The sequence below is a fragment of the Procambarus clarkii genome, chromosome 39, assembly GCF_040958095.1.
Source record: "Procambarus clarkii isolate CNS0578487 chromosome 39, FALCON_Pclarkii_2.0, whole genome shotgun sequence".
Lineage (NCBI taxonomy): Eukaryota > Metazoa > Arthropoda > Malacostraca > Decapoda > Cambaridae > Procambarus > Procambarus clarkii.
This window is the reverse complement of record NC_091188.1, coordinates 9,065,847-9,179,492: the sequence shown is the minus strand read 5'-3', so window position 1 is coordinate 9,179,492 and position 113,646 is coordinate 9,065,847. Positions and strand designations below refer to the sequence as shown.

The 113,646-nt window shown below is 43.9% G+C and overlaps 1 protein-coding gene across 4 annotated transcripts; it reads right to left on the bottom strand.

Annotated features, from left to right (window-relative positions):
* Window positions 1-244: 244 nt before the first annotated feature.
* Window positions 245-76,686, bottom strand: LOC123760280 (homeobox protein TGIF2). 4 transcript variants are annotated; one of them, XM_069338359.1, is made up of 3 exons: window positions 76,638-76,686; window positions 8,802-9,028; window positions 245-4,655 (listed from the first exon to the last, which is right to left on the bottom strand). In XM_069338359.1, the coding sequence occupies exons 1-3, from the start codon at window positions 76,669-76,671 to the stop codon at window positions 3,930-3,932; spliced, it is 987 nt and encodes a 328-aa protein (XP_069194460.1). In that variant the 5' UTR covers window positions 76,672-76,686; the 3' UTR covers window positions 245-3,929. The 4 variants fall into 4 exon arrangements, with proteins under 4 accessions (XP_069194460.1, XP_045601765.1, XP_045601767.1 ...); XM_045745809.2 differs by lacking the exon at window positions 76,638-76,686 and adding an exon at window positions 68,104-68,267; XM_045745811.2 differs by lacking the exon at window positions 76,638-76,686 and adding an exon at window positions 43,259-43,848.
* Window positions 76,687-113,646: the final 36,960 nt, after the last annotated feature.

Here is a 113,646-nt window from a genome sequence, read left to right as displayed (position 1 = left end):
AGCAAATGATGAGTATGTTGTACAATGTCATTAAAAGTATTATTGGATGTGGTAACCAGACGCGCGACAAGTCAACAGACTTCCTTTCTCCAAGCTGATAAGCCACATTGCCTGCCAATATTATACTTCTTGTGATAATAACAAAATACAGTAGTACAATAAGATCTTCAGTATTTTTTCGAGCTACCTAATGAGGCTGCTTCGAAATGCATGCCAAGGAGTCAAACATAAAAAAAACAATTGCATTGATATCTCTTTTATTTTCTAATATAATAATTCTGCAGACTGTACAGTTGACACACTAATAATGGACTACGTTCATCGCATCACCCTGTTACTTCCTCTCACACCTCTCAATGCTGAGACCCACCTCTCAAAAAGCAATTAATTAGTTACAATTTATATTTTTCTTTTAATCCTAATTATATAAAATGTCGTAAAAAAGGGAAAAAATATACTGTATTTGCATAAGTTTTGCAGATCCAAGTGAAAGGATGAGAGGAAGTGATAGGTTAATACTTGTAATACTCTGAACATTCTTATATTCATTGAACTATTAACAGTGGTAAGATTATCACTACCTGCACGGAATATTCACAATGGCAGTTGATGTACTAGTATATGGCATGTAGACACCAATGGCACTGGGTATACAAAATAAGACCTTTTATTGTAGGCATGTCTATCCTTCACAGAAAGAATTACAACAACTGAATTTATACATTTATGTTTTGGCAAACCTTCACTAAGCCTCACACAACATATATATACACACCTCTAAGGCCATTAACTGCATTCCGAGTTGATTAGTACTTTGTATAAAAATATCAAAAATTTTCATCATTATGTTCTCATTTCCTTGCATCAATTGCTTGCTAAAGAGACAATATGTACTGTAGGTATCTCCCCTGCCGATGTAGGTGGGCCTTTACCAAGCTAAAAAATATATCCATGCGATACTATCAAACACTCACACCAGCAATTCATCTAATGGTGATTTTACCTACCTGGACACCAAAGACAGTCTATAAACAGCTAAACTGATGGATCAAGAAATGTGATTATATATACAATGTACTGTAAAAATATTACAATATGAAATTAAGGGCACATAACTGCATTTCTTATAAGTTGTTCAATGTCAACCAATCTTTTTTTGACTAGCTGTATATGATAAGGGCTGCAATTGTTTCAAGTTTCAGTATTGCAGCCTAAATAGAAAGGGAGATTTTTTTTGTTTAGTTTTTTCAACGAATTTTACACATTTTCAAACCGAAACTACAACCACAAGTTTCAAATTAAATAATTTCTATGACACTTTTTTATCACATTAGCATATAATAAAAGGATCTGTTTAGCAGATTTTTAAAAATATGTTTAGTTTTACTAATACAAATAGTCAAAGTTCCATAAACAAATTATGCAAATATATCATGGCTTATTACTATTATAAAATCATAAATAAATATAGGAAAAAATGCTTTTTACAGATTTGTAGACAAACTTCACATATAAGGTGTAAGTTTCATGTAAATTGAAAAAAAATGAAAGAGTTATAGAAACGTTTATGCTACTTGAACAAAAATAAATAAAAAATAAACTAAGGGGCTGCCATCTGTGGCTGAGGTTGACATCAACCAATTTCCTGGCACCCTTACAGATAGGCTTACGTGCGTCAAGTGTATAAATTTCACGCAAATCGACCGATAAACAAATAAGAAAAACAAAAATGAAAAAGAAATAATAATTTTTTTTAACTAATTTTTGGGGGGATAAAACTAATTATTAAATATTTGTATTATATGCTATTGTGATAGCCGAGTCATAGACATGATTTCAATTGACACTTGTGTTTGATGTTAATTTCTGGGGGAGCCTCCGGGACTCGCCCAGAAAATGGCGTTTCATTACATTCAACGCTGGTTTTTTTACCATTTTGGAAAAATTTTTGACACATAATTCAATATTTTTTTCTCCCTCCCTATTTATACTACAATACTGAGACTTGGACCAGATGAAATCTTTTTCATATACAACTCGTCAAAAAAGTTTGATTGAAATCAAACTAGTTTTCATTTATTGCATATTTTTGGACTGATGCCCCCTTAAACAAATCTTCACCAACATGCTGGTATAGTCACTGGGCCCTCCTCAACTACCCAGTCTAATAGGTAAAATTAGCACCATAAGTAATAGCATGAACAGGGTCCAGTGGCTTAAAACTGAGCTCCAAACTGCCAATGATAAGAGTGAAAAAGTATGTTATACATGACAGAATTTAGCAGCATTTTAATTGCTGGTTCATTTGATGAGCAAAGTCAACATTTTGGATTCCAGGTATATGAAAAATCTCCCACACTATCGCATGCACAAACATTACAACAGCTTGAACATCATATATAATGTTCTCAACATAAAACATCTATAATTCTTACATGATATTATATTCTGGGATACTACTTAAATATAATTTGAAAATGTTCCAAAATATAACATCTAAATCTAAAGTCAATTAGCTCCAGATTAAAAACAAATGAGTAAACAGCTGCATGATTATAATGCACATCAATGCAACTATGATATGACATAATATAAATTCTGTGAAATGGTAAACACTAACTCAACAACTACTTCTAGTAACCACTTGAAAAACTCAGAAACTTATACAATCGGCTACTTCATATACATGACTACAACCGGATATATGTTTTAAATTATTTAAAATCATTATAAAAGATGACAATTTTAAGTGACGGCAAATACAAGCAGAGTATCATTTTTTATATTTCTCAGATGTACTCATTTCTACCTACAAACTGGTACACATATATCAATTTTAAAAATAAGAGGTTAGCAAGATTTAGCATTCACAATTTACTATTATGGCAATAATAACAGAGTAAGTACTTATACATGACCTTAAATATAAAAATTGGTGTGATAAGCAGATCAGTTAAACTCTGCATAGGACAAACTAAGGCACATGTATACACGTTTTCTGGGAGATTTGAGCGATATGTCATAAAAGACAGAGACAGACAAGAAGCAGTGACAAGAGACAAACATGAAAAACACTTAAGGGTTTATGAAAAAAAAAAGCAATTATGTGCAGCAGACCCTCCACATTAAGTGAAAATCACAACTGTCCTAAGCCTCTGCTTCATTATAAGGGAAGACGAACACCAATTTGGAATGTTCTATAACTACACTAATCTTGGTAAATTGTGATAATACAAGGGTTACCTAAAAATAATGGGTGAAGAAAACTAAAAACTCTGTATCATTGCAAGGCAATCCATTGTACTATAGAGGACGTGAATTCACGAGCTACCTCAAACGTATTTGGTTAGTATGTTTGAACTACAAATCACTGCTAGGTTTCAGCAGGTGCTGCAAGATCATGGACTGAGAGCACAGGCTAAGCAGCTCCCTGCAAAAACATAAATTGCTGGAAACTACATTTACTTAAATTTGATCTTGACAACAAATAGGGAACACCTTTTGTGAACCTACAGTTATCTGCTAACATTCATAAAAGCCAAATTAAATATGTTTGTCTTTTGCAACTAAAATTGCATGAGAAGTCACAACCAAAACCAACAAGACATTGTATGTATGTATAAACCAATAAAAATGTTCAACAAAAGAATGAGCAATTAACATTCAGTACATCACAAAACATGAAGGAGAGGATTTGTTCTAATACAACTTTGGTCCATGTGAAAACAGAATTGTTTATATTAAAAAGTAAAGGAGGTATTGGACCAGTCACTAATCATTTTTATTAGTTGCATATTTCAGGGCAACCACAATTTGTCATTTGTTTTCTCAATTTTAATTATCCTAATCTGTTCTAATCCAACCACAACGTTTATTTCTTTCTTCTAGCAAAAATTTTCATAACAAAAGTAATGATAATTGGTAACATGTTAGAGGCTGAGGTAGGTACGGGTGGAGTCGAGGGAATCCTGGGGAGGTGGAGATGCATTCTGTTTTTCCCACTGACTAAGAGCAGCATCGACCAGCATATAGAGACATTTGAACTTATCTGCATCGTCTTCTGGAGGTGTAGGAGGCGGGGTGACCTGAGCGGGTGTATTAAAGGCATGGTGGGCATAATCTGTTTGTGGGACATAATGTTCTGGTGTTGATGGAGGATACAATGGTGAATCGTTTGGAGTGTAAGCTGGTGAATGAGTGCCTGTGTATATTGGAGAATTTGTTGTTGCTGTCACCTCTGCCACAAAATTTGGAGCAGTTGCAGGGGAAGGTGCTGGAGCTGTGGATGTTGTGGTGTTTGTGGTAAAAGCAGAACTATGGTCAGCCTCAGAACCACATCCACACGGACACACTGCTTCATAATGTGGCTTGGCCGATACCCTCTGCTGCTCAGCAACCCAAGAAGCAACACGAGACTCCATGGAAAAATCATAATCATGATCAGGAAGATCTGCAGATTCCCAGCGTGGACGGGCACGTGCATAATCATTCTGGACTGGACGAGAATATTCTTCTGTATCAACACGGTCTCTTGGAGATACTCCTTTGAGTTTTTTGGCACGGCGAGTTATTGTATATTTTTCTGGGTCATTGCCTTCTCGGCGTATGATCTCTGGCAGGATCCTCCGTCTTGCATTTATGAACCAGTTACAAACCTGAAAGAAAAAACTTGTATTTATAAACCAGTTACACACCTGAAGAATGATGGCCCTAAATTTAGTAATTAGATGGTGAAAGTTAATTCTCAACTTTTAAAAATTTTACACTTCCAACTACTGTACATTTCTTTTCATAGTACTGTATATTGAAATGTTGCATGTTTGGAATCTGACATTCCAGTATTTCCTTGGCATACATAACAAGATATTTCTCTCTCATCCCATTCCAAGGGGTACAGTTTGAGTCGGTTCTAGTAGTTTAAGCGCTTCACTGATTTCATGCATGCAGTAGAGGAAAAATTGCTGTAAATTTTCCAACTTTACATCCTCATCAGCTTTGAAAGATGATGCGAGATGTGAAGACTGAACAAGATTACATACAAAATAGTACATGTTTTGAAAAGTGCCATCATTGGTGTGACACCTCTTATACTGAATGTTCTCATTATCCACCCTATTATTTTTCTGGCTGTTGCTACACTACAACGTTTGCTTTATTGTGCTCTCTAAACATTAGGTCTTCTGATATTATTCCAAGGTGTGCTATGAAACAGCAAAGTTTTTTGTACCAAACTAATTAGAATTTGTCATCGTTTACTTTAATGTTATATTCTTTATGTTGCACATTGTACGAACTTCTCAATTTGTAATTTGCAACTTTGCAGCACTCTCCTTGTAGGAAATGTTCCTACTCATTTTGGTGTTGTTAATGCAGGATGACATGAAACTGACTTGCATTCCTGTCTGCCTTCTATATGTGTGTGGAAGAGTAACGGTGCAAGAATTGTACTCTGCGGGACCGAGTTTTGTACCCAGCTTTCTGGGTTTTCCAAGTATTTCTCAGATATTGATCATCAATTCAGAAAATTTATTTGTCGTTGCATCTAGAGCTTTGTATACAAGTATAATTCCTAGGTGATTATAGTAGTGGATAGTAAGTGATTATAGTAGATTAGGTATCAAAGAAGTTTTCAATTTTGATACCTAATGTATTCACTACAGTACTTCATTTGATGATCTTAATAATTATGTACAGGGGAGTGATTCTTGACCATAGAGACCAACTCCTCCATGCATTCTATTTACTCTTATCACATCATAATCTGGAATCCAAACCTAACTATCCATGTAACCTCTAGTGTGGGATTCTGTGAATACTCTAAATACTGCATTTGTCTCTGTTTTAGACCTGTACGTTGGGAATGATAAATGAGATTGAATTATTTAGTTTACGTAGGTGTATGTGTGTGTGTCTTGAATTTGTTCTGGCCATTATTAATTGTTGTTGTTGCATGTCACAGTGGCATTGGTGTTACAAGGTGTAGAGTAACTATGATTCTGTTGTGAATAATTTTCTGCCTGTTCCAATACCATAAATTTTTCCTGCTCTACCTTTTGAATCCTCTTCTAGGATTAAATTTTTGTTCTGCATTTCTGCATAGCCATTATCTTTTTTTATTTCATATATACAAAATAATAATTTACTTAAAAATATACATGGCAGTGGTTAACTAACTTTCGTATAATGCACATTCAAAAAGTTATTAGTATGCAAAACGTTTGCTAGGCATCAGTCGATGAACTGATCTGATAGCTGAAGGTGGACTGAGGTCTCGGCTGTAAGGTGGCAGCATTCAGGTGCTAGCTAGTTATGTATATTTTATATAACTTGAATAAGATGACCAAACCATACACCAGAAGATGAGGAGTCGATGACGTTTCGGTCCGTCCTGGACCATTATCAAGTCAATTGTGATGGGAGCGAGGGAGGCACGGGCATTAAGTAAGGCAACAGTCTTAGTGAGGAGCAGGTAAGAGGAGGCAATTCCTAGAAGAAAGCACAGATCGAAACGTCACCGTCTCATCATCTTGTAGTGTGTGGTTTGGTCATCATATCAGGTAGTTAAGAAAGGACAGAGTATAATACTCTTCTAACCTACAAATGCAAACAGTAATAAACATTTATTTTTCTATTACTAGAGTATAAATGGATACAGCATACAGTAATATTAGAAATATACACACACTTAGATACATATAATGACAACAGTAAAATCTGCTTCTGGGTATGACTATGTGAACATGCCAGAAAAGCACTACTGTATTGGAAGATTTTTGGTATAATTTTCCACAATTATTTAATAAAGCAGTAATGCTAGCTAATGTTAAGTTAGCTTACTTACATTTCTATCAACCTAAAAAAATTATAAAAGGGTCTTACCATATAGGACCACTGTCAAAAATTCTTTTACATTTATCATGTTAAAGTGAATAAAGTTAAAGTAGACCTACTATATGAAAAATATACAACTTAAGCTTTGAATAAGTTTCACACATATAATGATGATGTTATGAGAGACTATAATGAGAGCCTGGCCCCAGGCCGGGCTTGTGGAGTAGAACTCCTGCAACTCTCTCTTCACAATTCTTCATATGTTGGACAACAGTAAAACAGACAGTAATACAGTGACACCTCTGCTTATGAATGTCCCACTTTACAAATTTTTCGGGTTACGAGCCCAATTTCTTTGTAAAATTTTAATTGGGTTATGAGCTTTGCATCAAGTTACGTAGTTTGTTTATACGCGTATAGGAGTATCATAACACTAGCAACCTTGCGCATGATTCCTGGTGGCACGGTCGCCCACGCTTCAGTTTACTAGTGCCTCTCGCTTAGTGACAATTGCGCTTGAATTACAGTACTGTATTTGTAAAGAATTACAGTGTTTTCTGGTTTTTTTTTGAGTTTTGAGCATAAAAGTAATTATTACTGTATATATCATGCCATGGGTCCCAAGAAAGTCAGTGGTATGGTTCAACCTAAGAAAACACATGTGAGGATGACCATAGAGGAAACATAAATCTTTTGTAAACATGAAAATAGTACACAGGTTGTTGAACTAGCTAGGCAGTACAACAAATCTATGTCAACAATATGCACTGTAATTGCTAAGAAAAAGAACATTATGAGTGCTAAAGTGGCAAAAGGCATATCAACAATCACGAAACAAAGAACACAAACACTTTATGTTGAAAAGTTATTAATTTGGATACACAACAAGGAGTTAGCAGGTGATAGTGTTTCAAAGGTCATCATTTGTGAAAAAGCAAGGCTATTGTATGAAGATCTTATAAAGAAACCCCTGGAACGAGTGATGCAGATACGAGAGAGTTTAAGGCGCGCAGGGGATGGTTTGAGAAATTTAGAAAGAGAGGTGGCGGCATTCAATGTTGCGAGTTGATGGAGGAACACAGCGAATAACTATCACAGAACTCCTAGAATTCATAAATAGCAGCAACAAGAGACAGCTGAGGAAATTTCTTCAAGGGAGGAGGAGGCAGTACAGAATGTCCCTTTCTCAACAATTAAGAAGTGGTGTAGACTATGGAAAGAAATGCAAACTTTTGTTGAAATGACTCGCCCACAGCAAGCTGAAGTAGGCCACTGCCTCAACCATTTTAATGACATTGTGATGCCTCACTACAGACAAGTGTTACAACGTAGGGAAAACAAGTCTATATGGAAAGGATTTTTGTGAGAAAAACAAGCAGTGAGCCACAACCAGGTCCTAGTGATATGCAGGCACAATGTATGAGAGTACCTCAGAGTACCCTAACATCACTGCCTGATGATAAACTGGAAGGGGACTCCCCATCCAAGCACTAACACTTCTCCTCACCGTCTTCCATACGCTAACAAGTCATCAATAAAGGTAAGCTATAACTTGTATATACTATAGTACTAAATATGTGTGTTTATTAGGTATGAAATATATTTTGAAGTTAATATTTTTGGGAGTGTGGAAGGGATTAATTCAATTTACATTATTTCTTATTAGATAATTCATTTCCGGGTGCAAATCGTCTCTGGGAACAGATTAAATTCATAAACAGAGGGGCCACTGTATTAATATGAACAGTAGTTACCAATATTGTAATATTAAACAAGCACATATACTCTATATATTCCTTGCTATTTGACTCTGCAATTCTTAGCAGAATGTAATTTCCATGACCTATTATAAAATGTAATTTCCATGACCTATTATTGGGAATCATATCCATTATTAAATAGTGTATCCACCAATTGCATTTTTTCTATTGATGATGTTAGAAAACACAAGTTCTTGAACAGTACTGTACCTGCAAAACTGAGAGATTAGCTGCACGTGATAGTTGCAGTTTTTCTTCGTCTGAAGGATAGGCATTGTAACGATGGTCATAGAGCCACTTTTTCAGGATTTTAACAGATTCCTTGGGAAGATTTCCTCGTCGTTTCCTAGCTGCTGCTGCTGCTGCCCGAAGGTAAGAAGAGTCGTCACCACCCGAGGACGGTTCATCCGTGCTTGAGGATGATGATCGTTCACGGCCTGCAGAATGGAAAATATTGTGGTTATTTTACTGTGTGTGTGGTTAGCCTACTGTAATGCATAAACAGTAATTTTTTTTTTTTAGATATATACAAGATTTGTTACATTCTTGTACAGCCACTAGTACACGTAGCATTTCGGGCAGGTCCCTGGAATACGATCCCCTGCCGCGAAGAATCGTTTTTACAACCAAGTACACATTTTACTATTGAGTTAAACAGAGGCTACAGTTAAGGATTTGCGCCCAGTAAATCCTCCCCAGCCAGGATACGAACCCATGACAAAGTGCTCGCGGAACGCCAGGTGAGTGTCTTACCACTATACCACGGAGACTATTTAATTTAAGTACAATACTACCATACAAAGACTTCACCAGCTTAACCCAAGGTTGGATCTTTGCATTGAATTAAGAGGCCTACACTGAAATACAGTCTATATTCAATTACTATTCTAAAATTCAAAGCCATTAGAATTTTAATAAATATTCAGTATTTTTTGCCTGGAAAGATACTTTTGGCCTGCGAATGATTTTGAGTTATTCTCGTATATCTGTACCTGCAGTTAGGCTTCCTTGGCGGAGGAGTGGTCTATGAAGCTGGTTGTCTTTGTAGCGTGCAGGCACATACAGATTTCACAGAGTTTGTAAATTGTATTGAAAATGCTTTTTTAAATTTTTGAAATCCATTGCTATGTTTACCAGTTTCCAATATGCTGCTGACATTACCCTACTTACAGTGCATGCAAGTAGGGTATTGCATGCAGCCTCCTTACTTCCCCACACAGGGTGGGGCTGAAAGTCATTTCTCAATTATTTTATCCAACACTTTGCATGCAATGCGTGTCAGCAAGATAAGTCTGTAGTTTAAGGCTTCTTCCCGTTTGCTCCAGTTAAAGTCTGCCTCTCAACTGTCAATCAACTTTTTCCACACACACACATTTTGTGGAGCCGGTGGCTGTGTGGATAGCACGCTGGACACGTGATCCTGTCGCCCGGGTTCAATTCCCGGCGCCGGCGAGAAACGATGGGCAGAGTTTCTTTCACCCTGATGCTCCTGTTACCTAGCAGTAAATAGGTACCTGGGAGTTAGTCAGCTGTCACAGGCTGCTTCCTGGGGAGAGGGGGAGGGGGGGGTGGAAGAAAAAAAAAAGTAGTGTAGTTAGTAACAGTTGAGAGGTGGGACCAAAGAGCCAAAGCTCAACCCCCACAAGCACAAATAGGTGAGTACACACACACAGAGGAAGTAGCCCAAAACAGCTGTCTTAACTCCCAGGTACATATTTACTGTTGGGTGAACAGGGGCACCAGGGTGAAAGAAACTGCTCATTTGTTTCTGTCATTGCCGGGGATCAGTTCCCGGTCCCTAGGATTACGAATCCCGAGGGCTGTCCACTCAGCCACCAGGCCCTCTATAGATGCCCACCATCTGCACCAACTACGGGCTCACCATAGCCTGTGCTACTTGGAACTTTATTCCAGGTAGCGAATCTTTAACAACAACATGCACCACCTGTGCAGATGGTGTCTTATTTAGTAAGAGGTGGAGCAAACAATGACTGTCAGAAATAGTGAAGTTATGTGGGCATGACTCCACTAAGAGAACACTGACTGCATTTATTTATTGTTATTACACTTAGGGCTCAAAGTGCAATGAGAAGAAAGTAAACAGCATCCACTTCATGCTATGATGCATGCAGAGATTTTCAAAGATCATTAGAAGGTTTTAACAGTTATTTGAAAATGTAGATCTAAAAGGCATATCTGCACGTGCTGCAATCAAACACAAGAGAACTCTTGAATCAAGATTGTGAGCCTTATGCGCTTTGAAATAGTTTTAATGGCACATTCAGGGAACAATGGATTAAAAGTGTCTGATGGATCATGGCCACCTTGAAGTTCAAATTTCACATGTGATATCTCACTTTAGGCACTGAAGAGATCCATAATAGCACTACCAAATGTCAATGATCTAAAACAAGGCATGAGTCTGTTTTTATTATATTCAGCCTTTATCATGGAAGAAAATGTCACGAGAGAAAAGGGCATAAATCAATGTTCTCAGAACATAAGAGTAATGTACAGATAATTTCACCACAAAGGATCTTATAATCAAGCAGTTTTAAAAATACAGTGTAATTATTGGCAGCTTAAATGTGAACACCAGGCAAATGTGACATATAAATGCATAAAGTGACCTTTTGAAGTACAATACAGTTTAAGTACCTGTACTGTACTCCCACTACTGCCCAGCCACAATAACTATGTTCCTCTATAATTATAATAGAATATTATATTCCTGAGCTTATAGTAGGATATAATGCAGCAATGTATATAGGTTTTGTTATAACAGTGTCCAGATTTAAAAGATTCCACTGTATACTGGATGCTAGTTTTTGATCATGCAAAATGTAAATCATGTGAAATTTACTCCAAATACAGTACTGTATCTTAAAATGCATTTGTTTCAATGTAACTGGTATGTGAGAAATGTCAGGCATATTCATAATGCTAAGGTACATGACTCAAAATACTATACATTTTACATTTGGAAAGAAAATATAAAATTATCTTTACTATAAAAACGTGATGAGCCAACTCCAAAACCAACTAACGCCTAGCTGTGACGTTATCACAACACAAACACGCTGACAATCTGGAGACTGCTCCACCAATCATTTTTTCCAGGAAAACCATTATTCAAATAATCCGTTCTTTATACAGTACAGTACAGTACTGTACTAAAAGCCAAAACGTGTATGAATACATTCTGGCTTCCTGTCCCCCCCCCCTGGACAATAAATTACTGTATTATTAAATTACAGTATTACCAAATACGCCAAACCCATTTTCACACCAACCGGATAGTTTTATGATGGCCTGAAAGCATATTACTGTTCTAGTAATAGTCTACTTCTAAACTGGCAAGTGAACCTGTCCTAAACAGAGAATATATTTAAGTTTTGTATTATAAATTGTTGGTTTAATGTATCAAATATCTACACATTACTTTTTTCTTTGAAAGTCTTAAGAATTTGGTTTGCTGTAAATGAAATTCTAGGCGATACTAAAATAGTTTTCTTACTTCATGTTTGAGAATACACGTTACGTATACACATGTATACGTAACCAAGTGTAATAAAACCTGACCTGACCTAACCTAACCATGGATAGGGAGTGGCTAATAGCACTAATTACATAATGGTCTTGAAGTGATTACCTCCAGGGTACTTCCTCCCTGAGGACAGGTTGAATGAAGTAGTGTACAATTCTTGTTGCACACTATTCTATCCTTATTTGTTGCAACATTATTACCCAAGATCATAACTCTGACAATTTTAAGATTAGCTCTAAAATGGCTAACCAGTGGGCTATTATGTCCTACTCCAATATGAAGAACACTCAATGTATTGCATAAAACAATACAGTACAGTACTGTAGTTTCAACTGTTACAATTTAGTAAGTTCGGTGACGAGCACGATGAGTAAAAAGCTAGCCATAGTATGCCATTATCAATATCTAAGGGGATTGGATGGATATAATCATAGTTATCTGGTGGTAAACATGAAATTGAGCATGATAAGGTATGACCAGAGATAACCTATCGGATATCCCCCGCCCTCCCTCACCAAGATGAACGTGTAGCCTATGTATATTTATGTAAGCAAATATCCTTAGCACTAGAACACAAAATTCTGGTGATATCTGCATCGTTCACTAAGCTGACCTGATTAACACCTGGTAACAATAAATTTGTGGACATCAAGAACAATATAACACTTGAGAAGACCTTCAAAGTTTAGATTCAGGAAAGACCTGGGTGAATACTGGTTTGTAAGTAGGGTTGCTTGATTTATGGTACAAATTGTCAGGTAACACAAAAGACATGGGATTACTGGTTTCAAGCATTGGTTACCTTGCGATGATTCCGGGGCTTAGCGTCCCCGCGGCCCGGTCCTCGACCAGGCCTCCAGGTTAGATATACACATTTGGCCAATAGGCCTTCTGCAGTTGCCTTTGTTCTTATGTTATGTTCATTTATATGAATGAGTTGGGTGGATGCAAATAGGAGCTGCCTCGTATGGGCCAATAGGCTTTCTGCAATTTCATTAATTCTTAATTTTTATTTATTAAATAATATACAATATAAAGACCATATTTAAATTATTTTACAAGGGAAAATATTACATTATATGTATGTATGTATGTATGTATGTATGTACTGAATTACTGTACAGTATTTGGAATTTAAAATCATTTACTACTTACAACTCGTTGACCAGACCGCACACACTAGAAGGTGAGGGGACGACGACGTTTCGGTCCGTCCTGGACCAATCTCAAGTTGATTGTCAAGCAAATCTCACAATCGACTTGAGAATGGTCCACGACGGACCGAAACGTCGTCGTCCCTTCACCTTCTAGTGCGTGGTCTGGTCAACATACTTTAGCCACGTTATTGTGACTCATCGCCTGCATACTTACAACACATCCACTTAATTAATACATCCAGTTCACACACCATTTTCTCTCATTCGCCACACTAACACTACTTTTGTCCAAATTCATTGTTAACAGTTTTGTCACACACATCACAATAGAAGTTTTATCAAGTTTTCATAACTGTATTGTACTGTGCACTAATAACTTAAAATATGCCTATACTCCGAGTTGACACGCCTCTTAACATTATAATCTTGCCCTCCTGCATGACCCTGGCATACATCTATAATATTAAAGCAGTTACTGCCTCTTCACCTTGGCCCTAAAATTCTTTACTGAAAATGGGTCACCGAATAGAATGATCTGTTTCTGATACCAGCAAAATATCCAAGTACCATAATCAAAATTTCACCAATTACTACCGCCCACGTGTATATGAATTTGTATTTGTAGCTGCTAGAAGAACAATATGGAATATACTGTAGTGTTGCAATGGGGTTCTTGTAATAAATTGTAAAAACATGTACTGTATATACAGCATTGTGAACCCATCAGGAAAAATACAATAAGCTTCATATGATACCTGTCTCACGTCCTATGTGGCAAAAGAACCAAGTACCATTTCCAATTTGGATATTTTGTCTGCCTTGCAAGATGTCGGCATAGAACAGTGCAGTATTGTAGTCGAGAACTCAAGTAGCACCAAGACGGCTGGATGTCTAACGGAAAGATTCCAAAAAACAGAACTGGTTAAATTTATTTACATAACATGACCAAAATCTAATTCGGCACTTTTATTTATTTATATTTAACCCATTAATGGGATTTACCTTGTAAATCTAATACTAGTACACTAGTACTCGTGATTAAACAAGACTAATTTTCAAACAAGTAAATGACTCTCGACTTGATTGTGTAGCTAGATTCATATAGAGAACTATACCTTGACCTTGAAGTCCCACTGAATGAGCATGTTGTAACCAGACTTTGTCGTCAATGAAGAGAGAGGCTTAGAACTCTCAATGTTGTTGTGGGGTACCATTCCACATATGGAGCAATCATTTGAATGTTTGCCCAAAGTAATATTACCTTGCATATATTAGATCCTTATTTGACCAAACCATACCTGTGCTTGCCCTGACTGAAATAATGTAGGAGGGCTTGAAATAAGTAAAACTATTGAAGCTCATCCTCGTTATGTGTATTGTGATCGTGAAACTAATTATTTTTCATCTTCAAATACAGTATATATTTGTAAAACTGCATTCAAACTCAGAAAGTATATGAATCATGATCTTTACAGAGACAACAGTAGAACTTTCCCTACACAACTGATGATGCTCCCTTTGGAGCAGGACCTGGGTTGAACCAGCGTCCTGGGTAACCTGATATCAGCGCAACGTGAAGATATCATGTTGTTATGATTTTCTTGCGTATGGTGATCCCTTTTCCAAACAATATTCCTCTTTCCAAACCAACAATTAAAAGGTCAAAACAATCTTCGGCTACAACCAAAGTACAATTCCTTACGGAAGATTGACGCTCTGTTCTCAGCTCACAACCCTAGTCGCTGATGGTTCCCGACTTGGCCCCACTGAAGCTGACGGAAGTGCTATAGTTGTTAGGAAATACCATTCCTATCTTGGGTGGGGAGAAGGGAGGGGGATGTTCATAACACATTGTGACTATCATCCCTAACTGCACTCTGCTCATTATGACATACTGTAACTATGCATGCTTGTGCCTGAATCTTGATACAGATACAATAACATTTTCAATGGTGGACAGAACTGATAAGTTAGCCAAAGGATTTGTTTTTAAAGAATTAAAATTAGAGTTCATAGCCACTTTATCATGTTTTGTAATTAGACCAATATGCATGTAAGCTTCAGAAATTTGTGTAGTGTAAAAAATATGGAAGTAGTTAAAACGAGACCATAGTGTGCAGTCAACCCGTCCTCTCAAATAATATATAATTTTGACGTAAAAAAACGTCAAAATATATTGTAGTATAAGTTGACGGGATGTATAGTTTTCTGTTAGTGGAGCCAACAGTTAGATAAGGTTAGGATCGGGTAATTCATTACATCACGTTTGTGACGTTATGACAACTGGAGAGTGCGGGGCCCCCTTCCACCACCACCCATTGAACATATACGAGATGCATGATACAACCAATAGGAACCAGATGTAACCATTCTACCACTGCTCACATGACTAATTTGGAAAACATAAGAACATAAAAATACAGGACAAGTGCAGAAGGTTTATGGGCCCATGAAACACTCCAGCTATCCCATGTACATGGTTGGGTGGTGCGGTAATTTGTTCATACAATAACCTTATCCGAAACCAGTACTGGTTTTACTTTCATGAATAACCCCAGCCTATTTGTATCCACCGCTTCACGTTCACACACAGGCAGGTGTGCCCCACTTTTCAGTGTATATATATATATATATATATATATATATATATATATATACATACACAACAAAGGAGAGGTCAAGAGATAAATGTATTGTTTGTTCACTTAAGAGATTATGTATACTCATTCAGCTGTCTGGACTAATTCATGCAAAATTGGGTGCAAATCTGTTAGTGAATCATTATTAAATCTTCACTTATAAAGCGTAGTGAATTAAACAATATTAACAGTCCAGGATTGTATAAATTAGCAAGATGTGATAGGTATAAAACCATGTAAAGAATAGCTTTATGAACTGATTACATATTCTCAGAATTAAGGGATAGCCTATCCCCAATCAATCATGTCACTTCCATTAATCGATATTATGTTTCCTAATCTACTCGGGTGTCGAGGTTGTATCTAATCCCACATCAATGTCTTATCTGCAAAAAAAGATACTGATGTGGGATTATATACTCTTTACGGGGCTCACTGTAGCCCGTGCTACATGGAACTTTTGTTCATGAAGCACGGAGAAGTTCCGAGAAACTGAATCTAAGACAACAACGTCTTATCTGTCTTCCTTGACAATGTGAAATCACAAGATCAATTTCGTTTAATTATCCTGTATGTATATATTATATATATAATATATATAAAAATAAATAAATATATATATAAATAAATAAATATATATATATAAATAAATAAATGTATGTATTATCATTAAAATATTATATATGACTACGTTTGGTTGACTATAAACAGGACTCCCCACATAGGTCAACAGGGCTTCTGCTGTTTCAAAGGTTTCAGGAACCACTGAGGTTCAAAGAACTACAAAAAATTACGTGGTGAATGAATCAAGTCATGAAGTAACCGAGGAGAGCATAGTCCGTAGACTTTGTACACGTATCAGTCTGAGGTAGGGGGTTACTGCACAAATGAAGAGGTGCGTAAATGTGTTAATAAGAAAAAAATATGGGCTAATGATTATATGGCTCTGTATAACTAACCCTCCTGCATAAAATACAGATGTACTCGTGAATGTTAATAACAAAATCCGGATGGTTTTAGAGAAAAAACGTTAATAGTATTGACATTTCAAGCCTTGGCTTTCAAATAGCACGATCGATACATACTGTTTAATGGGATCAGGGTTTAAAGTTATGATGGGCAAGAACGGATGGTGGGGTGAGTCTAGTGCTATCAGTGTAGGTTATCACCCTCCCCCATCCCCAGATGAGGGATATTCGAGGAAAGAGGCGGTCCTGGTGTGGGTCAGATCCCCCTTAGCCACGAGGGTGCACCAGTCCTATGGTGGGTCAGGGCCTCCACTGGACCATGGTTGTGAGCCTGGCGGCCTTCGGGTGCGGGCCTAGCCGTAGTGGGGTCGGTCAGGCCTCCCTGAACCACGAGGATGGGCCTTTGGGGCCCTCGGGTGGCCAGGCCTCCCTGGGCCACGAGGATGGGCCCTGCGTTCTTGGGGTGGATCATATAGCGCCTACTCCAGCCACTAGCTGCTGCTGCTGCTGCTCACTTTCCCAACCCCCCTCGCTCTGGTGACGCCTAAACCAGTCTTTTGACAGCCCGCACAACCCCCTCCCCCCCCCCCTCCATCTCCCTTTCCTCCCGGCAACAAACCACATATGTGACGACCGTTAACCAATATTCCAGCAATTTGGAAAGTATTACCATTATTTCTTCATATATCCCAAATGAAAAAATAATGATAATAAAAACAGTATGATTCCAATAACCCTGAGAGTTAAAAAAGCAAAAACAATTAGCATTCCAAATACAAACGAGCACACTTAGAACAGCTAAGTCGACCGAGTCAGGTCACATTCTGAGAAAAGGGCAACAAAGCTCATTACACCCTACGACCAAAGTGACCTTACTAGTAGTGATGACACCTTCACATATTGTAACCTATATGAATTCAAGCTCATAAAAATAGTCCCTTATCCTTTAGCGCTCGCCCAGACACAATGACGGACTGACAATAGCTAGGTAACTTTGCCACTCTATATATATGCTCTTTGATAAGTTATGTCAAGAGAAAACTTCCCTCTTACAGCAAGGCGTCGTTCTGTCGACGCCCTCTGACGTCGTTCATAACTGGGTTAGTTTCTATTTTTTTCTTAAATATGAAAAGTACTTTTTCAATGTTAGAATGAAAACATGAAAAGATTATGTTATTTGAATTTAAATTTATCCAGTTAGAGCCGATATATAATAAACAGTTAGCAACGATGACTGACACATCTTCCAGCGTGGTGGAGCTTACCTGCTGTAATGAACAAGTCTTCGTCCTGAGAGTTATCAGAGAAGTAGTGCATGGTGGAAATACACTTGTCGCGTTTCCACTTGAGAATGTGACCTCCGTGTGGGGGCACAATTGTGTTTCACCGTGTACAGTTGAGGGAGGCAGCCCGAGGCTGGCGAGGGGTCCTCGTGGTGCTGATGTGAGAGCTTACCGCCAACCTGTCAACTGTCACACCCAACCGCTGTCACTTAGGCCACACCTCACTCTTCACTACTTTTTAATTCTTTATGCACATTATTCTTTAATTATCTACCTTCATCAATTGGTTCAACATACAAAGCGGTCATCACTAAATTTTAACTTAATGACAGCTAACACAAGGGTTGGGTGGGGGGTGGGAGGCACTAACCACGTGGTGCACTGACAATACCCCGACACAATTCTGCCTTCAAACACCTTTTGTGGTTCTGGTCAGAGTGAATGCGAAAGCAATCCAGACGTCTGATGTTATTAGGCGAGGTAAGGAGAGTACGCTGGAGGAGAGCAACACCCCACACTTCCCAGCGCGCATCCACCACGTGACTGATGTTAGATGCCCGTCTCGCTCCAGACCCAACCTTGAGTCTGGGCGAGGTTGGGGAGAGGGAGAGGGTGATGGTGGGAGGAGAGAGGGTGGTAGAGGGTGAGGTGAGATATTGGGGAGTGGGGGGGGGGAAGGGGGAGGTTGAGAGAGCAGTAGGCGCCACTCAGGATGGCGGGAAAGAAGGAGGGGTGTAGTGGGGGCAGACAAACCAGCCCGCGCATCGTTCTCAACTGAACCTACAACAATTAATAAATACTCAGATGCTGATGTAAATATTACGCAGCATATTCTTGACATGTTACATCTGAAGTATTCCAGTTTCTAAAAATGTCATCTTTAGACACGTATTTGGTACACAGCAGAGAAGATACAAGTCACAACCTCCCCGACTAGCCACCAAGCTCCAGAAGTTGCGGCAGTATGAATTAAATCACGGAATGTGACCATGATATATAACACGTAACAATACTCTGAAAAAAACGCTGGCAGTAACAATGAACGTTACACACACAGGGTAACAGACGCAATAACCAGACCGCACCAAGGAAGCCTCGCCAACAGAAAAACTTGAAACCTGCTAAAGGTAACCTCGTAAATCTGGCATCGCGCACCTGCTTTCATTATTCTCAATGGTTAGTACAGAAAGCTGAAAGGAAAACAAAATGCCTCTTGCTCTGTCCCCGTCGACAGGAATACTTATGTACATAATCACCACCAGCCTCATGGTCAAATAAATTTTCATGAACATTTGTACTTTTATAATTATTTAAATGCGGTAGCGGTAATTAGATTAAGCTACAAAATATAGGTACAATACATTATGCAATATATATAGGACAAAACGTGAATACTCAATGACAATAGTAATACTAATTTACACCGATCAATGAAACATTAACCATTACACTGCTAATGTCATTAAGATACATAATACAAATTATTATACCAGGATTTGTCGAAGAGTTTAAAAACAACGTTAGGCTTTTTGTTTATGGAAAGTTTGTCACCAAATAAATAAATTTCACCCACTGGTGAAGTCTCCCTAAAAAAAAAGTCAGCTGGCAACTTGGCTTACAGCGTTGTCAGCACACTGTGTGTTCAGTAATATTAGCAGATTGTAAACTTGGCGTTACTTTCTCCAGGGCGCGGGGAGGCCCATGAGTGCCTTAGCTCTGGTGTGGGACGCGACCACGTTGTCAGGCACCCCACCACCCCCACCCTCCCAATACTCGGGAACCCACCATCCTAAAATAGCTTACCGCGCGAGACCCACAGACCGCGATATCCCTTACTAGGACAATTCTCACTGATCTCCCAGAGCTTCTTTCGTCACGATTCACATACAAAAGCTATATTTGTAAATGGTTGTACATTTATAATTTAGTTGCACACAACTTCCATAGATTATTTGCATGTCATAATAACAGCATAGCATGTAACCCACCCACAACCCAACCCACATCTGAAAATAAAGAAGTAATATAAAGAAGGTCTTGGTCCGTCCTAGACCATTATCGAGTCGTAATTTTTTTGTCTTTTTTTCAAGTCTTAGACTTGTGGTCCAGGACGGACCATTATGATCGTCTCTATTTATAATATGTTGTATAATTTAGATTTTAATTCAGGAGCTTTATTTGTCAGCAACTGCTCAATAATCTTAAAAGTTGTGAGTGGCGTAAAAATCTGTACAGCCATAGAAAAACTAATAAAAATTCCTATCAACACCGACCTATCCTTAGGAAAATGTATCACAACAATGCTGCTACAAAGAATTACAAAGGATTACAAAAAACAAAAGACCATCCCTCCTATCAGACCTGACGAATTTTTATATATAATAATTAATACCATATATGTAAGTCCTTTTTGTGTAAGGGGACAGGCAGAATGTGTATATTTACACATTAGGCTTGTATCGAGGTTGAACGACTGACCCGACCCAGGATGCTGACAAAACTCCTGGGACAAAATCAAATCCTGGGTAAACAGGGACAGGAAACGCGCCCAACCATTTCTGTCCCCCTCGGGATTCGCACTCGGAATTCCCGATTGAGTTGAGAACGAACCCGATTGTTGAGCGCCATTCAAGCAAATATAAATAAGATTTCTTTGCATGAGCTAGCATATCTAAGTGTGTTCTTATAGGTACTAATAGTTTAATAGTCCATATTTATAGGTCTTTCTTAATGTGACAATATATTGCAGTATCACAATACCCCACTCATGGCAGACATTGAAACACTTCCCTTGTTGATTTAACTTCTTAATCTGAAACGAAATTAAGTGACTAGCTTCCCTTACTTCTTTCAAAACTTATGCCTCAGTCTCTTAGTGTGCCTGGCGCCTGCTTTGTCCACCGTTCGCACTTCTAGGTACAGGCCGGGCCTCGTAATATCATTGGCCTAACACTTTAGTGGTTCCTGTACTCCATCCATGGTTTACTCGTCTTGCTTTGTGTATCGGTAATGTTAAATAAAGGATATATGTTAGTTCTGTAACTGTGTGGAGGACTAACTCTTAGGCTAACAATCATAACCAGAGGTTTTATTCGCAGCAACTTGCATAAATCGTTACAATTATGCCACTGGATTGAACAGTGCAAATCAAACTTACATTTAGACAAATGTAAAAAAACACCAGTTAGTTAAAAAATTTTAGTGGTGCATTCTACATAGGTACATATCCTGCCCGAAACGCTATGGGTGCTAGTGGCTTTACAAGAATGTAAAACGTCAAATCTCTGTACTCTCATAAACCCAATGTACCTTCTTGTGAATAAATAAATAAAATAAATATGGGTACAACATTGCAAAGAAAACACAGAGTTTTACACAAAGTGGCAAGATCGGTCATTGTGCTTTCTGAAAGAACTCGACCAGCTTGAGCAAGCAGGTGAGCTGATGCCTGTAGGGATGCCCGCTCCCTGGGAGGAAAAACCACATAATATTCAAATATATGACTCATCTCACGGAAATGAATGATTAATAGGAAATGAATTATATCAAACCTAAACTGATGAATTTGCTTACCTGAGGCATACCTGGAGAGGGTTTCGGGAGTTGTTCTACTCCCCGAGCCCGGCCTGGGGCCAGGCTCGACTTGTGAAAACTTGGTCCAACAGACTGTTGCTTGGAGCGGCCCGCTCCAAGCAAGTCAGAGAAGTAGTGACTTGCTTGGAGTCACTACTTGTCCAATCCCATACAGCCTGGTTGGTCCAGCACTTCTTGCAAGCTAACCCTACTAATTGCAAGACTGTAGCAGCGTATGTCGCAACAAGAAATAATGCCTTCCAAAACGAAAATTAAGAAAAAACACGGATTAAGAACCACACCTCCTCAATACAAGCGGAACTCGCTGCCATTATTATGGCATTAAAATATCTAGAACGGAACATGAGTGGAGCACTGATCTGCACTGACTCGACCATGGCACTGCAAGACCTCAGAAAAAGTCAAACAATAAAATAAAGGGATAGTAGCTGAAATAAAGAGAACGCTGAAAGCCCTATCGAGACAAGGAAGGGTTATCTAATTCCGGTGGCTTCCCTTTCATGTTGTAATATGTGGAAACGAAGTGCTGGCTGCTGAAGGTACTAAAGGAGACCATATAGGATAATTCATCTCCGAGGCCCCTTTACTAATGAAGGGTATTGTCAAATATGACCATGACAAGGTAGCCGATGAAAGGATAGAAAGGCAATGCTGGTACAATGAAGTTGCAGCCGACAGCCTCATTCATTATACACGACAAGGAGATGGTCGAAGGAGGGACTCTGTAAATGCAAGAAATCGACTTCGATAAAAGTACCCACTGAGATTCGGAATGGAAACAGCAGCTGGTCAGCAAAGTTGCAGCAAGAAAGAACATCGTCTGTACCACTACCCGAGAGACTGTACCCATCTAACATATGTGAAGTATAATTAACCTTACATAGAGCTAGAAAAGCACTTTTTTGCCGAATATACATACAGTACTGTCCTTAAAAGGTTCCCGCCACTTTGGACCCGCAAGATAATGTAAACTTGCGGGTTAGAAGATATTAATCCCTTGTTTGACAGTCTGTTCACTTAAGACAGTTAAGTCCCGGGTGCGTTTGGGTACAAGTGACATGATGAACAATCCAAGTTTTCTTCCTATTGGGGAATGCTATATACGCTGCTGTGGCAGTGTTCACTCACAGGATGTGTGACGCTGGCCCTCGGGAAGGAAGGAACGAACTGTCAGGGGAAAGCGCCAAGCCATTAGACTTGGAAGCACTTGGAAGGGGTCAGGATAAGGATTAGGGGTAAGGACGGGGAAAAGGAATGGTGCCCAACCACTTGGACGGTCGGGGATTGAACGCCGACCTGCAAGACCGTCGCTCTTGGGTGCTGGCCTTCGGGGCAAAATTAAAAGAAAACGATTGCATAGTAATAATGACAAGAGTAGTGGTTAACAGTTGTAGTAATAATCATTCAGACTATCAACTGATTCGACCATTAACAGATAGATGTACGATGTAGCGCCTTACTAGGTTACTCACATAAGAACTCTGCTATGCGTATCCAGGGCAAATCTGCTTATCATGACTCGGCAAGTAACGGATCTTAAAAAGCAAACATATTTGTGTGGCATATGATGATGAAAACATCTCACCCACCACCCCTAACAGAAGCAGCAAGTGTCTCAGCATGAGTGGTGGATCAGTCACATATACACCCCACAGCATGGCTGCCACCATGACCGCCCGCCCGCCCGCCACCCTGCTAGTTGGCGCGCGTGCTCCTCCTCCCTCCTTCAGCCACCCACTGGGTGTCCTTGACGAAGCAGGCTTGCATTGGAAGCACCGCCAGACTTCCCACTCACACCCTCACCCTAGCTCTTTAAAAGGGGAGACTTCCGTATACAAACTCCCAGACGCCGACCCACCAATGATCTTGCCTCAAGGTCACCAGTCAACATCAAGGTCACCAGTCTACCTGCGCCAACTGTCGCCAATTGTCAATGTTCCGATTTAATGCTCGATAAAATGCCAAGGTGAGTCGGACGATGACCTTTACGAGCAAGTTTCAACGTCAACAATGAATAAATATAAAAATAAATAGATAAATAATATATATATGTGTTTGTGTGTGATAATATATAATATAATCATATATGTAATTGTATAACCTTGTATAATAAAGTGTAAAACATAAAAAAGGGGGTGGTAGGAGAAGTGAACACTCATATGTATTCAGAGTTAAATGGCATGTTTTTCTCTGAATGCTCTATGATCCCTTCTTTGAGGCTGTGGGTCCCTACAATTCCACCAGAGGTGGTACTACCTAATAAACATTATATATATATATATATATATATATATATATATATATATATATATATATATATATATATATATATATATATATATATATATATATATATATATATATATATATATATGTGTGTGTGTGTGTGTAAATCACGAAAATTAACACGTGACACGTGATGAAAAATGTGAGTGCCAGACCACGGAGGAAGAATTGAAACAGGAATTTTCTTAAGTACTTTCGTATATTTATATATAATCTTCAGAAGGAATAAAGATGTATTGACCACCCAGCACCACCTGGACGAGCACACCACCACCCAGCACCACCTGGACGAGCACACCACCACCACCTGGACGAGCACACCAGCACCACCTGGACGAGCACACCACCACCCAGCACCACCTGGACGAGCACACCACCACCACCACCACCACCCAGCACCACCTGGACGAGCACACCACCACCCAGCACCACCTGGTCGAGCACACCACCACCCAGCACCACCTGGACGAGCACACCACCACCCAGCACCACCTGGTCGAGCACACCACCACCCAGCACCACCTGGACGAGCACACCACCACCACCACCACCCAGCACGAGCACACCACCACCACCCAGCACGAGCACACCACCACCACCCAGCACCACCTGGACGAGCACACCACCACCCAGCACCACCTGGACGAGCACACCACCACCACCTGGACGAGCACACCACCACCACCCAGCACCACCTGGACGAGCACACCACCACCCAGCACCACCTGGGCGAGCACACCAGTGTCAGTGGCGCCCGCCGCCACTGGACAATTGAATTGTTCACGAGCCATGCCTGATAGCGAGAAAGTAATGGTCATCAAAATTACCATCAGTGTAGATTTGCCAGGCGCCAAATCGCTAAACTCTTCAATAAGAATAATCATCCTCCTTGACATGTGTACGTGTCAACAATCGCTAAGTGTGTTAATAAACAAAGCCTATTAAAGATAACTTTTGGTAGAAGAGCAAGATAGGACAGGCTCTTCCTACCGGAGGACCCACGAACACTACACGGGACATTGTCAGTTTTGGAAGACGCTATCATCTTCTAGTACGACAGCTTGTGGCCTTAGGTAACGTCAAAATGCGACGTGTTATTAGGTGGGCGGGTGCTCTCCTACCCTAACACTGCCCCTGATTTCTCAGGATGGTCGCATCTCTAGCAATCTCAGGACAGCATTAATGGCCTTTGATCGTGCCCATACACGACACGTCTGATTGGTGTTCGACGTAATAGCTGAAAGTTTGTCGTGTATAAAGCGTAACACACATTTAATACAAAAAGACAACTGATGAACGCAAAATGATGGTATAAGTGTTGGGCGGGAGAGTGGAGGCGACGGGTTGCCTGCGCCACCACCACTGTCTCGCTACGCCGCCTGTCTGGTCTGCTGGGCATATCCCGGTTCAGTAATGTTATCTCTCGTCACACCTCACTGCCTGAGCTTGGCCCAACTGTGAACTGAACTGTCTCCCCAACGGATTGGGGGAAAGGTTGATATATGAGGTGCTGACCAGGCGACGGCAGCGTCAGGCCCTCTCAGCGTTACCCGGCAAATTCGACATATGGAAACTCTGCCTTGTGGCGGTCCACGACTCCTCAAACCTGAAACAAACTCAAGGCCAGCCCAATGCCGCCAGTCGCCAGCCATCACAATTCATTAATGCTTATTTACTTCCTTCATTTTTTATGGTACAACGGGCGAGGAGTGCGTGTCCTGCTACTGGACACGCCTAGTGGCTGGACACCGTCCTGGTTGTAGACACGGCTGTCTCACAGGAGGAAGTAACACGAAAGTGATAAGACTGTGACGTTTCCAGGTGACACAGCTGCAATCACAGCTCTTCCATCTAAATGACAAGACGTTCGACTCGTGCTTGGCCCCCCTGTCGACAGCAGACGACAAGCAGTCAGTGCCAAGCTGCTGTAAAATAGTGTCAACGACACCAAGCGTCAGTGGGTAGATTTGGTGTTGGGCTCAAGGCCTATTAACCGAGGGAGGGATATTAAAGGCCACCACAATAGATTACTGACCAACCATCATGTATACTTTAGTCCTAAATATAGTCTAAGATTAAAGTAAAACCCTTAAGTGAATACACACGGAGAAGTGGGAAACACCTCACTGTGTACATGCTCCTTATGTGCCAGAGGGCTTGCTGTCCCTAATTGTACCTGACCGCGGCCAACAGCAGACAACACCACACAGCCAGTGAAATGATCTTTCCCAGATATATATTACGTTAATATCATATTCATATATCAGTTACTAAATGAGTAAAGGTCAGACGCGCGCGTTTTGAAGTCTCAGACGCGCAATTTAGATGGTGCAAGGTCGACTATATTGGACGACAAGGTCAATATGCAGCATGATCCACACAAGGCAGCAGCAGAGGTGTGGGACTCTCCTGCTACAACCCTGCTAGTGACGCAGGTGGGGGATGAGTTGGACTCTCCTGCTACAACCCTGCTAGTGACGCAGGTGTGGGATGAGTTGGACTCTCCTGCTACAACCCTGCTAGTGACGCAGGTGGGGGATGAGTTGGACTCTCCTGCTGCAACCCTGCTAGTGACGCAGGTGTGGGATGAGTTGGACTCTCCTGCTGCAACCCTGCTAGTGACGCAGGTGGGGGATGAGTTGGACTCTCCTGCTGCAACCCTGCTAGTGACGCAGGTGTGGGATGAGTTGGACTCTCCTGCTACAACCCTGCTAGTGGTGCAGGTGGGGGATGAGTTGGACTCTCCTGCTACAACCCTGCTAGTGGTGCAGGTGAGAATGCCTGCTAGGACGCTCCTCACCCCCCCCCCCCCTCGTACAATTTATGAGTGAGGTGGGGTGGGGGGAAAGGTTTAATGGCTTCCTACCTGGCCAAATGTCAAGACGTCTGCAACGGGTGTAGACTTGACTGGCGTTTGCTCCCGACCCGTCTCATCGCAGTACGCCCATCTTGTCCTGCTAAACTCTCATTTCTCGGGGGTGCAACGAAGCGTTTACTAAAGAACGCAACCCTTCCTTCGAAGGAGCAGCAGCAGCTAATCCCCAAACTTTGTTCCCAACAGTACTAAGCATAAGAGCAAATAAAGACCAAATGATTAAATAATCTTACGCCAACTGCATCTAGGAAAAAACCATCCACCAATGAGAGTGCGCAATCCAGAGGGGGGAGTGGCATCTCCCAGTATTGCTATTGGCTAACCTAACCTTTCAACTCTCACTGACGCTAAAGTAGATCATTTTATGTTGTCATGTCAGTAGCAATGCTCGACTGCAGCTTCCCACCAGGAGTTCAAGTTGGAAGCGTAATATCTAAGGCACACACGAGGCTGATTGGTCGGTGCCAGCCTCAGCTACGTGACGGTCTTGTACTGACGTCAACACAAGACATCACTCTCGCCTTCACAACTTGCTCAACCTGGCTTAATGTGACCACCGCGCAAGACCACCACCACCATCATCACAGCTCTAGCACCCTCACTATCACAGCTCTAGCACCTCCACTATCACAGCTCTAGCACCTCCACTATCACAGCTCTAGCACCTCCACTATCACAGCTCTAGCACCCTCACTATCACAGCTCTAGCACCCTCACTATCACAGCTCTAGCACCTCCACTATCACAGCTCTAGCACCCTCACTATCACAGCTCTAGCACCCTCACTATCACAGCTCTAGTACCCTCACTATCACAGCTCTAGCACCGCCACTATCACAGCTCTAGCACCCTCACTATCACAGCTCTAGCACCTCCACTATCACAGCTCTAGCACCTCCACTATCACAGCTCTAGCACCTCCACTATCACAGCTCTAGCACCTCCACTATCACAGCTCTAGCACCCCCACTATCACAGCTCTAGCACCCTCACTATCACAGCTCTAGCACCTCCACTATCACAGCTCTAGCACCTCCACTATCACAGCTCTAGCACCTCCACTATCACAGCTCTAGCACCCCCACTATCACAGCTCTAGCACCCTCACTATCACAGCTCTAGCACCCTCACTATCACAGCTCTAGCACCTCCACTATCACAGCTCTAGCACCTCCACTATCACAGCTCTAGCACCTCCACTATCACAGCTCTAGCACCTCCACTATCACAGCTCTAGCACCTCCACTATCACAGCTCTAGCACCTCCACCATCATTACAACTCTAGCACCCCCACTATCGCAGCTCTAGCACCCCCGACTATCACAGCTCTAGCACCCCCACTATCGCAGCTCTAGCACCCTCACTATCACAGTTCTAGCACCACCACCATCATTACAACTCTAGCACCCCCCACTATCACAGCTTTCCCATCATAACCCTAAACCACAACCACCATCAATCACCACATCCATGATAACCATCATCAATCACTACACCCATAACCACCATCAATCACCACATCCATGATAACCATCATCAATCACTACACCCATAACCACCATCAATCACCACATCCATGATAACCATCATCAATCACCACATCCATGATAACCATCATCAATCACCACATCACCGGGAAAGCAGGGCCTTGAGCCGGACATTTGGCAATCAACTAGAGATGCGCGAAGCAGTCAATCACAAGGCTAGCAGGCAGTATAAAGAACGTGACCTCATTCCTCCATAGACACTGGTAGGTAAGCACAGCCTACCACTACAGGTCTAGGAGGGAGCTCTGTACTGATAAATAGAGTACCTTACAACAGGCAATAATGGTAGTGGGAGGAAATGTCAAAAGATGAAGAAGCAAGCGAGAGCCCGTTGGGAACACTGGCTCCTTGGATGACTTCGAGGCGGTAGGAACATACATGGCTGTTCGTAAAAAAAGATACAGGACTGATGAGAAAAGGGAATAATTAAAATTACTGCCAAGTCTTTCAAGACCTAAACAAGCTGCAGGATTAGGCACACAAATGGCTGTTTAAGAGTTCAATCCCAGCAAATGTAATAGTTGTGTCTGAGAAGGGAAGGGATATGCAGAATAAGAGGAAAGGGGTCAGGTTTCTTTGCTGGTAACTTAATCCCTCGGGCTTGCTTGCAGCGGAACGCAGGCCCACGCATCCACAACAACCCGGCTGATCCGGCACTTCTTGCAGAAATGTGTCCAACTGCCTCTTTAAAACATCCACTTTTGTTCTGGAAATAATTATATTATTTGATGGGAAGAGGTTGAAGAGCCGTGGACCTATCTTCAGTGGATTTATTTTAGAGGTGAACCATATCGTCCGTTCCAGTAAATTATTTTGTTGGACACATTTGGAAAAATATCCAATATCTTCCATATATATATATATGGAGGAATATAATACCTCGTCTCCTTTCTAGCGAGTACAATTGAAGTGCTTTGAGGAAGTAAAATACGTACCTGAATTACTGGGACTGTGTCTATGCGTTCTCTGTATTCCTTCTATTAAGCAAATTTATATTGCCTTGAAAGGGAAAGTGAGCACCGAGCAGTAGTAGTCAAGGCGGGAAAACAGCTGATTTAAAAAGGATTGTGGTGGCATCCCTTGATTGAAAGGTTCCCATTATCCATTATAATTTGCCTGGCTGATGCAGCGTTTGCAGTTATGTTCACTAACCATTAGGTCGTCCGACATCATTACTCCTAGATCTTTTAGGTTACTTCCGTTCAATAAGGATTGATTGATTGATGAAGATTAAGCCACCCAAAAGGCGGCACGGGCATGAATAGCCCGTAAGTGGTGCTTTCGAGCTATTACCAGTATCAAGAGCTGATACTGGAGATCTGTGGAGGTGCGACTGCACCCTGCGTGACGGGAGATGTCTCCCCCGTGTTCAATAAGGAGTCTGTTCGAGTCTTATATATTCCCGTATTCAGGTCCTTCACCTCCCCCCTCCCCTCCCTTCTCCCACGCATTCTTGCTCACCACTATAAACTAACTGGATATAGCACATGATAAGACGAGCTGTTCTCAACCACCGTAGGTTTGAAACTACGTATCTACAAAGACGCTTTATAAGACTCAACCAACTTCATCCTTCTGTTTAGTAAATACACACGCCATAGATGTAGGGACAAGACATTCATGGAATGAAACATAGAACAGGAAAATTACATAAGAGAGTGCAGGACACTGGCTGGTGTTGGAGAGAAGTGAGGGCGAGCATAATAAAGACAGAGGAAATTGAGTGGGGGTGGTCGAGCAGGGATTACGTTACAGAGCCACAGTCTTGTGTACAGCAAGGCCGGCGTGGGCAGCGCGCCGCAGGATGTGAACTACATCTGAATGAGAGGTGAATCACTCTCCAAGGATCTGGCGACGGCTGCCAACTGGCACACGGGGGCGCAGCGCCGCCCGGGGCTACACAACCCAAACAAAAATATCAACAATAATAATGACGTCCAATGGTTTTCTTTTTCGTGCTGATGGCGGCTCTTAACGAGAGCTCAGCCGCGGAGGAAATGTGGCCAAGGTGTCCACGTTTTTTGCTTACTGATGCGCGCCCTTGACAAAGATGATGGGCTCTACGAACCATGGAGCAAACTCCTTCACTTCAGCTTAAGTACTTGATTTAACAATTCGTGGTCTCCACTGTAACAATGCTAGAATGCCACCACTTTAACATTTGTAACAATCAAGTACTGCTGTTTATGTACGATTATGGTAACACCCACTGAAATGGTTACTATATCTTGTAATTCTTTAGTCTGTAATAATTACATGATATAACCCTAAAGAACTGGAAGAGCCCTTCCTCACAGCAGAAATTCTCATCCAGATATGGTTGGACACCATTCCTTTCCCCACCGTCCAATCCTAAATCCTTATCCTGACCCCTTCCCAGTGCCATATAGTCGTAACGGCTTGGCACTTTCCTCTGATATAATATATAATCTCATCCAGTTATCAGGGAAAGTGTGGGGGGGGGGGGGAATAATCGAGGTGGTAAAAGATATCTTTACAAATCTTACATACCAGATGGAAGATAAGGTTACTCAATAAAACAAATAATGCCCCCACCATTCCTCCTCCTAGAACTTTGATAATCAGCCTAATTGACTCAGGAGGAGAACCAGGGCAGAGGAAGAGGGAGGAGAGGCGTACTGGTCTGACCGTTACATCGACAAGTTAAGATATTCATTAGCTAAATACCTCTCACAGGGCATATTGCTATCATACCGACTAATCAATGTATCCATAAACATGAAACGATCAATGTATCCATAAGCATGAAGCAGTCTTCTGTATAGAAGACTGCAAAGCTCATAAGCGCTAGTGCGCTCAAGAGGGCGTAGGGTACGGAAGGATGGAATGAACAAGCAGGGTGTAGGGTACGGAAGGAAGGAATGAACGAGCAGAGCGTAGGGTACGGAAGGAAGGAATGAACGAGCAGAGCGTAGGGTACGGAAGGAAGGAATGAACAAGCAGGGTGTAGGGTACGGAAGGAAGGAATGAACGAGCAGAGCGTAGGGTACGGAAGGAAGGAATGAACAAGCAGGGTGTAGGGTACGGAAGGAACGAGCAGGGCGTAGGGTACGGAAGGAAGGAAGGAATGAACGAGCAGCGGGTAAGGAACAAAAGGAAGGGACGAGAAGAATTTAGGGTACGACAAGTTGTATTGATTTTAAAATGCGTGGATGATGACAGTGCTAACACCACCTGGACAAATTATGCGGAGGAGAACTGGTGTGGAGAGCCGGCACGCGATCCTGGCCACACCGGCCCAGGAGCAGCTGGTGGTAGTGGCGGCGGCGGCAAGACTCCTAATGAGCACAGGCTACCGTCGGTGGGGCAGAGAGCAGCGGCATTCAGTAGTTAGAAATGTTACAAAAACAAAACACAAGGAACGCAAAACGAAGCCATAAAGTACGCATAGCAGGGCAGGCAAGGTAAATTCTGATACGGGTTCACCATAGCCCGTGCTACTTGGAACTTTTTGTTCAAAGTAGCGAATCTTCAACAACAACAACGCTAAATTCTAAAGTTTTTTTCAGCTATGTCACAACAAAGGGGAAAGACAAGACAAATAAAAACTGAGACAGGTCAGATGACTGATCATGACAAAGAAATGCGTAGTATTTTGACTATTTTGAATGTATTTCCAAAGAGAGGAACTAACCATTATGTTTTCAGCTGAACAAATTTGTATTAGCGGTAAAGATGATGGGTTGATAAGTCTAATTCTTACCAGGGAGGAAGTTATTACAAAAATTAAGCCAAACAAGTCTCCTGGCCCAGACGAAATGTGTGCCAGTGTGCTTTTTATTAACACATTTAGGTACATCTGCATTTGTGCAGACACCCTAAACTATATGAAGGGGAGTACAGTGTATCAAAAAACTAGCTACGTGATGCTAAAAATCCCCATCACACAGGATGGATAGTCATACAAAAACATGTGATAAATACTCCGCATGGCAAACACTGGGTGCAAGCTACTGAACGTATACGTTGAACGTTCAGTAGCCTAACGTATACGTTCAGTAGCCTACCATCCTGCCAGATGGGGACTTTCAGTATCACTGCTACCTTATAAGCTCTTGTGTTCATGATGATATCCTCATAATGCACCCAGTGTGCCTAAAGAATGTAAAGATGAGTTTAGCGAGCCCTTGTCTTCCATATTTAATTCATTGTTGGAGTCTAGCAAAGTACCAGAGTCGTGGAGAGTTTCTAATGTGTTGTAACGAATTTTAAGAAGGGGAGATATTTTATCGGCCAATTAACTACGTCTATTGAGGATAATTGCTTGAATCGATAAGTGCAAGGCCATTCATCTACAACTTGTAAAATATGGATTAATAAATGAAACGCAGTTTAATGCCGACAAATGTAAGGGTCTGGGGTAGGTAATGATGATAACTTGCGAGGGACGGGGTAGGTGGAAGAGAGTATATATATATTTTTATTTATATATATATATATATATATATATGTCGTACCTAGTAGCCAAAACGCACTTTTCAGCCTACTATGCAAGGCCCGATTTGCCTAATAAGCCAAGTTTTCCTGAATTAATATATTTTCTCAATATTTTTTCTTATGAAATGATAAAGCTACCCATTTCATTATGTATGAGGTCAATTTTTTTTATTGGCGTTAAAATTAACGTAGATATATGACCGAACCTAACCAACCCTACCTAACCTAACCTATCTGTATAGGTTAGGTTAGGTAGCCGAAAAAGTTAGGTTAGGTAGTCGAAAAAACATTAATTCATGAAAACTTGGCTTATTAGGCAAATCGGGCCTTGCATAGTAGGCTTAGAAGTGCGTTCTGGCTACTAGGTACGACATATTTTATATATATATATATATATATATATATATATATATATATATATATATATATATGCATGTGTATACACACATGCATGCATACATACATATGTTGTACCTAATAAGCCAAGTTGCCTAACAAGCAGTTTCCCTGAAATTATAAATTGTTCACTTTTTCCTTATAGAATCATAAAGCTTTTCGTTATATTATGGAATCATATTTTGTTTTACAGAGTTAAAACTAAGATATAAATGTCATCAAACCTAACCTATTTAGCCTATCCTAAGTCAGTAATTAACCTTCTTTATATAATATAATAATTCACAAAATATCGAAAAATCACCCATGCCTGTCAGGCAAATCGGGCCTTGCATACTAAGCCAAGTTTTATTATTATTATTGTTATTATTATTATTATTATTATTTTCTACCACAGACGTGGCCAAACATTTACAATGCTAGCCAGCATATATACATTTTCTTCTGTCCTCCATGGACAGGGTGAGAGATTTGTCAAATATACAGTTCAGGGATTTATTGAACAATCAACCACAGAAGGTGATTGTAGTGCTTTTAAAATGCTAGGCTAAGCTACATACGTAAATACATAGACGCACAGATTTATGTATGCTACATAAAGTGTTCGATGTGTCTTTTACATAGTGTCATTAATGTGCATTTACAAAGGCGAAACGTAACTCTGATCAGCTTCCACATATACTTTATACACATACATACACACACATATACATACATACATATATACACACACATACATTTGTATCTTTTACTCTGACAGGGTGAGATAACTGATAGAGAAACTTGTGTGTAATTAAGAACTTAACCAATGAAGGTGATTAAGATGCTTTTACAAACTCAGGTTATATTGTTACATCACATACATTGTATAATTGATACATTACATGGTCAATCTAGGGTACAAGTCCAATAGTTGTGACCATTAGGTACGATTTTATACGTATTATATATATATATACAGTATATTAGTAAACTGCATCTATCTTTAGCAGTCGATATTACTGAAGCTAATTTCTAGCAGTAGAGCATGTGAAAACATTTTTGAACAGCTATCAACAGCCTAATGTTGGTTATGCTATCCATTGTAGTTTCATTTAAGACATCAGTGACTTTCCTAACGAACTCTAATCTTAGTTAAACAAAAGTGAGGAGGAGAACGCGGAGCAGCTGGCTCACACAAGGAAGGTGGTAGGAAAAGCAGGTCAATTGCTTACCGAAGGGAGCCAACTGGTACATGGGGCATGTCAGCTATTTCAGCCCATCTTCCTAAATTGAAAGTACTTATATTAATGATGAGGTCGAAGGTATAAATATGTTGTGATGAGACTAGCAGAAAGTACTTGTGTAATACCGAATTTGGACAAACCGAAAAGGTTGTTGTTATATTTATGTTGCCCCAATAAAACCTAGCCTAGCCATCTTAAGCCTAATACTCTCTATCGGAGGTATAATAATAGTACATTATATTATTATAGTACATTATTATTGTTCGGGTATTAGACCTAAGAATATTTGAGTTTAGTTTTAGTCTCCCTGATTATAAAAAACAGTACAAAAAGTACTATGATAACAGGAGGATAGGTTGGCTAGTTGGAAAAGTTGCCGTCGCTGTCTCCCCGGCTCGTGCAGTGCCACGTCTGCTCCCCCACAATGGCTATGGCGTAAACTCGCGTTAAATCATTCACATTATGCGGAACGTTTACACGCACAGGGTCCTCGGTTAAGGCAGGTGTGCACCAGAATACCCTTTACTAATCATCATTATTGTCATTAGCAGACTTGGGGTACCTAGTCATTTATGCAGCTATCCTGGACGAATAGTTGCAGCCTTGCACTTATCGAAGGGATACATAGTGTGCATCAAGAGCTGTGTGATACTAAGATACCCGAGAAAATCATTTGGGGCATTGAAGGCAATGCCCACACCATTGGGGCAATGGTGTGGGCTTGAACCAGCGTTCTAGTGATTCCCAGATGCTTGACATAACCAACTCGGTCACGATAGGACAATACTTATTCAAACCAAACGTCTACTGAATCTACTGGGGATTGTCTGGAGGCCCCAAATGGTGCCACAAACATATTTTTTGTAAGTAACCAGCCCACACTCTGGCATGTGTGTAATGGGTTGATACCATACGGGGCGCCCCTCCTTCAAAACACAAAGAAATCACAATGGTGTGAGTCTCTCATTGACATATCATGACATTGTGATATCTTTTTTTTCTCGCCTAGTTCTGCTTGCGGGGGGTTAAGCTCTGGCTCTTTGATGTTCTAAGTTACCTGGTCATTTATACAGCTAACCCTAGACTATATGAAGGATTGCATAGTTTGTGTCAAGAGCTAGCTATGCAGGAGGGTTAGTCACACAGGGGCGTGCGATCAGAAGCCTGCTCTGGCATACTTTGGATTCATTATGAGGATATCCTCAAGAACACGCTGTGGATAAAGTAATTAATTGCAAAGCTCCAGGTACCGTAAACCGGCAGGTCTGAAAGATTTAATGACTGGACATTCAACAATGTAGTGTGTGGGATCATGAGCCAGTTCCTGCTCACAGAGTTTATACATGGAATGCTTAAAGTTGTGGGACTCACCTATATTCATCTATTGTGGGATTCATCTATAGCCACCTTCCACAGGTAACGGTAGCCCAATTTGATTCTGACAATGTCATATGGTGGACGCTTTGCACAGACCATATATATAGGTATTAGACCTAAACAAATCATATACCTGTATTTTTATACTAGTACTTTCAGGCTTTTAAGAATCTGATTTCTCTCCTATAGGAACTAAATGTTTGGATCAATACAGTCTTAATAACAGAGATGGAGATGCCTAGATCAAGTTCATATTTGTCGCACGCTACTTCAGCTGCTATGTCTGTGTCATCATGAGTCATATTTGTGAGAGATTGTATCCTTACAAAATAAATTCTAAATCCTTTATTCTGTGCAGCGAGCAAGTTATTTATAATTGTTATTATGAGCTTCTTGCCGTCTATCTTTGCAAGATAAGTTTTGGTACAACAGACTTCGATTCACAGAAAATTACTTTTTTCCGTGTGCTCTAAGCCAGTGTTGTTTCTGTAGGGTTCAGCCAGGTGTTTAACCTTGACACTGATCAGTACGAGGGTGAAGGAATGACCCAATACAATATATGTATAAATGTATTGAAATCAAATTTTTGGATGTAACCTACATCCTTTCTCAAGGTACTGTATACAGTACAATGTTCTCATTAGAAAACTCTTGACTTCTGAAAGGATATGTTACTCATGCAACCACAGTATGATGAAGTGATTTGATGACATTTCTGTGCCCAAAATGGTCAAAGAGCTGTCGGGTATAGGGATAAGAAACGGACAACTTTCAATACTCTTGTAGTCACTTTAGCCGAGTGGTTATTGTACTGGACACTACAGTACTAATGTAATGGTAGATTACATTTAAAAGCCTTGTTAAATTTGATGTGAGTGTAGACATGTTTACCCAACCATACAAGGAGCTGGTGTAACGAGAAGAAAACTAGTGGCTCTTGATGGCGATTTTATTTTTTTTTTTAAATTTTGCCCCGAGGTGAAATCATTGGTGTGGTGTGGATCCATGGTGTGGACCACCCAAGGGCCATGGCGTGACCACCAAAGGGCCATTGTGTGGACAACCCAAGGACCATGGTGTGGAGCACCCTAGGACCATGGTGTGGACCATCCTAGGACCATGGCGTGGACCACCCTAGGGCCATGGCGTGGACCATCCTAGGACCATCCTAGGACCATGGCGTGGACTACCCTAGGACCATGGTGTGGACCACCCAAGGGCCATGGTGTGGACCACCCAAGGACCATGGTGTGGACCACCCAAGGACCATGGTGTGGACCACCCTAGGACCACGGCGCGGACCACCCTAGGACCACGGCGCGGACCACCCTAGGACCACGGCGCGGACCACCCTAGGACCACGGCGCGGACCACCCTAGGGGGTATGGAACAATAACTATCAAAAGAAAGCACCAATCCGGGGAGACTATGTAGCACCAATGGTGCGGAGCAGTACAGAGCCATAGTGTAGAACGACCCCACTATCTTCCCCGAGGCATTTGCTCTCTAATGGTCCCCAGTCAGGCTCTTGAGGCTGTATTTATAGCCCAAACTGATATCTCCCCCACCCACCCGATGGTTATGTTATGTTGAGCTGGGAACATTAACATTGTCTCAACTTCCACATAAACACGGTACACCCAACATGGGCTTCTACGGGTACACCCAACATGGGCTTCTACGGGTACACCCAACATGGGCCTCTACGGGTGTGTGTGTGTGTGTATTCTTGGTGTCGGCCTGCTGCCAGTCAGCTCCTGTCTACCCGCAGACAATGCACCCGGCCTTCAGAACACTTGACTAAAATAAGTTTTTTGTATTTGCTGTACACTAGGTTATACGCGTGGACACAGCTACTTCAGTTAGCTGTAAAGGGGGAGTTATATGCGAAGAATCAAGTTTTATATTAGCTGTAAAGGAGTTATAAGCGACTAATAAAATTTTATTAGCTGTTAAGGACGAAATAGAGGGCACACAGAGAACATATACGGCACACACAGGCACAATAAAGCACCTAAATTACTGGGACCGTCTCAAAGTTCTCAAAATGCACTCCCTGGAAGGGAGGCGAGAAGGGACAAATTTGCACCGTGGACGCTGGGTGAAGCTGTCACCGTGGACGCTGGGTGAAGCTGTCACCGTGGACGCTGGGTGAAGCTGTCACCGTGGACGCTGGGTGATGCTGTCACAGTGGACGCTGGGTGAGGCTGTCACAGTGGACGCTGGGTGAGGCTGTCACAGTGGACGCTGGGTGAGGCTGTCACCGTGGACGCTGGGTGAAGCTGTCACCGTGGACGCTGGGTGGGACTGTCACCGTGGACGCTGGGTGATGCTGTCACCGTGGACGCTGGATGTAACATCACCAGTGTTTAAGCCAGTCAGCGGGCAGCCTCCCAGTGTGGCGTGACTCTACAACACTGCCGCCATCAACACCACTCTCCATATCGCCCGTCACGCTGCCACTACACTATTGATTCAACAACATCTACGACACGCTGCTGATTTAGCGTGTGTTTTGAAGTGCAGAGGTGCCGACTGGCAAGGTCTGGTGGCACCCTCCGTCCTGGAAGAGGAACAGAGCCTCAGGGCCGGCGGCTCCCCAATCCTGGAAGAGGAACAGAGCCTCGGAGCCGGTGGCTCCCCCGTCCTGGAAGAGGAACAGAGCCTCAGGGCCGGCGGCTCCCACGTTCTGGGAGAGGAAATGCCAGCAAGGACGTCCCCACACGCACAGCGACCATAGCAACCTACAAGCACGCTACGTTTACAGTGGGCAAACACGCTACTTATATAGTGGGCTAGCACGCTATATCTAGTGGGCTAGCAAGCTATGCCTACCGTGGGTAACACGCAACTGGTCATACCAGTAAGCCATGCTCGTAGGACTAAGCCAACCTACCGGTGGTGGCAGGACTAGGCCTAAACCAGCCTACCAGTGATGTCATGACTGGAAGGCGTTATTTGAAACGTAGAGGTTTCAGATTATGGAAGATGACAGGCAGAACCGGGTGACAGGAGTGGGAGCCAGTGATTGATACTCATCCTGTGAGCGGTAGTTTATTGTGCATCTCATACTCACCCTGCGAGTGGTAGTTTATTGTACACCCCATACTCACCCTGTGAGCAGTAGCGCTAAGAAGGATGACAGAGGGCACAAGAGGTCTTGATTAGACCCCCAACGAAGATTTTGACACTAACAATTACCTTTAACCTACACACCATATTATGCCACCTAGTTACAAAAAAGTTAATTACAATATCTATATATTTACAATAAATAATACATTGGCGGTCGGCATTTGGCTAATGTATAAAATATTTTAGTTACGGGTGTACTACAGGATCATAAGAGGAGCTGCTGTTTATTATTATTAGGCTTCACACTACACAGCCTATTCGTAATCTCACGCCGTTTATCTACTAGAAGCGAATACAGTGCAAGCAAGATTTTCAGATACTTTATCATTAATAATAAGATAGTCTGCCATTTCATGCAGCATGAGTTTAGATTTACCACTAAATGGTTCAATATTCTCACAGTCTAAGATGTAATGTTCTAGCAGCGATGACAACTGGGTAGCGAGGGTCTACCAAGGTTTGGTTTTGCCATAATGAAGTAGCCTAGCCTTACTCGCGTACATTAATTGGTATACTCGCATGTCAGACGGGAATTAAAAAAACAGTTCAAACGTGAAACACGGCATGCACATTAAGTATCTTGGGCATGTAAATGTAGGTTACAGTAAGTAACTGGATGTAAACGGTAGATATATTATTAAGGAGGGTGCAAATACTGTTTAATTTGCATTTGAGAATGGTATGAAATTGCATATGAAAACTGGATTAATGTGAGATGGTATGCAAATGATAATTTATAATTATATTTATTTAAAGATAATTGTAATGCGATTGATAGTTAATTGTCTTCATTTTCGTCAGTGGCATGGAGGCAGCCCTTCTGTATGGATGTAACTGACACTCGCCTAGTGTATATATTCATCCATTTATGTTCCCACGTTGTACAGGTCAACTGGTTTCCTCAATGTATAAGCACTGTTCAAGGTGTGTAAAGCGATTTGAGTAGGTGTGGAGTACCTTGGGTGTCGCCGCAGGTAAAGGTTTGAAAGATTACATTTTATTCAGCTATAGGCTGGATTGGAAGCCGGAGGGTCTGAACGAGACATTGAGATCATAGAAGTAGTAGTAGTTATAACAGTGGGAACCATTAGCGGCAGAATCGTGTAAGCATATGGGAATGGAAGCCAGAAGAAGGTGATAGGGCAGATGCTAGTGGCGGCAGAACTGAGAAATGGGAAGTGGGAGCCAGTGGTATTCACCTAGTTGTGTTTGCGGGGGTTGAGCTTTGCTCTTTCGGTCCGCCTCTCAACTGTCAATCAACTGTTTACTAACTACTTTTTTCCCCCCACACCACACACACACCCCAGGAAGCAGCCCGTGACAGCTGACTAACTCCCAGGTACCTATTTACTGCTAGGTAACAGGGGCATTCAAGACCAGGCTACAAGGCCCCCTAGGTGGTGTTTCTCTGCATCTGCCTGCAGGTTTACAACCAGTTTATCCAGGATTTCACCAGTAAATGTTCTCAGAACGTTCTCAAAGGCAGCAAATTCGAACAATACAATGTGCAGAAGCCTTTTACAACTGTCTTTAGTGTGGCACCTCTTGTTTAGAGTGATTCTCCAGCCTATATTTTTGGTTGCAGTTGGGATAATTATTATATTGTACCTTTGAAGGTCTTCGGACATGTTTACTTCATGGCCTCTGAGTATTCCATCCACTTAATGGCATGGTTTAACTGCCTTTTACATTTAGGTTTGAATATAAATTGCTCCAAAGAACAGGAGCGAAATTCTTCTTTGCCGAACACAATTTTTCTCTGTGACCCAGTGTAATGTTTAGTTGATGGGGGCTTGGAAGTTTACCGTGTTATCTGTTGATGTTATCATCATAAGAATTTGTGTCGTCTGAGAATGATTAATGGGGCGAGGACTGCACTATAGAGCGCTCAGATATTCATGATAGCGGCTCCTGAAGATGTTGACTTGAAGAACCATGTTCCTACTTTTCTAGTTACTGTTATTTCATTTGTGTACTATTACGCAACACACAGTGGGGGGGGGGGGGTCTGGTAGCAGAGTGAACAGCGCACAGGACTCGAAATCCTGTGGCCCGGGTTCGATTCCCGGACCAGGCTGAAACAAATAGGCAAAGTTTCTTTCACTCTGAATGCCCCTGTTACCTAACAGTAAATAGGTACCTGGGAGTGTGACAGCTGTTACGGAGCTGCTTCCTGGGTGTGTGTGGGGGGGATATGGGGGGGAGGGATATAAGTAGTTAGTAACAGTTGATTGACAGTTGAGAGGCGGGCTGAAAGAGCAAACCGCAAGCACAACTAGGTGAATACACACACATGGCGCCTGATGGCTGAGTGGACAGCGCTCTGGACTCGTAATCCTAGAGTCCGGGTTCGATCCCCGGTGACGGCAGAAACAAATGGGCAGTGCCTTTCACCCTGATGCCCCCTGTTACCTAGCAGTAAATAGGTATCTGGGAGTTAGACAGCTATTACGGGCTGCTCGTAATAGCTATTACGGGGTGTGTGTGGGAAAAAAAATTAGTAGTTAGTAACAGTTGATTGACCGACAGTTGAGAGGCGGACCGAAAGAGCAGAACTCAATTCCCGCAAACACAACTAGGTGAATACACACACACACCTGACGAAGATTGTCACGATTTGTGTATACAGTATTTTGCTCGTATTCCAATGCATCTGCGACCTTCACTTAACTCGCGTCTTGTCAAGGATTGTGTATACATTGTGACAACTTCATGGAACAATTTACCGGGTAACACAATAGACGTGGGATAGCTGGTTTGTTTTATACGTGGTTTAGACATGTATATACATAAATTTGTGGAAATAATTAGGAGCTGCCTCATATGGGCCAGTAGGCCTTCTGCAGTTCCCTTTATTGTTTCTTATGGGCTGTTTTGTATCTTTCTTGCTCATTTCAGTGTCAACAACAAATGTGTACTGTATATAAATTGTTCTGGGCCTTGAGTATTGGAGTGTCTGTGGGTTTTAGTCACCCATCACTACCAGAATTAGAGATTTTATTCGTAACATTTAACCAAATCGTTATAATTCTAGCGGGATTGAACAGGTAAATTAACCAATTTTAGAAATAAACGATAAAACATTTAGTATATATTTTGGGTGTTACATATATTGGTAAAACACTGTAGTAGTAATAATAACAACAGTAATAACAATGACTTTCCCTAGCTGTGAACTGCAGACTTATTACAGTGTGTACAGCGAGAGTACATTAGACCTCTGCGTGCGGCCAGACGCTAGTGTGTGTATCCCCAGTACATACTTGATCAGTGTGGTATTTTGTCAACACAACACCGTGAGCCTTGCGTCACGCTGGTCTAAAGACTTAACACCACAACCCATTAATTACCTTGCAGCACCGTTGGGCAAGTTAACGGTACCGAACCCCGACCAACACCAGGGTACAGAACAAAGAGCTACGCCACTCAGAGAAGGGTGCCCGCAGACACTATGTCAACAAGCCCCCCCCAACCCCCTTCCCCTCGTCTTACATGCATGCAACACATGCATGCAACGCATACATGCATACAACGCATACAGCTCAGCCAATGTAGGAGGTACCACAACTACCTCCCTTCAAGGTTCGCCCTGGTTACATGTATAATGACTTTAATAAGGTAGTAGAGTGAAATATTTAACCGGAAAACCGCGTGGTTGTCATACTGGGTCTTGTGTGAACCTTGGCCGTACGACGAAGGTATTACGTTACAGGACATGTCAATGCATCCTTAGTGTGAGGGGAAAGATGAGCTAGTCTTGTCCTAACCGTTCAGCAGCCAACATTACTGCTGCAGTTGTAATAATTCGTAGTGAGGGGAGCGAGAAGGGGGGAAGTGAGAGAGAGCAGAGCATTCAATATATTGACATATATAAGGAACACACAAGAGGCAGCCACCTTGGTACAGCTGCTTGTGGTGTCCAAGATGTGTGAGGAAAATAGAACTGTCAACACTAGGCTCCGGGTATTGGCAACCAAGGTGCAGCTATACACGTCTTTGATGCTACCATCTCTAGCACTCCTGCCGCTGCACCCATCGCCACTCATGCAACTCTTATTCATGTTGCAGTCACGCCTTGGCATTTACCTACTAAATACACACATCAAATAAATTTTGGGTTTAAGCATCCGACTTGTATAAGTGACTAAGCTGTCTACTATCACTCATTGTTTACTTACCTGTGTTTAGGTAATAATTGTTGCTGTACATAGCTCTAAGACTTGGGGAAAATCGTAATCAGATCGCCGGTAATCCGTCGTGGGTCGAGCTCTTTAGAGCCAACAGTACACACGAGCTACTCACAAGTAAAGTGTTCACACAGTTCTAGGACACTCAGAGGTGACCTGTCAGTGAGACGCGTCACAAAACCGGAGGGTGAAAGTGTACACCACTATATCTCAAACTGTTGACAGTCTTGCGAACTTCCCGTAGTAGTTTGAAGTGTCAAAGCCTGAAGCACACCTGAGGCAGGTGAGGCCGGATAGTGACAGGAAGGGTGACGGGAGGGCGTCGTGTGGGCGGGTGTCGAGGCCTGATGCACCTGCGTGTCAAAACTGCAGCCTTATTATAGAGGGCGTGTGGGCGAGGTGCTGGCACTGCCCTGTCCAGGGCCTGCTGACGAGGTGAGAGGGATGTTGGTACTCTCCTGACCAGGGTTTGTGGGCGAGGAGAGAGGTGGTGCTGGCACTCTCCTGACGGGGCCACCGCTGCAGGTCCACTGCTGCTCCCACAGCCCGGCACCACTGCCTCCCTATACCACTATTTCCGGCGTCAACCCCGTGCCTGCCCTCCGCCCTGGCACACCACCAATCCCGCGCGGGCGCCAAGCGCCAGCTCCTGCTGCCTTGGCTGCCTACCACCCGCCCGCTGCCTCACAAACTGCCATAGCTTGCCACACGCTGCCACAACCCTCTCCACTGCCAATACTAACAGATACACAACCATAATACAACAAATGGCTTAATAGCTTTATCTATTGGCTGAAGCAGGAAGGGTGTGCAGCGTGAGTACGAGTGTGTGTGGCCATGATGGAGGCTGAGGTTGCCAGGGGATGAGGGAGGCGTCCTGCTGCCCTCACAACTGGAGGTCCACGTGGTCTCTGACGTTTGTCAAGGGGCAGGTGCCGGCGTCCCCCCCCCCCCCCCATCCTACGTCACCCGAGCGCCACACTCGCCTCCCCTCCCCCCCCCTCCTTCCTTCCCACACCATGTTCCTGCGTCATCCCTCCATGTCACCAAGTCTATTATGCCCTTTTCCCGTCAAGCAGCCACGCCTCCACATCTTCCACAATCATGCAGCTGGCCAGTAGCAGGAAATGTTGACGTAAGGGTAAGAGGAAGCGTTAGGGAGGAGAGCGTGTTAGGCAGGACGAAAATGCCGAAGGAGGACTAAGAAGTGGATACAGCAGCAACGTCTTCAATCAGGTCCCTGGAACAAGTACCTGGCCTTTGTTAAGGTTAAGGGGTATACTGTATTTCAAGCTCAGTATGTGACCAGATTCCATACTGTGGTCAATTTCTGGTCAGTAACTGCAGTAATTGTTATGTTACCTACCATAGATCTGACACCAGTAGCCTCTGTATATTAGGTGTATATTACCAAGTCTACCTCTCCTTGTCTCAGTTCTCCCTTAAATCAACCTGTAGTTTACCTGTAATTGGTTTCGACAGTTCTTTACTTCCTAGGCTCGGCCTAGTACCAGGCGTGTCTTGTGATGATCTAATGGGCTGTTGCTTGGAGCGGCCCGCAGGCCCCATATCCATTACAGCCTATTTGACCAGACACTTTATGCAGGAACTTCTCACATTGTCCATAGTATTTGATGGGAGGATATTGAATATACATGAACCTCTCATCCAATTGTACTTACGGTAGTTGAGCTTCAGCTCTTTGGTCCCGCCTCTCAACGGATATTCAACTGGTGAACAGGGTCCTGAGCCTAGTGGGCTCTTGATGTTAAGTATTCTCCAGTTGCGGCCATCTGGGAACACGGTCTACTTTGCATTTCCTAACATATCTTTCGCTCCAATATGTTGTTACTTGTTGCGTATATTTGAGACCTGGTCGTCCACTATTGTCCATGTGTATTTCGAAGTATATGCCAGTATGTTCATAATAAAACACAGAATTGATTAGAGTACCATTACGCTGCTCTAGATTCACATGTGGTAACTGGCAACAACTGCGTGAACAACTCCCGGCCCTGAAGACAACACCTGCTGGGACTGATACCAAGTGCCGACCCTGACAACACCTGCCGACCATGAAGTCCTCAGCGAGCCCAACCCCGCAGCTGGAGCGCTCACTGGGTCAGTGGAGCGCGCGAGGAAGGTCTGGCCTACACCGCGAAGGTGAGGCAGGGCTGGCTGGCATCCTTTATGTGTCACGCACCCGGCGCCTTGAACACTTCATCCCTCTAGTCTCACAAGCCTACTAGCTTACATTAACACTCCTAACTATGCCAATGATCACTAATTCGTAACAGTTCTGTTATTTACATAAACCAGAAAAGATCGCAAGTTGTTCTTTTCTCTGGTGTTACACGAGCTTGAAGAGCAAACAACAAGAGAAGTTGGCGCACGTTCCCCAGAATCCGCGAGTTGATTAGGTTCGCGCGCTTTTCACCCGCCAAAATTTTGTCCGTTGCGGTAACTCAAGAGGACGGGCTGCCTCAACGAGAGCCAGCGAGGGTTGGCGGCGACACCTGCAGTATTAGCGGTAACACCCCCCGTGTACCGGCGGCCACAGCCATGCGACGTACTCAGACTACTGCATGATGACCAAGTCGCCATATATTATCTTGACGATCCATCACTGTACACATAAACCTCTGCCACGTTCCATCAGGGTACACCAGCCACTAAACATCTGGCGGGGGACCTCTTGCACTGCTGGCCCCGCCTCCTCCTATTTTCATGTGTGTATAGATTAAGAACATTTCAAGTGTAGGTTAGACGTCTAATATATATTATACATATATATACATATATATATATATATATATATATATATATATATATATATATATATATATATATATATATATATATATATATATATATATATATATATATGTATACATATATATACATATATATACATATATATACATATATATACATATATATACATATATATATATATGTATACATATATACACATATATATACATATATATGTATATATATGTATACATATATATATATATATATATATATATATATGTATACACATTATATATATATATATATATATATATATACATATATATGTATACACATATATATATGTATACACATATATATATATATATACACACACATATATAACGAATTTGGGAGGATATAAATAAACGCTGCCTCGTTATGGGACAATAGGCCTTCTGCCGTTTCCCCTTAAAACTTAGTTAGTCTTGTGTTATGTCGATGAATTATTATATTTTTAGTGTATATCAATGTATACATGCAAATAAGTATGTGTAAATTAATGTTGCCTTAAAGAATATACAACGTTGGTTGGCGGCGCCAGTTCCAGCGATTGTCAAGCAAACAAGAATAGAAGACTTGACACTTATAAACAGGCCCAAGGCTACTGAATAAACATTCGCCATCAATGACACGATATATTCTGTACATGTTAATAAACAGTAAATGATGGCTTACAGTGGGTGAAGCAATATGGTGTGCCACGGGCAGTAAGGCGTTGATGCGCATGGTGTGGTGTAGTGGTGTGAAACAATGTGGTGTTGTACAGTGTGGTGTACCGTGCACGATGCTAATACCGTGCGTGTTGTGAACACAAAACCCGCCACCCATCCTGGTGCTGATACCATTACCCAACTGTTATCTTGGGGAGGGAGGGGGGAGCTGGAGGGAGAGTTGAGTGTCAGCAGCCTAGTGTAGTCCCTCAAGCACCAAGTTGAGTGTCAGCAGCCTAGTGTCATCCCTCAAGCACCAAGTTGAGTGTCAGCAGCCTAGTGTCATCCCTCAAGCACCAAGTTGAGTGTCAGCAGCCTAGTGTAGTCCCTCAAGCACCAGGAATTGGGTATACCGCCCACCCATCCAGCGCCCGCCTCGTCCCTACACCTTCAACGTACTCGGCCAGCGACTCTTGCCAAGTTTCTCAAGTTTCACCTTCCTTAGTTTATGATATTTTGTACATGCACAATTCCCTAGCCGAGCTCGGCCTGCCAGGGTTCATATCTCGCCTACCAGTACCGATCTTCATCGGCCTGTATATCCCAGCACGATAGTTGGTGTTATATTACTGGTTCGGAGTCTGGCGTTACCAAACCCCGGCTCCAGATTTGTGGAATTCTATATTTATAAAGAAGTGTAAAGTGCCAGTTGCACGACCGCTCAGTGTAGTGTGGAGAAAAAGTCTGGATACCGGAGAGATGCCAGCAGCACTTAAATCAGCAGATATATCTCCTCTACACGTGGCAGGGAGCAAAGTGTTGGCTAAAATATTATAGAAGTGTAAAGTATAGAAGTGTTATAGACCAGTCGCACTAACATCACTCATAACAGTTTTTGAAAGAGTGATCAGAAGTCAGATCTTCGGTTTGATGGATATCATTGACTTCCATCACCCAGGTCAACATGCAGATTTAAAGCAGGACGATCATCATGCCTTACACAGTTACTCAACCACTATGACAAAATTGCTGAAACATTAGAATAAAACTGGAATGCATACACGGATTCTGCACAGGCATGATTTAGGGAGCACAACCAAGCAAATGCATTGTCAGCTAGAGATGACAGGATAGAATCAAGTATTACATCGCAATGCTCATGCCTTCAGCGCAGAAGAGATGGCTGAAATAGATGGAACACAGAATTCATACGGCACGCATAGACATGATAAATCACCAAAATTATTGGGGGACTGTCTCCAAGCTCTCAAAATGTACTGTCTGAAAAGGAGACGAAAGATTCATCACAATTTTATATATATATATATATATATATATATATATATATATATATATATATATATATATATATATATATATATATATATGTATATACATATGGAAAATACTAGAGGGCCAAGTCCCGAATTTGCGCAATATAATTACATACTGGAGCAAACGTTATATGCAGGAACTGTAAAGTAGAGCCACTAAGGAATAGAGGTGCCATAAGCACAACCAGTGTATCAGAGGTCCACGGTTGTTCAATATCCTCCTAGCAAATATAAAAAATATTGCTAGAACCAAAGTGGACTTCCAGAAAAATTTGACAGTATCCTACAAGAAGCACCGGACCAACCGGACTGTAGTGGATATGTGGGGCCTGCGGGTCAACCCAGGCAACAGTCTGTTGGACCAAATTCTCAAGTCCTGCCCGGGGTTGGTGGAGTAGAAGGACTCCCAGAACCCTCTCCAAGTGAAAATAGTCCATAGTCCTTAATAGTCCACAACATTACTGTACACCCCCTGCAACCCCCCCCAAGTTGATTTTCATGCTATTCGGTCAATATGATTACAAACACGCCTCTATATGATTTGAGGAGTAGAAGAACTCCCAGAACCCCATCAACCAGGTATCTACGATGCTCATCTGATGAACGCCAGAGCATTCTCTGGCAATGAGAATGTTTGAGGGTAATTTAGTCAAAGTAATGTCACGTGCCGATTATTTAATTTTATTAAATTCTGTGAATTATTTTAGTTTCAGTATTTTGTTGGAAAGTATTATACGTATAACAAAATGCAGCAGAGCGAGGACAAGAGATTACTCCCCAGGATAAGTAGCACTTCGGCCCTAGGTAAATTCATGTCCGTGACCGATGTGAAAATAACTTTTGTCACGATATAAACTCAAACATTCATCCCACCTGCGAGGAAAGAGCACAACTCTCGACACTAACTCCAGGTGTTCCAAGTGGGGGTCATGTGACACTGCCTGTGTGGCTATCTTGAGGTTATCTTGAGATGATTTCGGGGCTTTTTAGTGTCCCCGCGGCCCGGTCCTCGACCAGGCCTCCACCCCCAGGAAGCAGCCCGTGACAACTGACTAACACCCAGGTACCTATTTTACTGCTAGGTAACAGGAGCATAGGGCGAAAGAAACTCTGCCCATTGTTTCTCGCCGGCGCCTGGGATCGAACCTAGGACCACAGGATCACAAGTCCAGCGTGCTGTCCGCTCGGCCGACCGGCTCTATATACTATGGCGATGGCCATACCATCGCCAGTCATAAACCCTTAAATTTGTAATGAAAAAAACAAACACTGGCTGGCTATTCTGACATGATTACTCCTAGATCCTTCACATTGCATTTTCGTTCTATAGTGTGATTTGATTCCGTTTTATATATGGTTTCCGTGTTTAAATTTTATTTTATTTTTCCATAGCGCAGGAGCTGGAACTTGTCAATGATTATTAATATGAACATTTAGAATTGAGTCTTGTTAAACACTGCGTGAAGCAAATCTATAATTTCTGGAGTAGACAGGAAAGTGAATATTTGATAGTTTGGTGGACTCTGTAGTATTGCAAATGTTGACGTGGCACGGATGCAGTGCCACACTGAGTGTCAGTAGACACAACTAGACTTTGCAATGAAAGGTGTTAAAACACTATATTATTACAACAGACCCATCCAGCCCTCTTCCCTCACCCAGGCTGTGTTGTCCAAAACATCATCAGAGTTCTGGCCAACCATCACTCACCTCCCACTAAACATTCCTCCAGCCTGGCTGTTAATTTAAACATTTATTTGCTATATTTCAAGAAAGATATATGCGAGAAGCCATGCACGTTGTTTCTCACGCTTCAGATATCTTGAAGACACAAAACTAAATTCGTTATTGAAATTGATGTTGTAGAGAATATGACATTCACAAAGCAGGGCAACAATGCTGATGAGAAAGTATTGAAGCTGTATGGTGGTATCAAACATGCGTCCCTGAACTCTTCAGATTTAATATTTTTCTCCCATTGGAAGAGCAAGCCACAATGGCTGTTGGACGCCGCCACTACGGCTGTTAGAGAAGGTCGCCGCCGCCGCCACTACGGCTGTTAGAGAAGGTCGCCGCCGCCGCCACTACGGCTGTTAGAGAAGGTCGCCGCCGCCGCCGCCACTACGGCTGTTGGAGGAGGCCGCCGCCGCCGCCACTACGGCTGTTGGAGGAGGCCGCCGCCGCCGCCACTACGGCTGTTGGAGGAGGTCGCCGTCGCCGCCACTACGGGTGTTGGAGGCCACCGCCACCGCCGCTACTACGCAGAAGAAAGGCACTTGGCAACATGCAGTATCGCCCAGAGATCAGCTGAAGATATATGGGGTCGTACAGCCCTGGCTCCCACCGCATGACACAATGTGCGGCAGAGATCTTGGCCCCGGCTCACACATCACAACATATGACACATACTGTACTACATGGGCTACCCTGCGGTGCCCGGATCTTTTGTTCTTCGCTCACTCTGCCTCTCCCTCCTTCCTGTCTGTCTCAAGTTGGAGGACAGATGTTTAGGGCTAACCTCACTCTAACTTTGCATCGTGATTCTTGTGGGGTACGTGCCCAAAATAGGTCGGGTCGGGGTCGCCAGAATTAAGGAGGGAGCAGCGCGCCGAGGTCGCATACAAACCCTTACGAAAGATTTTGGGCACTGGGAGCCCCCCCAAAAAATAATCCTGCTATCAGTATGTTTATCCTGATAGCAGGATTATTTTTTATATTATTAACAAGAGCTATTAACAGGATCTTTTATCTGGATCCGGATCTTACAGGATCGTTTTTTTATATTATTAACAAGAGCTATTATATTATTGACAGGATCGCAGGATTATTAACAAGAGCTATCAGGTAAATATCCTGATAGCTCTTAGTGCTATTGGTGGCACTGAAGATAAATTAGAAATATACATGCTATTAACTATACTGTATATGCAAGTACATACACTATTAATTTTATATTAGGCTATATATGTGCAAAATACTCAAGAGACACATCTTCACAAGCTGTTTATCAATTACCATAGTCTAAGACTGGACAGAGACGGACAGCCACCACGAGACACAAAGATATTGACAGGAGAGAGTGAGTCAGGGAGTGACGGGGTGAGTGTTGAGAGTGAGAGATTGAGAGGTGACAGATAGAAAACGGGAGACAGGCAAAGACGTACGAACCTGTCCTCTCGAATAATACATTGTCAAACTCTCCAAAGGACAAGACAAGATGCACTATGAATCTCAGCGACTCGCAAACATTCACCATTTCTATATGTGGGTCGGTCGGTTTCCTTATGTTACGTATGGACGCTTTAGTACACCGTTTTCTGTCCGTTGTGACAACTCAAAAGAACGGCCTACACGCACATACATACACACGCACACACACACCGTGTGGTGTGTGGGCGTTGTCATTGTGGGCGATGAGCTACGAGGAGAGACTACGGGAATTAAACCTCACGTCACTGGGAGACACAAGGGTTAGAGGGGACATAATCAACACATAAGATTCTCAGAGGAATTGATAGAGTAGATAAAGACAGGCTATTTACCACAAGGGACACACGCACTAGGGGACACAGGTGGAAATTAAGTGCCCAAAATGAGCCTCCACCACATTACTTCCTAATGCATTCCATATGTATGTATGTATGTATGTATGTGTGTGTGTGTGTGTGTGTGTGTGTGTGTGTGTGTGTGTGTGTGTGTGTGTGTGTGTGTGTGTGTGTGTGTTTGTGTGTGTAACAAGAAGAGGCAAAGCCTGAGAACACAAAGAGGCGCCCAGGGGTACACGTAGGAACTATAAGGTGTCTCACTGAGGGATACCCTTTGTAATAAACAGAGACCATTGTAAGCCTATATATACCATCTCTACAGAGACTCGCAATACCCGGGGCTGAAACAAACGTAAGTGTTGATATTTTCACGCTTTACTTCTTCACTTACTCCTTATTTTGCTTTATCGTGACACTCTTTGTCACGACATAAGGGTCAAGGACGGACCCAAACGTGTGTGGGGAGGGGGGGGGGGAGTTGGGATTATGGGACGTGAGTTGGCCTCACGTCCCTCACCCCTACACCCAACACATCTAGCGTATCTGAACCCAATACTCAAAACCCCAATATACGAACATGCTGTCTAAAGACTGCATTCCTTACCCACCAAACTATTATAATCTTCCCTTCCACATCATTAACCACCTCTCCTATCTCTCCCTCCATCCTTCCCACCTTCCTCCGTCCTACAGGTTTGTTTTGTAGCTTCCTTTATGCCACCCCCATCCTACACCTCCAAGCCACCAACACCACCTTCGAAATATAAATTACTTCCCCACCTTCTACAAGGTCACTGGTGTAGCAGCCAGGGAGGGCAGGCAACAGGTGCAGCCAGGGAGGGCAGGCAACAGGTGCAGCCAGGGAGGGCAGGCAACAGGTGCAGCCAGGGAGGGCAGGCAACAGGTGCAGCCAGGGAGGGCAGGCAACAGGTGCAGCCAGGGAGGGCAGGCAACAGGTGCAGCCAGGGTGGGCAGGCAAAAGGCAGCCAGGGAGGGCAAGCAACAGGTGCAGCCAGGGTGGGCAGGCAACAGGTGTAGCCAGGGAGGGCAGGCAACAGGTGAAGACAGGGTAGGCAGGCAACAGGTGCAGCCAAGGTAGGCAGGCAACAGGTGCAGCAAGGGAGGGCAGGCAACAGGTGCAGCCTGGGGGGGGGGGCAGGATACGACAGAGCAAGGTACGGGTCATGAATAACACCGCCCCCCCCCCCCACCCAGGGGCCATTTCATCACCATCTCACTACACGTGAACCATTCAAAAGACAACTCCAGATAAACAACGTTAACCCGTCCACGGCAACAGCAATTCTGAAGGTAATTTAGCATTATTGTTATGTTTATTTAAATGATAATAAGCTATGCTGATTGTTGACCAATCCACACACTAAAAAATGAAGGGACGACGACGTTTCGGTCCGTCCTGGACCATTCTTAAGTCGATTGTGAGAATGTCTCAAGTCGAGACAATCGACTTGAGAATGGTCCAGGACGGACCGAAACGTCGTCATCCCTTCATTTTCTAGTGTGTGGATTGGTCAACATACTTCAGCCACGTTATTGTGACTCATCGCCTGCATTAGGCTATGCTGAGTAAACATCAGTAGGCATATATTGTGTAAGAAAAAGCTGTTGGACGATCCGCCGTTCTCACGAAGAAACAAAGCATATGTATCTAGACCTACCGAGGCTGATGATTCAATAAGGTCAGAATATGTATCAAAACTGAGTGGCATAAATACTAAAAAGCACTCCAGTTTCAACGCTGCTTTCAAACCGAGGTGAATTAACTGTGAAGACGGATGGATAGGCGAGCCGGCCTAGTGTGGTTCAGGTAATGTGTAGGGCATCACTCTCACTCACTATGATGTAACCTGTACTCCCCTCCCTATACGACGCCTCGTCGCCACCCCTCCCTATACGACGCCTCGTCGCCACCCCTCCCTATACGACGCCCCGTCACCCCTCCCTACTTATCCACCCACCAATCTCCGTGGCCCCGACCATACCTGGCCCCAGTCAACTTCACCAGTCCTCCGTCAAGACCCCCGTCTTTACCGGGTCTTCTTCATGAAAGGAGAAATTATGATAAAATTACACTATTAGTAACAAATTGTTCAAAGAGGTAAATAATAGGCGTAGTATTACCCATTATTTAACCAGGGATGTTAGGAAGCAAAGCTAAGCATGACTGCATGGAAGAACTACAAGAACAAAAAACAAGACAGCAGAAAGATGTTCTTAAACCCATTATATAATTATAACCGTGTTAATCAAGCTAAACTAATCAAAGCCATTGATAGACACTAACTAGCTTACCGGACTGTAACTTGAATTTTGGAGGGTTTAATTCCTAAGTCCATTATGTGTCTATAACCTTTTCCACTGCCATTCACAGGATTGGTATGACATGCATAACACATTAACAAAAATATAATGTGAAATGAGAACTGAAACCCACACTGCTGATACATCAAAGGGAGATCAGACGAGAAAGGTGAACAAGATATTTTTGAACAACATTGACTTTGAACAAATTTGTTGAATACTCCCTAGTAGTTATGTAGGGACTTACCTCTTGTTGTTTTGCAAGGTATTACTAATACAGTGTAATTTTATCATAATTTCTCCTTTCACAAGAAAAGTTCACAAACGAAAAAACAGGCAACAAAGTTCCTTTCACTTAATATATTTCTATCCCCGCGCCGAGGGGCCCTCTGGAGTAACCTTTTCCTGTACATTTCATTATTATTAAAACAGAAGACGAGTCACCGTGAGAGGGAAGACTTCTGCTGTGAGACGTTGCCAGCGGGATTCCACATGGATCGGCACTTGAGCAAATTCTGGTCCTGTGTGAAATATCTTCCGGAGATGTGCTCACGTGCTCATAATGCAACAAATATAAATGAGGATATAGATGGTGGAGACTGTAAGAAAGTAGAGTTTAACTTATGCGAGCGCATGCTAATGAAGCTGGGTGCTGGGAACAGAAGGCCGGACACAAGGAACCAAATGGGAAAAATGGTCATGGCCTCTTACCCCTCCTGGCAGCCGACATAGCCTAACCTAGCCCCTCCCCACTCCCACCTGACCAACGTCAAGAGCTCGCCCACACTCTAAATCGTATCCCTGGCTCAAGCCCTGGTCGCTGTTATTGCCCCGTCTCCAATTCCTTTCCTGAAGGTTGCTATGGTGTCTCTCCACTCTAAACCAGTTTACCCTACCATCCCTGTTATGTTCCCACCCCTCCTACCAGTCCCGTTCCCACAACCATACCAGGCCGTTGCTATTGACAACAACCTCCCCCCCCCCCTCTCTCTCTCTCTCACATCAGGCCGCTGTCCTAGTCCGTTCCCACCACTACCAAGTACCAAGGCGTTGTTGTGTTCACACTCCCTCTCCCTTCAAGGCTGCCGCCCATAATTCCTACTAGGCCGCAGTCAAGGCTGCAGCCCAACTCCGCCATGGCCACCCTGGTCTTCTCTCTCCACCAGTCGTGGCTACTAGCCGTAATGAATAACAAGCTCCAGGAGGTTAATGCACCAGCCCTCTTATTATTCAAGACACCATAATGTAATTTCAGCAATACCCTTCCCTTCCACCAACTCTCTCACACATACACACTAGCATGAGGGTATGGTAGAACCTAGACACACGGATGAGCCAAAGGGATGCCAGAAATACTTCTTGATCGTAAAGAAACAAAAAAAAGTATGAAAATAGAATGAGACTGGTCATAGCTGGAATCTAATAACAAATCTTGAGGCCCATCTCAGTCACTATTATCTGAATCCTCAGAACACTGGTGGTTATTTGTTACTAATGATGCGGGTTGCAAGTGGGACACCGATGCAGTATTGTGTGAAGGAGTGGTCGTAGGCTACGGACAGATTGCGTGAGGGATTTACAGACGACTGGACAAGTTAATGCATAATGCATATTTACAGACGTGCGTGTGCGAGCAATATCATCGTTAATATTACCCCGCACTTTTGTTTTCCAACGATCAATCGGGTTGTAATGAGTGTATTCTACGGGCCACTTCAAATGACAGCCTTTTAGATCAAGTCGCGAGAAGACAAGCCTGGTCTGGGGCCAACTACAGGCAAAGTACATACTATAAATAAAAGACGAGTATAGTGGTTGAGAGGTGAAGTAATGAGGTTGTTGTGAGAAAGACGGGTCGAAACGTGGAGTGGGGCTGGTAGGAGGGCCGAGATAGGGAGAGATACAGAAATTGATGACCAAACAACACATCACAAAATGAAGAAACGACAACGTTTCGGTCCGTTCTGGACCATTCTGAAGTGTGTGTGTCCAGGACGGACCGAAACGTTGTCGTTTCTTCATTTTGTGATGTGTGGTTTGGTCATCATATTTTCAGCCACGTTATTGTGACTCGTCGTCTGCATACAGAAATAAACTAAAAGGCAGAGAGGAACCGAGAGGCATTAAGAGTCTAGGAATCAGAGGGGGCACTCATCTAATTGTGCTTGCGGGGATTTAGCTTCGGTTTTTTTATATATTCCGCCTCTCAACTCGCAATCAACCGGTGTACATATTGTGTGTGTGTGACAGTCAGTATTACTAACACGTCCCTATCACTATGTACTTATCATGAAAAGTCTTTCTCGCCCTGTGTTAGTGTATTTACAGACGTGCGTGTGCGAGCAATATCATCGTTAATATTACCCCGCACTTTTGTTTTCCAACGAGTATTATTTCCAGCAAGTATTATTCTTCACTGTTACATCACGCACACTTTCTTCTGTCTGCTGAGTAGTCTAGTCTAAACACAGCTTGAACGACCACTATACAAGATTCTAATTTCAACAGTCTTAATACCCACAGAAAATATTAGATCTCGAGGTGCTGAATAAATTAAGTATTATACAACACATTTTCACTGTTATGAATAAAGCAAGAGCATGACTTGGGTGTGTTACACAAGAGGCTCTTCACTGACACCATACACACCGTATACCAATGAGCGAGAGGCTGAAGGCGACCATCTTTTAGTTTGTTCTCTTGGCACTGTTTGACGCGCAAACTGCTTATAATAACAACATACAGGAAGGAGAACGGGAAACATCTCCCGTCACGCAGGGTGCAGTCGCACCTCCACAGAACTCCAGGATCAACTCTTGATACTGGTAATGGCTCAAAAGGGGCCACCACTTTCGGGCTATTCATGCCCGTGCCACCTTTTGGGTGGCTTAATCTTCATCAATCAGGAAGGAGAGGCACCGTAGACGGCACCGGGTCTGTAGACAGGAAAGCTAAACTAAACTTGAACTGAATATCTGAAGAGACGGCATCAGCAGGGAACCAAAGAATGCAAAGAAACAGCTGTTGTTATTGTTATAGATTCAGCTACTCGGAACAAGTTCCAAGTAGCACGGGCTATGGTGAGCCCGTAACTTACCTGGTACAGGAGCGGGGCAAATAGCACGGGCTATGGTTAGCCCGTACTTAACTTAAATGGCACAGGAGCAGTGCTGAATGTGCCACAGCTATGAAGAAACAGCTAAGCCAGTTATGGTTACATACCATCCCGTCTGTATGGTAATGATCACAACGGCATCATGACCAACACCAGTGTCTCCATACTTACAAAATTGTCGCCGTTGGTTGGTTACAAGCACGTCATGTGCGCCGTCACGGCTGTCCCCGTGTACGTGACTTACCTCACTGCGTTACCTTACCTAGGAATTTTTTCCGGGGCTTAGCGTCCCCGCGGCCCGGTCGTCGACCAAGCCGCCTCGTTGCTGGACTGGTCAACCAGGCTGTTTGACGCGGCTGTTCGCAGCCTGACGTATGAATCACAGCCTGGTTGGTGAGGTATCCGTTCCCTAACCACAGCACCGCTGCAGGAGCTGTGTATGTACATCCTCCAGCCCATCCTTATAAACAAAAGGCCAAAGTCAATTTCATTCACCCGCTGTTGTTGTTGTTTTAGATTCAGCTACTCAGAACAAAAAGTTCCAAGTAGCACGGGCTATGGTGAGCCCGTTGTGAACTTCCCTGGCACAGGAGCGGGGCTGTAACTTGCATGCACCCGCCAAACCCGCTGTTTATGAATGAAAATCGATTTACACACGACACACAACTGATGACTTCCAAACGCTTCCGGGAACAAGTGCTTCGCTGACGATTTTTGTTGGGACCACAACGCTGTAAATGCTTCACCCACGTACTACAAATACAAATAATCGCCAACAGAACCTAAACATCTAACCGATGCCTAAGTATGCACAGTATGCTAATACATAACACTATTAAATTATAATTGAGAAAATCCCAATTTTGAATGAACAGCATGTTAAAATTGATGAATGCATCTTTGGGGTCGACCACTAGATGGAATGGACTTGGTCTGAGGACGGGCTGACATCCCACTTGAACACCACATTAATGAAACGAACTAATTGATGAAACATGTGGGCGCTATTGACACACTAAATGCACTTATATACGACCTCTGTACACACTAACCTGGATGACATTAGGACATGTTACTACTCTATGTTAGCGTTATTCGGCAAGTGCGTCCGTACTTTCTCTTCTTTTTAAATCCGTACAATTTGTATGCATGTGATTAAGTCCTATTCTGCTCTTAACCAACAAGGTGTGCACAGCTGGAGCGGTACACCGGGTGGCAGGCTACTCCTACCTGGATCTTACCTGGAGAGGGTCTCCCCTGGAAACACAAACCGAAACTGTCTATTTTCCGCTTGTTACAACTTGTAATAAAGTCGTTACATCTTGGCTTAACGTGTTTATGACATATTAGAACCTTGTTACAACTTGCTATATTGGTTGTTATAACTGGTTAGGAGGTGTTAAAACTTGTTCGAATGTTGTACCAACGTTGTAGTTTCGGTGTGTGTTTGGCGGGTCGGGAGTTGTTCTACTCCCCGAGCCCGGCCTGAGGCCAGCTACCTCGACTTGTGATAGGACGATGTTGGATTATGTTCGACTCCGTCCCATCGTGTGAGGACGATGTTAGACCCCCCCCTCCCTCCCCTGGATGAAAATGACGTTGAAACAACCTTTGGGTGATGTCTTAAAATTTTGGATCTGACCAAGTAGTTCTTTGGAACGCTCGGTGGGGGTATTGTTTGTTGTATTGAGTGGTAATACAATATGTTGTATAAGTCAGTGGATATATAGCTCGAGTATGTTGCAAAACAGTGTAGAAAGCAAAGTATAAAATAAGAACGATAAGGGTGGACGAGAGCAGTGTCACTTTGTTCTATTTTGGTGGGGTGGTGAGGAGCAGCCGTGTGTGTGGGGGGGGGGGGGGGGTCGTGGCTAGGCAGCCTTCAACATCAACGACCCTCGCTCCTCTCTACCCCCTCACCATCCTGCATCAATTTCCCCCCCTTCCCCAGCCCCCACTATCCTGCATACTTCGTCATCAACGACTCACTCATTAAGTCATCATCAACCTGTCCTCCTACAAAGAACGTCGCTTTTCGCTCGTATGCGTTATACATGGCTACAAAAAATTCGTACTAGAACATGGAAGCGGGTCGCGAAAGTGACGTCCTGTCCCGTTTCCTGTTCTTGGTCCTCTGGAAGGTTAGGAGACGACACTATATTGACCGTTTTCTTGACATTGGGAACCATAGATGGACGGGATGAAGTCATTACACCCCCCTCCCATTCTCTATTAATATCCCTACTGGTCATTATTCTAGACATTTAACAAAGCATCCCATTAGCTTCACCGCGGTGGAAATATTTTTATGACATTGTACTTCGGCATAATATGATGGAAATTGAACAAAAAAATAATATGACAATACACCTTCAACATTACAATAAACGCTGCCCTTAACATTGAACGCGAAGCACTGGCTATGTAAAAATACAAAATTTATTAGCTTCTTCACAAGAGGATATTCATGTTGTCACTCTGTGTACTAAATTTCTAAGCGTTCTACTTAGAGGTGCTTTGGCGGCAGTTACCCCCCCCCCCATGACCACACACATCGGGTGTGGTGTCATTCAGTGGGTAGTGTTGTCGTGTCCTCTGAGGTGGTAGTGTCAGGGATGGTCGTCCTGTGTTGCCTTGTCACGTTAGACTGACATAACCTTCCAAGATTAAACAAGAAATCATCGGAAACGCAACAGATGAAAAGAAACTTTGGGGAGTAGAACTCCCAGAATCCCATCAACCAGGAACATCTTGGTGGCACATTAAATAAGAACATAAGAACAAAGGTAACTGCAGAAGGCCTATTGGCCCATACGAGGGAGCTCCTATTTATAACCACCCAATCCCACTCATATACATGTCCAAAATATAGCAGCCATGAATTATTCACAGTTGCTGTGAGAACATGGGTGACAAAACTTAATACAAGGTCGTGCCTCACACTCTTTGTTGATGTACTGTACCATGATTCATCCCTTCCACACCTCCCCATAGGTTAGTCTTACATTTCACAACGTCACTATGAACGATTGCATAACAACTTTTTCCCTCAGATGAATTGATCGGAGGTAGGAGGAGCCCAGCCTGACTACACACTACACACGATGAAGGGCAGACCAGGAGAGCACCCACCATCCTACCCTTCCACTCCCAGGAAATATTGCCTAATTTTTTTTTAAGAGTTTAAGAGTTACAACACTAGACGAGACGATTTCAGCACTTTAGAGCCGAGAGCCAGGAGGTGGGTATGGGGGAGCGGGGTTGAATGACGCCAGCAATGCGACCTTACTCTAGATTTGCACATTATAACTAGAATAATAAATAATAATCATTCATTGTGTCGGGGGACATGAGGCCAGAGTGTATTAATACAAGTTTCGCTTTTATTGACCCCCCCCCCACCCACCCAGCATTACGGACCCCACTCTGGCTGCATCCCGTCCTCGACTTGGGTTCATTCCATCCCGCGGTCGACCCCACAGACGCATTCATAATTTTTTACATGCTGTTCATTCATAACAGGAATTTTCTCAAATATAAATTAATATTATAATAAATTAGCATAGTGTGCATATATTGACATAGGTTAGGTTAGGTGTTTAAGTTCTGTTGGCGATTATTTGTATTTGTAGTACGTGGGTGAAGCATTTATAGCGTTGTGATTCGAACAAAATTCGTCAGTGAAGCACTTGTTCCAGAAGTGTTCGAACGTCACCAGTAGTGAGTCGTGTGTAAACCGTTTTGCATTCATAAACACCTGGGGGTTTGGCGGGTGGATGGAATGGACTTTGGGTCTTTGTTTGGAGGACGGGCTGCTGGATGCAACTCCACAACAAGCCGACTAACTCCTGAGTACCTACTCACGGTTAGGTGAACAGAGGCATTAAGTGAAAGGAAATGTGCCCAACCATTTCTGCTCCACCCGGGATTCGAACCCAGAATTCTGGATTGTGCGTCGAGGACGAACCCGACTGTACTACCGGGACCCTAACTGTACTACCGGGACCCAAACTGTACTATGGTGCCCTGTCAAGTGTCCGGGGTTGCATGTCCTGTTGATTTAACCTGTTGTCTGTTTACTGATGAGCAATACAAGGTCCAGAATGAGGTTATTGATTGGTTAGATGGGGGGGACGGGAGAGGGTGGATGATGGAAGAGATGGTGAGGATAGTAGATTGCTATACACGAGTGGAGATGGCCAAGGGAAGATTTAGGAGGCAAATTCAACACGAGTACAATGTACAAACATGTAAAGGAGGAAATGTATATGTTTATCTCTCAGAATGTTTGGTAATATGTTTATTGTTTGTGATGTGTGTATATGTATGTATTAACACGATGTACTGAACGGGGTGAGAATAGCTTGAGCTACCTCATCCCTTTGTGTGTATTTTACCTCAATAAACTTATTTCTATTTCAATGTACAAAAACCCACACAAGTCATTAAGAGTGTACAGCACTCTGAAGGTGTATCATCCCCCCAAGCCGTCTACACCACCTCCGGAGGCGGCCACAAATAACCAAACCCCACAGTGAGTGGGGCTCCAGGTGGTGGCTCTTAAGCAATCAGTCATCCTTCCACGGGAGCGGCACGCACGCCCTGCAACATTACACCTCAGGTACGGTCAACACATACCTTCTTAGTGGCACTTTTGAGATCGTACGATATGACACAATGCTACACTGCATGCACCAATTATGTAATATATGTGATGTAATGATGACTTGATCTTCTTACGGGCTATTCATGCCTATGCCACCTCTTGGGTAACTTGATCTTCAATCAATCAACTTGATCTTGTTTTAAACGTACTTTAATCATATGTGGTCGAGTGTTCAACAACTCGCTTGGTACTGTACCAACTTTCTAGCCGTGCCCATGCAGGACAGACGAATACCTGTATAAATATTTAGGCTAGCAAGCATTATAATTTGCCTTCGTAAAATAACTTGAATCACATTTTGAGGGCAAGTGCTATATAACCCATTGCACTACCGCTCCAAGCAACAGTTTGTTTGACCAAACTCTCACAAGTTAAGCCTGGCCTCAGGCCGGCTTGGGAAGTAGAACTCCCAGAACCCACTCCTGGTACACTACCAGTATATGTAGAGGAACAAATTTCTAACCTTGTCAGTATAGAACAGAAGAAAATATATGTATGCTGGTCACCATTGTTATTGTTCAGGCACTTGAGGCACATGGTGTGAGTGCTCGGTGACTCGCTACACAGTGTGATGTCCAACACATCTCTAACTCTCTCCGTGGAGGAGAGAAGAAAACATATATGCTGGTCACCATTGTAAATGTTCCCTACGTCTGTGGTAGACAGACACGACGCCCACTAATATGGCTCATGAGGCTCCCAACACACACAATACTATCTACGGGGCCTGACGGCTGAGTGGACAGCGCCCGGGGTTCTTAGTCCTAGGGGTCTGGGTTCGATCCCCGGCGGAGGCGGAAACAAATGGGCAGTATTTTTCACCCTTAGGCCCCTGTTCACATAGCAGTAAATAAGTACCTAGAAGTTAGACAGCTTTTACGGGCTGCTTCCTGTGTGTGTATGTATTCAGCTAGTTGTGCTTGCGGGGGTTGAGCTTTGCTTTTTTCGACTCGCCTCTCAACTGTCAATCAACTGTTACTAACTACTAACTATTTTTTTTCCACACACACACACACACAAACCCAGGAAGCAGCTCCGTAGCAGCTCTCTAACTCCCAGGTACCTATTTACTGCTAGGTAACAGGGGCATTCAGGGTGAAAGAAACTTTGCCCATTTGTTTCTGCCTGGTCCGGGAATCGAACCCGTGCCACAGAATTACGAGCCCTGCGCGCAGTCCGTTCAGCTACCAGACCCCCACGCCACGTGTGTGTGTGTGTATTCACCTAATCGTGCTTGCGGGGATTGAGCTTTGTCTCTTTGGTCCCGCCTCTCAACTGTCAATCAACTGGTGTACAGATTCCTGAGCCTACTGGGCTCTATCATATCTACATTTGAAACTGTGTATGGAGTCAGCCTCCACCACATCACTTCCTAGTGCATTCCATTTATTAAATGGAATTGTGTGTGTGTGTGTGTAAGTTAAAAAAATTCAGTTGATTGACAGTTGAGAGGCAGGCCTGCAAGCACAACTAGGTGAATACACGACATGTAGATGCGCGTGAAATAATTCCTAATGACCCCTAGTCTTAACAAAACTAGAGAATGAACCTGGGGGGAAAAAATGACGAGCAAATCAAACGTAAACAAGAAAGTAAGTTCGCAAAAACAACACGTCAGTAAGAGCAAGAAAGACAAAGCGACAAAGAAATATTTATAAGTTAGATCGAAAGTGAGCGAGAGCGATAACGGCAGCAGGGAGCATGAAAGAAAGCATGAGAAAGACAATGTAAGAGAATTAGCGGAGACAGCGAGCCAGCGAGCAAGCTAGCGTGCGCCTGCTGACGGGTCTCTTAACGCCCACACATGTGCATACAACTCTACAAGCACTCATGCCTGCAGATACCCACCCCCAGGACAAGATATCCAGGATTCATACCCTAGCGAACAAAACAAAACAAAACAATTACACAATAATAATGATATTTGATAATGATAATGATATATATATATATATATATATATATATATATATTGATAATGATATATATATATATATATATATATATATATATATATATATATATATATATATATATATATATATATATATATATATGTCGTACCTAGTAGCCAGAACTCACTTCTCAGCCTACTATGCAAGGCCCGATTTGCCTAATAAGCTAAGTTTTCATGAATTAATTGTTTTTCGACTATCTAACCTACCTAACCTAACCTAACTTTTTCGGCTACCTAACCCAACCTAACCTATAAAGATAGGTTAGGTTAGGTAGGGTTGGTTAGGTAGGGTTGGTTAGGTTCGGTCATATATCTACGTTAATTTTAACTCCAATAAAAAAAATTGACCTCATACATAATGAAATGGGTGGCTCTATCATTTCATAAGAAAAAAATTAGAGAAAATATATTAATGAGGAAAACTTGGCTTATTAGGCAAATCGGGCCTTGAATAGTAGGCCGAGAAGTGCGTTCTGGCTACTAGGTACGACATATATATATATATATGGGGGGGGGAGAGGGAAGGAGGCGACAAGGGAGGGAGGGAAGAGGTGTGGGTCAGAGAGTCAGTGAGGCAGCCAACCATCCCTACCTGCACGCTGAGACAAGACAAACATTAGCGCAGATAACACTCCCACACTAACGCTAACCCCCCCCCCCTCTCCCCCCTTTGCACCACTACCCTTCACCCTATATTATACAGTATGTAATTAGGATAATTACGTGCTATGCTGTTATTATGACTTGTGTAACTAATGTCTACCTACTTGTTGTTGGATCCGGGAATTAACATCTCTGCGGCCCGGTCTCTGACCAGGCCTCCTGGTCGCTGCTCGCAGTCTTGACACATGAATCACAGCTCGGTTGATCAGGTATCCTTTAGAGATACCTATAGAGTTCTTTGAACACCGCGAGAGCTCGACTAGCTGTGCCCCATGTGTAATTCTGTGCAAAACATTTCTAAATATATTCTTCAACTTGATTGATAAACCAAAAGTGGTTGAATAAAATAAATGAGACACTTAAGTCATTCGTAAAACCTTGTGTAGACGTTCCAATTTATGCTTTACAACATGCTACAATTACCTTGTCTCCAAGGAAGGTGGCGTGGCGAGCTGATAACGCTACCTCACAACCTTCAACTCACCACCTCTCAACATTCTCCACTCTGATAACATCCAACAATGCGTTGACTTCAGTATCAACTGAACTCTGAGCAGGTCGGGGCTACATCAACAATTATCCCATTGAACAGTTGTCCCTGTTTATTAATCTGCATTGATGCTTAAAGTAGACATATGTATATAATCTTCTTCAGAGACAATTAAACTACGTGCAATGTGACGTGTTATGATTAATCATGTAGCGTTATGCTGGTCAATTTCAGATGGCGTTGGCGTGTCCAACTTGATTGAAGGGTGTACCTAGCTTTAGCATCCCTGGTTGAAACTGTACTTGTATTCATCTAGTTGTTCTTGCGGAGGTTGAGCTCTGCTCCTTCGGACCGCCTCTCAACTGTCAACTACTAACTTTTTTGTGCGTGCATTAGCAAGCCTGGTTTAAAAGGTGTACCAAGCCTGGTTTAAAAGGTGTACCAAGCCTGGTTCATAAGGTGTACCAAGCTTTACCAACCCTGGTTCAAAAGATGTACAAAGCTTTACCAACCCTGGTTCATACGCTAAACGTAACTTGTATGCAACATTTTCATGCAATCAATATCCATTAATACTAATTTACAAGCACACGAGGCTGATGAAACACATGCAACTGGAGACCCACTGTATTGCACTAAACTGTATTAAATTGACAGGCAGAAATGTCATCAAGTTTCAGTTGACAAGCAGGAATGTCATCATGACTGGAGTACATCTGGGATAGGCTGGGACACTTATTGTTCATAATACACAAATATGAAACACTGCAGGACCTAGAAAAAGACTCTTGATTTGGGCTTAGTAGAAAATACAGTTCAATGCAGTCGTTTAAATCGCTTAAGCTTGCAAAAAGAAAGTGCCACAGGATATTAGATCAGTAATGAAAAGCTTACTAACTCCAACTGTGAAAGGAAACTAGAAAAACATGCGAATTCACAAAGGAAAATAATGATAAAGGAAACTGCAAATGGCAGACAGCTCCTATGAAGAACCATAAATTATTTATAGATGTGACCAACCTTCACTTCAAGCAATTTAGGGATCCCTCATCAATTATGTTATGTTAATTTGTTCTATAAATTAACAACCCAGCTTCTATTCTAATATTTACCAAAGTTTTTTCTGAATCTAGACTTATTCAGTTTCTATCCATTGTTTCTTGTTTTATTTTATGTTGATACAGTATTTTAATCTTATATATATCCTCTTTCACCTATTTGTATACTTAAATCAACAGCTAATTTTCTGTTTCCTTGACAGAAACCACTTAGCAACGTTTCCTTTCATCTGATGCCTTTTGGGGGTCTGCAGTACAGTTGGGTTCATTCTAGACTCATCTGGAATACCGGGTTAGCATCCCGAGCAGGACAGAAATGGTTGGGCACGTTCCCTATCACAGGTACCAGAGTACCTGTTGCACGTACCTGTGCAACATGTACTCTGAGAGAGAACTCTATCAACATCAGAGGCCCGAGACTGTTCAACACGCTTCCGCTACACATAAGGGGCATAACTGGCAATCCCCTCACAGTGTCCTAAGAGAACTGGATAAGCACCTCCAAAGGATACCTGATCAACCAGGCTGTGACTCATACGTCAGGCTGCGAGCAGCCACGTCCAACAGCCTGGTTGATCAGTCCAGCAACCAGGAGGCCTGGTCGATGACCGGGCCGCGGGGATGCTAAGCCCCGGAAGCACCTCAAGGTAACCTCAAGGTAAGGTCACCCAAATGAGGTAAGGTCACCCAAATGCATCTGTTCACCTAGCAATAAATAGGAATCCAGGAGTTACGCAACAGTTGTGGTTTTACATCCTGGGGAGGGTCAGTAGTTTGACCCTGGGGAAGATCTTGATACAAGCTTGACATATACACACAGGCTGCAGGTCCCCGACCAAATGAATTAACTAGGTGCCAGGGAGTTGGGCAACTGTTGTGGGTTATATGCTGGGGAAGGTCAGTCGTGGGCCCATGGGCACCTCGATAAGCCTAACAGGCTTCCTGTCCCGGACTATGGAAAACCATAAGGTAAACCCAAGGAAACAGCAAAGGCATATTAGACCATGCGAAACGACTCCTATTTATACCCGATCAAAGTTCATAAATTCGCTAGACAACGATCCTGCAAGTACGGATTAGTCCAAGGCGAGGTGCTAGGTCCACTTAGACGCAGCCACCACCATGACATGTGGGAACGCCAAAGGTGAAGCAGGTGTACCATTGTACCACAGTGGCGGTGGTCAGGTTCACCCACGTCCGAGCCTCTGCTCTCACCCACTGCTTATAACGCTTCGCTCATGATAATCACCAGAAAAAAACACTGGAATTATTATCAAGCGATGGCCACGTTAGGTGAATAATATATACAAGGTGTTTGTGACTTGTTTACATACACATCAAGAGAGCAACTGTCATCTCCTGTCGCTAGTTGCCAAGAGCAACCCGCCAGCCGCACTAGACATTTTTTGTTTTATTATTGTTGTATTCTCCTGGGCAGCGTTGAGCTGCGTCACACGATATTTGGGACCGTTCGAAACCGTTGAGAGGAAAACAGAAGTTGCAAAGGGAAGGATAAAGTTGAAAAGTTTATAATTTAACGCGGATGTATGGTGGTGGAGAGCACGTGTGGCCTTCACTCCCCCTCCCTCCATCCCCTTACTGATCAAACCCCACTTCCCCCCCTCCAGGTCCATCTCACCCCTCCCTCTATCCCCCCCATCCCATACCACTAACATCCCAGGCTTACCCCTGCTATCCTCCATAGTTCCCCTGACAACCAGCCCCCCCCCCCCCCCCGTTATAAGAGAATGGGGGGGGGGGAAGGGAGAGTTGGCAAGTCGTTAATTAAACTGCCGCTTCTTATCGCTTCTGAAGGATGAAGATGATATTCACCGCCAACATGCTGGGGTTGACTATCCAGCAGCAGGAGCGCTGGGCATGCTGGTGGTGGTGTGGGGCTCCTGACGGGTCCAGAGTGGTGGTGGTGTGGCAAGAACGGTGGAGTGTGAGGGGGAAGTGGGGGGAGGAATGGAGGCAGAGCGCCCGCGTACTTTTGACATTTGTTGACAACACAGATTCCTGCACCTTCAAAGTTTTACTACTCATGTCACCCAGGGGGTGGACCATACTACGTCATACAGAGCTTCCTGACGCAGTCTCGACGCAAGACGTTGCCATTTTGCCGTGTCAAAGACGTAACAAAGGGAGGTTATGTCCCACGTGTTTGGGATCTGCGTCGCACCGCCTGTCTCTCTCTCTCTACCTAACAAAAACAATCGCGGCTCTCGAACACTCACCAGCTTCGCAGGTATCGAAGACCACCTCCTCCTTGATGACCATATCATCGCTAATTCCTCCGTTCACTATCATTTTCAGCGGCAACTCCGATCATGCACAAGAATGGGTAGATACTGAGGAGAGGCGAGGGTCCCTGGCAGCTTTCAGGGCGCGAGGTGAGGCTGTGACAGCTGGGGAGCACGTGGGGTGCGCAGTCCCCGCCGCGCACGGGGCGGAGTCGGGAAAGCGCGGGACCGCTGCCTATTGGTGGGTCCTCGGCAGGCCCCCAACCCCGCCACATACAAACTCAATATACACACACACAAACCACATACAAACTCATTGAATATCGAAACTATTCATAGCCCTGCTGCCACTCGCTATCCTCACCTACAACAACTACACACCATCACCCCCCCACTAAACGCCAAATTTATCTATACCACACAGAAGCATACTACACTAACCCCCGCAACGTAGAAACACACACTATCCTAACCCCCCCCCCACCATCAGACCCCCACAAACCTCACTTCCCCGTCATATACAAACACTAACATTATATCTCTCCTCGCCACTTATGTTCGTGCCTAAATATGTCTAATTTTGCTTCTTATTTGTCTCGTTAAAACACATTCAATGTCAACTTGTGGTTTTGATGTGGCGCGCGTATATGAATCCAAAGTTGACATGCTAGTTGTAAGTGACTCCTTGTCATCCTTGACTGCCCTCAGCTCCCCAAGACTGAGGCTATGAGGTGCTTTTCTCTGAAGCTAGACACAGATATGGTGAAATAATCAATGATGGAGTCAGAGTTTGTCTCCTGTGGATTCCTTCCCATATTGGTCTCCAAATGCATGATAGAACTGGTGAGTTAGCCAAGACTTTTGCTCATAAAGAGGGAATTGATTACCATCTTGGACTGCCTTTGAGCAGCCTGAGGGCAGTAATATTCCGGGAACATCAACAAAATCTCGTAGACTTGAGGCAAAATGAAATTCACACCAGTTGCTCCTATTATTATTGTATTATGCAGGAAGAACCGCACGTCTATGGGTCATCCAATAAGGTTAGTAGACTTCTAGATGTTACCACTGCTAGGCTTAGGCTCGGCTACAAGTACCTCTGGGAGTTTGTAACATCTGCAGATATAGACTTGACTAAATGTAAACTCTGTCAGCAAAACTACTCGCATACATTGTGTCATTATATAATGGAATGTGAAAAAAATCGCGGAATTCAGAGATAACACCATCAATGGAGTCCAAGAAATGTGTAAGTACTTCATTCATAGTGATGTACTGCCAGGAATCTTAGCGAAGTATCCAAAATTTGCTGACTGTAGGCAATGCATGCAGTTGACTGTAAAGCTGCCGCCCAGTTGGCAGGGTGTGGAGCAAGACTAGTAACTGTGTGACATAAGAACATAAGAACATAAGAACAAAGGTAACTGCAGAAGGCCTATTGGCCCATACGAGGCAGCTCCTATTCTATAACCACCCAATCCCACTCATATACTTGTCCAACCCGTGCTTGAAACAATCGAGGGACCCCACCTCCACAATGTTACGCGGCAATTGGTTCCACAAATCAACAACCCTGTTACTGAACCAGTATTTACCCAAGTCTTTCCTAAATCTAAACTTATCCAATTTATACCCATTGTTTCGTGTTCTGTCCTGTGTTGATACTTTTAATACCCTATTAATATCCCCCCGGTTATGTCCATTCATCCACTTGTAAACCTCTATCATGTCACCCCTAACTCTTCGCCTTTCCAGTGAATGCAACTTAAGCTTTGTTAATCTTTCTTCATATGAAAGATTTCTAATTTGGGGAATTAACTTAGTCATCCTACGCTGGACACGTTCAAGTGAATTTATATCCATTCTATAATATGGCGACCAAAACTGAACTGCATAATCTAAATGGGGCCTAACTGGAGCAAGATATAGCTTGAGAACCACACCAGGTGTCTTGTTACTAACGCTGCGATTAATAAATCCAAGTGTCCGATTTGCCTTATTACGAACATTTATGCATTGATCCTTTTGTTTTAAATTCTTACTAATCATAACTCCCAGATCCCTTTCGCAATCCGACTTCGCAATCACAACACCATCTAGCTCGTATCTTGTAACTCTATCATCATTACCTAACCTCAGAACTTCACATTTATCAGCATTAAACTGCATCTGCCAATCCTTTGACCATTTCAAAACCCTATCTAGATCAACTTGAAGTGATAGTGAGTCCTCCTCCGAATTAATTTCCCTACCGATTTTCGTATCATCGACAAATTTGCAAATGTTGCTACTCAAACCTGAATCTAAATCATTTATATATATTATAAACAACAGAGGTCCCAGGACAGAGCCTTGAGGCACTCCACTTACAACATTTTCCCACTCTGACTTGATTCCATTTATACTAACTCTCTGTTTCCTTTGGTATAGCCATGCCCTAATCCAGCTTAATATAGCACCCCCAATACCATGAGACTCTATCTTTTTAATCAGTCTTTCATGTGGCACTGTATCAAAAGCTTTGCTAAAGTCAAGGTATACAACATCGCAATCCTTACCACTATCAACTGCCTCAACAATGCTAGAATAAAAAGATAACAAATTTGTTAAACATGAACGGCCATTTATAAAACCATGTTGCGACTCAATTATTAAGTCGAATAAAACCACTTATTGAATAAGTGGTTTTTAATATTAACATCTTTATTGACAAAATTAATTACAATTTTGCCTAATCTGAGGATTTTGATTAGTCTTATTAAAGTGAGGATAATGCTGGTATTCACTGTCACGCAGGACAGAGGGTCATACATAAGACAATAGGTCTAAACTGTAGGCTGAAGCACATTACCAGTATCAAGAGCTGATACTGGAGATCTGTGGAGGTGCGACTGCACCCTGCGTGACGGGAGATGTCTCCCGTCCAGGCCTATGGGGTTAAGATTGATTGATTGATAAAGATTAAGCCACCCAAAAGGTGGCACGGGCATGAATAGCCCGTAAGTGGTGGCCCTTTTAAGCCATTACCAGTATCATTAGCTGATATTGGAGATCTGTGGAGGTGCGACTGCACCCTACGTGACGGGAGATGTCTCCCCCGTCTATGGGGTTAAGTTCCTTAATCCTTTACATGTCTCTGTAACCCTTTCCACCACCGCCCACGGGATGGGTATGGGGTGCATAATAAAGAATGAATCAATCAATCTGATGTGGCACGTTTGGCCAGGTCATCCGCCACCTCGTTGAGTGAGGTGGCGCTCAACATCTCATTCGAACATGAGATGGAATCCACCTGAATTTCAATTTGTGACCTTTCGGCTGTAAGGAAAGGATAAACGAGATATAGCTGAAAGGTCACAAAGTAAAATTCATGTGGATTCCATATCATTTTGGAATAGTATTCAACGAGGTGGCGGATGACTTGGTCAAACGTGCCACATAAAAACCACAAGTTGACACTGAATGGGTTTTAACAATGAAACAAATAAGAAGTAAAATTAGAAATATTCAGGCACAAACAGAAATGGCGAGGAGAGGTATAATGTATGAGGAACGTCAAACCAAGCAACACTACATGTATGTGAGTCAAAACACCAACATTTCTCTTATGGTAAAAGGAGAAATGCTTGGAGTGACTGTGCACATACGGCTCAGGCTTGGGTACAAATATTACTGGGAATGTGAAATAGTTGTTAATGATAATGAAACGAAGTGTAAACTATGTAGTATGTTAAGGTCTCACACCCCTCACCCATTATGTTACCTCACCAAGCATCTCACCAAAATTTTATCAATCTTTCCATTGTGACTCATCCAGGCAATTTGTTCAGGAACAGTTCTTATCTCAGTGTTTCTATATACATTAATCAACGGGTAATCCCCACCACACACAAACCTCACTCCTCTTTGTCATGAATTTGAATTACTGTATATTTTTGTAATTGGTGTATGCTACAAACACTAACCATCTAAGATGAACGTGGTTTCTTAAGATAAAACATCATCAAATTTGTCAATTCGTAGCCATATTTATCATCCTTCAGTGAGTCCACAACTTACAGAAAACAATAACAGTAATAATTTCAGTAAAATGTTTATTAATAGTTTTAACTGCATTTATTATTATTACACGTTGTACATTGTATATTTACATGAGTATAGTTATATCGACCACAAGGCAATAGGACGAAGCTCTTTTTCTGTTGGTAGAAAACCGTATAAATCGCTAGGTTTATTTTATGTAGACAAGAAGATACATTGGGTTTGTGAGAGTACATAAGATTGGTGTTCTTACAATCTTGCAAAGCCACTAACACGCATAGCAGGTTCGGGAAGGTTAGGATGCATTAGCCAAGTTTAGGTTGTGTTAGGCTCGGTTGGTTTAGGATACGTTAGTCTATGTTGGGTATGGTTAGTAAATCGAGTTTTTAAATCCGTTGACAAACTGTCTTGTGTACCATGTAACGTGTCCATTTGACAGATGCGCACAATTCTACCTGAAGGAAACTCCTTATTGGCCTCGGGGACAGGAAATCGGCGGCTTGTTCCTGATAAGATTTTCTAGCTGGATTTTAAACTGACTGGAGAGCAATCCCTAGTGTTCAGTGCTCCGTTATAGTTCTGGTTGCGAGTCGTAGACTGTATACAACCCTTATAAGTTCAAGTAAGTTTATTGAGAAAAGGAAGTTCATCTCAAAAGGATAGAATAGCTTAGGCTATTTCTACCCTGAATAAATCCACACGGGCCGTGATGAGGGTTCGAACTAACGTCCAGGATGATCCCAGACGTGTCTTAATCGACTGAGCCACGACATGAAAAGTGTTAGGACACGACATGATATATCAAATATTCTATTTATATATCACGCTATTGTGATTTCTGTGTGTATTTCTACCTTCGTCTATATAAGGTCCCACGAGGGGCTCACACACCCATACAGTACACAATTATTAATCATATTTTACATTCCAAGTTCAAGTTCAAGTATGTTTATTGAGACAAGAAAGAAATACATCTCAAAGGGATAAAAGGGATAGAGAAGCTTAGGCTATTTCTACTCCCCCCCCCCGGAACACATTCCAATGGTAATCACATGACATGCTGTGATATCTCTTATTGATTATGCTGCCCCTGCCATTTCTTGATTTGGTAAAGGCATATTAAACAAGTTGGAGAAGATAAAAAATGAAGCCACGAGAATAATTTAAATTAACTATTACTGAGATAATAATGACTGAACTTACAGAGTCCTCTTGTCCAAAGTTGAATAAGAAGATTAAAGCTCTAGAAAAATGAGCAATGGAAAACAGATGGGGGTGTTGTGGGGATTGAAACGGAGGGGATAAAGTAAGGAGGAGGATGGTGTATCACGGATGGAAGTGTCAGGAAAATGAACTATCCACTAATGATGGCAGTGTTCAACCCAGTGTGGTGGAAAATGTAAAGCGGAGAAGCCAAGGAAAAATGGTTTACAAAAATAGAATTTGAAGATATAGTTAAGAATAAAGTTACCTTTGATTGTAGAAGGGGGTGTACAAGTGTTTAGGAAGAAGAAATGTCAAAATGTTGGGCGTCTGTGGACAAGGCGATGTCGCTTCTCAATGAATTAGCAAACCGCATCAACGTTAAGTCTGTGAACAGAGGGAAAAATTACTGTATCTACGTTGTATTCCTCCTATGATGGTGTTGTTTCTTTGGCAATAAAATACATTCTTGAAGGACATCATACTTTGTAACATTAGAATATCATTATCTAATTATGCTTTCACATGCATTATTCATTTCTTCCCACCTTTTGAAGTGAGAAAATTACTTCATTAGTTCCCTCGCCTCTCATTAGTCTAATCGCCGAAGCATCATTTATCTCTGAAATTCTATCCCCAATACTCTTTATGTTCAATATCATCATTATCTCGGTGATAGGCATGATAATCTTGGGAGAAGTCTCATGGCTTCATTTTTTACCTTCTCCAACTTGTTTAGTCTGCCTAAAATTTAACAAAACAAGAAATAACAGGCCGTTGGAATGTGAAATGTAAAATATGATTAATAATTGTGTACTGTATAGGTTTGTGAGCCCCTTGTGGGACCTTATATAGACGTGGGCATAAATAGCCTAATCTACTCTATCCTTTTGAGATGGACTTCCTTTTCTCAATAAACTTGAACTTTAACGAGGGTGCAGTGGGCGGCTAGTAGGAGGGTGTTTCATGACGCGGTGGGTGGCTAGTAGGAGGGTGTTTCATGACGCAGTGGGCGGCTAATAGAAGGGCGTTTCATGACGCAGTGGGCGGCTAGTACGAGTGTTACATGACGCAGTGGGCGGCTAGTAGAAGGGTGTTTCATGACGCAGTGGGCGGCTAGTAGAAGGGTGTTTCATGACGGAGTGGGCGGCTAGTTAGAGTGTGTTACATGACGCGGTGGGCGGCTAGTACGAGGGTGTTTCATGACGCGGTGGGCGGCTAGTACGAGGGTGTTCATGACGCGGTGGGCGGCTAGTACGAGGGTGTTTCATGACGCAGTGGGCGGCTAGTACAAGGGGGTTTCATGACGCAGTGGGCGGCTAGTACGAGAGTGTTTCATGACGCGGTGGGCGGCTAGTACAAGGGTGTTTCATGACGCAGTTCGGTGGTCCGCTACCGAGCTACGAACACTCGTCACGGCCAGTCTCGTTGATATTATAAACCGGTGTTCTCTAATAATTAGTCTCGTTATATCATTGTTGTTATTATGACCTGGCCGGCAGTCATGTGTGCCACACACCGGCCTGGCCGGCAGTCAGTCATGTGTGCCCCGCACACCGGCCTGGCAAGAACCTTGCATGCCACTTATAACTATGAAAATAAACCTGGCAGGAGGCGGCGGCCGGCACTGTTGCCACCCACTCCCCCCCCCCATCCCACCCTCAACCGCCCACCAACTCTCTATCCCACCCTCAACCTCCCTACCAACTCCCTATCCCACCCTCAACCTCTCCACCCACATCCCACCCTCAACCTCTCCACCCACTCCCCCACATCCCACTCTCAACCTCCCCACCTATTCCCTATCCCACCCTCAACCTTCCCATCTACTCCCTATCCCACCCTCAACCTCCCCATCCCATCCTCAACTTCGCCAACCACTACCCCATCCCTTCCTCAGTCTCTTCTCCTCTCCCCATCTCTTCCCCATGCTCCACCACCCTGTCTTCCCCACTGCCTCTCTCTCCTCCTTTACCCCCGTACCCCCATGCTTCCTCATGCCTCTTCACTCTATTCTTAAGTTTAAATTAGAAAGTGTGATGAGCTCCGTTTAATGTTGGGGGGGGGAGCATGGGAGTTGGTGGTGGGGGGAAGGGGTGCATGGGAGTAGGTGGTGGGGGGGAGTGGATGGGAGTTGGTGGGGGGGTGTATGGGAGTTGGTGGTGGGGGGGGAGTGGATGGGAGTTGGTGGGGGGGTGTATGGGAGTTGGTGGTGGGGGGGGGAGTGGATGGGAGTTGGTGGGGGGGTGTATGGGAGTTGGTGGTGGGGGGGTTGTATGGGAGTTGGTGGGAGGGGGGGAAGCATGCGAGTTGGTGGGGGGTGCATGCGAGTTGGTGGGGGGGGGGGGGTTGAATGCGAGTTGGTGGGATGGGGGGAAGCATACGAGTTGGTGGGAGGGGGGGGGTGCATGCGAGTTGGTGGGGGTGCATGCGAGTTGGTGGGGGGGGGTGCATGAAAGTTGGTGGTGGGGGGGGTGCATGGAAGTTGGTGGTGGGCGGGGGGTGCATGCGAGTTGGTGGTGGGCGGGGGGGGGGGGTGCATTCGAGTTGGTGGTGGGCGGGGGGGGGGTGCATGCGAGTTGGTGGTGGGCGGGGGGGGTGCATGCGAGTTGGTGGGGGGTGGTGGTGGGGCAGGTGCTGGAGGCCATATTGGGCACGTGGGTGGGATGAATGTGTTTACGTTCACATAGGAGCTGAAGGTGGGCCTGTAAGGAAGGTGTACATGGGGGAAAGCGCAGCACTCAACATTTGGGCCCACATGTGAGAGTTGCGGGAGTCGTACCAGGCGGGAACCGTTTGGCTTAGCAAGACCGTCCTCCGGACCCGTCACAACACTCACGCAGCCACGATAATGTCTGTAATTACAGAGGACAAAATACCAAACAAAAATGCTCATAGTTTTAGTGCAGTGTTGGCGGCGTCTGAGGGCGGGGTCTCCACACCCTCCCGTCGTGCAGGGAGCGCCGTGAGACAGATCATCACAGGACGATCAACGCCTCAAGCTGGTGAAGTGTCATAACATTTGGACACGTCAGTTGTGTATAACAAACTGTTCCGAGACCAACTAGCAAGAAACAAGACCAGTGAGGTAATCTTTAGGTCATAACAGTAAAGGCGATGCAAGAGTCTTGCGCGCGGCACCTTGCCGGAGTCTTTACCAGGACAGGCTTCTCAGGTGACGCCTGATTAAGGCAGGCTATTCCTGTTTGCGATTTAAAGGCCCTTGTACCCACGTTCCGGAATGCACATGTACGCTGTCACATACCGGATGATAAGATACCTACAGTGGGAGCTGTTCTTGTTCTCCCGTGAGTCCATCTACTTGTAATGGGCGGTACAGCAACGGTATCCCTTCATGCACGTCGGCGTTCGATCCCCAACGTTGCAAGTGGTAGGGCTCTCAACTCATGTCACGTCATACACCTTTATTGAGCTATATAATCAACCTGGCTTAGCACCTTCTACGGTACACAGCACCGCTCCTGTGCCAGGTAAGTCCACTACGGGCTCACCATAGCCCGTGCTACTTGGAACTTGTTCCGAGTAGCTGAATCTATAACAACAATAACAATAGCACCTTCTACCGATAATTACCACGCCTTACCTGGTTACTTCTAGACAACCTCTGGTTAACCGGCAACATTTCTGGTAATTGCTGGAAGAGTTACGGAGCCTCCTCGTCCTCTGATGCTGACGTGACCCGAGGGTCTCCTACACGCTCCGCTGCGTCTCCTCAACACCAAGTTACTCAATGTGAACATTAGCGAGCTCGCTAATGTCCAACCTGTCCTCAGCCCAGGCTCGTTAAAGCCACAGCCGTTCCTCTAAGACGCAGTCGTCAATTTTAACATATTATGCATGAAAATAAGTTTATTCTTATATATAAATTATTATTATATATTAAAAGTTCTACGTATAGTTAGGCGTAAGTTAGGTTAGATTGCGTGTTTAGGTTTCGGTGACGATTATTTCTATTTGAAGTACGTGGGCGAAGCGTTTACAAAGTTCGAACAGAGGTCGTCAGCGAAGCACTGTTCGGGAAATGTTCGAACGCCATCAGTCATTCCTCAGCCCGTCCTCCAAACAAAGATCCAAAAGTGATTCCATGCACCCGCCAAACCCCCTGTTTATGAATGAAAAGCGGTTTACACACGACTCACAACTGCTGACGTTCGAACATATCCGGAACAAGTGTTTCACTGACGAATTTTGTTCGAATCACAACGCTATAAATGCTTCACCCACGTACTACAAATACAAATAATCGCCAACAGAACCTAAACACCTAACCTAACCTAGCCTATGCCTATATATACACAATATGCTAATATATTATAATATTAATTTATACTTGATAAAATTCCCGTTTTGAATAAACAGCATGTTAAAATTGATGAATGCGTCTGTGGGGTTGACCGCTGGATGTAATGGACTTGAGTCGAGGATGGGTTGCCTGTAGACCTCATGTTTGAAGCACACAATACGTGTCAGACTCTACATTATGATTTTCATTTGCTATGTGATTATAACATTTGTTAATCACCAGCCGAGTTAACCTGAGCTGGTGACTGAGCTAAGCTGTAGAAGGTGGAATTAAGTGATGGATAACTAATACACAGACACTTGCAGACATGCTGGAGAACATTACCCAAATAATTTGAGCCGAATGATTTGCCTAACTATGCCAACAAAGTTAGAAAGTGAATGCCATGGTTACAGCAGAGAGGAGACAGCAGAAGCAGTAATGATAGCAGTACGGGAGGTGCAGCTGCAGCAGGTGTAGTTGACCCTCAACAGTGCCGTTGACATGCAGATTGATTGATGAAGATTAAGCCACCCAAAAGGTGGCACGGACATGAATACCCCGTAAGTGGTGACCCTTTGGAGCCATTAACAGTATCATTAGCTGATACTGGAGATCTGTGGAGGTGCGACTGCACCCTACGGAGAGGTCGTGACCTCTCCCTGACACGCAGCTGTTGTTGTTGTTTTAGATTTAGCTACTCAGAACGAAGTGTCCATGTAGCACGGGCTATGGTGAGCCCGCAAGCCTAACATGCAGCGGTAAGGGAGGTTTATACAGCAGAGGAGGGACAGAAATACAGAAGGGGTAGAGATATAAAGCAAGGGGGGGAGGCAGATATACAGCAATGGGAGGCAGACAGCAAGAGCAGGTAGACATACATCAGGGGAAGCAGACAAGCAGCATGGAAGGCAGACATATAGCAGGGGGAGGCACACACATACAACAGGGGGAGGGGGAGGGAGCAAGAATGTCCCCACACCAGGTGAGGTACACTATAAATATCGAACGAGGGACCAGCTCACACCAGAAGGACCTTCTTACTGATTGTCATGAGGTGTACCGTGTGTAGCGGGGCGTACCATGCGTACCGTGCGTGGAAGGGTGTATGTAGCGGGGTATACCATGCGTACCTGGCTGTACCAGGGTGTACCGTACTCTCACGTGCCCTTTCTCCATTCCACTATCTTACCATCTCCCAACCGATACCTAAACCGGGCTGGGAGATAACTAAACATAACCAGGCTGGGAGATAACTAAACATAACCAGGCTGGGAGATAACTAAACATAACCAGGCTGGGAGATAACTAAACATAACCAGGCTGGGAGATAACTAAACATAACCAGGCTGGGAGATAACTAAACATAACCAGGCTGGGAGATAACTAAACATAACCAGGCTGGAAGATAACTAAACATAACCAGGCTGGGAGATAACTAAACATAACCAGGCTGGGAGATAACTAAACATAACCAGGCTGGGAGATAACTAAACATAACCGGGCTAGGAGATAACTAAACATAACCGGGCTGGGAGATAACTAAACAGAAGACATAGTAATAATACTAACTTGAAGTTCTGGTACACAAATGATGATTGACTATCAAGTAAAACAGATGAACTTAAAGAACTGACGAAACACCAATAGTAAAGACAAAAAATATTTGGAATGATTACTAATTCAATATTTCTAGATAAAATCAGGTAAGGTAACCTGAACAAATGGGAAAAGTGAGAAGTGGTATTGCTGGTCAATAGAAACAAATCTTTAGAAAAGATTACTGTTGAAAAGTCAAACAAGTATGGCGATTATTTTAGGCGACGCATTTCAGTGAACACTGCATAACTCTGCAGAAACATCAGAGGTCCACGGTTGTTCAACGTCCTTCCAGCGAGCATAATAAATATTGCCGGAACAACCGTGGACATCTTCAAGATAAAACTAGATCATTTTCTCCAAGGAGTGCCGGACCAACCGGGCTGTGGTGGATATGTGGGCCTGCGGGCCGCTGCAAGCAGCAGCCTAGTGGACCAAACTCTCAAAAGTCAAGCCTGGCCTCGGGCCGGGCTTGGGGAGTAGAAGAACTCCCAGAACCCCATCAACCAGGTATCAACCAGTGGAAGGAGAGAAAGTGGTGGTGGCTGTGATCAAGTATCACAGCCACTATCTCCTCAAAGTTACCAGAAAGTTTAATCCGAAGGAAGATTACGTTGCATTTAGGGCAGCTGAGGTTTGTCTTTCGGTGCCAGCACAGATTCAACAAAGGGAAATCCTACTTGTTAAACTTATTAAACTTGTAAAACAAGATTATGGATAATCAAAGAAAAAGATAGAGCTGGGCAGAATGCTTCTTTCCTGACTGGCAGCAAGAATTCAATGTTGTCCCCCCACAAGAGACTGCTACTCGATCCTTGAGACGTAAGTGGATGTATCTGGAAGCCTAATATACTTCCAGATACATCCGTGTGGGTTCTGGAAGCCTATACTTCCAGAACCTTAGATGTGGGAACCTTTTCCCACATCTGATCTTTATAACAGGGATCCCTGCCCGTCTATGTAAACAAACAGCGGAGAGCGTTACAGGCTATATAAGCTTAAGCCCATGACCCGGTGGGCCTGGGGGACCCGCCAGAATATAAACAAATCTAATTTATGCTCTAAAAACCATCATTGTGTTCTCTGATAATGAGGGGTAGAAATTAGCACGAGAGAATCGAAATTATACATTTAAATTTGTCAACTTTTCGACTTGTGGTCATGCATAATTTCCTGAGAGTGAAGTTTGCGCAAATGTTGCGACTAGAGGCATGTACGCCAAGGAAAAGTTGCTCAACTCGTCGTCTGTCGTTCTTGACCTCGGGCAGCTCTTGCCTCGTCTCTTGACCTCAAGCAGCTCTTGCCTCGTCTCTTGATCTCAGGCAGCTCTTGCCTCGTCTCTTGACCTCAGACAGCTCTTGCCTCGTCTCTTGACCTCAGGCAGCTCTTGACCTCGGGCAGCTCTTGCCTCGTCTCTTGACCTCAAGCAGCTCTTGCCTCGTCTCTTGATCTCAGGCAGCTCTTGCCTCGTCTCTTGACCTCAGACAGCTCTTGCCTCGTCTCTTGACCTCAGGCAGCTCTTGACTCGTCTCAGGCAACTCTTGCCTCATCTCTTGACCTCAGGCAGCTCTTGACTCGTCTCAGAGTAGTAGTAGTTCTCTCCCCCACTGCAGGAGGACACCTTCAGGCACAGGTACACTCCCAGACAAACATGGGCACTTGGAGTACCTCAAGAGCGATGAGACTGAAGAGAATAAAGAGTCGAGGGTTGACACAATTTGCCTGAACTTCTACACTTCAAAACAACATTCCAGTTCAGTAGGAGTTGACGTTACAATCAGGTTCATATACTCCTTGAACTGAATCAATACATCCCCCCCCCCCAGAGGCTGGATCCTCAGCAGTGATCCTCCTCCTCCTGGATCCTCCTAAGGGTCCTGAATCCTCCTAAGGGTCCTGGAGCCTCAGCAGAGATCCTCCTCCTCCTCCTGGATCCTCCTAAGGGTCCTGGAGCCCCCTAAGGGTCCTGGATCCTCCTAAGGGTCCTGGAACCTCCTAAGGGTCCTGGAGCCTCAGCAGAGATCCTAATCCTCCTCCTGGATCCTCCTCCTCCTCCTGGATCCTCCTAAGGGTCCTGGATCCTCCTAAGGGTCCTGGAGCCTCAGCAGAGCCGGAAACCAGGTGATGAGCAGCCAGTTGCAATTCTTCATTCTTCTGTTACAAAAGATTTGATGAGACTCCATACTTCGTGGTTATTGTTGAGTAAACGTTCACCAGTTTACTGTTGGCGTCCCACAGGTGATCAGGGACAGGTGATCAGGGACAGGTGATCAGGGACAGGTGATCAGGGACAGGTGATCTGGGACAGGTGATCAGGGACAGGTGATCAGGGACAGGTGATCAGGGACAGGTGATCGGGGACAGGTGATCGGGGACAGGTGATCGGGGACAGGTGATCTGGGACAGGTGATCAGGGACAGGTGATCTGGGACAGGTGATCAGGGACAGGTGATCGGGGACAGGTGATCAGGGACAGGTGATCAGGGAAAGGTGATCAGGGACAGGTGATCAGGGACAGGTGATCAGGGACAGGTGATCTGGGACAGGTGATCAGGGACAGGTGATCTGGGACAGGTGATCAGGGACAGGTGATCTGGGACAGGTGATCAGGGACAAGTGACCAGTGACAGGTGATCAGGGACAGGTGATCTGGGACAGGTGATCTGGGACAGGTGATCAGGGCCAGGTGATCAGGGACAGATGATCAGGGACAGGTGATCAGGGACAGGTGATCAGGGCCAGGTGATCAGGGACAGGTGATCTGGGCCAGGTGATCTGGGACAGGTGATGAGGGACAGGTGATCTGGGACAGGTGATCTGGGACAGGTGATCTGGGACAGGTGATCTGGGACAGGTGATGAGGGACAGGTTATCTGGGACAGGTGATCAGGGACAGATAGACAAACACTGACACAAAATGGGTCACTTGTCGACCCTGAAACTTCATGTTGGCACTGCTGCCTGCACCTTAACAGCTTCCCTCCCACAGCTCACCTTAAATCTTAGGCTACCCTGCTTGTTTCCCCCAGAACACGATCACCTAATAGCTTTACAACCGGCGCCCGCAGTTTATGATAGGTGAATAGGAATAAACCGCGAAGAAACGCTGCCCAATCGTCGTACCCAGACCAGGGCTTGAACCAGGGTCGTCTTCCTTGCGGGGCGAGGGTGCCACCATCCCAGAGCTAGGTGCTTGGGTGGCACCTGAGGCAGCACATGTGTCAGGCAGCACCAGGATGTTAGTCACGCTGCACACACACACACACACACACACACACACACACACACACACACACACACACACACACACACACACACACACACACACACACACACAAGGAGGCCAGACACAGGATACAGAATGGGAGATGAAATCCTTCATGAAACGGACAGAGAGAAAGATCTAGGAGTTGATATCACACCAAACCTGTCTCCTGAAGCCCACATCAAAAGAATAACATCTGCGGCGTATGCGAGGCTGGTTAACATCAGAACAGCCTTTTAGGAACCTGTGTAAGGAATCATTCAGAACCTTGTATACCACATATGTAAGACCAATCCTGGAGTGTGCGGCCCCAGCATGGAGCCCGTACCTTGTCAAGCACAAGGCGAAGCTTGAAGAAGTTCAGAGATATGCCAGTAGGTTAGTCCCAGAACTAAGAGGCATGAGTTACGAAGAAAGGCTGCGAGAAATGCACCTCACGACACTAGAAGACAGAAGAGTAAGGGGAGACATGATCACTAAATACAAAATTCTCAGAGGAATTGACGGGGTACATAAAGATAAACTGTTTAACACGGGTGGTACGCGAACAAGGGGACACAGGTGGAAACTGAGTACCCAAATGAGCCACAGGGACGTCAGAAAGAACTTTTTCAGTGTCAGAGTAGTTAACAGATAGAATGCATTAGGCAGTGATGTGGTGGAGGCAGACTCCATACACAGTTTCAAATGTAGATATGATAGAGCCCAGTAGGCTCAGGAATCTGTACACTAGTTGATTGACAGTTGAGAGGCGGGACCAAAGCGCCAGAGCTCAACCCCCGCAAGCACAACTAGGTGAATACACACACACAGGAAGTTGCTGGTGCACCTTGTCGCTCAAGACACCGGCCGGTGGGGGGGTGGGGGGGGGAGGGAGGGAGGCGCTCCTGTGATATGTGGCGAGAATTGAGCTGTCTCGGGAACTATTTATTCAATAACAAGGATTAGATACATTCAACAATATAGTATTACCCTATTCTATATGAAAAGCTACAACAGTGTAGATACAAAATCGAGCCAACAGTTCATCTAACATCCCCGTCTCACAGGATGGTTAGTGATACAAGGAGTCAGGAGAGAAAATGCAATACGAGGCTGATCTATACTCCTGCGCCAGCACACTCTGGCTACAGCACAGGAATATCTTCCGATATTCCTGAGTGTATGAAGTAATTACAGAGCTCAAAGTACCTCATACCATTTGGTCTGGAATCACTTATAACAGGGCAATCACAGATATAGTGTAGGAGAGTATGTCCCCAGCTCTTGTTCACATAGTTTATGGTTGGAATGTTCACCATTTGGGGGATGAATTACCTGCAGCCACCTGCCATAGGTATCTCTCTATCTATCCCAGCTTAAGTCTGGCAAATTACAGTGTTACACTTTCTAGTGGATGTTTGGAGCGAGTAAGGCAGCATGCAGTAGTACCCAGCTCCTCCCCCAGGGCACTACTCCACCGGGTCGTTGCTTGTTAGCTACCCGTTGTTTGGGTCGTTAGTGAGAGCCAGTAACGAGCCCACAGCCGCCCGGAGAGACACGTGACCACGGGGGGGGGGGGGGGGGGGGGGGGCGGCGTTGTGATCCATGCTTATTGCCAAGTTATTTATGTGGCATGTGTACCCTCTGCCCCTCCTCCCCCCCCCACACCCACACCCCCACACACCATCCCCCACACACAACCCCTCCCAAATCCCCCCTTTCCCCCATACCACTCTCACCCATTGACCTTCCTCAGCCAATCTGCAAGTGTAACCCTCTTACCCATAACTATATTCTGTAGTCATCTATAGACATCCATATATGCTGAAATACACGTGAAGAACCACCCACACACACACACACACAGCTCCCTGACAAGAGGGAGCCAGCTTAGCTTAGCTGCCAACACCCACACATCGTGTCAGCAAGGCGGACAGTCCGCCTCCTGTCATAACTCACACGGTACTTTCCATTTCTAGACTTTCCCCTGTCACATGTACCTCTCCATATTCTTTACTTCAACGCGCTTAATCCAGCGTAAATCCGCTCAACCGAAGCCGAACCTTCACATAGCTCCCTCACCACCACGTAGCCCACTCTGCCGCGCCCGGACGAACAGCTGACCTGGTGAACAACTGACCTGGTGAACAACTGTCCTGGTGAACAACTGGCCTGGTGAACAACTGTCCTGGTGAACAACTGTCATGGTGAACAACTGTTCTGGTGAACAATTGTCCTGGTGAACAATTGACCTGGTGAACAACTGTTCTGGTGAACAACTGACCTGGTGAACAACTGTTCTGGTGAACAATTGTCCTGGTGAACAAATGACCTGGTGAACAATTGACCTGGTAAACAACTGTTCTGGTGAACAATTGTCCTGGTGAACAACTGTTCTGGTGAACAACTGTCATGGTGAACAAATGACCTGGTGAACAATTGACCTGGTGAACAACTGTTCTGGTGAACAATTGTCCTGGTGAACAACTGTTCTGGTGAACAACTGTCATGGTGAACAACTGTCGTATTGAACAACTGTTCAGCTGAACAACTGCCTCATACATTATACTCAAATTGAACAAGCAACAATGTCTAAATGGGGTAACTGTACAATGTGGGCACTGTTCTCCGGCGTGCCGTTCCTCTCCCCCCTCCCTCACTCTCCCTCACTCTTCCCCCTCACTCTCCCTCACTCTCCCCCTCCCTCCCCATCACTATCCCCCCTCGCATCACTCACATGTCTCATTAATTCTGGCTTTGCTGGTATTGTGAGGTGGGGCAATGCCTGGCCTCTCACACCCATTCCCCGACCCCAAGGCTTGGCACCACCCTAAGCCTTGGCACCACCCCAAGCCTTGGCACCACCCCAAGCCTTGGCACCACCCTAAGCCCTGGCACCACCCCAAGCTTTGGCACCACCCTAAGCCCTGGCACCACCCCAAGGCTTGGCACCACCCTAAGCCTTGGCACCACCCCAAGGCTTGGCACCACCCCAAGCCTTGGCACCACCCAAACACTGGCACTAAAGCATCTGAGTGTATATATGGGAACGCTACAAATTATTCATCTACAGACATCTATATATGCTGAAATACACGTGAAGAACCTCTCACACACACTCACAGCTCCATGACAAGAGAGAGAGCCAGCTTAGCTTAGCTGCCAACACCCACACATCGTGTCAGCAAGGCGGTCAATCCGCCTCCTGTCATAACTCACACTATATTTCCTATTTCTGAACTTTCATGACAGCTGTGCCTCTCCATCCACTTTACTCCCGAAAAAAATAGTGTTGAGGCTGCAGAAGCCCACCTTGAGACTCTTGGAGGGTAGCATCACGCCCCATCTGTCTTATACTGCATGAAGCAATGTCTTCAGCAGAGATCTGATTTTATTTCGTTTTGTAGCCTGGTGTATGGAGACTAAGGTGCCCCTGACATCCAACACGGGCATCAACCACGGTGCTGGAGCCAGAAGGCCTCCTACTCCCTGCTAGCTAACGCGGAACCTTTATTACTTGTCTTTAATACTGTACTAGTACGCTCGTTTAAACGTTAAGTTCATGGCAAATCTAAAGGATTTTTTGTATCGAAATCAGTTATAAACCAACGTAACTGATTTCGGTGTCGGTGCCAATAACTGTTATCTGTCCAACACCCGCTTGTCACCCCGGGCACCATGAAGGGACACCTGTACACTGTCCAACACCCACCTGTCACTCCGGGCAGCATGAAGGTACACCTGTACACTGTCCAACACCCACCTGTCACCCCGGGCACCATGAAGGGACACCTGTACACTGTCCAACACCCGCCCGTCACTCCGGGCAGCATGAAGGTACACCTGTACACTGTCCAACACCCACCTGTCACCCCGGGCACCATGAAGGGACACCTGTACACTGTCCAACACCCGCGTGTCACCCCGGGCACCATGAAGGGACACCTGTACACTGTCCAACACCCGCCCGTCACCCCGGGCACCATGAAGGGACACCTGTACACTGTCCAACACCCGCCCGTCACCCCGGGCACCATGAAGGGACACCTGTACACTGTCCAACACCCGCCCGTCACCCCGGGCACCATAAAGGGACACCTGTACACTGTCCAACACCCGCCTGTCACCCCGGGCACCATAAAGGGACACCAGTACACTGTCTAACACCCACCTGTCACCCCGGGCACACACGCCAGTTCAACACTCCGCATCACACTGCCGGTGGAGTGACGCAAGGCAGCTGCATCATACTGAACGTGTCACGCACATTTCAAGAAATTTCAACAATAAGGGATTTTCCTCTTGAATTTTATTTCAAACCAAAACCCATATCAGCGAAAGGCCGTCAAGGAGACTAGGAGCGACCTGGACACATTGCTGGTGGAGGTGACCACCGCTCACACCCGCTGCCACAGACAAGCCAGCCTTCGTCTCCAGCTTACCTTGTGTGTGTTGGTTGGTTTCGGGGCTTAGTGTTCCCGCGTCCCGGTCATCGCCCAGGCCTCCTACCGGTTGCAACACGAAGCTTGCATCCAGGCATGCTTGGGACAACTATTTCTGCAAATCAAAGACTGGGGATGTTTACAAAGATTATTGTTTTGTTCCGGTTTGAATAGTGTTGGCAGGGCAGAGAGGGGGGGTGGAGGAGGGTAATGGTTCTTGAAATTATGGACGCAATGGTCTCGAGACCAAAGGGTTGGAGGACCCCACTTGTCACATACCTCCAGCTCGGCATCTCTGACTGATTCTGTTTTCTGTCCGTTAGGTACTCCATTAATGCTGTTTAGTGTTTTTTCCAGTTATCCCGTCTTGCCTCTCCATCGTGTACACCATCGCCTTTCACGATGAACAATAGCAACTGCTTTTTGACAATCTGTAAATATGCGGTCTACCCAACCTTTTTCCTGTTGCATTCTGGTGATCTTGTGGAACTGTCGGGATCGATCGGGGAGCCGGTGGGCCGAGCGGACAGCACGCGGGACTTGTGATCCTGTGGTCCTGGGTTGGATCCCAGGCGCCGGCGAGAAACAATGGGCAGACTTTCTTTCACCCTATGCCCCTGTTACCTAGCAGTAAATTAGGTACCTGGGTGTTAGTCAGCTGTCACGGGCTGCTTCCTGGGGGTGGAGGCCTGGTCAAGAACCGGGCCGCGGGGACACTAAAGCCCCGAAATCATCTCAAGATAACCTCAAGATTGACATGACTGTCTCCTCCTTGATCCATGTTGTCCTCCCATCACAGCATCCGTCATCTCCAGCCGCCCAGTACTCTCCTCCAGATTACTCTCTCCAGAGCTTGGCGAGGAATGCCTCTCAGTGGCACTGGTCTGTAGTTCAGTGCCTCCTGTCTCTCCCACACCTGATTGGTTCAGTGGTTACCTTTATTACTGGTTCCACAATTACCTTTATTACTGGTGCCACAATTACCTTTTATTCACAATTCGGGTGATTTATGATTGGTTAGTAAGGGGGCGAGAAGAAAACCTCCGCGCACGCTTCAGCAGGCGGGGGTGACGCTAGGTCTGCTGGCCCTGCGACCAGCAGGTCCAGCAGACCTAGCGGCCTGTGCCATCTCCCGCCGGCCTAGGCCTAGGCTGTGCCGGCCTAGGCCTAGCAGGCCTAGATGGCCTGTGCCATCTCCCGCTGCTTATCAAGTCCAAACTGGTTCTGTTGTATAAACCTCTTGGGAACCCTTTGTTGAGCTCCCTCACACAGCATGTCGTTTTCTGCGAGATTATCCCATTGTTTTCTCAATCTGATCACCTGGTCTCACATTGTTGTTCGTCCCGTTAGACGGCTGTGTCACGGCTGTGTTTGCTTCTTGTGTTTGGCCGCTGTGTCCTTCTCATTCGTTTCTGGTGCGCTGTAATGATTCTTTTGTCCTCTTGTGTCGAGTTCTCTGACCCTTCTGCGTGCAATTGTTGGTGCTTTCTTATCTTCGGCACGTTGTCTACTGGACCAAGAGTTTGTTTGATTTATCTCATCAATATGAGTGGTGGTATGTTGATGGTGGTGGTGGTAGTGGTGGTGGTAGTGGTGGTAGTGGTGGTGGTGGTGCTGATGGTGGTGGTGGTGCTGATGGTAGTGGTATTAATGGTAGTGGTGGTAGTGTGCTGATGACGGTGGTGGTGGTAGTGTGCTGGTGGTGGTGGTAGTAGTGGTGCTAATGATGGTGGTAGTGGTGGTGGTGGTGTAGCAGGCAAGGGCTGGCGGCAGGAAGCCAAATGTGTTTTGTGAAGCAGTCCTGAGCCAATTCTATTTCAGCACAGATTGTCCATATATATTCAGGCACACTTATGCTTGTCCCTCGCTCATACACACACACACACAATTGTGTGTGTGTATGTGTGTGTGTATGGGGAATTGACAAAGTGGAAATAGATGAAATGTTCACACGTAATAATAACAGAACGAGGGGACATGGGTGGAAACTGGAAACTCAGATGAGTCACAGAGATGTTAGGAAGTTTTCTTTTAGCGTGAGAGTAGTGGAAAAATGGAATGCACTTGGGGAACAGGTTGTGGAAGCAAACTATCTTCATAATTTTAAAATTAGGTATGATAGAGAAATGGGACAGGAGTCATTGCTGTAAACAACCGATGGCTGGAAAGGCGGGATCCAAGAGTCAATGCTCGATCCTGCAAGCACGAATAGGTGAGTACACACACACACACACACTCAGCCCACTCTACAAGCTGGGTGGCCGAGTGGACAGCGCTCTAGACTCGTGGACCTAGTGACCGGGGTTCCATCCCCGCACCCGGCGGAGACAGATGGGCAGAGTTTCCTTAACCCTGATGCCCCTATTACCTAGCAGTAAATAGGTACCTGGGAGTTAGACAGCTGCTACGGGCTGCTTCCTGGGTGGATGTGTGTGTGGAGGTAAAAAAAAAATAGTAGTTAGTAACAGTTGATTGACAGTTGAGAGGCGGGCCAAAAGAGCAGAGCTCAACCTCCGCAAGCACAAATAGGTGAATACACACACAGGAAGCAGCCCGTAAGCACTATCGTAACTTAGGTTGATGAGGTTCTGGGAGTTCCTCTACTTCCCAAGCCCGGCCCGAGGCCAGGATTGAGTTCTGAGAGCTTGGTCCACTAGGCTGTTGCTTGGAGCGGCCCGCAGGCCCACATATCCACCACTACCCGGTTGGTCCGGTACCTCTTGAAGAAAACTATCCGGTGTTCTCTTAAAAACGTCCACTTTTGTTCCGGCAATATTTCTTATACTCGCTGGGAGGGTGTTGAACAACCGTAGACCTCTGATGTTCATGCAGTGTTCTTTGCTTGTGCCTATGGCACCTCTGTTCTTTGCTTGTGCCTATGGCACCTCTGTTCTTTGCTTGTGCCTATGACACCTCTGTTCTTTGCTTGTGCCTATGGCACCTCTGTTCTTCACTGGCTCTATTCTGCATTTTCTTCCATATCGTTCACTCCAGTGTGTTGTTATTTTACTGTGCAAATTTCAGAATTAGCCCTCCAGTATTTTCCATGTATATATAATTTGATGCTTCTCTCGCCTCCTTTCTAAAGAGTCCATTTGGAGAGCTTTGAGACGATCCCAGTAGTTTAGGTGTTTTATTGTATGCTGTATATGTTACCTGTATTCCCTGTTCTACATGCAATAGCCTCATTGTGTCTCACGCACACAAACACACTGGTAAACACTCACACATTGGCTGGCAGTCTCCCTCGCCAGTTTACACTCACCGGTGGTCGCAGTGGTCATGTAGTCGAGATTAATTTCTTCAGGTAGCCAGCTGAGCCCCAACCACCTGCTTGCCTGCGAACCTTAACCACATGCATGCATCTGAACCCCCAGCCATTTGTATGCAGGTCCCACTCTGGTGAAGAGGGTCGTGGAGACACACATTATCCACAAATGTGTTAACCTTCTCTTTGTCTTACACAGCCATTATGGAGACAGATTATCTGGACGCATAGCAGCGACTGTCACTCCCGGGTGATTAGTCTGTCCACACATCCAGTCTAATTATTGCTCCTTGCCTGTACGACGCCTGACTGTTGGGTGTGGTGCAGGAGTGACACCGGGAGAGTTGTGAGGCTTAGTGGAGGGCAGTGGGTAGAGGTGGATTGTGAGTCTGATGTAGAGAGGTGGATGAAGGTGGATTGAGAGGTGTAATGGAGGCAACTGGGACGAAGGCGGATCATTCCCATAGTGCATATTGGCTGACAAAACTTAGTTCACAACGAGGCCAAGATGAGGGATGATGGAGGCTTGTGGCCATAAGTCAGCGTCCGCACGCCGCTGCCTCGCCAGTCCTCAGTCCCAATGATGAAATAATTAATAGTAACCACCCAGTAACTCAGAATACTCTCATCACCTATCGGCAATTCTTTATTGTTTTCTTATGACAATAAGAAATATTTGACCCCTTCCAAGTGCTATACAGTCGCTTGGCGCTTTCCCCTAATAGTTACTTTATCTTATGGCAATATACTCTGACCTGGGTAAAAAACTCGACAGGACTTTCTTAGAGTTTCTGAGTGTCATAAGCTCCTCTGAGAACCAATCAAAAGATGGCTTACTGAATTCCTGGAGCCTAACCTTCCACTGACGTGTGAAGGACAGACTGGGTAGCCACTTATAAGGAAACTGATTACCACCTGGACACACTAGTGTAGTAAATCTTGTAGACGTCACGTCCAGCGTCTTCACCCGTCTCTCTCAAGCTCACCACCCTGGAAACACAAACCGAAACTGTCACTATTTTCCGTTTGTTACAACTTATAATAAAGTTGTTACATCTTGGCTTAACGTGTTTATGACGTATTAGAACTTTGTTACAACTTGCTATATTGGTTGTTATAACTGGTTAGGTGGTGTTAAAACTTGTTCGAACGTTGTACCAACGTCGTAGTTTCGGTGTGTGTTTAGCGGGCATAGAGTAAATAATGGTCGTTAAGAGAAATATCTTAATGGCTTTTACCCCGAGCCAGACAAGAGATTGACACTTCATATACTGTACACCAGTACTTGTTCACATTGTGAAGTGTGCAAGCACTTCACAATGTTCTCCATGAGAGTTCAATTCGTCAAGTTTGGGGGTTGTGGCCTCTCCTCAAGTCTAGTTGTGTAACCCCCATCAGTCCTGTCATCAAGTCTGGTGTAGCCCCGTCAGTCCTGTCATTAAGTCTGGTGTAGCCCCGTCAGTCCTGTCATCAAGTTTGGTGTTGTAGCCCCCGTCAGTCCTGTCATCAAGTCTGGTGTAGCCCCGTCAGTCCTGTCATCAAGTTTGGTGTTGTAGCCCCCGTCAGTCCTGTCATCAAGTCTGATGTTGTAGCCCCCGTCAGTCCTGTCATCAAGTCTGATGTTGTAGCCCCCGTCAGTCCTGTCATCAAGTCTAGTGTTGTAGCCTCGTCAGTCCTGTCATCAAGTCTAGTGTTGTAGCCCCGTCAGTCCTGTCATCAAGTCTGATGTTGTAGCCCCCGTCAGTCTTGTCATCAAGTCTGGTGTTGTAGCCCCGTCAGTTCTGTCATCAAGTCTGGTGTTGTAGCCCCCGTCAGTTCTGTCATCAAGTCTAGTGTTGTAGCCCCGTCAGTTCTGTCATCAAGTCTAGTGTTGTAGCCCCGTCAGTCCTGTCATCAAGTCTGATGTAGCAAGGTTGGAGGCGAACCAAGATAGGTAAACAGACTAATGTCACAACACTCGCTGGGAGCCAAGATTATGCATTTGTCTCGCTGTTTTGTCTTGGAGGAAACACTTATTCTTGGAGGATTATTATCAGTTCGACAGAGTGCTTTAATGATCCTGACGTTTCAGTGTTGCCGAGTATGTTCTTGTGTTGGTAGTATTGGTGTCCCGTGGGCATGTAACAGCTAGGGAATACAGTATAAATCTTCCTTCTTGTCCTCCCTTCTTTCTCTCTCCCTTCCATTCTTCTCCACCTCTCCCCCTGTTCCCAGCCGGGTCAAGTTCCACAGGAAAAGTATCATATATTTCTGTGACAGTGGGGTCAACGTGTACGGTAATTTGAAGCATACTTGGACTCTAGTCCCTCTTAACCTTCTCTCGACCTGTGTCTCTACCTCTTGACCCTGGCGGCTGGCTGCCCCTCCCCTCAGTTTGTGGTTACGACAGGTTGGCAGTGGCTAAATCTTCACGTACAGGGACAGAGCCCAGGGCACCAGGCTTTATGGGGGAAATCACGCCCAGCAATTAGTAAATAGGTCTAGGTTCTGTGATTGGCCCCCTGGATGTCAGGGGCATGGCCAGACGACCTTTGAAGGTGGAGTTTCATAGCAGTTCCATGTGATTTCTTCAAGAGATCATTAGCGTGAGCTAAATGTGTGTACGAAGATCTCTGGAGCGGTTGTAACATCCACTAGCGGAACTAACATAATGATGATATTGCTTGAGTTTCTTATTAGTGTAATAAGTAAACTTATTTAAGAGGCAATTAATTTTTAAGTATCAGGGGAAAGCGGCAAGCCATTACGATTTTATAGCACTTGGAAGGGGTCGGGATTAGGATTTGGAATGGGACGGAGGGGAATGAATGGTGCCCAACCACTTGGACGGTCGGGGATTGAACGCCGACCTGCATGAAGCGAGACGTACCATCGCTCTACCATCCAGTTAAAGTGGCTGGTTAAGAGGCAATAGTTAATTGCCTCTAATGTAGGAAGTTAGAATAAATTATTAATTCTTTTTAATAAACTGTCATTAAAGTTAATTTGGTATTTTAGTTAATTTTTCCTATCTTTTCTATATTTTCTATATATATCTATATAAATATATCTATATTTCCTATATTTTCGAGTATATACCACCTTGAGCTGACTGGGTCTTAGGCTTTTCCATAATACTTTAAGTGTATTAACAACAAATGTAATTATCAACAGTACAGAAATTAATAACTCATAATTACCCCAAGTTATTATCAAGAGTAAATTTATCTTAGCTCCTGGGTTGTATATCCTTCTACTTCTTCCTCACGAGTCAGGGACGAATATGTCAGTAAATATTAATGTTTAACTTGGGGACGGTGGCAGCGACAACAGCTGTGACAGCAACTACATCAATTAGTGTTTTTATTTAATTATCCTCTGGGGGACATACCAATTATGACAGCTCAACCGTACGGTTGGTTGCACTCTCACTCTCATGACACAATCTGACGAGTTTCCACGGTGGACCTCGTGCTTGTATTCATGTTGTATATACTTGATGTTAAGGATAATTATTAAGGCTACAAATTGGTGAAGGTAAGATCGACTTCGTTACAAATGGTAACAGCGGTGTTGACCCTGTTGGTCTTTACAGGACTGTGTTGGAGACCCGTGGACAGAGGACTGTGTTGGGGACCTGTGGACAGAAGGCTGTGTTGGGGACCCGTGGACAGAGGACTGTGTTGGGGACCCGTGGACAGAGGGCTGTGTTGGGGACCCGTGGACAGAGGACTGCGTTGGGGACCGGTGGACAGAGGACTGTGTTGGGGACCCGTGGACAGAGGACTGTGTTGGGGACCGGTGGACAGAGGACTGTTGGGGACCCGTGGACAGAGGACTGTGTTGGGGACCCGTGGACAGAGGACTGTTGGGGACCGGTGGACAGAGGACTGTTGGGGACCCATGGACAGAGGATTGTGTTGGGGACCCATGGACAGAGGACTATGTTAGGTACCCATGGACAGAGGATTGTGTTGGGGACCGGTGGACAGCGACACACCAAGGGAGGCCGAGAGTCCACACCATGTATCACAAGTCACTACAATAAACAATCAATGGTTTTATATTTTCTCTAAATTTACTCTCTGACATCAGCAGTTATGAAGTGGCAGCGTTGGTTTAACTAAGTATTGAAGCATTTATAGCCGGAAAAATATGTTATATAGAATACTTCCTCACCAAACAACTTGACCTTAGTTGGGTCTGTTGTGATAATTGTTTATTTATTCTGCGGACGACAGCAGAACCACTTTCACATTCACCCGAGGACGGAGACTATGTGTGTACTCTCGTACTCACGCCGATCATAACATGACTCTTAAAGCAGGTAGACTACAGTGTAACGATGTACTGTGTATCTTAAAAGTACACACAAATTCGCGCGCACATCTCGTCCTCTGGTGAATGTGAAAGTGGTTTTGGTGTCGGGTGCAAAATAAACAAACAATTATCAAAACAGACTCAACTAAGTAAGGTTAAGTTGTTTTGTGTGGGTCTGCTTTGAGAGTCACGTTATGATACGCAGCATATCTTGACACCACTCGGCTGCTTTAAGCCATACTCGTTCATTTCTAGTATGCTGAACTGACAAAGAATATTAAGTCAGGATGTATAAGTTTGTACAAATGTTATGACGTGAAATCTACATATTTTGCATTATTTTGGGTCAAGATGTTTTTTTTCTTAGTTTTTACTTCACGTCTGACGGCGCTTAACAGGTCACATTACCTGAAGTGACCAATAGAGATAACCTATTGACGTCATATGTCAGTGACCCTGCCAGTGATTAGGGCTCTGCTCGCCACTTAAATTGCAGTCTTGATATCACTGAGGGCAAATACTCACTCTCACTGTAGTAGTGTTCACTATAGTCAGGCATTCACTAGTCCGGTATTCACTGTTGGTATCAGGTGTTCGCTGCACTTCCAATGAAAGAAATCCTCTGTACTTCTATTTGTTTCCAGTTTACTCCTACGACCTCCCGTTTTGTTCCCACCAACGGAGAAACATTTTTTCCCTCCACCACATATATTTTCACCAGAGTATTTACGATGTAAACAAGCCTACTGTAGAACTTCTCCATTCTAATAATGCAATGTTCAGTTTCCTTAACTTATCCTCGCATCCAGTTACCTTTTTTAATACTATTTGTATCAATAGTTATCTCAACTGGTACAAATTTGTATGAAAATATTTGGGTTTCAGCAATGCTATCCTGGCGAGGTAGCCTAGCGCGCCCTCCTGGGCTGAGGTATGCTGAATCCTGTAAATACTATCTGAATACTGGAACACTTGATGATATATTGGACTTGTACCCAAGATTGACTATGTAATACATCTGTTATACAATGTATTGTACCCGTACAATACGTAATACATCTGTTATACAATGTATTGTACCTGTACAATACGTAATACATCTGTTATACAATGTATTGTACTTGTACAATACGTAATACATCTGTTATACAATGTATCTACCTATAACCTGAGCTTGTAAAAGCATCTGAATCACCTTCAGTGGTGAAGTGTTTAATATCACACTAGTTTCTATAGAAGCTATCTTACCCTGTCAGAGTAGGAGAGACATAGGTGTATGTATATATATATATGTGGATATGTATAGGTATATGTGTATATATGTATATGTGTGTGTATTTGTATACAGGGTATGTGGAAGTTGGTCAGAATTGTATTTCACCTTTGTAAACGCACATTACAGACGCTATGTAAAAAGACACCTCGAACACTGTTTATGTAGGACAGACGTAAATCTGCGTATTTATTTGTAGGTTAGATTAGCATTTTAAAGGCACTACAAACACTCTTCTGTGGTTGATTGTTCAATACATCACTGAATTATACGTTTAACAGAAAAAAAACAGATCTCTAATCCTGTCCATGGAGGACAGAAGAAAATGAATATATGCTCGTTAGCATTGTAAATGTGTGGCCACGTTTGTGGGTAGAAAAAAATGATGGCTTGGCGAGATAGTTTGTGACTGTACCCTGTGGGAGGTAGCCTGTGGGTGTAGCCGGGTGATAAGGATTATCTGGCAGGGTGTGTTAAGAGAGGCAGGGGTGTCGGTACACCACCACCCGCCGGGGGATTAGTTCCCCCTGCGTGCTAGCGGAGACAACAGAGTGTCGGCCGCGGTGTTCTGTTACCGGACGCCAACACCTCCGCTACTCGCCGGAGGCCCTGAAGGTACCGGATATAGAATATCCCTCTAGCTCCTGCACGGTCTATCCCCCTTTCCTGTCTCACCACCATGCATATCGCAATGGCGTGATATATCAATAAAAATCCTTTTGAAGCAACGGAGTGACTTTAACTTGCGACCTGGTGATTTCCCAGATGCTTGCCTTAACCGCTCGGCCACGGTGGTACAAAAGTTGACCAACCCCTGAGTGCTCTGGAGGCCCAAGTAAATATAATTAGTAAATATAATTACCAAGTCGAAGTTCAAATTTTCTGTCTACAGAAAATTTGAACTTCAAATTTGGGAGAACTTCAAATTTGGGAGATTTGAAAATCTCAGTATATATTCCCTTATCAGGACACCACACCTGGTCCCGCAATCTTCCGTCACCGATACGTCACAATATATGTGTGTAAATTATTCTATCTTGGTAACCAAGATACTTAGGTGAGTACACAGCCGTGCTCCTCTGACTCCACTGGCGGTACACCAGTATTGAAGCGTCACCCGTGTCACCCTCCAAGCCAACAGGAATGAAAAATATCTTCACAATTGGATGAGATCATCTTCAATCATCTTGTGATGGTAACTGCCCGAGGGCCGAGCAGGGGGAGGAGCCACCCAGCCAGAGGACCCAGCAGGGGAGCCACCCAGCACGTGAGGGCCAAGCAGGAGCCACCCAGCACGCAAGGGCCAAGCAGGGGGAGCCACCCAGCACGTGAGGGCCAAGCAGGAGGAGCCACCCAGCACGCGAGGGCCAAGCAGGGGGAGCCACCCAGCACGCGAGGGCCAAGCAGGGGGAGCCACCCAGCACGTGAGGGCCAAGCAGGAGGAGCCACCCAGCACGCGAGGGCCAAGCAGGGGGAGCCACCCAGCACGTGAGGGCCAAGCAGGGGGAGCCACCCAGCACGTGAAGGCCAAGCAGGGGGAGCCACCCAGCACGTGAGGGGGAAAGAAGAGAGGAGAGATGGAGGGGGAGGGATCACTGACGTACAGGCTAATACCATCACAATAACAACCACCACCACTAAAACAACAGCAACACCCTTACCCTCCCCCCCCCTCTCCTCCACAACCAACAGAACTACAGATGTTGTTGTTGTTTAAGATTCGCTACCTGGAACAAAAAGTTCCAAGTAGCACGGGCAATGGTGAGCCCGTAGTTATTCTACAGACAGCTGTACACAGAACTTTGTATATAAAGCAAATATCTGCAGACAGAACGTATTTTAAGAGTGACAACAGTTATAATTCTTTATACTTAACTATATGTGGTACCCGGCGGTATCCGGGCTCTATTCCAGCTCGGAGTCCAATATGGACTCGGAGCTGAACATTGTACACCCAAAGACATCACGAAGGAGGGGCATTGGGGCCGTGCCTCCCTTCATAGGGGATACTGAGCAGACCCCTCCCCCTCCCCTGTGACACTCCCGATAAAATCACCTTTGATCCTGCAAAGTGTAATGTGGCTACTTCCGAGGGTCTGCTGCTTCGTGAATCTGGCCCCTGCTGGCCTCGGTCCTTGGACATTCGCAGCCTCGGTCTTCGGACATACGCAGCATCGGTCCTCGGACATACGCAGCCTCGGTACACGGACATACGCAGCCTCGGTCCTCGGACATACGCAGCCTCGGTCCTCGGACATACGCAGCCTCGGTCCTCGGACATTCGCAGCCTCGGTCTTCGGACATACGCAGCATCGGTCCTCGGACATACGCAGCCTCGGTCCTCGGACATTCGCAGCCTCGGTCCTCGGACATACGCAGACACACACACACTCTTTTGGAGATACAAACAGTGGGCTCACTGGCCCTTCGCAATCTGTGTGATCTTGACCGCGTCCTCTGGGGCGTCACACGACGTCATAATGGTCCAAGATGGGCCGAAACGTCGTCGTTTCTAAATTTCCTGATATGTGTTTTGTTCATTATAAATTTAGTTAAATTTAATTCCAGTGAAATATAAATGTTAATAATGACAGTAACGCAAACTCGATTACCAAATTTATTTAGCTGTACCTTCATCTATACATTCCTCCATCTCACACCTCAATGATGCCAAGAATGCTTCTAAGACGTTAGTTGTCTTCTGGTTTAAACCATAAATTCACTGTACTGCGCTCAGCTCTGGCACGTTACTCATACACCCGAGGCCACTCCCACACCACCAATGACATGCACCACAATGGTTAGCGTTAATTCACAGCTGATTACATCCAAATTCTACTTCCGGGCAGAGCGAAACCTTTGGGCACTTTTCCTTACACCTGATGCCTCTGTTCCTCTACAGTTAGCTAAATGTTGTGGGATGCATCCAGGGGAACGTCTATAGTTGGCCGAGGCCCTACAGCGGGAGGGAAGGAACTATGAAGAGAAAACGCTAGGCTATTACGAATATAATATATATATATATATATATATATATATATATATATATATATATATATATATATATAATATATATATATATATATATATATATATATATATATATATATATATATATATATCCTTAGAAAGGGTCAGGATAAGGATTTAGGATGGGACGGGGGAAGGAATGGTGCCCAACCACTTGGACGGCCGGGGGTTGAACGCCGATATGAATGAAACGAGGCTGTCGCCCTACCCTCCAGCCCAAAAGGTTGGGCGCCCTAGAGCGGGAGTTCGTAGTCTCTATATAATTACAGATTCAACTGGATTATACCAATATGTCCCTCATACCCCTTCACCACACTGTCGAAATCACCCAAACACCACCGTCCTATCAGGCACCAGTACGAGATGCCAACAGCTCGGTTTTACTTTACATACAAATACAAATACAAATATTTATTCAGGTAAAGTACATACATACAAGATGAAATACAAAAGTTGATGGATTTATAGATAGAGCTAGTACATACAATGCCTGAAGCCACTTTTACGCAAAGCGTTTCAGGCAGATGACATATGGATGGCTGGGCTCAAAACAGTTGAAAGAAGCTCATTAGGATTTGATTATAATTATATATATAGTTAATTCTAATCTAACAGCAACTTTTTCGTTAAATTGTTCAGAGATGGAGTCCCAGGCCCCAGTATTTTGTCCCCCATACTCCCCGGTTAAGAACCCCTGTCCTTAGAGGGACGTGGGAGCTCTGTGCTCCTTGGAACATGTCTTCACAACATCTTCAGCGCAGCTCCTCAACGCTATTACTCTCTCTTACCGCCAGGCCACCACTTCTCAGTATCCATTTGGCAATGCTATGCCTCCTATATTGTTGTTTCCATTCCACAACCAATTTCTGGAATGGCATGCCTTCTTATGTTCCGCCAGGCACCTTTATTCTTAATCTTGCAAGAACTGTCTGTGGAACTTTACCTCGAGCTCTGACTTATGGAAGTCCGGCCTGTGATGTAACAGCTGCTCCTACCAACAGTCTATGCTTAAATATATTCCACCAAGACATTACATAAAGTAATGTTCTCTATTGTTCATATTAATTTAAAATAGACAATATTACTATCAACATAATTAACGCCATTCCTCACAAAGTTATTGTTCTCGAATTCAAAATCAAACCGTCGTGTAACGGCTGTTAGCCCCGGGAGGGAAATGAACGAGGGGACAAACTCTCTACCGGCTGGAACAAGAGAAACTGGAAAACTGGAAAACTTCAGCGTTAGAGTAGTGAAGGTATCCACCTGGGAGTGTAGTGGTGAAGGCATGACAGAGCCCATAGGGTTCGGAAATGTGTACACAAGTTGATGTTACTGGCTGTCAATATAAGGTAAGCAGATGGATAGTAAATAATGATGTTAAAAAAAAAATCCGTTGTGGCATAATTAATAAGACGTATCGTGTCTTCTGTAATCCTCTTTCGTACACAAGATGATGAGTGTGGGGTGCACGGTAGACTAGCCACCTCTAGCGGCAACAATCAGATGATTGGTATTTGAGAAGTGGAGCTAAACCTCGACCCCTGCAAGTACAACGAGGCGAGAACAATCAGAGGTCAATACAGACTCAAGAGTGCTCAATAAGTACACTTGTATGATAAGACACTTTTTTTTGTATAAAGAGGTATAAATTCGAGGACAATGGAGGGTGGTGATTGGTGGGGTGGTGGTTGGTGGTAGTTGGTGTGGGAGAGTGGTGGATGGGGTTTAGAGGGTGGTACTTTACCTATAAGTACTTACCTAACAGTGTCTCCGTGGGGAGGTCTACTCTTTATGCCTCCGCCTGCTAGCCTTGTTGTATCTGTTGCATTAAAATTTATCTATTCTGACATTCAAATTTTTTGTCGAATTTACCCTTAAATTTGTGGTTGGAGGTGGCTTCCAGAACTGCTACTTTCTTTGTATTCCAGTTGCTGACTACCTATACAGGGTACGAGGTTTTCCTAACTTTCCTTTGGCTTATTTGAGTCCGGCTTCCACCTGTGTTCTCTTGTCCTACTTCCTCTCAATTTGAACAGGCTTTCCTTGTCCACCTTATCTGTGCCTCTTAGTATTTTATATGCTGTGATCATATCCTTTCTGTTCCTTCTATCCTGTAGGATAATGGTATATAGTTACATTAGCCTATCCTTGTAGCTTAACCCTCTTAGCTCTCCAGTATTGGTCTAACAAATGTTTTGTATATTGCCTTGAAAGAGTCCTGGTTTAAGTTTTTAAACGATGTTCTTATACTTGCCAGTGTTCCGCTGTTAGTGGGTGGAGGTGGAGGTGGTGGGCAGGGGTGGAGGGTGGTGAGCGGAAGGTGGCAGCTGGAGGTGGAGGGTAGTGGTTAGGGATTGGTTAGCGGGTGGATGGAAGTGGTTAGAAGCTTCATCTCTGTGATATTCCCCATGGCGGGTGTACCTTATAGCAGGTGTTCCATATGACAAAATTCCCTATGGAAGGTGTTCCTTAGGGAAAGGTTTCTTTATAGCAAGTGTTCCCAATGACAGGCGTTCCCAATAGCAGGCGTTTGCTATAGCAGGTGTTTGCTATGGCAGGTGTTGCCTATCGCAGGTGTTCACTACGTCGGGTGTTCGCTATGGCAGGTTGGCCCTTGCTAACAATGCACGTGTTCATACCAAGAATCCCATAATTCGTACGGTTGAGCTACAACTACCGGTCCGGAACCGAAGTGACAATAATCGGGTGTTTAGGTTTCTGTGCATGCTGCCGGCACTAACAGATCAAAGGCTCCACGTACATATAGTCTACTCTCCACGCTAGATGAAGCATCTTAATCACCTTCAGTGGTTAAGTTCTTAATTGCACACTAGTTTCTCTTGTCAGCTATCTCACCCTGTCAGAGTAAAAGAGACAAATATATGTGTATGTGTATATATGTATGTGTGTGTGTATGTATGTGTGTGTGTGTATGTGTGTGTGTGTATGTATGTGTGTGTGTATGTGTATAGAGTATAAACCTGATCAGAATTGCATTTCACCATTATAAATTCACATTAATGCATTCATAAATCTATGTATCTATGTATTTACGTATGTAGCTGAGCCTAACATTTTAAAAGCACTATGATCACCTTCTGTGGTTGTGAACTGTATGTTTGAGAAATCTTTCACCCTGTCCATGGAGGACAGAAGAAAATGTATATATGTTGGTTAGCATTGTAAATGTGTGGCCACGTCTGTGGTAGAAAAATAATAATAATAATAATAATAATAATAATAATAATAATAATAATAATAGATGAAGTGACGTAAGAGTTGCGTGATAGGAAGTCATAAAGCATATCAATGTTGCATAATAGTTCACTTTATTTTTTGCTAAGTGGGTCGTTCAGCGAGGCTACTACCCCTTAGCTGGCGATTCTGGGTAGTAGCCTCGCCCCCTGCTGGCCTCACCCGCACCTGTACTCCGGTACACTGGTACACTGGTACCATGAAACACTCCATAAAGCAAGCCAAGACAGCGAACAACTGACACTATGGGTTATGAAACATTAATGCTGCGTCAGGAAGATGCAGCGCAATGTCACTGATAAGTAAAGCTGTAGTGTGCTTGAGCTTCATTCAGGACACGGCGCTTGCTGACCTACACCTCCGTGTCCACCACACTCAGGACACGGCACTTGCTGACCTACACCTCCGTGTCCACCACACTCAGGACACGGCACTTGCTGACCTACACCTCCGTGTCCACCACACTCAGGACACTTGCTCACCTTGCCTCCGTGTGGACAGTTTCACCAGCATCAACGGGTGAACATGCTGTTTACATCACTTCTATTAGGATATTGATGTGGCTTTTGTATAACATCAATAAAACATCGGGCAGGAGAGACGGGGAGGCAGTAGCCGTGTGCCACCTGCATAAACACGCCTCGCCAGACACGGCAAGACATATGTACCATCCATAACTATTTATCGAGGCAGACAAAGACAGAGTGTTCAATTTGTCTCTCCCGGCGTGGAGCTAATCATCTTGAGCCGGCCATTGTCGCGTCGTCTTAACTAAGTCCCTCTTATAGACACAGGCGAGACTATATACTGAATCTAAGCTAACATGGGACTATAGGCGCATACATAGATGACGGCTGTAGAGGGGGAAACACTATACGAAAACGAGGTTGCCTTCTTACACCCGCTGGTGTCTTACACCCGCGATGTCTCTATTTACTATTTGTGCCTACAGGGTCGAGCTGTTAGCTCTCAGACACCGTCTTTCTAACCGTCAGTTGTCTAATGTACTGACTCCCGACCTAATTTTAGGTATCATATCTATTATATCTTGATGAGAGGATTTCGGGGCTTAGTGCGCGGCCCGGTCGTCGACCAGGCCTCCTTGTTGTTACACATCCCCATCAAACTAACTCCCGGGTACCTATTTACTGCTAGGTAACAGGGGCATCAGGGTGAAAGAAACATTTTGCCCATTTGTCTCTGCCTCCACCGGGAATCGAACCCGGAACTTCAGCACTACGAATCCGAAGCGCTATCCACTCAGCTGTCAGGCGCCCTTATGTGCACCAAGTTTGAATGGTTCCCAAATAAACATGCCTCAGAAAACTCTTGACCCCCTGAACGATTCGAACTCGGTCAGCCTGGCCCTCCATGGCTGACATAGGCATGTCCAGTACTATAATCTTTGTACGTTATACTTTGGCATGTCCAGTACTATAATCACTTATAGCCACAGACCGTACACAAGTACTGAAAAGTCGTCTGACTTTTCAACCTCAATACCGACAGCGCTCGTGACTATTTTGGGCACATTTCATCAAATCACTTCAACATGCTAGGGCCCTCGGGAGGAGCACACGGGAAGAGCCCTTGGGGAGAACCCACGGGGAGGGCCCTTGGGAAGAGAAGGAAGTGTAGGGTGGACGACGCAGGCGGCTAATATGTTGGTGTCTGGCGGGGCTGAGTGAACCCTCACCTGCTGATTAATGCACTCTCAGGCACCAGGTATCGGGGTAGGTGGGCACGTGAGGGGGAGAGGGGAAGGGAATACTCTGTAGGTACAAACTGAGGGAGGGGTATGAGGCATGAGGGCTAGCCGTAGAGGGAGGAGGTATGAGGCATGAAGGGTAGCCGCGTAGTGTGGAGTGTAAGGTAGTGGTATGGATAATTTTGGTCTTGAACAAATCCACAAGGGTCGTGACGAGGATTCGATTCGATTCGAGAGCCCGAGAGCATCCCAGACGCTGCCTTTATCGACTGAGCTACGACATGGTCAAAGAATTGAAACCAGAAGTTCTACTGAACTTACTTGGATCCTGCAGCTCCCCCATGCACTCGAGCTATGTCAATAGGCCGTTCTACCTTTTCGTCCTTACTTCATTACACACAGAAATCGTAATTCATTCTTACTTCATTACACACACGGCCTATTGTGGATTTGTTCATTTGATGCATCACGCTAACGAGGCGAGCGGGTTCCACCTACGGCCGGAAACAAATCAAATCCAACAATTTCCCATTAAGAGAAACATCAATCTTGTAACCGTTGTGGTTCAAGCCCCCGTCTCCACCTGTCTCCTGCCACGACGGCATAATGTGTGCTCCCTGTCTTCAGCAGTAAAGCTCTGGCCTCTGCTTACAAAGCAACAGAGTTCAAAATCACAATTTTTTTTATTTATCAGATATGTAGTTTAAAAATAAGTATTATTATATGCATTTATGCTTCTATAACTCTTTAAACTGCTAAAACTATAGCTTCTATAATCAAGTAGTGAACGCATTTCGCCATCAAATATTACCTGAATTTACCTGAGAGCCACTAACTCCAGTGGCCTCGACGAGGACATGAAGTACGAAGGTCCCCCCCTAGTTGCCTTGATATATATTGTATATTATTTGTTACATTTCTTGAACTATTCCCGAAATGCTTTGTGCACCTGTGGCTATAATAAATAAAAATTAATGGAACTATAATTTAACCATTATATCATGTTCTGTGTATTTTGTAAAAAAAAAAATAAAAATTATCGGTTTTTATACATGAAGAGTTTACTAAATTTAAAAATATATTCAGGAATGACGTAAGCTATAGTGATGGCTTTCACCCTCCACGGTTGACAGGCCTTAAGCCTAACACCAAACCATTCTCATTAGTTGACCTTCAACAGTCAAAAGCTTCACTTATCAATAGTCCCTCCTTTACACATCGTTTTCTACAGTTCCCTCTTGATTAACTGCAGTCCAATGATTCCACATTGATATTGCACTCAATACCAGCTTGGTTCTTTTGATTGGCATTAGGCCTACATTTCAGCATCACACACAACAAAGACAATTGCATATTCAAACATGTCTGTCACTGGTACTCTTAGCTAGGCCTACAGTATGATGAGGAAGGCTACGATGTCCTCCAGGCATAGTGAGGGGGTACCGTTGGTGAACCTCCAGGCATAGTGGAGGAGGGTACCGTTGGTGAACCTCCAGGCATAGTGGAGGAGGGTACCCTTGGTGAACCTCCAGGCATAGTGAAGGAGGGTACCCTTGGTGAACCTCCAGGCATGGTGAAGGGGGTTACCCTTGGTGAACCTCCAGGCATAGCGAGGGTGGTCCTCCAGTAACTAATAAAACACACTCATGGAAGAATGTATGAAATTCCTAATACCTACATAAATACAATGAATAAATAATGACGACCACATAACTATGGCTTAGCAGCCAGAAGTTGATCAGATTTGATACAGAAACCAATTTCAACCCGGCAAGTTAGTACGTATGCCTTCGATCAATGGATCAACATGTGTTACTTCAACACAGATGGAAAGTATTTCGTGTCAGAGAAGCGGTGGCTAATCAGACCACCGTAAGCCTGATATCTTACCTGGAGGTTTCCTGGAGGTTACCTCTAAGTGGTTCCGAGGAGGAACATCCCTGCGGCCTGGTCCCTACAATAAACAAAGGGAGAATACTACTGTCTTCCAAAGTCGTAGTAATTTAGCTGATGTTAAAAGCGATGATCCCATGTGCTTCCAACTGCGTGCCATGTGCGTGCATGCGTGCTCCCTTTAGAAAAATACTGAGCGAGTGAAGTCCTCGCAGTGTTTCTGTATATGGCAGCAGCCGATGTTCCTGGCTATCACGTCTCTTGTCAGACCAGGAAGAATTTTGCTGGACTTCCTGTGATAATGTTTATATGCTATAAAATGTGACCAAAGGGAATGTATTGTCTGTGTTGAGTATTACCAAGGGAGATGGGATAGCTCGCCCCTATAGCAGATTCTGACATCAGAAGGCGGTTATGCAGGCCGAGCCGCGGTATGTTCTAATGATAAACAGAATTGGCAAGCAATTATTTTGGTGGGAGCAGTCAACGCTAGGTGCCTGCCATAGTTGACGTGAGATATTCGTCACTTTCAAGGCTGACAAAGATGTTGTGTCTGAAGGGTGACTAGTGGCTGAAAACATGTGCCTAATAACTACTAGGTGACAGTCTACATACAACGGCACTGCTCTGAGGGTGCCTCAAGGTCATGGGCTGGTCAGTAACCCTTCGGTGCCAGGCACCTTGACGGGTACTACACAAATAGACATGGTTCCGTAATGTGTTGCTAGGATAGCCGCTCAATACCGAACACCTTGTCGGAAACGCCCTGCCCTGCCCTAACCTAACCTAACCTTGCCCGAAACGCTATGCCTATTAGTGGCTTTAGGTACTGCATGTACTAGCTCTATCTATAAATCCAACTTTATGTTTGTAAATCAACTATGTATGTACTTTTCCTGAATAAAGAATTTGAAATTTGAATTTGAATTTGGAAACTTGGACGTTCATGTTGGCTGGAATGAAGATGGCTGCAAGTGTTCGTAGCCTCCTTCGCTCACTGATGCATGTAATGATTGCAGTGCCCTTTCTATTGGGCAACTACAAGCTGATATTAATAGTCATCCAATGGGCTATGGAAAATAACATGATGTTTAACAGTAACAAATTCCAGGTACCTAGGTATGGGAAAATAACAAATTAAATACAACACAACCAAAAAAGTATAAAAACGGTCGGTATACTTTCTAAAATCTGATACTGTATTATGTTCCAAACTCTGCTCTCCTCTCATTATACTACCCCCTAATCTATCTTACATACAGTATCTGTGCATGGGTGTTCAAACACTGCAAACTCCCTCAAGCCCATCATCATCCAACAAAAATCTGCTATCAGAACAATAAAAAACTGTTTTCTGACAACACACAGCCCCCTCTGTTTAAATTTCTAAACATGCTAAACATAAACTCACACCACACATTCTCTTGTGCCATTTACATGTACAAAACTTTGTTCCCAGATGCAAATCCCGATCTGAAACTCTTCCTTGACACATGTAATAGAACCCATAATCACCACATCAGAAATAAATCTCTCTTTGATATCCCCAGAGTCAAACTAAATCTGTGTAAACACTAAGGAAATAAAGGGACCCAGTCTATGGATCTCACTCCCAAACGAATTAAAAAGCTGTCAAACCTATGCCTTATTCAAAAGTAAAACCAAAAAGTACCTAATTTCATCCTCATAGCTTTCTACCAAGTGCTTTAAACTCGCACTGTATCTTGTGCTACCCTAAAGTATGTGCCTAAGCCATATAACTTCACCGTTGTAATCACTGCCATCATCTTATACCATGGTTGTCATATGAACGCAAATGTTACTACAATGTAACCAAGAAATAATCCTCAAATTATGCTACAATGTACCTGTTGATAATCCTCAAATTTTACTATAATGTACCTACTAATTTTTTCAAATTTTCTTACAATATACCTGTTAACTTTTCAATTTTGCTACAAATTACCTACTTAAAATTATATGTTAAGAGTAAGAACCTGCCTGAAATGCTGTGTGTGTTAGTGGCTTTACAAGAATGTAAAAACTTCAATGCTATGTACATAAACCCAATGTACCTTCTTGTATATATATATACTGTATATATAAAATAAATAAATAAATAAATAATAAATGAAAGACAAGATAGAAGCCACAATCAAATCTCCTCATAGTAGGAAAACTAACATGTAAAGGATCTGGAAATAATGATGCCTGACAACCTAACATTTCATGAACATAACCAAGCAAATAGAGCATTAGCCAGGAAAATGACAGGATGGATTATTAAAACCTTCAAATCCAGAGATCCCATCACAATGATCATACTATTCAAATCACTGATACTGTCCGCCCTGAGTAATGCTTGATACTTCAAAGCAGAAGAGACTATTGGAGTAGATGGAAATACAGAAAACATATACAGCGGCACACACAGATACGATAATGCACTTAAATTATTTAAACCCTGAAATCTCTCAAAGTGTACTCTCTGGGAAGGAGACAACAGAGGGATCACATATATATACAGGTACATGGAAAATGCTGGATGGCCATGTCCTAAATTTGCCTGGTAAAATAACAACATAGTGAAGCGAATGATATTTTATGAAATGCAGAATAGAGCCAGTGAAGAGTAGAGGTGCCATAAGCACAATCAAAGAACACTGTATGAACCTCAACGGGCCACAGCTGCTCAATATTCTCCCAGCAAGCATAAAAAATATTGCCAGAAGAACAGCAGACTGCTTCAAACATAAATTAGTTTTCTGCAAGAAGTGCTGGATCAACCGGGTTGTAGTGGATATGTGGGTTTGTGGGTTGCTCCAGCAGCCCAATCCAACATCTGTTGAATTAAGCAATCATAAGTTAAGGCTGGGCTTTGGGAGTAGAACTCTCAGAGTACACTCCAGGTACTCTGAAATGCCTATTCAGTGTTAGTAGTGTGTCTAATATAGTATACGTTTCAGAGCACACAATCTCCCGTTGCATTTGAATTCATATACAGTATAATATATAGCACTATATTAGTACTATTCAGTTTTTCAGAGGCAGACATTATTTTTCATAACAAGGAAAGCAGTACGAGGGTTATTATAGCAAATCATAGGACGAATCTGCACGTTTTCACAGCATGGTTTGCAATTCCCGTCAATAATATACCATATAGCCTTTTCATCTCTTTTTATAGACCTGAGATAATGTATTTTTATAATAAACTACAATGTCTTCCCTAGAGGCCAATTATCCCCAGTGCAGTGGTTACTTAGCTTTTTACTATTTTGTAATTTTTTGGCATTACTGTAATCATTATTCAAAATTACTTGGTGGATACGTTCGAGTTTATGGTGCAAGAGCTGCCAAAAAGAGCAGGTACGAACTGCACTTCCTACTTATGCACTGCACTGATGACACTTTTCTTATATCCATCAGTACGTTCACTCTTCCAGAAGTACCATCCACTAGAGCATCTAGGAATGGTATCCTGCCTCCTGCACTTTTGTCTACAGTCAAACTTAGGCCTAGGGTAATAGAAAGAGCCAACAAGGAGGCTATTTAGCAGAAGTCGTGCAGGAACAAAGGGACAGATGTACCCAAATGTACAAATGTACATTGGTACATCAATGTACATCAATGGTATTTAGGTACAAATGTACCTAAGTACCCAAATGAGCCACAGAGACACTAGATAGATTTTTTCAGTGCCAGAGTAGATAACACTTGGAATACGCTAAGTGATTTAATTCAATTGAATTTTTCCCTGATGGGGAAGTTTATTGGGCAGCGCCACTCATGCTGTGAGTGGACATACCGCCATAGAAGCATGTACAACACCCCCCCAATAGGGAGAAAACTCACTGGGTTGTTCATTGTCACTTTTACCCAGACTTGCTTCACTGTCTCAAGTGAACAACATATGAAACAAGAAGATTAACATTTGTCAACCCTTAAAACTTACGTTATCTTGCAAGTGCAAAATAGGGGAATCTTTTGAGAACACCATTTATATTTGACAGATAGTATTTTTCCTAGCTCAAACAATGTGGGGTTTATTACACTACACATTTCAAATATATTAGATGTTCACATTCTCTCAAGTAGTGGTCAAGGCAGTGTCTGTCAATCTCACCACAGATTCTGCACATGGAGCCAGGCTCCATAAACAGTTTTATGGAGCCTGTTTTAGCATCGCAATGTTGCTTTTCAATCATGGTAAATCATTTATAATACATACATACAGTGCTGTATATTATAAACTGAGGTCCCACCACTCACAATAGTCTCCAACTTTGATTTAACTCAGTTATGCTAACTTTTTTTTTATTATTATCAAGCAGCAGTAGTTGCTGCTTCTGTTTTCAGTAAACTCCTGAACATATTGCAGATCGATGATCCAGATGAATTCTTTATGAATGTGAAACCACCATTGAACCATGTATAGTATCAGATGTCACCCTAACCCCACTCGACTTTGAAGTAGCCATAAACAGAATGGCCATGCACTCTGCACCAGGCCCAGACTCTTGGAATTCTATATCAAGAATTACAAAAATCCATTATCATAGGCCCTAAACATCCTTTCGAGATGGAGTCTAGATACTGGTCTTATCTCCGACATAGCTAAAACAGCAGAAATTGCACCACTTCACAAAGGAGGTAGTAAAGTAGTGCAAAAATATTATACACCAATAGCTCTAACATCACACATGAAAATCTTCGAAAAAGAGTGCTAAGTAGCAAGATCACAAAACACATGGAATCACAGTGTCTATACAACCCTGGGCAATATGGATTCAGAAAAGAGTGCTCTGCCTCTCACAATTGCTAGACCATTATGACATGGCCTTAGATGGCATGCAAGATGAACAAAACACTGATTTAATATACATAGATTTCACAAACGCTTTCAACATATGTGACCACGGTGTCATTGCTTACATCATGTTTCTTGGTTGGAATAAGATCTAATAAAGAGGAAGTAAAAAAAAAAAAAAAAAAAAAAATCGAATGTTGCATAAGATTGTGAACAAAGATAGTCTAGAGAGATCAGGACCATAAGAGTGAACAAATGGGTGCATCTGTGGGGGGTATGAAACAGGTGGAGTTGATGGGCAAGTAAAAAAACACCCTACAACATACCATTTCTCTGCCAAGCATCTCATATCACTCACTCTACTCCTCCTCCTCATGCCTACCATCCATCCCACACATCTTGCTCATCGAGCCAAGATTATGTTTATTTTTTTTAAATTATATTTAAGAAGGTATATTGGGTTGTGAGAGTACAGTACATAATATTGGTGTTCTTACATTCTTGCAAAGCCATTAAAACGCGTAACGATTCAGGCAGAATTTAGTCTGGTTTCGGACTAAATTATTTATAATAATAAATAATAAATTTTTATTCAAGTAAAAGTACATGCATAGACTTTTTTTATGAGTCCTGGGGAATGCTCATCACACTCACTAGAATTCAATGCTGAGAGGATCATCCCCTGCTCTCAACCATTGGGTCATATTTTATATATTATGGTAACCAATGTTACAAGTGCCACCTACTATGAGTCATACTAAGGCAGAGTTTGTAAGTGACTCGAGTATCTGTTGCCTATATTTGCTTCAACAAGTGATACAAGGCCGTACTCTTGAATATTTTCTGTGAATGATGGTAATTATGGACAATTTGTCCGTAATGAGCAGCGTCACGTATAAGACCTAGGAAGATACCCAGCAGACTCTGGGGCTGCTAGGTCAAGCACCAAACTCCAAGGTTGGGTCACATTTACAAAATACTACAGTACATATATTGGAATGGTAATTCCTACATACAACACTTCCTAGAGATGTAATGGACCTAACTGACATTAAACATCAAAAAAGTACAGTATCATACTGTTTTTCTTTACCATTCTAGGAATCGTCCCTCCTCCTCAATTAAGGCAATTACAAAAAGAAAGCACTAAGCACTATGGCTATAAAATACTATCTATACTGTACCACAGAACATTCAAGTTCCTAGACATCATTCAGGATTCCAATCTGAGAGCGAGAATATACGATATGCGCTATCCAAGGTGACAAGATTCATCAAAGATTTTTAACAAGGAATAGATGGAGAGAAAAAAAAGTGGGAAGCAAAATTTTTCATCATGAAAATCAGGACACTTAATGAGGTGGTGTGTGACTATTAGTGGAACATTGCAGTTCTTACAGTAATTTAAATCTCTGTTGTCAGGAACAGACTGCTTCTGACAACTTTATCAGGAACAAAGTTTCCTGTTCCTTTGTCTCCCTAGGCAAATGACTGATACATAGGTACCCGGGAGTTACCTAACACCTGGGTACCTATTTACTACGGAAGGGAAGTGGTGGAGGGTGACTCCACAAACAGCTGCAAGTGCAGACATGACAGAGCCCAGTAGATATCAGGTAGGTAACAGGGTAGAGGCAGGACGAAAGAGCCAAAGCTCAACCCCAGCAAGCACAACCAGGTGTGGACAACTAGGCAAGTACAGAGAAACCAATGTACATGGAAGGGCTAAGCCAGGCACTCCAAGACGAGAAAGGAATGAGGGACCCCAGATAAGACCACGAAAAATGCCACAATCGATCCCCAACATGCATCCCCGGTCACAAAACTGCAGCAAAATGTTACCCCACAACAATCTGACACAGCTCCCCACCTTCCCCCTCCCGGGGAGGGGGGGAGCTGTACAGACAGCGGCGCGGCGACGTGTGATGTCATGCTCATTTGCTCGTTTCTTTTAGGGGAGTTCTATCTGCTTGTTCGGCTTGTGGTAGCAATATTTTCACCAGAATAGGGGTTTGTTTTGGGATGCTTACCTTTCTTGGTGCCTGACCCGGTTGATGGAAGACATAGAATGCTTCCAACCACACGGGGGTTTCTATAGGCCATTGCTTCCCATGCATCTCTGAGGGGGCCAGGTTCTGGCTCGTGGTCCCTGGTAGGCCCACAGAGCTCCATACACATGACTGATGCCAAAGTCTGACATTAGCATATCAGCCTAGTAAGCTTCGGGGAGCCGAAGGGGCTCCCCCCAGAAAATATATACAAGTAGTTTTACACCAGTATCAGTCCATATATTCATGTACTGTACATTCAATTCAACTATCAAAACTTTTCAACTTCCCTCATACCCCATCAGAGGTTATGTACATATGTATATGTACATATACATGTATACATATACTTATGTACATATGACAGTGTCAAACCACGAAGGAAGAATTGAAACAGGAATTTCCTTAAGTACTTTCCTATTTAATAATACATCTTTAGAAGGAATCTTCATTGCTTCTGAAGATGTATCATTAAATACAAAAGTACTTGAGGAAATTCCTGTTTCAATTCTTGTTTCGTGGTCTGACACCGTCTCATTTTTCATCTCATTTTAATTTCCGTGATTTACATACATATAGCAAAGACCCCATCATCTCACCATTATAAATTCACATTAATGCATTCATAAATCTGTGTATTTATGTATTTACGTATGTAGCTTAGCCTAACATTTTAAAAGCACTACGATCACCTTATGTGGTTGTTCAATAAATCTCTGAACTGTATGTTTGACAAATCTTTCACCCTGTCCATGGAGGACAGAAGAAAATGTATATATGCTAGTGAGCATTGTAAATGTGTGGCCACGTCTGTGGTAGAAAATAATAATAATAATTATAAAAAAAACATCATCCACCACTAAATGTTGCATGCAATCTCACATTCCCTTGCAAGATAGAAAATGCAAAGCCTTGCAGCAGGTAAACACTGGCAGATGGCAAGTGACCCCTGTGGCACCTAACCCACCCAGACAATAAATTTTTATTGTCGCCATGAACAGTGGATAGTTTATTGTGCAACCCCTATATACATCCTGTGAGTGGAATTTTTAAACCAGCAATTCCAAAAACAAGGTGCCATAGATTCAGAGTTCTCTTTTGCAAATACAGTACAG

What these genes read in the sequence shown, in the direction of transcription:
- LOC123760280 (XM_045745809.2), bottom strand. Translation starts at nt 68,176, where the DNA reads ATGATAGTGAACGGAGGAATTAGCGATGATATGGTCATCAAGGAGGAG. An exon ending in CTTCGATACCTGCGAAGCTG is followed by an intron (nt 9,029 to 68,103) that starts GTGAGTGTTCGA and finishes TCCATTCTGCAG; the next exon opens with GCCGTGAACGATCATCATCC. An exon ending in CTAATCTCTCAGTTTTGCAG is followed by an intron (nt 4,656 to 8,801) that starts GTACAGTACTGT and finishes TTTTTCTTTCAG; the next exon opens with GTTTGTAACTGGTTCATAAA.